The sequence below is a fragment of the Lampetra fluviatilis genome, chromosome 70 (genome assembly GCF_964198595.1).
Source record: "Lampetra fluviatilis chromosome 70, kcLamFluv1.1, whole genome shotgun sequence".
Lineage (NCBI taxonomy): Eukaryota > Metazoa > Chordata > Hyperoartia > Petromyzontiformes > Petromyzontidae > Lampetra > Lampetra fluviatilis.
In genome coordinates this window covers 5,635,388-5,779,566 of record NC_136344.1, presented here as the reverse complement: position 1 = coordinate 5,779,566, position 144,179 = coordinate 5,635,388, and positions in this window count along the sequence as shown.

The window sequence follows — 144,179 nt, the reverse complement described above, 5'->3', positions numbered from 1 at the left end:
GAATGGGGCTGCTGGGGAGAGCCACCCTAGAGGTCCGCATAGGCAGCCAGGTGTGCACCCAGGAGTTCTACGTGTCGAGTGCGTTGTGTCACGAGTTTATTGCAGGTACCGACCTCCTAGAACAGCTGGGACTCAACGTGCAACCCCGCCAGCGATGCGCCACCATGGAGAGCAACGGCGAGCGGATTTTGTTCCTGGGACGAGAGCCGACGCGCCCCCACTTCGCACCTATGGCCACTATCCTGGCGACGGCAGTCACCATCGGGCCGCTCACCGAGATGCTGGTGCCGGTGGCAACATCCCCCAGCAACCCCGCGCTCCGACCATCAGGGGAGGTAATGCTAACTCCTCACCCGGAGTTGGCCAAACGGTATGGGGTCGTGGGGTCCGCCACGTTGGTAAACGCAGATGGGGACCGATTGTTTATGCGGATGTTTAACCCTCACAGCACCCCAGCGATACTACGACGGTGCACCCCGAGAGCCACCGTACACCCCCTGCACGCAGGCCACTCTAACGACTCGGTGTTCGCACTCTGGGCTGAGGACCCCGGTCGTCCTGAGGGTGACCAGGACCTGGCCTGGCGAGTCGGCCCGACTCCCCGAGCCGAGGTCGTTCCCCTGCTCGACGCGTTACATGTACCATGGGCGGATTTACCTAAGGGAGAGGCCGATCGGCTGCGCGAGTTACTGCGGGAGTATGCCGACGTATTCAGTGAACACGACTCGGACATGGGTCGGACCGACCTTGTTAAGCACCAAATTGACACCGGTGCAGCCCGACCCATCAAACTCCCTGCATACCGAGTGGGCGCACCCGAACGTGCCCAGATCAAAGAGGCAGTTGGGGACATGCTTCGCGATAACATAATTCAGCTCTCGGCGAGCCCCTGGTCAGCCCCAGTGGTACTAGTAACGAAAAAGGATGGGTCAACCCGGTTCTGCGTCGATTACCATAAACTAAACGCAGTCACCTCGGCGACGCCTTCCCCATACCCCGCATCGACGACACCTTCGACAGCCTCGCCGGAGTGCGATATTTTTCCACCCTCAATCTCGGTACTGGCAGGTGGAGATGGCGGAGGAGGATCGGCCGAAAACCGCATTCACCACCCCGATGGGGCTATTCGAGTTTCGAGTACTCCCGTTCGGACTCACCAATGTGCCCGCGACGTTCCAGCGGCTGATGGAGTTGGTGATGCGGGGCTTGCAATGGGAACAGTGCCTGATTTACTTGGACGATGTGATAGTGTTCAGTAGATCTTTGTCTGAGCATTGGTCCAGGTTACGAGAGGTATTCCAGCGACTGCGAGCGGCTCATCTCAAGCTCAAGCCACGTAAGTGTTACATCGCACAACGCGAGGTGGGGTACCTCGGGCATCGCGTCAGCGAGGCAGGCGTGCACACCAATCCGGAGAAGGTACGCGCCGTAGTGGAGTGGCCACGGCCAAGGAATCTGATGGAGATCAGATCATTTTTGGGGCTCGCCACCTATTATCGTCGATTTGTAAAGGGATTCAGCGAGATTGTACGCCCCCTCACCCAACTCACTTCCCCTAAGCACCCCTATCAGTGGACGGGGGCCTGCCAGATGGCCTTCACCCCTCTCAAAAACCACCTCACCCACGCCCCCACCCTCGCTTTCCCCAATTTTACCACCGATTTTATGTTGGACACCGATGCCTGCAGCAGCGGGCTGGGCGCGGTGTTGTCACAAGTACAGGATGGGACGGAACGAGTCATCGCGTACGCCAGCTGGACCTTGAGTGGGGCCGAGCTGAACTATTGCGTGACCCGCCAAGAGTTGTACGCCGTGATTTTCGCATGTAAACAGTTTCGGCCGTATTTGTACGGCAGGAGATGTCGCGTACGCACTGACCATTATGCTCTGCAGTTTCTTCTTACATTCAAGGAGCCATGGGGGCAGATGTCCCGGTGGCTGGCGCAGCTGCAGGAGTACAACCTGCAAATCGAGTATCGGGCTGGCCGGACGCATGCATACGCGGACGCCTTGTCGAGGCGACCCACGGTGTACGCCGAAACAAGGCTGGAGGAGGCCTGCCCGTGTTTCACGGGGGGACGCTGCCTGCAGGCAACGGACCCCCGAGAGGCCGCGGCCACTGACCCCCCCCCAGCGAGAGAGAATGCAGTGTGCGCCACAGAGACCCTCGCAGGTGGCACAGGGGATCCCGTCGACCACCCGGCAAACGCAGGACCCACGGCTCGGGGCCCAGCGGACCACCCCGCCCCGATCGGACGGATCCAGGAGGACGTCGGCTGCGCCTTCCCGGGCCTGAACGACGAGCAGCTGAGACAGACCCAACAGCGGGATCCGGATCTGGCGGTGGTGGAGGCGGCACTACGGGAGGAAAAGAGCGCCCTACCAGGACCCTGGAGCGGTTTGTATGGCCGGTTGTGTATGCGGAACGGGGTGGTACGGGAGTTAACCGAGGCCGGCCAGCCGGGGTGCATCTATGTCCCTGCCCAGGTGCGACCCCAGCTGCTACGGCTGGTGCATGACCACCCACTCGGGGGCCACGATGGAGAACAACGCACTCGAGAGACCCTGCGTCGCCAGTATCTCTGGCCCAAACTGGCACAAGACGTGGCCACCTGGGTTCAGGGCTGCCGCGCCTGTCAGCAGTGCGGGCCGAAGCCGGCACGATATCAGGTACCCCTAAGGCCGTTCCACGTCAGCCGCACGAACCAGCTGGTCGGGATCGACCTACAGGGGCCATTCCCGCAGTCCCATCGAGGCAACCGGTATATCCTAGTCGCAGTAGAGTATTTCACCCGCTACCCCGTGGCAGTGGCCATCCCTAATAAAACGGCGCTGGTGGTGGCTCCGGCATTCGTGGAGCATTACGTACTTAAGCACGGGATCCCAGAACGAGTCCTCACCGACCAGGGTAGCGAATTCGAGGCCGAGCTGTTCCAGGCACTGTGCCGAGAATTGGGAATCCAGAAGGAACGAACCACAGTGTACCACCCCCAAGCGAACGGTGTGGTAGAGCGCATGAATCAGACCCTAGCGGGGAAACTCAAACGTATGGCGGCCGAAAATCAACGGGATTGGGACGAACACCTCCCCTATGCCCTTTTTGCCTACGCCACCACCATACACACGTCGACGGGACAAACCCCGTTTTTAATGATGTTCGGCCGTGAGTCTCGTTTACCCGCAGATCTGCTATTCGGCGTTCCTTCCCCCCAGCCGGAGGAGGGAAGCCGCCCCGTGGAACACCTGATGGAGACCCTGCGAGAAGCCTGAGGCCGAGCATACCCGCAAGGGGAAGCCGCGCATCGGCGGCAGGAACAGGGCGCCCGACCCCGTATGGAACCCCCCTTATTCCTGACAGGTGCTAAGGTATGGCTACACACCCCTCGCGTCGGGGCCGGGCAGGTGGGGAAACTGACGACCTACTGGCGGAGACCCTGGACCGTGGTGCGGCAGATCTCCCCCTGGACGGTACTAATCTATGGCGAGGAGAGGGGACGAGAGACGGTGGTCAACATCCGCCGCTTAAAACCATGGAAAGCGGCCCCGGCGAGAGAGAACCCCGTCACCCGAAGGCCCCAGAATCCCGGGGTACCCACACCCCCCGTGTTTGGGGGCCTCGCCCGCTACATGGGCCCTGCCAGGCCCCCGGGACGCCCCGATCCAGTCAAGAGACGGCGTGGACGACGGCCCCTAAACCCTTCTGCTTCTGAGTTTGTACCCCAGCCCGCAGGTACCGGGGGACAGGGAGAGCCGCTGGAGTGGAGGAGGAGGCCGCCGCAGGAGCTGCAGAGGACGGAGCCACCCGCCCCAAAACCAGCCACGAGGTCCAGACGGATCCCCCGGACCCCGCAGCGTTTTCTTGTGGGCGCGGCTCAAGCAAGGTGCTCCAGTCAACCCGAGACGGGGACCAGCACCTCGGGGGGCTATGTGATGCCGCCGCCACGAAGCCGTTCAGCAGGCGCCCCATCTACGACCTCGCCACCACCAAGCGACGGAGCCGACCCCACGTCCCCCTCACCTCACCTCACCTGAACACACCCGCACGCATTCCCCATCCCCCCCCCCCCATAGAGCTCCGAGGGGAGGTCACCTGACCGACCGGTTTTTATCCGAGAAGCCCTTATTGGGATTAACTTTTACGGTTTCCGGCGACCAGGGAATTGAACGACCTCCCCCGACGCTACTTTGCACCGCGGCGCTGCGACCGGCCTTAAGATGGTATGGTCGCGGCGAAGGGCATTCGGCCACCGCGGTTGAAATGCATCACCCCACACACACCCCCACGGGTCGACGAGACAGGCAGAGGAGGGACGGGGCGGCATAGTTTAGCGTGCCAAAGCGGGCTCGAAGGCGTAGGTGCTATTGTTAGGGAAGTTAAAGGATAGGGCTGGAATTGCAAATAATCAGAGAGGCGACTCAGGCGCATAGTGCGCAATTGATGGGGCAGGTGGTGGAGACATGCGGAGGCTCCGCGCTTAACTTCCACAGCAGGCCGTTGTGATGGACGCCGCTGCATAATGTACATGACCAAGGCGCCATGCATGAGAAAGGGATTAATTAGAATTAACACCACACACGGAGTGCATCTGATTAGCATAGCAAGGGCGCCTGGAACCACCGCACGCACGCTTTGCGCCCATTGTTAAAGAAAAACTGGGAGGGAGCCGCCACCACGCTCGGAGCAGCGTCCCTTTGATGTAGGAAGGATAAAAAGGGGGCGCAAAGGGGAGATCTGTCTCTCTTACTCCAGCACCAGGTGACAAGACGCTCTCCAGCCCAGCGACCCGGACGTCCGTGCGACGCATCGAGGTACGCTGCTAGCACGGGATCAACGGACCGCCGTGGGCACCTAACAGTGAGTAAGAAGGCAAATTAGGATCATAGCCGATAAATAGAGAATAGGTCCAGGGGTAGTAGAATAGGCCAGCCTCGTCGATTCATACTGACTCAACAAATAGTTCCAGGTAGCAAACAATAAATCATTAATAGCTGATCGTGTCCCCGTGTGATCTCGCTGAGAAGTGGGAACGCGTGTGGTGCTGTGTACACAGCGGCTCGCCACGTGGGAGCGCTGCGTAGAGCGGCGAACGAGTGGGTGTCGCGTGTGTGCAGGTGTGTGCGCTCGTAGCGTGGGGGAAGGGGTCGGTGTGTCCACAGGTACCCGCTCCGTCTATCGCCGCAGGGACTCGCGCGGTGTGAGGGCAGTGTCATTCCCCCTCCGACCCCTGACCCCCGTTTAGAGCGCGTGATTGGTTGAGAGACAACGCAGCGTTTACAGGTGAACGAGAGCGGGCGGCGAGCTATGCCTCTCACACGAGCTCGCGGAGGGACGGACCAGGGAGGGGAGCCGTCGGGCGATGAGCCCAGCGACGGCAGCAGCTGCTCGCAGAGTAGCGAGGGGTCGGCGAACGGCGGAGTCCCTGCCATAGGCACGGAGCAGGGAGGGACTTCGGGGACCAGCGGCCCCAACACGTGCTTGACAACCAAGCACCGCAGTACACGCAGGTGTACGTGCTTGACAACCAAGCACCGCAGTACACGCAGGTGTACGTGCTTGACAACCAAGCACCGCAGTACACGCAGGTGTACGTGCTTGACAATCAAGCACCGCAGTACACGCAGGTGTACGTGCTTGACAATCAAGCACCGCAGTACACGCAGGTGTACGTGCTTGACAATCAAGCACCGCAGTACACGCAGGTGTACGTGCTTGACAATCAAGCACCGCAGTACACGCAGGTGTACGTGCTTGACAATCAAGCACCGCAGTACACGCAGGTGTACGTGCTTGACAGTACGCAAGCAACTGAGATCCGTCAACAGCACACCGCGAATGCTCAGTGTCGTCAACCTATCCTGGACGAAATTGATCGCTTTTTCCACTGGCACAACATATTCGCCAACAGCTACCTAATTATGCTCGAAGTCGAAGCACGAGAAGTTGACCATGCATTTCAAGCGGGAGAAGAAATTCCGTTGGTCAGCATGGTTCTGAGACGTGATCATCAGTCGGATCAACGACAATACAACGCACCAACATCAAACGAAGTCGCGATGGTCTTCGTCAATGAGGATGGCGAGCTGCCGTTCGAGCGTGACATTCGCATCTACCCGAGGAATCCACAGAATCCGAATGTTTTCTTGCTGTAGTTGTCTCACCTGATAACGATTGCTTGTGTTTCGATCGAAACGTCGTGATCTATTATATTTTTTCTACCCATGTGACTTTAACGAAAGAAGCAAAGAGTATAGCTTCTGTGTTATTGATAGAAAGAGTGTAGTAGGTTCGAATTAGGTGCACACACACGCAACTTGGAGGCAACACTATTTATTAAACGGTAAATAATATAACACTCTACATGAGGTGGTGACCACCTTCCTCAACTCACTAACACTCTGGAACACGACACAGACTGGACCAGGCAGGCAACGGCCTGCCTGGCCCAGGACGACGACTCGGGACTTGACGACCGAAGATGTCTTCACCTTGGAGTACAGTACAACAGCCGCGCTCTGCGTTCACACCACGCTTATATTTGGTTTTGCGTGGCTGGCTCCGCCCCGGCGTGGCTGGCTCTCTTCAGGCCACGCCTCCCTTCCCAGGACACGCCGCACTTCCCCCACCTATGGGAGGGTCCGGATCCCTCCACCACGTGACCCCCCAGGCACCCCCTTGGGGCCCCCAGCCTTCGTACGGGCCGACACAGTAGTGACCTTTCTCTGTCACTACATCACCCCCCCTGTATAAACACACAGCCGTCCCCGGCTGTAACACAACTGTGAAACATCGAAAAGGTGTGCCTCCGAACCAACAACATCAATAAATGACCGGCGACCGATAAGAAATACAATCACGTAATATATACAGAATCGACGAGGGTAAAAGGGAACCGCATAGAAAACGGGGAATTAACAACAATTATACATGAAAACTGGCTAACCCACTTACGCTCCAGCACAGCCCCCCCACCCGTTAGAATCACGCATGCAATGACAGTCACCCGTTAGCACCCCCCCGCCTTTCCGACGTGGCGTCACAACTAGTAGCACGCGTCGGCCATATCGGGGGGGGAATTTCCATGTTACCACCCCACCGCCTTTCCGACGCGGCGTCACAACCAGTAGCACACGTCAGCCATATCGGTGGGATTTTAACCCAGTCTCTCTCCAAGACTCGCATCGCAGCATATAGCTGTACCGACCGAGCTGAGACGACCCATCGTTCACTCATTGCACAACATGCACCCTAACAACTGAGGGATACAGTCCCAACGTAACAGGACAACTCCACCTGAACCTTACAAATCTCCAGCCCACTGTTTCAACGCACCTCCGAGTGTCTCACTCTCCGGGCCGTCAGGTCAAGCCATCAGACACAGCATGATGGGACCACACTCTCTGAGCCATGTGAGCGCACAGCCCACTTGGCTAGACAAGCCACGCAGTGTCTCGATCTCCGGGCTGTCAGGTCAAACTGTCAGACAGCATGACGAGACCACACTCTCTGAGCCATGTGAGCGCACAGCCCACTAGGCTAGACAAGCCACGGAGTGTCTCGATCTCCGGGCTGTCAGGTCAAGCTGTCAAGACAGCATGACGGGACCACACTCTCTGAGCCATGTGAGCGCACAGCCCACTAGGCTAGACAAGCCACGGAGTGTCTCGATCTCCGGGCTGTCAGGTCAAGCCGTCAGCCATTGCATGACGGGACCACACTCTCCGAGCCATGTGAGCGCACAGCCCACTAGGCTAGACATACCACGGAGTGTTTCAATCTCCGGGCTGTCAGGTCAAGCCGTCAGCCATTGCATGACGGGACCACACTCTCCGAGCCCTGTGAGCGCACAGCCCACTAGGCTAGACATACCACGGAGTGTTTCAATCTCCGGGCTGTCAGGTCAAGCCGTCAGCCATTGCATGACGGGACCACACTCTCCGAGCCCTGTGAGCGCACAGCCCACTAGGCTAGACATACCACGGAGTGTTTCAATCTCCGGGCTGTCAGGTCAAGCCGTCAGCCATAGCATGACGGGACCACAACGTTCATGTTAGACACGCAACACTCACTGGGCCATCCTGGTCAGGACCTGCGCCCCAAGATAGGTGACAACCAGCAGCACAATTCCAAATCCCTGGCAGCATGTCACCATCGCAATTTAACACCATCACAACACATACAATTTGAATTATGATCCCCCACAGAACTGATCCAATGCCGAACAGGTACGCACAATTTGTGACGATCCCGAATATTCAATGGTCACAACAATACACCTCACATCCCGTATCCGTACACATCATCTCCGAGACTCGCATTGCAGCATGCAGCTGTACCAACCGAGTGGAGAGAGCAACGCAATTTGACGGCAATTAACGGAAACGCACCCCTGATCCATATAGAACACAAGGAGCATTCCCGCACAAAAGACATCATCTGTGCAACAACGGACAGGAACCAACCAGCGAGTTTGAAACAAACCGAACCTGTCATTTCTAAATCCCCTTCAACATTAACCATGGGACTCAGGGCATTCGAATTTTGAGAGCAAAAAAACTATACACAAACCCCAAGAATCGCCGAATTGATTAATACAGTATATGCAGTATACGAAATTCGTACAGTAAATCGTTTGGTGCAATGCTCCATCCAGTCCCCACATGGCAACACACACAATCACTACTCCAGACAATCCGTACATAGTAAACAATCACAAGCAAGTACCCAACATTCCATACACTGTTAACAATTCCAAGCAAAGCTCCATACGGTCTGTACCTTGGCAACAATGACGATCAAAGTTTCTTACAGTTACACGTGGCAATCACGAGCGAAACTCCATACAGTATACACAATAACAACGGCGATTTCGCAACAAAACGATGTAACACGAGTCATTAACACGGCAACATACAGGATATCAACGGAGCTCGGGACACCAACACGAATTAATCATTAACTACACCCAGAAGATACCGATCTCGACGCCGTAATTAACAGCAACACTTGTTACAAGCAGAAACCCCCATGGTCGCCGCGTCAATTTATCACGCACACAACCGGACGAACACGCTCCGCAACCCAGCGAGTTAAAAAAAAAAACACACGCGATCGCAACCCGGCGCACGTAAGATGGGTGAAGATTATTATTATTATTTTTTTTTCTTGCGGCCGGGTGCTTGTCATGTCACGACTCGCCTGGCAAACTGTGAATAGTGGAGGGCGGCAAGGTGGAGCACTGGGACACCCCGAAGAATCTTGCATGGTGAACACAGCCTGCTCTTGCGAACCCATCCACCTCTCGCGCTCGAGCAGAAGGCTGGAACTCCCCCTCTGCAGGCGTTGATGTCGGCGGGAGCGGCATTTCGGCAGCAGGAGCGGCGTTTTGGCGGGAACCGCGCCCCGACCAGCCCTCGAGTTGGCGGGAACCGGGGCCCGACCAGCCCTCGAGTTGGCGGGAACCGCGCCCCGACCAGCCCTCGAGTTGGTGGGAACCGCGCCCCGACCAGCCCTCGAGTTGGCGGGAACCGCGCCCCGACCAGCCCTCGAGTTGGCGGGAGCAGCGTTTTGGCGGGAACCGCGCCCCGACCAGCCGCCGAAATGGCGGGAGCGGCGCTTTGGCGGGAACCGCGCCCCGACCAGCCGCCGAAATGGCGGGAACCCCGTGGCCCGCATGGCCGGGCCTCCCCTGCCAGCCCCCGCAGCGACGATGGTGTCCTCTCCCCGCGGCTCCGTCGCTCCATTCCCGATGGCGGCGAAGCAGCAGTGTGGTGACAGTCCCGCCGCTCCGCGTGCAGCGCCATCTCTCTCTCTCTGTCACCGGGGCTGCCATCCCCGGGGCTGTCAGAAGGATGGTCGTCACACCGTCCCCGTTGTACGAAGGCGTCCAGGTGAGTTTTATATTTGTTTTTCGTGTGCCCATTTTACTTCCCTAGGATAACACCTAGCAATATTTATTTACCCCACTTCTGACACCAGATGTAGTAGGTTCGAATTAGGTGCACACACACGCAACTTGGAGGCAACACTATTTATTAAACGGTAAATAATATAACACTCTACATGAGGTGGTGACCACCTTCCTCAACTCACTAACACTCTGGAACACGACACAGACTGGACCAGGCAGGCAACGGCCTGCCTGGCCCAGGACGACGACTCGGGACTTGACGACCGAAGATGTCTTCACCTTGGAGTACAGTACAACAGCCGCGCTCTGCGTTCACACCACGCTTATATTTGGTTTTGCGTAGCTGGCTCCGCCCCGGCGTGGCTGGCTCTCTTCAGGCCACGCCTCCCTTCCCAGGACACGCCTCACTTCCCCCACCTATGGGAGGGTCCGGATCCCTCCACCACGTGACCCCCCAGGCACCCCCTTGGGGCCCCCAGCCTTCGTACGGGCCGACACAGTAGTGACCTTTCTCTGTCACTACAAGAGTAAAAAAATGCCCTTTTTGTGTCATGAGTGTGTGTAGCCATTCGTGCTTCAACCAGTGTACGCAAGTAACATTCATCACGGACAATCAGTATAATATTCAAGACTTAAGAGTCGTTCCCTCTGTCAGCCACTAAGACTTGGTACAGAATCCCGTGTTAATGTCACGTGACCCAATAACAGCATGGATTGGGAATATAAGAGTAACAACATTTTTTAAACGTCTATATGGGTCTCATGCGAGGGGGGGGGGAATGAGTGCATCTGTAGTGGTGGTATTGACGTGCGCCGACTGTGACAGTGATGGATCACGGGGCGGCGCGGGGTGCGAGGTTGGGCACGCGTTGTGGGCGTGGTGTGGACGCGCGCGCCGGGAGTGACAGATGACGGGGCGGCGCGGCGTGAGTGGTGAGGCACGATGAGATGTGGGAAAAGAGGATCGTAGCCAGCGCCCGGCGATTGGTCGAATAAGTGGGTGCTCGCAGCGACGTCCGCAGGTGGGGTATAAAGGGGGACGCGCGAGAGCACTCGGAGAGAGTTACCCAGTTGAAGACCCGAAGACGGAGCTGAAGACCTAGTGCTCCGAGTAGCTCAGTGGCGTTAGTCGCCGAGTAGCTAAGTGGATGTTGGTCATCCGAGTAGCTCAGTGGCGTTAGTCGCCGAGTAGCTAAGTGGATGTTGGTCATCCGAGTAGCTCAGGGGCGTTAGTCGCCGAGTAGCTAAGTGGATGTTGGTCATCCGAGTAGCTCAGTGGGCGTTAGTCGCCAAGTAGCTAAGTGGGTGTTTGTCACCCGAGTACTAGGTGGATGTTGGTCATCCGAGTAGCTCAGTGGGCGTTAGTCGCCAAGTAGCTAAGTGGGTGTTTGTCACCCGAGTACTAAGTGGATGTTGGTCATCCGAGTAGCTCAGTGGGCGTTAGTCGCCAAGTAGCTAAGTGGGTGTTGTCACCCGGGATACTAAGTGGGTGGTTGTCACCCGAGATATAAAGTAGGTGTTAGTCACATGTAAACGAGTTTGATAAAATAAAGAGTGTGTTACCCGTGAAGTCGTCTCCCGCCGAGTTACTACATTACAACTGGCGTCAGAAGTGAACCTGTCTTCAAGAAGTATAGACACAAGGAAGACTACCCGTACCCACGAGCGAGGTCGAGACGACGACGGCGTACCGGGGACACCAACCTCGGGAGGAGAGGACGAGGAGTGGCCGCCGATGCAGCACCTCGCGGTGATGGCCGACGCTCTGCTTGCCTCCGACACCAGCCTCCAAGACGCACACTCCCGGTTGGCGGAGTTGCTGCTCGCCGCCGCTGCAATCTTGGCCGAGATCTCCGTTCCAGCGGGCGGGAAAACGGCTGCGGGGTTGGAGGAAGGAGCGAGGCTGGCGGGGTCCCGCCAAAAGGCGCTTCGCGCCAAAAGTCTGGAAGTTCCCGCCGTTTTTAAGGGGCCGCCATTGATTGGCGGGAAACACGGACGCCACGTGGCCGGACACCTCCGCGCAGCGCAGCCCACGTCATCAGCGCGCGCCGGAGCTCTCCATTTTGCGCCTGACAACCGAGCCGACATTTTAGACAACTACAGCGGAGCGCGGGAAAATCTCTCCGACGTCGACGACGATCGGGTCCTCCAGCAAAGATTGCCCGCGCTGTCGGCGTTCAAGGCGGATGGGGGCGACTGGGGAGCCTTCCAACGAAGGTTCCTCGCTCATCAGGAGATGTCGGGGTGGTCCGACACCACTGCCCTGCGTGCGTTGCCAGCGATGCTTGACGACGACGCGCTTGCAGCCTTCACATCTGCTGCAAGGTCGTCCCGCTCTACGCTCCAGGCCGCACTACACCTGATGGCGAAGGTGTTCGGGCCGCCCTCCACGTGTCGCCACCAGTTCTACGATCGGCGGAAGGTGGCTGGAGAAACGACGCTAGCCTACCGCACGGCACTACTCGCCTTGGCGGACGCAGCTTTTCCCCGCATGGATAAGGAGGGGAAGGACGCCATGGTGACGGAGCAGCTGCTGGTGTTGGCCCACGAGTTGGGGGTCCCCATCAACGTGGCAGACGAGATGGATATCTGCTCCCTGGCGATCGCCACGAGCATTCACGCGTACGAGGTCCTCAAACGCAGGCCGGGGGTCGTCTGCAATTTGGCGGGGAACGCGGTACTGGCAGCCACGATCGCCGAACCTCAGCCAGCTGCGGTGCAGGAGCAGGCCTTCGCTGCATCGCGTCCGGGGGAGTGGAGAACGGGAGGTCGTTCGCCCACACGTTCGCCCCGCAAGCTGGAGCAACCGAAACCTACGACGTCCGTCGTCTGCTACAACTGCGGCCTTCGGGGTCACGTCGCAGCCGGGTGCCGGGCCCCGCGTCAGCGCGCCACAGGACCACGTCGGGACGACGACCAGGGCCACAAGTCATCCCAACAAAACCCGGCAAGTCGCGGCACCTCACACGTTCGGTCCACAAACACGGCACATTCGGGTCGCCGCTTCGCGGTGGGGGGTTCGCGGCTGGGTGCCGGGGGTTCAATTCGGCGAGGGGGGTCCGTACGCGGCCTGCAAGCAGTCGAGTGGTCCGAATTGGCCCACAGGATCGTGGCTGCGTCGGCCGGGTCGTCCGTGGTAACGGGGTTCATTGACGGGGTTGAGGTCCGGGTGCTTGTTGACATGGGTGCGTCGGCCACCATCATCTCGGACCTTATTTATAACATTCTTCCCGTTCAAAGTAGACCCCTTCTGCCAGTAGACATGCCATTTAATGCGGCGAATGGGGGATCCCTGGGGATCATCGGCCAGATTCGGGCGACTATTTGCATTGGTGACATCAAATTGGCGGGCCCTATTTTTGTATCATCATCGCTGGCCGTTCCCTGTTTGCTAGGTACGGACTTTTTGTCCAGAATGCCCATCAAAATTCTCATAGATCAGGCCTGCATTGAGCTTCCGTCAGGTCGGCGGCTTGCGTTCTTGACGAGCCCTACCAAAATACGCACGGTTTGTGCGACGGTGCAGGCGCTGGCAACTCAGACTGTAAGGGTGCCCCCGGGATCGAAAATGTTGGTACCCCGTCGGTTGAGGAAGCCACTCGAGGTGGGCGCGGTGGCACAGGGGGGGCCGTTGGGGCCGTCTAACAGGGCCAGAAGGGGCCTCGACTTAGCGGTTGCTCAAACCATGGTGAGAGGGGACAGTGAGCCGTTCGTAAGGGTCCTGAATACGGGGTCGCGGCCGGCCGAAATTGCGCAGGGAACGGTGCTGGCTCACGCCGCGCCGCTACCCGTTGAGGAACGGCTCGTGTCTCAAGCGGATTTCACTGTCGAGTCGCATCCTCCAAGTGATGAGGGGACAGAGTGGTTGGACTCGTTGTGTGCCGGTTCTGCTAACTTGTCCAAAGTGCAATTGGGAGTCGACGCTCCCACGGGGAGGGATTCGCTGTTGTCATTGCCCCTCATTGAGTGGGGCCGTCTCCAAATGTCCGACAGCTCCCTACTTACGCTACGTCGAAAAGTTGGCGCTCCCGAGGTAGGGGATGCGCGGGTCGGTTCCTGGGTGTGCAGACAGGGCCTTTTGATGAAGTGGGACAACATGTCCCGGGGTCACGTGCTCGTTGTGCCTGTTGCTATGCGGGGTAAGGTCGTTCTGGCAGCTCATGAACGGCTCATGCATCTGGGTTTTCAAAAAACGCTCGCCCTAATCCAGCGAGACTATTATTGGCCGGGGATGGGTAACGACGTGGCGAACATTCTTAAGGGATGCGTAGGGTGCGCCGAAAGAAAACCGCCACCATTGGCAGCTAATCCACTGCTGAAATCCATTCAAGTTTCGCGCACAAACGAATTGGTTGCGTTGGACATCTTGGGGCCCTTTCCTGCTACACCGAGGGGAAATAGGTTCCTGCTGGTTGGCGTAGAATACTTCACCCGATGGCCCATGGCATGGCCACTCGCCAACCAGTCGGCTGCAGCGGTGGCGGACGCCTTCGTCCAGGGTTATGTTTTGGACAAGGGCGCCCCCGAACGCTTGCTGACGGATCAAGGAAATAATTTTTCGAGCGGTTTGTTGCGCGAGGTGTGCGACCTGTTGGGTACAATGAAAGTGCGTACTTCCCCCTACCACCCGCAGACTGACGGGATGGTTGAGCGTCTGAACAGGACGATTACGTCTATGTTGTGCCAACAGGTCTGCGACGATCAGGTTGATTGGGACTTACAGGTGCCGGGGGTACTCGCGGCCTATCGAATGGCCCCTCATGCGGCGACGGGGTTTTCCCCATTTTTTCTTATGTATGGGCGGGAGGCCGATCCGGCCATGGACGTCCAACTGGGGATTTCCCAGCCACGTGCAAAATCTAAATTGGCAGACCACATCAAATTTAATATCGCAAAATTGACTGAAGCACGGGAGGCGGCGAGGTTGAATTCGCGGTCGCGGCAAATTGCGAACGAGAGATTGCATGAGCGGAGGGTGCATACGCATGATTGGAAACCAGGCGATAAGGCCTGGCTGCATTGTCCACATGCACCGTTGGCTACGTCCCCCAAGTTGTTGAGACCTTGGAGGGGACCGGTGGAAATTGTGCGGGTTGCACGACCCCAGAGTATACAGATTAAATGGGAAAAACGCCGTTGGTACGTGCACCCCTCCCGACTGAAGCCCTATACGGCACCGTGTGACCCCGTTCTGTGCCGTAACGACCGGGCGTGTGATGTGACCGTCGACTCGGGGAGGGAGGTGTCGCAGGCTGCTCCTCACGTGTCTCCACCTGACCCACCCCCAGGTGCCTCGGGCTTGACGGCTGCTGACCGTCGAGAGCCTGAACCCCGGGGCACGCACGAGTCCTCGATGCCTGGCCGATGTCTTCCTGAACCGCCGGCACCACCGGACGTTCAACCGCGTCTGGTGCCGTACGACGGACCGGCAAGGCGGACTCGGGCTAGGTCTCAACAATTTTCATGAAGACGTTTTTTGCTATACACCGAGCTCGCCCGGTGTTCCCCTCTGCCGGGGTAATGTCCCGTTGTAGGGACGCTCGGAAGAAAAGGGGACACTGCACGAGTCGAAAGAAAAAAAAAAATTTTCCCATTTATTTTCTTTTGTTTGCATACACATTGCTATTGTCACTCGCCGGTTTGTATATATTGTTCTATTGTCGCGGTGGCATTGGTTGAGGGTTGCGGATGGTAGTGTTCGCGTCGTGTTGTGTTGTTAGCTTAGTTGTTGTTCTTGTTGTTGTGTTGTGTTACGGGGCACACAGGGGGGGTTTGTATATTTTTATAGCAGCCGGGGCGGCTGCGAGCTATGTGGTAGGGGGTGATGTAGTGGTGGTATTGACGTGCGCCGACTGTGACAGTGATGGATCACGGGGCGGCGCGGGGTGCGGGGTTGGGCACGCGTTGTGGGCGTGGTGTGGACGCGCGCGCCGGGAGTGACAGATGACGGGGCGGCGCGGCGTGAGTGGTGAGGCACGATGAGATGTGGGAAAAGAGGATCGTAGCCAGCGCCCGGCGATTGGTCGAATAAGTGGGTGCTCGCAGCGACGTCCGCAGGTGGGGTATAAAGGGGGACGCGCGAGAGCACTCGGAGAGAGTTACCCAGTTGAAGACCCGAAGACGGAGCTGAAGACCTAGTGCTCCGAGTAGCTCAGTGGCGTTAGTCGCCGAGTAGCTAAGTGGATGTTGGTCATCCGAGTAGCTCAGTGGCGTTAGTCGCCGAGTAGCTAAGTGGATGTTGGTCATCCGAGTAGCTCAGGGGCGTTAGTCGCCGAGTAGCTAAGTGGATGTTGGTCATCCGAGTAGCTCAGTGGGCGTTAGTCGCCAAGTAGCTAAGTGGGTGTTTGTCACCCGAGTACTAGGTGGATGTTGGTCATCCGAGTAGCTCAGTGGGCGTTAGTCGCCAAGTAGCTAAGTGGGTGTTTGTCACCCGAGTACTAAGTGGATGTTGGTCATCCGAGTAGCTCAGTGGGCGTTAGTCGCCAAGTAGCTAAGTGGGTGTTGTCACCCGGGATACTAAGTGGGTGGTTGTCACCCGAGATATAAAGTAGGTGTTAGTCACATGTAAACGAGTTTGATAAAATAAAGAGTGTGTTACCCGTGAAGTCGTCTCCCGCCGAGTTACTACATTACACATCCATGCTCAGAGTGGGGGGGAGGCAGTTCTAGGGGGTAGTAGCGAGAAGGGTGGTTGGGTAGGGGTGGTGAAGAGGCAAGATTTACAAAGAGGAGGTGGTAATGTAGGGGACGAACTGCTCAACCTCCAGATCACGCACAATCCCTGCCCCGCAGCACCCTACCCATGAGGACACACGTGCACGCCAGAGCCCATCATCCCATTCACTGGGACCTCCAACCATTCTCATGAGGCCAGGTCATTGACCCCGAAGAAGGCCAATGCCCTCTGTACGTTGAGGGCCAGGGAGCTGATGTACTGATGTTATGTAAACTAGGTCTGCTAAAACAGGAAGTCAAGTGTAGATTCCATGTCATCTATATAACAGAAACGCTTCTTTCAGTGGGTATAAAACATTCTTAATTTGAAACGCATAATCTCTTTCGTCTAGACAGGGCAACTGAAGGTGGTGGGATAGCCATTTTCATAAATATAAAAGGCAGTTTTGAAGCTTTGGTGATAAATGGCTCCTTACCTGATTATCAAAAGTTTTTTTTATATGCTTCTTTTAGACCACCTAAGAGCAGTCGTTAAAGAAGCTGAAACTGCGCTCAAGGAGTTTATTGCTGCCTTACCAAAAGATTAACTGATTTTTATGGGCGACTTAAATTTGAATTAAATTAACCTCCCAGTTGAGGCGCTATCTTTTGCCAATGAATTTAAACTATTTTACGTAGTAAACTCACTAACTGGGCCAAACATAACAAAATCCGGAATGCTCTTCTTGCTAGATGCAATTGTGACTAATGCACCATGTACATTTTACCTCATGGGTGTTTTAGGAATCCACTTGAGTGACCACTATTATTATTGGCATTAGATTCTCAAAAAGACCAAAGTTCCTCATAAATGCATTGTTAAACGACCGATGAAAAACTTCAGCATCCAGGCATTTACTCATGACATTTATGATGCTGATTTTGAAAAAGTGTTTCAAAATTCCTCCGCTAGACAATGCTTGGGCACTTGTTAGTAAAAATTTCCATCATATACTTGACAAACATGCTCCCGTGGGTGAATTTAAAATAAAAGGATACCATCCGCCTCGGTTTAATCCTCAAATTAGACAATTTATGAAGTCTAGAGATGCAGTGAGGTTGCTGGAAAATAAGAGTGATCTCTAAAATGACTGGTTACAATCTAGAATCTTGTGTAATCGTTGCATCAGATTAGTGCGTAATGCTAATAGTGGATACTTCCTGTCTACCCTCTAACATCCACATGGGAATCCAAAGCTCTTCTGGAAACTATAAAAAAAACAGTCGAGAAAAGCCATGTTAAGGTGGAATATCAGTTAATCTTATTTTGAGTGATCAACACTTGACCAACAGTCAGGAAATAGCAAATGGCCTAAACCTTTATTTCTCCACAGCTGGTCACATTTATGATAACACATACAGTAACAATAACCCTCCATTCGGCTTGTTAGATCAATAGCAAACTGTTCGTATCATACTGTTTGGTTCTTTCGGTAAAGTCACGTAGGTAGAAAAAAATAATAGATCGAAGTTTCAATCGCAACACAAGCAATCGTCATCAGGTGAGACAACTACAGCAAGAAAACTGCTGAAGTAGGCGAGGGAGCTGCCGTGACACGCGGTTATATAGGTATCGGCGGTAGGGGGGAGAGAGAAGGGGGGGGAGAAAGGGGGCAGGGCAGAAAGTGGAGCTGTGGAGCTGCGTGAGACACTGGGGAGATTAGCATATCAATGTGAGAAGGCCCATCCACCGGAGGTGTGCCAATGACAAACCCATAAGAGCATATTCTTAGGTTTTTTCGGTTAAGTCACGTAAGTAAAACATCAAAATAAAAATAAAATAAAAATAAAATAAAAAATCACGACGTTTCGGAGGCAACACAAGTCTCCGTCATCAGGTGGGACCGTCACAGCCGAATTAGCTGCATCAAGTGAAGCAATGATTCAAGATGTAATCCCTTATAAGCAAGTTGAAGGGAGGTGGAGAGGGGGGGGAGAGCTTATCAGACTGTGGTAGCCAATGAATGGAAACGTATCGGGAGGGAGGAGGAGCGGTGATCAAAGACTGCACGTAGTGCTCAACACAATGAATGGACACGTGTCGGGAGGGAGGAGGAGCGGTGATCAAAGACTGCACGTAGTGCTCAACACAATGAATGGAGACGTGTCGGGACGGAGGGTGAGCGGTGATCAAAGACTGCACGTAGTGCTCAACACAATGAATGGAAACGTGTCGGGACGGAGGGTGAGCGGTGATCAAAGAACAATGAAGAGATTACTGTTAAACACTGGGATGTTAACACTCGGTGAAGTAAATTAAAAGTGCCTGTCAGATAAGATGGTCCAAAAAGTGTAATTAAGTCTTTTTTGCGTGGTTAATAACATCTTTCCAGTGATTACTAAGTTTGTACCCATCATCACGGTTGAAATTATGTCTGTGTTTGTATATTTGTATGGCTTCGTGTACAAACCTTTGATGGTAGCCGGGAGGTTTGCAGAGAACCTTGGTCTCGGAGAAGACAATTTCATGAGAGCCCGCCGAGTTGTAGCAATGATCGGCAACGGCCGAAGAATCAGTTCTGCCGTGTTTCAGATCTGACTTGTGCTCGCGGACACGATCAGCAACATGACGTTTTGTTTCTCCAATGTAGCAATCACCACAAATGCAACTCAATTTGTAGACTCCAGGATACTGTAAGTCAGGAACGACATCCTTCACAGATGGAATCAGATCACGGATTTTATGCACTGTACTGAATCGGACTTGGATCTTATGTTTGTTTAGAATTTTGGAGATCTTTTTGGTCACGCCTGCTATGTATGGTAACGTGATAGTTTTGGTCGGAGTTTCATGTGGCTGTTTCTTCTGTGTGGTGGGAGAAACCGCTTGGCGGATAGTACGGTCAGAGTATCCGTTCATCCTGAGGGCCCGATGTACATGTCTCAATTCACTGGTCAGGTGGTGTTGGTCAGAAATGCCATGGGCTCAGTGGTATAGCGTTTTGATGAGAGAATTCTTTTGAGATGGGTGGTGGTGGGAATCCGGTTTCAAGTAGGAATCTGTGTGGGTGGCTTTCCTGTAGACAGAATGTCCCAAGGATCCGTCAGGTCTCCTCTCAAACAGAATATCCAAAAATGGTAGTTTGCCGTCTTTCTCTACTTCCATAGTGAATCTGATGGATGGGTGTCTAGAATTGATGTGGTCTAAGAAGTGGTTCAGTGCTGGGAGGCCATGTGGCCAGATGACGAAAGTGTCATCAACATACCTCTTCCAAAAGGAAGGACGCAGGGTGAATGTCTGGATGGCGTCTGATTCAAACTTTTCCATGAACATGTTGGCTATAACTGGTGACAAGGGGGAGCCCATAGGGGTACCCTCATTCTGTTTGTAGAAGGTGCCATTCCAGGTAAAATAGGTGTTGGTGAGGCAATGCCTCACCAGCGCAGGTACATCAGAATTCAATCCATGTTGGACTAAGTCCTCAATTATTGTTAGGGTGTCCGGTACTGGGACTTTGGTAAACAAAGATACTACATCAAAGCTGACGAGGATGTCATCCGGAGATAGTACCATGTCCTTAACCATAGAGACTAATTGTGTTGAGTTGAGTACTGCCGATGAGGTCTTGCCTGTGAAGGGGAGCAGAGTATCTGATAGAAAACGGGCTAGTTTGTACGTAGGAGAGTTTATAGTCGACACGATGGGTCGTAGCGGGGTGCCTTCCTTATGAATTTTGGGAAGACCATAGAGTCTGGGAGGTCTAGCCGCCGATGGTTTTAGAGAGGGACGTTTGCTTGGTTCGATTAGGGAAGTCGAACTCGTGATGATACTGTTGGTTTTCGTCGTTAGGCTTAGTAGGATCGTTTTTAATTTTGGAGTAACTCCCATCATTAAGAAGGTCCAGGATTTTGTTGTTGTATGAGTCTTTATCCATGATGATCGTGGCATTGCCCTTGTCTGCCGAGAGGATGACTATATCATCTCTCTTTTTTTGGTCCGCGAGTTCAGAGCGTTCGTTTTTGCTGATGTTACTAGTGGGTTTCTTAGCATTCTTAAGAATAGTAGCTATTTCAGCTCTTGCTACATCCGCATGGATGTGTCCTATGCCTCTGAGGGCTACATCAATCTGAGAAATCATATCTTCTACTGGTATATATTTAGGGGTGACGGCGAAATTTAGTCCTTTGGACAGTACCGTTTTTAGATTGTCAGAAATTGGGATGTTACTCTGATTAATCACGGTCTTGTTAACATCCAGCTTTGCGATGTGTGGCTCTGGTTTCTTCTTAGATAGGAGGTTGAATTTAGAAATCAGGTTAGCTTTGCATTTGGCTGACATTGAGTGAGCAGAAGCAGAAGTCAGCAGAAGCAGAAGTCATGTTATCGACGTGGTTCCAGTCAGAAGGTGACATTTTTTGTGTTAACATTAAATGTGTTTGTAAGAGAGCCACATGAAACTCCGACCAAAACTATCACGTTACCATACATAGCAGGCGTGACCAAAAAGATCTCCAAAATTCTAAACAAACATAAGATCCAAGTCCGATTCAGTACAGTGCATAAAATCCGTGATTTGATTCCATCTGTGAAGGATGTCGTTCCTGACTTACAGTATCCTGGAGTCTACAAATTGAGTTGCATTTGTGGTGATTGCTACATTGGAGAAACAAAACGTCATGTTGCTGATCGTGTCCGCGAGCACAAGTCAGATCTGAAACACGGCAGAACTGATTCTTCGGCCGTTGCCGATCATTGCTACAACTCGGCGGGCTCTCATGAAATTGTCTTTTCCGAGACCAAGGTTCTCTGCAAACCTCCTGGCTACCATCAAATGTTTGTACACGAAGCCATACAAATATACAAACACAGACATAATTTCAACCGTGATGATGGGTACAAACTTAGTAATCACTGGAAAGATGTTATTAACCACGCAAAAAAGACTTAATTACACTTTTTGGACCATCTTATCTGACAGGCACTATTTTAATTTACTTCACCGAGTGTTAACATCCCCAGTGTTTAACAGTAATCTCTTTATTGTTCTTTGATCACCGCTCACCCTCCGTCCCGACACGTTTCCATTCATTGTGTTGAGCACTACGTGATGTCTTTGATCACCGCTCACCCTCCGTCCCGACACGTCTCCATTCATTGTGTTGAGCACTACGTGCAGTCTTTGATCACCGCTCACCCTCCGTCCCGACACGTCTCCATTCATTGTGTTGAGCACTACGTGCAGTCTTTGATCACCGCTCCTCCTCCCTCCCGACACGTGTCCATTCATTGTGTTGAGCACTACGTGCAGTCTTTGATCACCGCTCCTCCTCCCTCCCGATACGTTTCCATTCATTGGCTACCACAGTCTGATAAGCTCTCCACCCCCCCTCTCCACCTCCCTTCAACTTGCTTATAAGGGATTACATCTTGAATCATTGCTTCACTTGATGCAGCTAATTCGGCTGTGACGGTCCCACCTGATGACGGAGACTTGTGTTGCCTCCGAAACGTCGTGATTTTTTATTTTATTTTTATTTTAATGTTTTACTTACGTGACTTAACCGAAAAAACCTAAGAATATGAATCTTTGCAGTCACGAAAGCTTCAAATCTAGAACCATAAGAGCATGATGAGAGAGAGGCGCAGAGAGAGAAGCACAGAGAGTCGGAAATAAATCACAGATCTCTCCCCCAGTGTCTCACACAGCTCCACAGCCTCACTTTCTGCCCCGCCCCCTCTCCCCCCACCTTCTCTCTCCCCCCTACTGCAGATACCTATATAACCTCGTGTCACAGCAGCTCCCTCGCCTACTTCTGCAGTTTTCTTGCTGTATTTGTCTCACCTGATGACGATTGCTTGTGTTGCGATCGAAACTTCATGATCTATTATTTGTTCTACCTACGTGACTTTACCGAAAGAACCAACGAGTATGGATTCCTGCAGTCATGAAAGCGTCAAATCAAGATTGTTCGTATCATCTTATGTAAATCTAACTCGGCTCTCAATGAATTTCAATTCAAACCGATCACCGAGCTGGATGTCTTCAAGCAACTGACCTTTCTAAAAACGTCCTCCACAACTGGAGCTGACAACCTGCATGCGTAAGCTTTAATCTCAGAGGGTGATATGATTTTCAGGCCCTTAACACATATTCAATTTGTCTATCAAAGAAGCCTTCTTACCTGTTCGATGGAAAACTGCTTGTGTTCACCCCCTACACAAAGGAGGATCTTCAAATGACCCTAACAATTATCGGCCTATATCAATCTTATTACCACTTGTTAAACTATTAGAAATAAATAAGTAAATAAATACGGAATGAAGTTTATATCTTTTAAAAAATCTGTTGCATCCCAAACAATCAGGGTTCCATGAAAAATATAGTACAACTTCCGCTGTTGTAGACTCCCTAAACGTTATTTTCCATAATCTAGAGAACAAACAATATTGTGCCTGCCGATACCTGGATTTATCTAAAGCCTTTGCCACAGTAGACCGTAGCATCTTACAAAATAGTCTTAGAAGCCTACGATTCACCGAGCACACATTTGATTGGTTTAAAAGCTACCTCTCTTTAGGAACTCAGATAGTATTCACTGGTAACCTGGTGTCAAACAGGGTGTACCTCAAGGTTCTATTCTTGGACATATCTTGTTATTCCTATATATCAATAACTTGTGTACAAGAAATGACAAAGTGATGTTAATACAATTAAACATCAAATAATCTAACTTAAGCTGGTTCTGAATGTCAATAAATCAAAAGTGTTTTGTTTCTCTCCTGGGAAAAAATAACCATACAATTTCCCTAAGTTATGCATGCTGGAAAACAAATTGAGTAGGTTGATAAAATAAATTACCTTGGGGTCAACATAGACTCTAAATTTAGTTTCCAGTATCACATTGAACACACTAGGAGGAATGCAAAATTAAAAACAAGTTTTCTCTACAGACATAAATATTGCTGGTAAGGGCTACCTTACTACCCTTATTTGACTTCTTGGACATTGTGTACCAATCCGCCTCTAATTCACCATGAAATAGGTTCTTTCCTACTTACTCTTTGGTTCTTTCGGTAAAGTCACGTATAAAGATAAAATAATAAATTAAATAATAGCATACTACGACGTTTCGATTGCAATACAAGCAATCATCATCAGGTATAAAAGAAATAGCAACAAAAATCTAACCAGAAAACTATAGACAGACATATAAGCAGACAGATATCACAAATATACACAGAGAGAGAACACGTATCGGCACAAAGAGAGAGATCGTTTCTGTGACGAGGCCTTAAATAGAGAGAGGGGGGCGGGGCCTCCCAGCCCCCACCGGTCCAGCGTCCACTGCCACCTTCTCCCCCTGGGCCTCCCACAGCCCCAGGGTTGCCGGCATCTCCCTGGCCTCGTCCCCCACCCTCCGCTCGGGGGCACCCGCCCCCCTGCCCCCCGGCACCATACCTCTTCCTCCTCGGCCCCCCTCGCCCACACCATCAGCTCCCGCCCTCCCCTCCATTTACCCACCCCCTCTGCCGTGCCTCCGCCACCCTCCTCTCAACCCCTCGCCGTGCCTCCCTCTCACCTCTCCCTGCCGCCGGCAGGTCAGCCTGGTTGCTCCAGTCCCCCCCGGCCCCACAGGTGGTGTCGGTGGCCCTCTGCTCTCTCCGCGTCTCCGTCTTGCCTCCTGCAATCAAAATTCTGGCCAACTCGGTCGTCCCGGGCTCCCTCAGCAGTGCAGGTGGCGTCCATTGCTCTTGGCGCTCGCCCTGCCTCCTTTTCGTCTGCTGCGACCACTAGCTGGGCGGCTCGGTCGGCCCGGTCTCTCTCGGCAACTCGGGTGGCACCCGTGGCCCTCGACTCTCGCCATGTCCCCTCCTCATCCGCTGTGACCTCCATCTCGACGCTCCAGCAGTCCCGGCCTCTTGGTAGCGTGGTCATCCCTGGCCTCACGGCCAGGGACCTCGCAGGCCTCGGAGCTGGTGGTTAAGTCTCGCGGGTGATCGCCGTGGCGATAGCAGCTTGAGGTCCGGACGGGCTGGAAGGATCACCTAAGTGCTCCTGGTGTCTCCCCTGGCAAGCCAGAACAGTTGCTATTAAAATTTTTTATTCATTTCTCAATCACGGGAAGGCCGCTTCCTTGAACAGCCAAAAGGAACAGGGAAAACAGTAGAACGCATGACCACAACCCGAAACAGGGGATCCTTTTGTAACAAACAGTGCCCTTACTGCAGTAGCACAGAGTACGAGGCGATAGAACTTCCCATCCTACACACCGCAAGGGCCCAGGGCTGTTTAAAATTCCTTCATTTCTCAATCATTGGTAGACCACTTCCTGGAACAGCCAAAAATAACATGAAAAACAGGAGACCGCGTGACCATAACCCGAAAACAGGGGATCCTTGTAACAACCAGCGCCCTTACAGATGCACAGAATACGTCGTGATAGAACTCCCCATCCTACGCACCCTTTAAGCAAAAAGGCAAAAAAAGTTCTCAGCGTCGCGAAGGAGGATACATTCATTCACCCATCCTCCACGGCGGAGGCCATTCTCAACCAGCACAATTCAACCTATGCCACCCGGAGGTGGCGGCCATCTCCATTTCGCGTTTGTGGCTTCTCTGCCCATTGTCTCCCGCTCCACCTCCACCACCCTTTCTAACAGGCTAGGCGGTATACCTCGGGAGGCGACATATAGATGCCCTTAATCAACTTCTGGCGCGCCGTCCACAGGGCCTCTTTTATGGCGCCTATGACGGCCCATGCCTGAGCCCAGACCTCACCCGCCCTCTGTCTGAACATCCCCCAAATTATATTAGGCGCTGTGGTCTTTACGGGGCAAAAATGGGACAGCAGGGGTCGACATAACTCCCACACCTCCTGGGCAAATGGGCACTGTATGAGGGCATGAGCAGCGCTCTCTCCCAGGCCGCAGACTCTCGGGCAATCAGGAGAGCGGGCCAATCTGCGGGAACACATACATAGTCTGCATTCCAGCCTGTCCCATGCGGCCAGCCAGGATAAGCCCTGCTGCCTTTTCGTCAGGGCTGCCGATGTTACATTTTTCCAAATTTGTCGGTGCCGGGTAGCCCGAGCACCTGGCACCTCTGTACAGACCTCCTTTTTAGACATTTCCGCCAGGACTTCCCTGGGAACCCACGACCCCCGTGCCCCGCCCATACTTCGTGATGTATTCGTTCACCGCGGTGCACAACCACCCCTGAGGCCAAGCCAGGGGGGTGCCGCGCGGCAACGACGCCATGCCTAGCCGCCTCAGGAGCCACGCCAGTCTGTACCGAACATAATATGAGGCTTTCACCTGGAGCCCATTGGAGAAATATAGTCGCAGCGTATTACAGACAAAAATCGTGTTAAGGATGCACACGACATTCGGGGCCCCCCTCCCACCATTCTCAGCACGTTTGTACATTGTTTCTCTCTTCACTCGGTCCATCCCTCCCCCCCAGATGAACTTAAAAAACAGGCACTCCAACCTTTTTGCCATTTGCGCCCCTGGCGGGAACACGTAGGCCAGGTAGATAAGTACCGGGAGGATTTCCACCCTCAAAACCAACATTCTACCTTCCATTGAAAGGCGCCTGTCTGCCCAACCAGTCAGCCTGCCTCTCACCATGCACTCTTTTCCCCGCCAATTCTTAGTCGCCAAGTCCTCCCTATAGAACGTGACTCCTAAGATTTTGATCCCCTCACCCTGGACCGTTATACCTGGCGGGCGGCCCTAAAATAACCTGGGGTCACCGAATATCAGCAGCTCACTTTTGCTTACATTCACCTTTAATCCTGAGGCCAAAAATAATCTATCCGCAAGTCTTAGGGCCTCCCATACCGAAGCAACATTCCCACAGAAAATGACAACATCGTCCATATACGTTGCAATTTTTGCTGGTTCCGCACACCCTGGCATGCTCACCTCTCTAATCAGCAGACTTCCCCTGACAGCCTGGGCAAAAGGCTCCATGCACATTATGAATAACACCGGCGACATCGGACACCCCTGCAGCACACCGGACCCAATTGGGAACCCTTCCGAGAGGACTCCATTTATTAGCAGGCTGCCTGTGAGCTTATGATATAGTTTCCTTATCCAGTCAATAAGCTGTTACCCCACCCCCATTCGCCCCAAAACCGTGAACAAATAATCGTGCGAGATGCTATCAAATGCCTTCTCCTGATCTAAACTGAGTAGTCCCAATGAGCTACCCCTCTCCACTGTGGTTTCCACCACCTCCCTCAACAGAACGAGGTTATCGGATATCCGCCTGCCCGGAACCGCACACTTCTGGTCAGACCCCACCACCTCCCCCACCACCTTCCCCAGACGCGCCGCGATAACTTTGGCCAGGATTTTATAATCGGTGTTCAGCAGGGTGATCGGGCGCCAGCTCCCGAGGTCACTGTGCTCCCCCTTCCCCTTGTATACAAGGGTTATGACCCCTCTTGTCATTGAATCTGGCACAGGGCCTTCCTCCGTAATTTCCTTATACATCTGCCACATGTCGTCCCTGAGGGTACTCCAAAACGTAACATAGAATTCAGCTGGTATCCCATCTAACCCTGGTGCACTGTGCCGACGTAATCCCCCCACCACCACATCCAATTCTGCCCTCTGGATATGCTTGTTCATCTCCTCTGGAGTCCCAATAACCCTATCTACCTCCCCTAGCAATGTGCTCCGTGCCCCCTCGTCTGACGGCCTACTCATGTACAATTCCTTGACGTAACCCCTGGCGGCCTCCACTATCTCATCTGTGTGCTTGAGTCTACCTAATCTGGGGCATACCAATTCTCGGATTGTGTTGTCCGCTTTCCTGCATTTCTTAAAGAAAAAAACGCGTGCATCGCTCACCCTCCTCGACCGCCTTCACCCGTGCCCTGAAAGCGAGCTGCGCGGCCTGCTTCTCCAACAACGCAAAGATCCTATCTTTTAGTTGCTTTATTTCTCCCATGACGGGGAATCCCAGTTCCATCAGTTTATATGCTCCTTCCAATCTCTCATTCAATCCCCGCAACGCACCCCTTACGCTCCTCCTTCTACTCTGGGACTGGAAAAAGGACTTAATTCGCCCCTCCACCATTCCCCACCATTCAGCTATCGTGCCAAATCAGCACCGCAGGCTCCTCCATTCCTCGTACTGCCTGACGAATTCCTCCCCCACCTTTTTGTCCTCCAGCAGTCCCGAGTTCATGCGCCAGATTCCCCTTCCCAGCCTCAGCCCATCCGGGATTCTGAGCCTCCCGGCTATCAGCTTATGGTCGGAAAAGGAGAAGGGTTCGTTTTCCACCCTCTCCGTCTTAACCTTGGCAGAGACTAAGAGGAAATCAATCCTCGAGTGTGAGGTTCCCAAACAACTAGACCACGTGAACCCCGGTCGCTTTGGGTGTAATGACCGGTAAGTGTCTTTCAAATCAAAATCTCCAACCAAAGTCCCCAGCCTCCTAGAGGAGGGGTCCAACTTTCGACATCCGGTGACTGGAAGCGTGTCCGACAGGGATAGAGGACAATTAAAATCGCCCCCCATGACGATGTGTCTTCATGTTAGCAGCAAGGCTGCCACGTTCTCTAGCAACTCCACACGTTCCGGGGAACGTGTGGGGGCGTACACATTGATCAGCCGGACCGCCGCACCATCGTATGAAACATCGACATAATGGAGTCGTCCCGGGACCACTTCTCGGGCCTCCTGCACCTCTATGTTCTTTCTACCTAGGAGGATAACCACTCCTGAGCACCTATTAACATTGCTTCCGGACCAGAAGCAGTGTCCCTCCCAGTCCCTAGCCAGATCCTCTCGACCAAGGGAGTATGGCAAGTGGCACTCCTGTAAAAAGTAAACGTCCTTTTTCAGGGACCGTAGGTAATGCAGAATTGCCCCCCTCCTAGCCCTACCTCACATTCCCCTCACGTTTACTGATGCTACGGTAAGGTCCATACCCAGAATTGTCTCTCCCTACCCAGATCCGTCGTCCAATAGTTCATACAGGTTTGTGTCAGCCAATCCCTGCAATTGTTCCCCTCTCCTAGGCTCCTTGGGCAGCCCTCTTCCCTGGTTGGTCTTAGCCGCCACGGCACCATCTTCCGACGACCTCGCGTCTATCGAGGAGTCTGTTGCCTCCAGGTCCCGTTTGCGGGTCGTCCTCGCTGGGCCACGTGGCGCTTTCTGCTTCCTTTTCACCACCTTATTGAATTTCTCCCTCCTGGTGCTCTCCCTCTGCTGCTCCTCTCCGTCCTCCCCCGCCTCCGCCCAGTCAACCACCGTTGGGTCGGGGGGTTTTCCCACGGGCTCCTCGTCCTTGTCCCCGGGGTGCTCCACCTGCCGGCCCGTGGGATCCGCGTCTTCCTCCGACGTCATCTCCCCCTCCTCCCTCTCGTCCTGCAGTGGCGTACCCTGCCTGCCCACCTCTCCACCCCCGTCCTCCATCTTCCCGCCGGGCTGCGTTGGCTTCAGCCCGTCCTCGGCCACCTCCCCTTCTCCATCCGCCACCCTGCTCCTATGTGCACGGACCTTGTTTGCGTATGACAGCGGGCAGTCCCTGTACAGGTGGTCTTTATTCCCGCATAGGTTGCACAATGCCGGGGCGCAGCATTCTGTCACAACGTGGTCCCGTGCCTTGCATCGGTAACATATCCGTGCCTCGCACGCTGCAGCCAGATGGCTGCTTCCCCCACATCGCCTGCAGAGCTTCGGCTGCCCCGCGTACACCACGTAGCCCCTATTGCCACCAATGTTCAGGGCGCTCGGGATGTGTTGCAGAGCCCCTTCTGCCGTTCTCAACCTCACTCCCCATTGTCTGGCGCCCGTCCAGATCCCTAAAGAGTCTTGGACCCGTTTACTGTCCGAAAGCACCAGGCAGTGCTGCCTCAGCCAGACCTCGACGTCGTGGTCTGGCAGAGTCTCATTATACAAAAACACGATGACAATTTTTGTGGCTAGCTCGAGAGCAGTTGGAGCTTAAGCAGTGACAGTGGCCTCTCCCCCGCCTTCTCCTCGAACAAAGTCATAAAGCGTTGCAGCAAGTTACTTACTTGTCTTGAAGCTTACGTCAAAAGCCCGGCCACCCGGCAGGGCAATCAAACAAAACAGATCTGCAGGATCCACTCGCAGAGTTTCTATCATCACAGACCGCACGAACCTCGGTCTGTCGATAGTGACTTCCTCTGGCACGTCATCTTTGAAGGACATCCGTACACAATTGTGCCGCTTGGCGTGTATCGGGGTGAAGTTCCCCCCCGATCCTCCGCGCCACCGCCCTGCGGCGCTCCTGGGGCCGCCCTGCCCCCACAGGTCCAGGACTTGCCTGGACAGCGTCGCTTTGGGCACCTTGCGCCTGCAGGCCCGCCGAGCTCGGTGCTTCCTCCGCCTCCTCTCCTGGGCTGGCCGACACCATCCCACTCCTCGTCGGCTCCTCTCCCTTCCTCGCCCGCTGCCACCAGGCGTCCTCCTCCGCTCGCCTCGAGGTCGACGCTCGCGCCTCATCCCTCTCCTCTGCGGGTCTCCCTCCTCCAGGCAGTCCCACCTCACCATCCTCCGCCTCTGCAGCAGCAAAACCGGCCTGCTCACCTTGGCTCACCACCCCAGAGCGCTTGGTCGCCATGGCCCCGAGGGCCTGCGAGGCTGCCACTGGCCAGGCAGCCAGGGAGCCGAGACTAGGCACGACACCAGCAGAGACACGGTAGAGACAAACCAGCCGCGGTCGTGATTTAAGGTTTTTATTTCCTTTCAAGCAGGAGCAGGCCTCTGCCTTGTACAGCCAAAAGGACCGGAAAAACCACATAAACGTAACGGGAACAGGGGATCCCCTTCACTGCCGACACACCGAGCTACGCCACGATCGAGTTCCCCTCTTTCACACCCTTCACTCAGAAAAAAAACCAAAAATTCACCGTCGCAAAAAAAAGGGGGGGTACGTTCATCCACTCATTCTCGAAAGGGGGGGGGGTCGTTTCGAATTCAGCCCATCCCGCACTTGGGCAGCGGCCACCGCCACTTCGCGCCTGTGGCTGCTCCGCCCGTTGTCGCCCGGTCCACCTCCACCACCCTCTCCAACAGCCCCCTGGCCAGTCGGCACACCTCGGGAGGCGACATATATGCGCCCTTAATCAGTTTCTGGCGCGCCATCCACAGGGCCTCTTTTACGGCACCTATGACGGCCCATGCCTGAGCCCAGACCCCACCCGCTCTCTGCCTGAACATCCCCCAAATCATATTAGGCGCTGTGGCCTTTACGGGGCAAAAATGGGACAGCAGGGGTCGGCTTAACTCCCACACCTCCTGGGCAAATGGGCACTGTACGAGGGCATGAGCAGAGCTCTCTCCCAGGCCGCAGCCTCTCGGGCAATCAGGTGAGCGGGCCAATCTGCGGGAGCACATAAATAGTCTGCACTCCAGCCTGTCCCATGCGGCCAGCCAGGATAAGTCCCGCTGCCTTTTCGTCAGGGCTGCCGATGCTACGTTTTCCCAAATTTGTCGTGCCCAGGTACCCCGAGCACCTGGCACCTCTGTGCAGACCTCCTTTTTCGACATTTCCGCCAGGACTTCCCTGGGAACCCACGACCCCCGCGTCCGGTCTGGCTCGTACTTCGTGATGTATTCATTTACCGCGGTGCACAACCACCCCTGAGGCCAAGCCAGGGGGGTGCTGCGCGGCAACGATGCCATGCTTAGCCGTCTCAGGAGCCACGCCAGTCTGTACCGAACATAATATGAGGCTTTCACCTGGAGCCCATTGGAGAAATATAGTCGCAGCGTATTACAGACAAAAATCGTGTTGAGGATGCACACGACATTCGGGGCCCCCCTCCCACCGTTTTCGGCACGTTTGTACATTGTTTCTCTCTTCACTCGGTCCATCCCTCCCCACCAAATGAACCTGAAAAACAGGCGTTCCAACCTTTTTGCCATTTGCGCCCCCGGCGGGAACACGTAGGCCAGGTAGATAAGTACCGGGAGGATTTCCACCCTCAAAACCAACATTCTACCTTCCATTGAAAGGCGCCTGTCTGCCCAACCAGCCAGCCTGCCTCTCACCATGCACTCTTTCCCCGCCAATTCTTAGTCGCCGAGTCCTCCCTATAGAACGTGACTCCTAAGATTTTGATCCCCTCACCCTGGACCGTTATACCTGGCGGGCGGCCCTCAAATAACCTGGGGTCACCGAATATCAGCAGCTCACTTTTGCTTACATTCACCTTTAATCCTGAGGCCAAAAATAATCTATCCGCAAGTCTTAGGGCCTCCCATACCGAAGCAACATTCCCACAGAAAATGACAACATCGTCCATATACGCTGCAATTTTTGCTGGTTCCGCACACCCTGGCATGCTCACCCCTCTAATCAACCGGCTTCCCCTGACAGCCTGGGCAAAAGGCTCCATGCACATTATGAATAACACCGGCGACATCGGACACCCCTGCAGCACACCGGACCCAATTGGAAACCCTTCCGAGAGGACTCCATTTATTAGCAGGCTACCTGTGAGCTTATGATATAGTTTCCTTATCCAGTCAATAAGCTGTTTCCCCACCCCCATTCGCCTCAAAACCGCGAACAAATAATCGTGCGAGATACTATCAAATGCCTTCTCCTGATCCAAACTGAGTAGACCCAATGAATTACCCCTCTCCACAGTGGTTTCCACCACCTCCCTGAACAGAACGAGGTTATCGGATATCCGCCTGCCCGGAACCGCACACTTCTGGTCAGACCCCACCACCTCCCCCACCACCTTCCCCAGACGCGCCGCGATAACTTTGGCCAGGATTTTATAATCGGTGTTCAGCAGGGTGATCGGGCGCCAGCTCCCGAGGTCACTGTGCTCCCCCTTCCCCTTGTATACAAGGGTTATGACCCCTCTTGTCATTGAATCTGGCACAGGGCCTTCCTCCGTAATTTCCTTATACATCTGCCACATGTCGTCCCTGAGGGTACTCCAAAACGTAACATAGAATTCAGCCGGTATCCCATCTAAACCTGGTGCACTGTGCCGACGTAATCCCCCCACCACCTCATCCAATTCTGCCCTCTGGATATGCTTGTTTATCTCCTCTGGAGCCTCAATAACCCTATCTACCCCCCCTAGCAGTGTGCTCCGCGCCCCCTCGTCTGACGGCCTGCTCCTGTACAATTCCTCGTAGTAACCCCTGGCGGACTCCGTTATCTCCTCTGTGTTCTTGAGTCTACCTAACCTGGGACATACCAATTCTCAGATTGTGTTGTCCGCTTTCCTGCACTTCTTAAAGAAAAAACGCGTGCAACGCTCACCCTCCTCGACCGCCTTCACCCGAGCCCTGAATGCAAGTTGCGCGGCCTGCTTCTCCAACACCGCAGAGATCCTATCTTTTAGTTGCTTTATTTCTCCCATGACGGGGAATCCCAGTTCCATCAGTTTATATGCTCCTTCCAATCTCTCATTCAATCCCCGCAACACAACCCCTACGCTCCTCCTACTCTGGGACTGGAAAAAGGACTTAATTCGCCCCTTCACCATTCCCCACCATTCAGCTATCGTGCCAAAGCAGCACCGCAGGCTCCTCCATTCCTCGTACTGCCTGACAAATTCCTCCACCACCTTTTTGTTCTCCAGCAGTCCCGAGTTCATGCGCCAGATTCCCCTTCCCAACCTCAGCCCATCTGGGATTCTGAGCCCCCCCGCTATCATCTTATGGTCAGAAAAAGAGAAAGGTTCGTTTTCCACTCTCTCCACTTTAACCTTGGCAGAGACAAAGAGGAAATCAATCCTCGAGTGTGCGGTTCCCAAACAACTCGACCACGTGAACCCTGGTCGCTTTGGGTGTAACGACCGGTAAGCGTCAATCAAATCAAAATCTCCAACCAAAGCCCCCAGCCTCCTAGAGGAGGGGTCCAACTTTCGACATCCGGCGACTGGCCGCGTGTCCGCCAGGGTTAGAGGGCAATTAAAATCACCCCCCATGACGATGTGTCTTCGTGTTAGCAGCAAGGCTGCCACGTTCTCTAGCAACTCCACACGTTCCGGAGAGCCTGTGGGGGCGTACACATTGATCAGCCGGACCGCCGCCCCACCATATGCAACATCGACATAGTGGAGTCGTCCCGGGACCACTTCTCGGGCCTCCTGCACCTCTATGTTCTTTCTACCTAGGAGGATAACCACTCCTGAGCACCTATTAACATTGCTTCCGGACCAGAAGCAGTGTCCCTCCCAGTCCCTAGCCAGATCATCTCGACCAAGGGAGTATGGCAAGTGGCACTCCTGCAAAAAGTAAACGTCCTTTTTCAGGGACCGTAGATAATGTAGAATGGCCCCCCTCCTAGCCCTGCCCCACATTCCCCTCACGTTTACTGATGCTACGGTAAGGTCCATACCCAGCATTGTCTCTCCCTACCCAGACCCGTCGTCCAATAGTTGATACAGGTTTGTGTCAGCCAATCTCTGCAATTGTTCCCCTCTCCTAGGCTCCTTGGGCAGCCCTCTTCCCTGGTTGGTCTTAGCCGCCACAGCACCATCTTCCGACGACCTCGCGTCTATCGAGGAGTCTGTTGCCTCCAGGTCCCGTTTGCGGGTCGACCTCGCTGGGCCACGCGGCGCTTTCTGCTTCCTTTTCACCACCCTCTTGAATTTTTCCCTCCTGGTGCTCTCCCTCTGCTGCTCCTCTCCGTCCTCCCCCGCCTCCACCGCCTCCGCCCAGTCAACCACCGTTGGGTCGGGGGTTTTTCCCACGGGCTCCTCGTCCTTGTCCCCAGGGTGCTCCACCTGCCGGCCCGTGGGATCCGCGTCTTCCTCCGACGTCATCTCCCCCTCCTCCCTCTCGTCCTGCAGTGGCGTACCCTGCCTGCCCACCTCTCCACCCCCGTCCTCCATCTTCCCGCCGGGCTGCGTTGGCTTCAGCCCGTCCTCGGCCACCTCCCCTTCTCCATCCGCCACCCTGCTCCTATGTGTGCGGACCTTATTTGCGTACGACAGCGGGCAGTCCCTGTACAGGTGGTCTTTATTCCCGCATAGGTTGCACAATGCCGGGGCACAGCATTCTGCCACAACGTGGTCTCGTGCCTTGCATCGGTAACATATCCGTGCCTCGCACGCTGCAGCCAGATGGCCACTCCCCCCACATCGCCTGCAGAGCTTCGGCTGCCCCGCATACACCACGTAGCCCCTATTGCCACCAATGTTCAGGGCGCTCGGGATGTGTTGCAGAGCCCCTTCTGCCGTTCTCAACCTCACTCGCCATTGCCTGGCGCCCGTCCAGATCCCTAAAGAGTCTTGGACCCGCTTACTGTCCGAAAGCACCAGGCTGTGCTGCCTCAGCCACACCTCGACGTCGTGGTCTGGCAGAGCCTCGTTGTACAAAAATATGGTGACCACTTTTGTATCGAGCTCAGAGAGCAGTTGGAGCTTCAGCAGTGACAGTGGCCGTTCCCCCGCCTTCTCCTCGAACAAAGTCATAAAACGCTGCAGTAAGTTACTTGTCTTAAAGCTCACGTCAAAAGCCCTGCCACCTGGCAAGGCTATCAAGCAAAACAGATCTGCCGGATCCACCTTCAGAGTTTCGACCATCACTGACCGCACGAACCTCGGTCTGTCGATCGTGACCTCCTCTGGCACGTCCTCCTTAAAGGACACCCGCACGCAGTTATGCCTCTTAGCGTGTAGCGGGGTGAAGTTCCCTGCCGAACCTCCGCGCCACCGCCCTGCGCGCTCCTGGGGCCGCCCTGCCCCCACAGGTCCAGGACTTGCCTGGACAGCGTCGCTTTGGGCACCTTGCGCCTGCAGGCCCGCCGAGCTCGGTGCTTCCTCCGCCTCCTCTCCTGGGCTGGCCGACACCATCCCACTCCTCGTCGGCTCCTCTCCCTTCCTCGCCCGCTGCCACCAGGCGTCCTCCTCCGCTCGCCTCGAGGTCGACGCTCGCGCCTCGTCCCTCTCCTCTGCGGGTCTCCCTCCTCCAGGCCGTCTCATCGCACCATCCTCCGCCTCTTGGCTCACCACCCCGGATCGCTTGGTCGCCATGGCCCCGCGGGCCTGCGAGGCTGCCACTGGCCAGGCAGCCAGGGAGCCGAGACTAGGCACGACACCAGCAGAGACACGGTAGATACAAACCAGCCGCGATTTAAGGTTTTTATTTCCTTTCAAGCAGGAGCAGGCCTCTGCTTTGTACAGCCAAAAGGACCGGAAAAACCACACAAACGTAACGGGCACAGGGGATCCCCTTCACTGCCGACGCACCGAGCTACGCCGCGATCTAGTTCCTCTCTTTCACACCCTTCACTCAGAAAAAACCAAAAATTCACCGTCGCAAAAAAAGGGGGGGGGTGCGTTCATCCACTCATTCTCGAAAGGGGGGGGGGGGGTCGTTTCGAATTAGCCCATCCCGCACTTGGGCAGCGGCCACCGCCACTTCGCGCCCGTGGCTGCTCCGCCCGCTGTCGCCCGCTCCACCTCCACCACCCTCTCCAACAGCCCCCTGGCCAGTCGGCACACCTCGGGAGGCGACATATAGGCGCCCTTAATCAGTTTCTGGCGCGCCATCCACAGGGCCTCTTTTACGGCACCTATGACGGCCCATGCCTGAGCCCAGACCCCACCCGCTCTCTGCCTGAACATCCCCCAAATCATATTAGGCGCTGTGGCCTTTACGGGGCAAAAATGGGACAGCAGGGGTCGGCTTAACTCCCACACCTCCTGGGCAAATGGGCACTGTACGAGGGCATGAGCAGCGCTCTCTCCCAGGCCGCAGCCTCTCGGGCAATCAGGTGAGCGGGCCAATCTGCGGGAGCACATAAATAGTCTGCACTCCAGCCTGTCCCATGCGGCCAGCCAGGATAAGTCCCGCTGCCTTTTTGTCAGGGCTGCCGATGCTACGTTTTCCCAAATTTGTCGTGCCCGGGTACCCCGAGCACCTGGCACCTCTGTGCAGACCTCTTTTATCGACATTTCCGCCAGGACTTCCCTGGGAACCCACGACCCCCGCGTCCGGTCCGGCTCGTACTTCGTGATGTATTCATTTACCGCGGTGCACAACCACCCCTGAGTCCAAGCCAGGGGGGTGCTGCGCGGCAACGACGCCATGCTTAGCCGTCTCAGGAGCCACGCCAGTCTATACCGAACATAATATGAGGCTTTCACCTGGAGCCCATTGGAGAAATATAGTCGCAGCGTATTACAGACAAAAATCGTGTTAAGGATGCACACGACATTCGGGGCCCCCCTCCCACCATTCTCAGCACGTTTGTACATTGTTTCTCTCTTCACTCGGTCCATCCCTCCCCCCCAGATGAACTTAAAAAACAGGCACTCCAACCTTTTTGCCATTTGCGCCCCTGGCGGGAACACGTAGGCCAGGTAGATAAGTACCGGGAGGATTTCCACCCTCAAAACTAACATTCTACCTTCCATTGAAAGGCGCCTGTCTGCCCAACCAGCCAGCCTGCCTCTCACCATGCACTCTTTTCCCCGCCAATTCTTAGTCGCTGAGTCCTCCCTATAGAACGTGACTCCTAAGATTTTGATACCCTCACCCTGGACCGTTATACCTGGCGGGCGGCCCTCAAATAACCTGGGGTCACCGAATATCAGCAGCTCACTTTTGCTTACATTCACCTTTAATCCTGAGGCCAAAAATAATCTATCCGCAAGTCTTAGGGCCTCCCATACTGAAGCAACATTCCCACAGAAAATGACAACATCGTCCATATACGTTGCAATTTTTGCTGGTTCCGCACACCCTGGCATGCTCACCCCTCTAATCAGCCGACTTCCCCTGACAGCCTGGGAAAAAGGCTCCACGCACATTATGAATAACACCGGCGACATCGGGCACCCCTGCCGCACACCGGACCCAATTGGAAACCCTTCCGAGAGGACTCCATTTATTAGCAGGCTACCTGTGAGCTTATGATATAGCTTCCCTATCCAGTCTATAAGCTGTTTCCCCACCCCCATTTGCCTCAAAACCGCGAACAAATAATCGTGCGAGATGCTATCAAATGCCTTCTCCTGATCCAAACTGAGTAGACCCAATGAATTACCCCTCTCCACAGTGGTTTCCACCACCTCCCTCAACAGAACGAGGGTATCGGATATCCGCCTGCCCGGAACCGCACACTTCTGGTCCGACCCCACCACCTCCCCCACCACCTTCCCCAGACGCGCCGCGATAACTTTGGCCAGGATTTTATAATCGGTGTTCAGCAGGGTGATCGGGCGCCAGCTCCCGAGGTCGCTGCGCTCCCCCTTCCCCTTGTATATAAGGGTTATGACCCCTCTTGTCATTGAATCTGGCACAGGGCCTTCCTCCGTAATTTCCTTATACATCTGCCACATGTCGTCCCTGAGGGTACTCCAAAACGTAACATAGAATTCAGCCGGTATCCCATCTAAACCTGGTGCACTGTGCCGACGTAATCCCCCCACCACCTCATCCAATTCTGCCCTCTGGATATGCTTGTTTATCTCCTCTGGAGCCTCAATAACCCGATCTACCCCCCCTAGCAGTGTGCTCCGCGCCCCCTCATCTGACGGCCTGCTCCTGTACAATTCCTTGTAGTAACCCCTGGCGGCCTCCGTTATCCCCTCTGTGTTCTTGAGTCTACCTAACCTGGGACAAACCAATTCTCGGATTGTGTTGTCCGCTTTCCTGCACTTCTTAAAGAAAAAACGCGTGCAACGCTCACCCTCCTCGACCGCCTTCACCCGAGCCCTGAATGCAAGTTGCGCGGCCTGCTTCTCCCACACCGCAGTGATCCTATCTTTTAGTTGTTTTATTTCTCCCATGACGGGGAATCCCAGTTCCATCAGTTTATATGCTCCCTCCAATCTCTCATTCAATCCCCGCAACACAACCCCTACGCTCCTCCTTCTACTCTGGGACTGGAAAAAGGACTTAATTCGCCCCTTCACCATTCCCCACCATTCAGCTATCGTGCCAAAGCAACACCGCAGGCTCCTCCATTCCTCGTACTGCCTGACAAATTCCTCCACCACCTTTTTGTCCTCCAGCAGTCCCGAGTTCATGCGCCAGATTCCCCTTCCCAACCTCAGCCCATCTGGGATTCTGAGCCCCCCCGCTATCATCTTATGGTCAGAAAAAGAGAAAGGTTCGTTTTCCACTCTCTCCACTTTAACCTTGGCAGAGACAAAGAGGAAATCAATCCTCGAGTGCGCGGTTCCCAAACAATTCGACCATGTGAACCCTGGTCGCTTTGGGTGTAACGACCGGTAAGCGTCAATCAAATCAAAATCTCCAACCAAAGCCCCCAGCCTCCTAGAGGAGGGGTCCAACTTTCGACATCCGGCGACTGGCCGCGTGTCCGCCAGGGTTAGAGGGCAATTAAAATCACCCCCCATGACGATGTGTCTTCGTGTTAGCAGCAAGGCTGCCACGTTCTCTAGCAACTCCACACGTTCCGGAGAGCCTGTGGGGGCGTACACATTGATCAGCCGGACCGCCGCCCCACCATATGCAACATCGACATAGTGGAGTCGTCCCGGGACCACTTCTCGGGCCTCCTGCACCTCTATGTTCTTTCTACCTAGGAGGATAACCACTCCTGAGCACCTATTAACATTGCTTCCGGACCAGAAGCAGTGTCCCTCCCAGTCCCTAGCCAGATCCTCTCGACCAAGGGAGTATGGCAAGTGGCACTCCTGTAAAAAGTAAACGTCCTTTTTCAGGGACCGTAGATAATGTAGAATAGCCCCCCTCCTAGCCCTGCCCCACATTCCCCTCACGTTTACTGATGCTACGGTAAGGTCCATACCCAGAATTGTCTCTCCCTACCCAGACCCGTCGTCCAATAGTTCATACAGGTTTGTGTCAGCCAATCCCTGCAATTGTTCCCCTCTCCTAGGCTCCTTGGGCAGCCCTCTTCCCTGGTTGGTCTTAGCCGCCACAGCACCATCTTCCGACGACCTCGCGTCTATCGAGGAGTCAGTTGCCTCCAGGTCCCGTTTGCGGGTCGACCTCGCTGGGCCACGCGGCGCTTTCTGCTTCCTTTTCACCACCCTCTTGAATTTTTCCCTCCTGGTGCTCTCCCTCTGCTGCTCCTCTCCGTCCTCCACCGCCTCCACCGCCTCCGCCCAGTCAACCACCGTTGGGTCGGGGGGTTTTCCCACGGGCTCCTCGTCCTTGTCCCCAGGGTGCTCCACCTGCCGGCCCGTGGGATCCGCGTCTTCCTCCGACGTCATCTCTCCCTCCTCCCTCTCGTCCTGCAGTGGCGTACCCTGCCTGCCCACCTCTCCACCCCCGTCCTCCATCTTCCCGCCGGGCTGCGTTGGCTTCAGCCCGTCCTCGGCCACCTCCCCTTCTCCATCCGCCACCCTGCTCCTATGTGCGCGGACCTTATTTGCGTAAGACAGCGGGCAGTCCCTGTACAGGTGGTTTTTATTCCCGCATAGGTTGCACAATGCCGGGGCGCAGCATTCTGCCACAACGTGGTCCCGTGCCTTGCATCGGTAACATATCCGTGCCTCGCACGCTGCAGCCAGATGGCCACTCCCCCCACATCGCCTGCAGAGCTTCGGCTGCCCCGCATACACCACGTAGCCCCTATTGCCACCAATGTTCAGGGCGCTCGGGATGTGTTGCAGAGCCCCTTCTGCCGTTCCCAACTTCACTCGCCATTCCCTGGCGCCCGTCCAGATCCCTAAAGAGTCTTGGACCCGCTTACTGTCCGAAAGCACCAGGCAGTGCTGCCTCAGCCACACCTCGACGTCGTGGTCTGGCAGAGCTTCGTTGTACAAAAATATGGTGACCACTTTTGTATCGAGCTCAGAGAGCAGTTGGAGCTTCAGCAGTGACAGTGGCCGTTCCCCCGCCTTCTCCTCGAACAAAGTCATAAAACGCTGCAGTAAGTTACTTGTCTTAAAGCTCACGTCAAAAGCCCTGCCACCTGGCAAGGCTATCAAGCAAAACAGATCTGCCGGATCCACCTTCAGAGTTTCGACCATCACTGACCGCACGAACCTCGGTCTGTCGATCGTGACCTCCTCTGGCACGTCCTCCTTAAAGGACACCCGCACGCAGTTATGCCTCTTAGCGTGTAGCGGGGTGAAGTTCCCTGCCGAACCTCCGCGCCACCGCCCTGCGCGCTCCTGGGGCCGCCCTGCCCCCACAGGTCCAGGACTTGCCTGGACAGCGTCGCTTTGGGCACCTTGCGCCTGCAGGCCCGCCGAGCTCGGTGCTTCCTCCGCCTCCTCTCCTGGGCTGGCCGACACCATCCCACTCCTCGTCGGCTCCTCTCCCTTCCTCGCCCGCTGCCACCAGGCGTCCTCCTCCGCTCGCCTCGAGGTCGACGCTCGCGCCTCGTCCCTCTCCTCTGCGGGTCTCCCTCCTCCAGGCCGTCTCATCGCACCATCCTCCGCCTCTTGGCTCACCACCCCGGATCGCTTGGTCGCCATGGCCCCGCGGGCCTGCGAGGCTGCCACTGGCCAGGCAGCTAGGGAGCCGAGACTAGACACGACACCAGCAGAGACACGGTAGATACAAACCAGCCGCGATTTAAGGTTTTTATTTCCTTTCAAGCAGGAGCAGGCCTCTGCTTTGTACAGCCAAAAGGACCGGAAAAACCACACAAACGTAACGGGAACAGGGGATCCCCTTCACTGCCGACGCACCGAGCTACGCCGCGTTCAAGTTCCCCTCTTTTACACCCTTCACTCAAAAAAACAAAAAATTCACCGTCGCAAAAAAAAAAAGGGGGGGGGGGGTGCGTTCATCCACTCATTCTCGAAAGGGGGGGGGGGGTCGTTTCGAATTAGCCCATCCCGCACTTGGGCAGCGGCCACCGCCACTTCGCGCCCGTGGCTGCTCCGCCCGTTGTCGCCCGCTCCACCTCCACCACCCTCTCCAACAGCCCCCTGGCCAGTCGGCACACCTCGGGAGGCGACATATAGGCGCCCTTAATCAGTTTCTGGCGCGCCATCCACAGGGCCTCTTTTACGGCACCTATGACGGCCCATGCCTGAGCCCAGACCCCACCCGCTCTCTGCCTGAACATCCCCCAAATCATATTAGGCGCTGTAGCCTTTACGGGGCAAAAATGGGACAGCAGGGGTCGGCTTAACTCCCACACCTCCTGGGCAAATGGGCACTGTACGAGGGCATGAGCAGCGCTCTCTCCCAGGCCGCAGCCTCTCGGGCAATCAGGTGAGCGGGCCAATCTGCGGGAGCACATAAATAGTCTGCACTCCAGCCTGTCCCATGCGGCCAGCCAGGATAAGTCCCGCTGCCTTTTGGTCAGGGCTGCCGATGCTACGTTTTCCCAAATTTGTCGTGCCCGGGTACCCCGAGCACCCGGCACCTCTGTGCAGACCTCCTTTTTCGACATTTCCGCCAGGACTTCCCTGGGAACCCACGACCCCCGCGTCCGGTCCGGCTCATACTTCGCGATGTATTCATTTACCGTGGTGCACAACCACCCCTGAGGCCAAGCCAGGGGGGTGCTGCGCGGCAACGACGCCATGCTTAGCCGTCTCAGGAGCCACGCCAGTCTATACCGAACATAATATGAGGCTTTCACCTGGAGCCCATTGGAGAAATATAGTCGCAGCGTATTACAAACAAAAATCGTGTTAAGGATGCACACGACATTCGGGGCCCCCCTCCCACCGTTCTCAGCACGTTTGTACATTGTTTCTCTCTTCACTCGGTCCATCCCTCCCCCCCAGATGAACTTGAAAAACAGGCGCTCCAACCTTTTTGCCATTTGCGCCCCTGGCGGGAACACGTAAGCCAGGTAGATGAGTACCGGGAGGATTTCCACCCTCAAAACTAACACTCTACCTTCCATTGAGAGGCGCCTGTCTGCCCAACCAGCCAGCCTGCCTCTCACCATGCACTCTTTTCCCCGCCAATTCTTAGTCGCCGAGTCCTCCCTATAGAACGTGACTCCTAAGATTTTGATACCCTCACCCTGGACCGTTATACCTGGCGGGCGGCCCTCAAATAACCTGGGGTCACCGAATATCAGCAGCTCACTTTTGCTTACATTCACCTTTAATCCTGAGGCCAAAAATAATCTATCCGCAAGTCTTAGGGCCTCCCATACTGAAGCAACATTCCCACAGAAAATGACAACATCGTCCATATACGTTGCAATTTTTGCTGGTTCCGCACACCCTGGCATGCTCACCCCTCTAATCAGCCGACTTCCCCTGACAGCCTGGGAAAAAGGCTCCACGCACATTATGAATAACACCGGCGACATCGGGCACCCCTGCCGCACACCGGACCCAATTGGAAACCCTTCCGAGAGGACTCCATTTATTAGCAGGCTACCTGTGAGTTTATGATATAGCTTCCCTATCCAGTCTATAAGCTGTTTCCCCACCCCCATTTGCCTCAAAACCGCGAACAAATAATCGTGCGAGATGCTATCAAATGCCTTCTCCTGATCCAAACTGAGTAGACCCAATGAATTACCCCTCTCCACAGTGGTTTCCACCACCTCCCTCAACAGAACGAGGGTATCGGATATCCGCCTGCCCGGAACCGCACACTTCTGGTCCGACCCCACCACCTCCCCTACCACCTTCCCCAGGCGCGCCGCGATAACTTTGGCCAGGATTTTATAATCGGTGTTCAGCAGGGTGATCGGGCGCCAGCTCCCGAGGTCGCTGCGCTCCCCCTTCCCCTTGTATATAAGGGTTATGACCCCTCTAGTCATTGAATCTGGCACAGGGCCTTCCTCCGTAATTTCCTTATACATCTGCCACATGTCGTCCCTGAGGGTACTCCAAAACGTAACATAGAATTCGGCCGGTATCCCATCTAAACCTGGTGCACTGTGCCGACGTAATCCCCCCACCACCTCATCCAATTCTGCCCTCTGGATATGCTTGTTTATCTCCTCTGGAGCCTCAATAACCCTATCTACCCCCCCTAGCAGTGTGCTCCGCGCCCCCTCATCTGACGGCCTGCTCCTGTACAATTCCTTGTAGTAACCCCTGGCGGCCTCCGTTATCCCCTCTGTGTTCTTGAGTCTACCTAACCTGGGACAAACCAATTCTCGGATTGTGTTGTCCGCTTTCCTGCACTTCTTAAAGAAAAAACGTGTGCAACGCTCACCCTCCTCGACCGCCTTCACCCGAGCCCTGAATGCAAGTTGCGCGGCCTGCTTCTCCCACACCGCAGAGATCCTATCTTTTAGTTGCTTTATTTCTCCCATGACGGGGAATCCCAGTTCCATCAGTTTATATGCTCCCTCCAATCTCTCATTCAATCCCCGCAACACAACCCCTACGCTCCTCCTTCTACTCTGGGACTGGAAAAAGGACTTAATTCGCCCCTTCACCATTCCCCACCATTCAGCTATCGTGCCAAAGCAGCACCGCAGGCTCCTCCATTCCTCGTACTGCCTGACAAATTCCTCCACCACCTTTTTGTCCTCCAGCAGTCCCGAGTTCATGCGCCAGATTCCCCTTCCCAACCTCAGCCCATCTGGGATTCTGAGCCCCACCGCTATCATCTTATGGTCAGAAAAAGAGAAAGGTTCGTTTTCCACTCTCTCCACTTTAACCTTGGCAGAGACAAAGAGGAAATCAATCCTCGAGTGTGCGGTTCCCAAACAACTCGACCACGTGAACCCTGGTCGCTTTGGGTGTAACGACCGGTAAGCGTCAATCAAATCAAAATCTCCAACCAAAGCCCCCAGCCTCCTAGAGGAGGGGTCCAACTTTCGACATCCGGCGACTGGCCGCGTGTCCGCCAGGGTTAGAGGGCAATTAAAATCACCCCCCATGACGATGTGTCTTCGTGTTAGCAGCAAGGCTGCCACGTTCTCTAGCAACTCCACACGTTCCGGAGAGCCTGTGGGGGCGTACACATTGATCAGCCGGACCGCCGCCCCACCATATGCAACATCGACATAGTGGAGTCGTCCCGGGACCACTTCTCGGGCCTCCTGCACCTCTATGTTCTTTCTACCTAGGAGGATAACCACTCCTGAGCACCTATTAACATTGCTTCCGGACCAGAAGCAGTGTCCCTCCCAGTCCCTAGCCAGATCCTCTCGACCAAGGGAGTATGGCAAGTGGCACTCCTGTAAAAAGTAAACGTCCTTTTTCAGGGACCGTAGATAATGTAGAATGGCCCCCCTCCTAGCCCTGCCCCACATTCCCCTCACGTTTACTGATGCTACGGTAAGGTCCATACCCAGAATTGTCTCTCCCTACCCAGACCCGTCGTCCAATAGTTCATACAGGTTTGTGTCAGCCAATCCCTGCAATTGTTCCCCTCTCCTAGGCTCCTTGGGCAGCCCTCTTCCCTGGTTGGTCTTAGCCGCCACAGCACCATCTTCCGACGACCTCGCGTCTATCGAGGAGTCTGTTGCCTCCAGGTCCCGTTTGCGGGTCGACCTCGCTGGGCCACGCGGCGCTTTCTGCTTCCTTTTCACCACCCTCTTGAATTTCTCCCTCCTGGTGCTCTCCCTCTGCTGCTCCTCTCCGTCTTCCCCCGCCTCCACCGCCTCCGCCCAGTCAACCACCGTTGGGTCGGGGGGTTTTCCCACGGGCTCCTCGTCCTTGTCCCCAGGGTGCTCCACCTGCCGCCCCGTGGGATCCGCGTCTTCCTCCGATGTCATCTCCCCCTCCTCCCTCTCGTCCTGCAGTGGCGTACCCTGCCTGCCCACCTCTCCACCCCCGTCCTCCATCTTCCCGCCGGGCTGCGTTGGCTTCAGCCCGTCCTCGGCCACCTCCCCTTCTCCATCCGACACCCTGCTCCTATGTGCGCGGACCTTATTTGCGTATGACAGCGGGCAGTCCCTGTACAGGTGGTCCTTATTCCCACATAGGTTGCACAATGCCGGGGCGCAGCATTCTGCCACAACGTGGTCCCGTGCCTTGCATCGGTAACATATCCGTGCCTCGCACGCTGCAGCCAGATGGCCACTCCCCCCACATCGCCTGCAGAGCTTCGGCTGCCCCGCATACACCACGTAGCCCCTATTGCCACCAATGTTCAGGGCGCTCGGGATGTGTTGCAGAGCCCCTTCTGCCGTTCCCAACCTCACTCGCCATTGCCTGGCGCCCGTCCAGATCCCTAACGAGTCTTGGACCCGCTTACTGTCCGATAGCACCAGGCAGTGCTGCCTCAGCCACACCTCGACGTCGTGGTCTGGCAGAGCTTCGTTGTACAAAAATATGGTGACCACTTTAGTATCGAGCTCAGAGAGCAGTTGGAGCTTCAGCAGTGACAGTGGCCGTTCCCCCGCCTTCTCCTCGAACGAAGTCATAAAACGCTGCAGTAAGTTGCTTGTCTTAAAGCTCACGTCAAAAGCCCTGCCACCTGGCAAGGCTATCAAGCAAAACAGATCTGCCGGATCCACCTTCAGAGTTTCGACCATCACTGACCGCACGAACCTCGGTCTGTCGATCGTGACCTCCTCTGGCACGTCCTCCTTAAAGGACACCCGCACGCAGTTATGCCTCTTAGCGTGTAGCGGGGTGAAGTTCCCTGCCGAACCTCCGCGCCACCGCCCTGCGCGCTCCTGGGGTCGCCCTGCCCCCACAGGTCCAGGACTTGCCTGGACCGCGTCGCTTTGGGCACCTTGCGCCTGCAGGCCCGCCGAGCTCGGTGCTTCCTCCGCCTCCTCTCCTGGGCTGGCCGACACCATCCCACTCCTCGTCGGCTCCTCTCCCTTCCTCGCCCGCTGCCACCAGGCGTCCTCCTCCGCTCGCCTCGAGGTCGACGCTCGCGCCTCGTCCCTCTCCTCTGCGGGTCTCCCTCCTCCAGGCCGTCTCATCGCACCATCCTCCGCCTCTTGGCTCACCACCCCGGATCGCTTGGTCGCCATGGCCCCGCGGGCCTGCGAGGCTGCCACTGGCCAGGCAGCTAGGGAGCCGAGACTAGACACGACACCAGCAGAGACACGGTAGATACAAACCAGCCGCGGTCGGGGCCCTCATCGGGCAATTCGCCAGAATGGTGAAGTCCTCACTTGCTCCCGGTCTTAAATAGAGCAGCAGGGTGACATCATAATTTAACTCATTCAGGTGCAGTGATTTGAGGCAGAGGGGGGGTATTGTAATTATATAATAGATTAGTAATCAGTTAATTATTATGATTAGTAATAAGTTGTAGATTAGTAATTAGTTGCAATGTGTGTTATTGTTATTATATACTACGTTAGTAATCAGTTAATTAGTATGTTTCCCCTATAAGGAAATGTAATATGTATTATTTAATAATACACTTCCAGGCCGCACTAAGCCTGTAGCTGTCAGAGCATTTACAGTTATTTCTATTTATCTCAATTTCAATGGATTCTCTAATTAGTCTTTTCCAGTAATAATTAGTCTTACACAACACTTCAACGTTATGAAAATCAATTGAGTGTCCTTGTTGGCAAGCATGTTCTGCCACTGCCGACAGTTGTGTTTGAGATAATTTAATATTTCTTTGGTGTTCTTTTAGTCTTACGCTGATGTTACGTCCCGTCTGTCCAATATAGCATCTGCCACATAAACAATTTTTCCGATATACACCTTCTGTTGATAATTTAAGTAATTCGTCTTTAGTGCGAGATACTAGTTTTTGAATGTTGTGCACTGTACCAAATCTTACTTTAATGTTTTGCTTTTGGAAAACACGGGCTAAGTTGTCAGTTACTCCTGAGATATATGGTATTTTAATTTTTTAACAATCTGATCGCTTTCAGTAGTGTTGCTATGCGATCGTGATTTGGCATTCAGTGCTCTGTTAATTTGAGCATCATTGTAGCCATTCTGTCGGAGTGCTTCTTTAACATGTTTCATCTTTCTCACTAGACTTTCACCATCTGACACTGTTTTAGCCCGATGTATAAGCGTCTTGATAAGAGAGGATTTTTGAGCTGGGTGAGGATGTGAATATGCATTCTGATAGGCATCGGTGTGCGTTCGCTTTCTGTAAATGCTGTGTGTTATTTTACCATTTAGGCCATGTCCAAGCAAAATATCTAGGAACGGGAGTCTGTTATTAACCTCCATTTCGATGGTGAACTGGATGGCTGGGTTTTGTGCATTGAGATGATTTAGAAAATCATTGAGTGTATCTTTACCATGTGAACAGAAAACCAAAGTGTCATCCACATATCTATACCAAAAAGATGGTTTTAATGTACTCGAGGCAAGTGCTCTTGTTTCAAAGTTTTACATGTACAGATTTGCTATAGTATGAGATAAAGGAGAGCCCATTGCTGCTCCTTCCTTTTGTTTAAAGAAATCACTTTTCCATAAGAAGTAAGTGTTGTTTAACAATGGTCCGCGAGTTTCGGAATATCTTTTGGTAAACCTGTATTCTTTACTAGTGTATCAAGTAATTTAAAGGACTCATCTTCTTGGTTCTTTCGGTAAAGTCACGTAGAAGGGAAATAATAAAATAATAAAAATAAACATAATAAAATACAATTCTCACGACGTTTCGGCCACAACGCAAGCAGCCGTCCTCAGGTGAAGAACAGGTCTGTCGGAAAGACAGCGTCTGAATGAGCACCACCAAGCTTGGCAGCGTATATTTGAGCTGGGTTAGAGGGGGAAGGGCGCCTTGACAAAGGAATTTGCATATCAAGAGGAACTTAGCATATTTATGGAAATGCAGATATGGGATTAGTCACTACTTGTAGAATGCGTAGGAGGTGAGGGGGGGGGTCTCAAAGTCATATTATGCCAGTGCATTATGTAGGATTAGCAGCAACAAAGGGGAGGGAGTAGGGTTAGCAGTAATAAAGGGAAGGAATTTTAATAGTAAGGAGCTGCAGCAGCTAAACCACCACGTAAAAAACTAAAATATTAACTACATCAATATCATCAATATACTAAATATACTCTCCAATAAGCTGAGCTACTAACAGTAAGTCATACATTACAATTCTATGTCGCAAAAAATATAATATGCCCCCAGCTAAACTTTTTTCTTACATCACACGGATCTACCCCGTACTATTTACTGCCATAGACAAACCCAACATTAAATTATATACTGTATTACTATACACCACCCTATACCTTAGACTATACATTGTAATATTACACTATGTATTATTCTACCCACCCTATTGTATACCACACTGCTGTATATTCACTATACAATTACAATACTATATATTACCTTATACATTATATTAAACATTACACTTTTATACTTTTTATTATTATACAATCTGCTATACACCATACCATTGACCGTCGCGTGAAAGGTACTAAGAGGAAGCAACGAAATATGTCAATGGGAGAGTGGTGAGGGGAGACTTGCAGCAGAGCAAAGACTCCATTCCCTGCGGAGAATACAAAAGATATATAGTCAATGCCAGTGAGTGGACTGCGGTCTGAAAGCCACCGTAAACGTGAACACAATCAGTAAAGATCCGAAATGGTTTATTACGTTTTTCCAATGATTGCTGAGCCAGAATCCATCTTCTCGGTTGAAATTGTCTCTGTGTTTGTATATGTGGATCGCCTCATGAACGAATCTCTCATGGTAGCCAGATGGCTTGCAGAGAACCTCTGTCTTGGAGAAGTGAATGTCATGTGAGCCCACTGAATTGTAACAGTGATCTGCCACGGCTGAGGTGTTTGTCCTACCGTGTTTCAGGTCTGCTTTATGTTCACGGATGCGGTCCGAGACATGTCGTTTGGTTTCTCCAATGTAACTGCTACCACAGAGGCAACTTAGTTTGTAGACGCCAGGGTACTGTATGTCTGGAACCACATCTTTTACAGACGGGACCAGATCACGGATTTTATGTACTGTGTTGAATCGGACCTGGATCTTGTGTTTATTCAGGATTTTAGAGATCTTGTTCACTGGAACCTTAGTGAATAGAGAAATCACATCAAAACTCACCAGAATATCATTATGGTTAAGTCAAAAATATTTAATCACATTCACAAGATGTTCTGAATTTCTTATGTATGAATATGTCCTACCGATGTTAGGCTGTATTTGTTTAGTTATATATTTTGCTAATTTCTATGTGGCAGAGCCAATTTGTACTGACTATGGGTATTAATGGGATACCGATTTTATGAATCTTTGGTAGCCCATACAGTCTAGGTGGTTTTGAGGCCCTTCGCTTAATTTGGTATTGCTCATTCTTAGGGATTAATAATGTATTAGTTGGATTTCGTTTAATTTTAATGTAGGTACTTTCCTCTAGTAAATATTTTACTTTATTAGCATAATCGGCTCGTGACATCAGTAGTGCGGCCTTTATCAGCTGCCAGGATTTGAATATCTTTATTTAATCGGAGCTCTCTTAAGGCTTTTGCTTCGTTCGAGCTAATATTTACTTTTGGTACTTTGCTATTCTTAATTATTTTGGCAACATCGTGTCTAGTCATCTCTGCCTCATTATGTGGAAGGAGTCTTACTGCTGATTCTACCTCAGCAATTATCTCATCCACTGGAATTGTGCGTGGGGTAACGGCAAAGTTAAGGCCTTTAGAAAGGACGGAGATCATGTCACTGGTTAAAACAGTGTTAGTTAAATTCATTACGGTTTTGTTTTTAAATTGTGCGTTTTTAGTAGGAAATTTTTATTATGAAGTCTAGAGAATGTATACATTTGGCTTGTTTTTGTTAGATGAAACACATTATCAGACGATTATTATGTTATGGTATCGATTATATTCCAATAATGCATGGATACACTATTGCTTGTATCTAAGTGCAACTGGCTTAGAGATTCCGAAATGTAAGACAATTCACTCCTGTTGTGCTGTATTCTCTCTATTAATAATAATTCGCTAGCTTACTGATTGGCCATGTCGGGTGGTGGAGGGTTACGACACATTTATAAATAACGCGATCTAACCCAAAAACGTTTATTATGAAAAATTTGGTCGCGAAAGCCTACGTGTTAAATAACCTAAAGAGTTTAACATTCCTTCTGTTGAACATTCCCAGATATAAAACAAGTTTTGGTTAACGAGAGTTTTCAGTGGCTGCCCCAGTCTGTGGAAAAAATATTGCCACAACATTTGGTCTGCAGTTATTGCCGTCGATCACTCATCTAAAATCACTACTTTCCAGTTAATTCCTGCCAGCTGCCAATGGATAAAGAGTTAGACGAGGTATAAATGCTAATTGCCTGTAAAGGAACACTTTTTGTTCGTTGTTAACACAGTTTTTTATGGATGCTGTTTTTTTGTATTCCTCAATATAATTTTATCGTGTTTTAGGCCATATCTGCATTATAATTAATGTGGAGGATTCAAATGAGTATTTTTTTAGAGATACAGTGTGCTATTTGATAATAAATTATATTTAACTTAATATTTATCAAAAAAATATATGTTTTTATTTCGATTTTGATTTGCTATTTCTTGTTCCGATTGCCTGTTATTGTTTACTATTAATAAAATAATAATTGCGACTTGTTCTGTATATCAGAAAAGATGTGTTGTTTGTTGTTGTTGAAAACCGATTTAGGAGCTTCTTGGCTCACAGGGTAAGTCAAAATAAACTGAACTCGGGGGCAAAGGGGAGGGGCGAATGAGTTGAGAGAGGATCGAGCATCAGGGCAAGGTGGCAACATGGATTGGGATGGTTGTTGGTCAGACGAAACAATGGGAAAGAACAGGGTATCCGCCAGAAAATAAAGGTGTTTGTTGTCCTTCAGCCGCACCTCTGATTAGCACGGATGGTTATGTACAGTGTGAAAAAAGTTCAATATGAATACATAACTCAAAGATTTATTTATAAGTTCATTCTCTCCAACTTTTATAATTTCCCCGATTATGCCGTCCACTCCCGGACTTTTGTTTTTCTTCAGATGTTTTTTTCCTTTTCTACTTCTTCATACAATATGTTATCGTTTCCATCATCCCTATGTCACATATCCTATACTAGCTTTGATGATAAGTTTTGGTCCTTTTTGATGACATGAAGGCCTCTGCAGCGGACTCTGCTGTGTGGTTTGATAGGGCCAATGAGAATAATACCCCATATGAACAAATATAGGTATTCCCTGGAGGTGCAGGGAAAGGGAATCAAGATGTCTAGTACAACTAACTCTTAACATTGGAAGCTACAATTGTCTAAGGTGGCACTACTGGATTTTGTGCCAGTGGTTTTAAACGTGTGCACTCTAAACAAGCTGCTACCCAATTATGTAATCTACCACCATTCCCGGCCAAAAATAATGGGCCCTGAGTGTCTCCATTTCTTTCTACCCCTGAGGTTCAGCAGTTGGTGAGCATGCACATTAGCTATTAACCAGAAGTGCAGGAATATTGGAACTCCCAGGCAGTGGCGTTGGCTTACAGTGTTCCAGTGCTGTGAACATCTCATTGCAATCAATGCGTATATTTGCTGGCCTGCAGTGTGTGAAACGAATATTTATCTTGGAAATTTGAAACAATAAGTGAGTTTATGGCCGCATAATCTGCCTGTAATTACCACCAGTATTCCGCACTCCTGAGATGAACTAACTTATATTATGCAATCTAGATTTGAAACTTATGCAGCTTCAAATATTATGCAGCTGTGACGGTACAAGTGCATTTAATCTACGGGTTCAAGTTACACAGAGCATCGTCATTTACACGTCTGAAGCCTTTTGGATTAACCATCTGGCATCATAATTTTTGCAAGTACACGATCTATCTGGATACCAGAACCGATGGTTGGTCTATGTACATTGCAGGGTGGCATGTTCTGTTTGGTCAATTAACTTGCGTCCATAGTGGTATGTCCTAAGTTGTTTTACAAAGTACAGAATAGCCAAATACTCTTGCTGAGTCCTGCAATATCGCTGTTGCGTGCATGACAACACACGGTTTCCGTAAGCGATAACGACATCCTGACCCTGATTTAAATGTGACAATAACGCCATGAATCTCAAATTTACTTGCATCCCTGTCCAAGATGCAAACGTCAGGGTTTATGAGAGGAGCTGGTGAGAAGGCAGCTTTTAAAGTTTCACCTCCTCAGAGCTCCTAGAAACATCTGACATTTTACCTTAAATGCATGTTAGGGTTTTGCAATGTTGGTGAATTTCAGCAAAAAAAGGGTAGTAAGAGGAGACGAATCCAAAAAAACCTGCAAACATCTGGCATGATCTTACGTATGGTCACGTCTAGTATGAGCACCATTTTTCATGGTCTTTTGCAACTCCTTCAGCGATAGCTACATGTCCTAGGTCATGGGTGGAGGATTGTACTAAATAGAAATTGGAGGGTTTGAGCTTTAATTAGCCTCTCTAACACTAGACAATTTCTGGTACATGTGCTCCTTGCCCAATAATCAAAACACAAAATTATTTTGTTCAGGCATATGAGACAAATTTTAAAGAAAGCTGTCTCTGGTGTGGACCAATTAGTTTTAAGGACAATGCATATATTATCAGAGTGTGTTTTTTGTTTGCATTCTGACTGCAAGTATTGTGGTTAATGTCGACATGATTCCTCGTAAAAAGTTTTCAGTTTTGTTGCCAGAAAAAGGTTGAAAAAACTATTCTCATATTTTGGTACTGGCAAATGAGGCCTCATGATGCGTTTAGACTGTCAAACAGTTAACTTATCTAGGCAGCATACTAAATAATGAAGCAACAAACATTCATGAAATGGATACACGAATGAATAAAGCCAGCAGTGGATATGATCACCATTAACACTGGTGTGTTGGAGAGTAAATCCACAACATTTACAATTTGAGTACGACATTTCGCTGGTAATTAGATCCAGCATCATCGGGCGATTTGCCAGAATAGTGAAACAATCCTCCTGCTTCCGGTCTTAAATAGAGCAAGGTGACGTCATGACTGTGAACCCATCAGGTGCAGAGATCAGACGGGGTGGAGGGTTACCAAAGATTCATAAAATTGGTGTTCCATTAAAACCCATAGTAGATACAATAGGCTCTGCCACATATAAATTAGCAAAATATGTAAAAAACAAATACAACCTTACATGGGTAGGACATCTTCATTCATAAAGAAATTCGTAACATCTTGTGAATGTGATTAAATATATTAAACTTGACCCTAATAATATTCTGGTAAGCTTTTATGTACATTTTCAATTTACGAAGGTTCCGGTTTAGGAGTCAATTAAATTACTCGATACGCTAGTAAATAAGACAGGTTTACCAAAAGTTATTCAAACCTAGCCGACCCACATATAAATAACAATTATTTCTCATGAAGAGGTCATTTCTCTAAACAAAAGGAAGGAGCAGCATCTGTACATGCGAATCTGTACATGGAAAACTTTGAAGCAAGAGCACTTGCTTCATGTACACTCAAACCATATTTTAGCTGGACATGTGGATGATAATTTAGTTTTCTGGTCAAATGGTAAAGATACACCTAATTAATTTCGAAATCATCTCAATTTGCAAAACTCGGCCATCCAGTTCACCATGGAAGTGGAGGTGAATAACACACTCTCATTTTCTTGGTTCTTTCGGTAAAGTCAGGTAGATAGACGAAAAAAAGTAATACATTGAAAATAATAAAAGCAAAAAATACAATAAAAAATAAAAAAAATAGGAAAACAAAATAAAAAATTAAAATAAATTTAAAATAATAAAAGCAAAAGACCCACGACGTTTCGATCACAATACAAGCGGTCTTCATCAGGCGGAGAGAAAAGAGGGGGCAATCTTCCAAATGTAAATGTAGCTCCTTATAAGGGTTCCAAACAGAGTGGGCGGGGGACGAGATCTGCGCAAGCAAAACGAGTTCTACAAGCAACATGCTAATGCAGGAGTAAAACAAAGGGGGAGTTGGTGAAATTGTGCAGCGCAAACAGCATGGGCGGGGCAGCCAGTCAGCAAGCGCTAATGTATGAGCAGACAATGGGGGGGGGGCAGAGACAGGCGGAGAAGAGAGGGAGGCAGAGATAGGGGGGGAGAGGGGGTGGAGATGGTGGGTGGGGAGCATTGAACCTCGCTACACACATCCACACTGCTGACGGTAGAGGTTGACAGGAAAACACAAATCAAGTTATGACTCAAAGTGGTTGATGCCATCTTTCTGTAGTGGTGGTGTTGACGCGCGCCGACTGTGACAGTGATGGATCACGGGGCGGCACGGGGTGCGGGGTTGGGCACGCGTTGTGGGCGTGGTATGGACGCGCGCGCCGGGAGTGACGGATGACGGGGCGGCGCGGCGTGGGTGGTGAGGCACGCTGAGATGTGGGAAAACAGGATCGTAGCCAGCGCCCAGTGATTGGTCAAATAGGATGGGTGCTCTCAGCGACGTCCGCAGGTGGGGTATAAAGGGGGACGCGCGAGAGCACTCGGGGTGGTTAACCAGTTGAAGATCGAAGACGGAGTTGAAGACATAGTGCCCCGAGACCCCTAGTCCCGCTGTCCTTGTTGGGACCGGGGCCCTGTGTGGCTCGGAGGCGAGACTGTGGGACCCGTGGTTCGACGCCCACGTGGGTCGGGACTGGGGGACCCACAGTCGAGACGGACACCCCGGCAGGGTGTGTCCGGAGTAGCTCAGTGGGTGTTTGTCACCCGAGTAGCTCAGTGGGCGTTAGTCGCCAGAGTAGCTAAGTGGGTGTTGGTCACCCGAGTAGCTCAGTGGGTGTTTGTCACCCGAGTAGCTCAGTGGGCGTTAGTCGCCAGAGTAGCTCAGTGGGCGTTAGTCGCCAGAGTAGCTAAGTGGGTGTTGGTCACCCGAGTAGCTCAGTGGGTGTTAGTCACCCGAGTAGCTAAGTGGGTGTTAGTCACCCGAGTAACCAAGTGGGTGTTAGTCACCCGAGTAGCTAAGTGGGTGTTAGTCACCCGAGTAACTAAGTGGGTGTTAGTCACCCGAGTAACCAAGTGGGTGTTAGTCACCCGAGACACTACAGTGGGTGTTAGTCGCCTGTGAACCGAAGTTGGTGAAATAAAGAGTGTGCTACCCGTGAAGTCGTCTCCCACCGAGTTACTACATTACAACTGGCGTCAGAAGTAAACCTGTCTTCAAGAAGAATGGATACTAGGAAGACTACCCTACCCACGAGCGAGATCGGGAAGACGACGGCGTACCGGAGACACCAACCTCGGGAGGAGAGGACGAGGAGTTGCCGCCGATGCAGCACTTCGCGGCGATGGCCGACGCTCAGCTCGCCTCCGACACCAGCCTACAGGACGCGCACTCCCGCCTGGCGGAGTTGCTGCTCGCTGCCGCTGCAGTTTTGGCGGAGATCTCCGTTCCAGCGGGCGGAGGGACGGCTGCGGGGTTGGAGGAGGTGGCGCGGCTGGAGGTTTCCCGCCAGAAGGCGCTTCGCGCCAAAAGTTTTGAGGTTGGCGCCGTTTTTGAGGGACCGCCATTGGGACACCACGTGGCCGGAGATCTCCACTCAGCGCGGCCCGCGTCATCGGCGCGCGCCGGAGCTCTCCAGGGTGCGACTGCTGACAGAGCCGACATTTTGTACAACCACAGTGGCGCGGGGGAAAATCGTTCCGACGACGACGACGACCGAGTCCTCCAGCAACGATTGCCCGCGCTGTCGGCATTCAAGGCAGACGGAGGCGACTGGGGAGCCTTCCACCGAAGGTTCCTCGCACATCAATAAATGTCGGGGTGGTCCGACACCACTGCCCTGCGCGCTCTGCCAGCGATGCTCGACGACGACGCGCTTGCAGCCTTCACATCGGCCCCAAGGTCGTCTCGCTCAACGCTCCAGGCCGCGCTACACCTGATGGCTAGGGTGTTCGGCCCGCCCTCGACCTGCCGCCACCAATTCTACGATCGGCGGAAGGTGGTTGGGGAAACAACGCTCGCCTATCGCACGGCGCTGCTCGCCTTGGCGGACGCAGCTTTTCCCCGCATGGACAAGGAGGGGAAGGACGCCATGGTGACGGAGCAGCTGCTGGCGTTGGCCCACGAGTTGGGAGTCCCCATCAATGTGGCGGACGAAATGGATATCTGCTCCCTGGCGATCGCCACGAGTATTCACGCGTACGAGGTCCTCAAGCGCAAGCCGACGGTCGTCTGCAAATTGGCGGAGAACGCGGCACTGGCCGCCACGATCGCCGAGCCTCAGCCAGCTGCGGATCGGGAGCAGGCCTTCGCTGTATCGCGTCCGGGGGAGTGGAGAACGGGAGGTCGTTCACCCACACGTTCATCCCGCAAGCTGGAGCAACCGAAACCTATGACGTCCCTCGTCGTCTGCTACAACTGCGGCCTTCGGGGTCACGTGGCAGCCGGGTGCCGGGCCCCGTGTCAGCGCGCCACGGGACCACGTCGGGACGACGACCAGGCCCACAAGTCATCCCAACTAAACCCGGCAAGTCGCGGCACCTCACACGCCCGGTCCACATACGCGGCACGTTCGGGTCGCCGCTTGGCGGTGGGGGGTCCGCGGCTGGGTGCCGGGGGTTCACTTCGGCGGGGGGGGTCCGTAAACGGCCCGCAAGCAGTCGAATGGTCCGAATTGGCCCACAGGATAGTGGCTGCGTCGGCCGGGTCGTCCGTGGTAACGGGGTTTATTGACGGGGTTGAGGTCCGGGTGCTTGTGGACACGGGTGCGTCGGCCACTATCATTTCGGACCTTATTTATAACATTCTTCCCGTCCAAAGTCGACCCCTTCTGCCTGTGGACGTGCCATTTTATGCGGCGAATGGGGGATCCCTGGGGATCATCGGCCAGATTCGGGCGACTATTTGCATTGGTGACATCAAATTGGCGGGCCCTATTTTTGTATCATCATCGCTGGCCGTTCCTTGTTTGCTAGGTACGGACTTTTTGTCCAAAATGCCCATCAAAATTCTCATAGATCAGGCCTGCATTGAGCTTCCGTCGGGACGGCGGGTTGCTTTCTTGACAAGCCCTACCAAAATACGCACGGTTTGTGCGACGGTGCAGGCGCTGGCAACTCAGACTGTACGGGTGCCCCCGGGATCGCAAATGTTGGTACCCCTTCGGTTGAGGAAACCACTCGGGGTGGGTGCGGGGGCACAGGGAGTACTGTTGGGGCCGTCTAACAGGGCCAAAAGGGGCCTCGACTTGGCGGTAGCTCAAACCATGGTGAGAGGGGACAGTGAGCCGTTCGTAATGGTCCTGAATACGGGGTCGCGGCGGCCATAATTACGCAGGGAACGGTGCTGGCTCACGCCGCGCCGCTACCCGTTGAGGAACAGCTCGTTGCTCACGCTGATTTCAGTGTCGAGTCGCATCCTCCAAGTGATGAGGGGACAGAGTGGTTGGACTCGTTGTGTGCCGGGTCTGCTAACTTGTCCAAGGTGCAATTGGGAGCATTGAGGGGTTTGCTACTCGAGTTTTGCTGACGTGTTCAGCAGACATACGTACGATATCGGCTGCACAGACCTGTTGCGCCACCACATAGCTACGGGGGACGCGGCCCCTATTCGACAGAATCCCTTCCGGCTCAGCCCAGCCGAGAAGGAGCATGTGCAGTCGGCGGTTAATGATATGTTGGCGGCCGACATCATTTCGCCCTCTTCTAGTCCGTGGGGTGCTCCTATTGTCCTAGTTAAAAAACAGGACGGGTCTTTGCGGTTCTGTGTCGATTTCCGCCGCTTAAACAAAATCTCGATGGCGGATGCGTATCCGCTCCCCAGAATGGATGAGTCGCTGGATGCCTTGGCGGGAGCACAGTTTTTTTCCACACTCGATCTGCTTTTCGGATTTTGGCAATTGCCCCTCGATAACGAATCTAAACCTAAAACCGCTTTCCGGACACCTGGTGGCCTATTTGAATTCAACCGTTTGCCCATGGGCTTACATTCCGCTCCCGCCACGTTCCAGAGGCTCATGGAATTGGTTTTGTCGGGCCTCCAATGGGACACCTGTTTGATTTATCTCGACGATATCATCGTTTTCAGCCGGACTTTTGAGGAGCACCTCCAGCGACTGAGAGCGGTGTTCCTCAGGATGCGTTCCGCTAAGCTTAAATTTAAACCGGCTAAATGTTTTCTGCTTCGGGAATCGGTCAGGTATTTGGGCCATATCGTGAGTCGTTCAGGGATCTCGACAGACCCTGCTAAGACGCACTGCGTCAGCTCATGGCCAACGCCAACCTCGGTCACGGAGGTTCGCAGCTTTATTGGATTCGCCTCCTATTACCGTCGGTTTGTCAAGCAGTTTGCCACCATAGCCAGGCCCCTGCACGCTTTGACGGCTAAGGGTGTGCGGTTTCACTGGGGGGCGGAAGAGGAGGCTGCGTTCTGCTCCCTTCGTGACGCCTTGGTGCAGGCTCCCCCCTTGTGTTACCCCGATTTCACACAACCGTTTTTGCTTGACACGGATGCCAGCAACACGGGTATCGGGGGAGTGCTCTCACAGGTGGTCGGGGGGGTTGAACGGGTGGTCGCCTATGGTAGTAGGGTTCTTTCCCCCGCCGAACAACGCTATTGCGTGACTCGCCGTGAATTGTTAGCGATTGTGTTTTTTACACAGCAATTCAGGCCGTATCTTTACGGCCGTCATTTTACGGTTCGTACGGACCATGCGGCTTTCCAATATGCTATGCGGGTGGCGCAGCCATCGGGCCAATTGTCCCGATGGTTGGAGGTCCTTCAGGACTACCAATTCACGACGATTTACCGCAAGGGATTACGACACTCAAATGCGGACGCCTTGTCGCGGTTGCCACCGCGCACGGACTGCGCATGTTTGCTGGGATCGGCGCGGTGTAAACCCCCGGTCGCCGACACCGCGGGAGTTGCGCTCGCCGCCACTGACACCCCGGGTGTCGACGCTCCCACGGGGAGGGACTCGCTGTTATCGTTGCCCCTCATTGAGTGGGGCCGTCTCCAAATGTCCGACAGCTCCCTGCTTACGCTACGTCGAAAAGTTGACGCTCCCGAGGTAGGGGATGCGCGGGTCGGTTCCTGGGTGTGCAGACAGGGCCTCTTGATGAAGTGGGACAACATGTCCCGGCGTCACGTGCTTGTTGTGCCTTTTGCTATGCGGGGTAGGGTCGTTCTGGCTGCTCATGAACGACTCATGCATCTGGGTTTTCACAAAACGCTCGCCCTAATCCAGCGAGACTATTATTGGCCGGGGATGGGTAACGACGTGGCGAACATTCTTAAGGGATGCGTAGGGTGCGCCCGAAGAAAACCGCCACCATTGGCGGCTAATCCACCGCTGCAATCCATTCAAGTTTTGCGCACAAACGAATTGGTTGCGTTAGACATCTTGGGGCCCTTTCCTGCTACGCCGAGGGGAAATAGGTTCCTGCTGGTTGGCGTAGAGTACTTCACCCGATGGCCCATGGCATGGCCACTCGTCAACCAGTCGGCTGCAGCGGTTGCGGACGCCTTCGTCCAGGGTTATGTTTTGGACAAGGGCGCCCCCGAACGCTTGCTGACGGATCATGGAAAGAATTTTTCGAGCGTTTTGTTGCGCGAGGTGTGCGACCTGTTGGGTACAAAGAAAGTGCGGACTTCCCCGTACCACCCGCAGACTGACGGGATGGTTGAGCGTCTGAACAGGACGATTACGTCTATGCTGTGCCAACAGGTCTGCGACGATCAGGTTGATTGGGACTTACAGGTGCCGGGGGTACTCGCGGCCTATTGAATGGCCCCTCATGCGGCGACGGGGTTTTCCCCATTTTTTCTTATGTATGGGCGGGAGGCCGATCCGGCCATGGACGTCCAACTGGGGATTTCCCAGCCACGTGCAAAATCAAAATTGGCAGACCACATCAAATTTTAATATCGCCAAATTGGCTGAAGCGCGGGAGGCGGCGAGATTGAATTCGCGGTCTCGGCAAATCTCGAACGAGAGATTGCATGGACGGAGGGTGCATACGCACGATTGGAAACCAGGCGATAAGGCCTGGCTGCATTGTCCACATGCACCGTTGGCTACGTCCCCCAAATTGTTGAGACCTTGGAGGGGACCGGTGGAAATTGTGCGGGTTGCACGACCCCAGAGTATACAGATTAAATGGGGAAAACGCCGTTGGTACGTGCACCCCTCCCGACTGAAGCCCTATGCGGCACCGTGTGACCCCGTTCTGTGCCGTAACGACCGGGCGTGTGATGTGACCGTCGACTCGGGGAGGGATGTGTCGCAGGCTGATCCTCACGTGTCTCCACCTGACCCTCCCCCAGGTGTCTCGGGCCTGACGGCTGCTGACCGTCGGGAACCGGAACCCCGCGGCATGCGCGGGTCCCCGATGCCTGGCCCGTGCCTTCCTGAACTGCCGGCACCGCCGGACGGTCAACCGCGTCTGGTGCCGTACGACGGACCGGCAAGGCGGACTCGGGCTAGGGCACAACACTTTTCATGAAGACATTTTTCAACACCGAGCTCGCCCGGTGTTCCCCCTCTGCCGGGGTAATGTCCCGTTCTAGGGACGCTCGGAAAGAATGGGACGCTGCACGAGTCGGAAGAGAAGAAAAAAAAAAAAAAATGGGAATTTTTTTTTTTTTTTTTCTTTTCTGCATACACATTTGGTATTGTCACTCGCCGGATTGTATATATTGTTCTGTTGTTGTGTAGTGGCATTGGTTGATGGTTGCGGATGGCAGTGTTCGCGTTGTGTTGTGTTGTTACGTTGGTTGTTGTTCTTGTTGTTGTGTTACGGGGCACACTGGGGGGAGGGGGTGTTGTATATTTTTATAGCAGCCGGGTCGGCTGCGAGCTATGTGGTAGGGGGTGATGTAGTGGTGGTGTTGACGTGCGCCGACTGTGACAGTGATGGATCACGGGGCGGCACGGGGTGCGGGGTTGGGCACGCGTTGTGGGCGTGGTATGGACGCGCGCGCCGGGAGTGACGGATGACGGGGCGGCGCGGCGTGGGTGGTGAGGCACGCTGAGATGTGGGAAAACAGGATCGTAGCCAGCGCCCAGTGATTGGTCAAATAGGATGGGTGCTCTCAGCGACGTCCGCAGGTGGGGTATAAAGGGGGACGCGCGAGAGCACTCGGGGTGGTTAACCAGTTGAAGATCGAAGACGGAGTTGAAGACATAGTGCCCCGAGACCCCTAGTCCCGCTGTCCTTGTAGGGACCGGGGCCCTAAGTGGCTCGGAGGCGAGACTGTGGGACCCGTGGTTCGACGCCCACGTGGGTCGGGACTGGGGGACCCACAGTCGAGACGGACACCCCGGCAGGGTGTGTCCCGAGTAGCTCAGTGGGCGTTAGTCGCCAGAGTAGCTAAGTGGGTGTTGGTCACCCGAGTAGCTCAGTGGGTGTTTGTCACCCGAGTAGCTCAGTGGGCGTTAGTCGCCAGAGTAGCTCAGTGGGCGTTAGTCGCCAGAGTAGCTAAGTGGGTGTTGGTCACCCGAGTAGCTCAGTGGGTGTTAGTCACCCGAGTAGCTAAGTGGGTGTTAGTCACCCGAGTAACCAAGTGGGTGTTAGTCACCCGAGTAGCTAAGTGGGTGTTAGTCACCCGAGTAACTAAGTGGGTGTTAGTCACCCGAGTAACCAAGTGGGTGTTAGTCACCCGAGACACTACAGTGGGTGTTAGTCGCCTGTGAACCGAAGTTGGTGAAATAAAGAGTGTGCTACCCTTGAAGTCGTCTCCCGCCGAGTTACTACATTACATTTCCAATGATTGCTGAGTTTAAAACCGTCGTCTCGGTTGAAATTGTGTCTGTCTCTATATATATGGATGGCTTCGTGAACAAATCTTTGCTGATAGCCAGTCACCAGTCAGCTTGCAAAGTACCATCGTCTAAGAGAAATCAATTTCATGTGAGACAGCCGCATTAAAGTAATGATCAACCACGGCAGAAGTATTGGCCCTGCCATGTTTCAAATCTGCCTTATGTTCACGAACACGGTCCGAGACATCTTTCCCCAATGTAACTGCTGCCGCAGATTCAGCTTAGTTTGTAGACGCCGGGATATTGCATGTCAGGAATTTTGTCCTTCACAGAGGGGATCAGGTCACGAATTGTATGCATTCTAAATTTGAAGCTTTCGTGACTGCAAGTATTCCTATTCTTAGGTTTTTGGTAAAGTCACGTAGGTAAAAAATTAAAATTAATAAAAGTAAAATAAAATAAAAATCACGACGTTTCGGAGGCAACACAAGCTTCCGTAAGGTGCGGCTTGAGACTACGGCTAGTCTATATAACAAAGGACTGAGCCTTTATTATGGTAAGGTGCGGCTTGAGACTACGGTTAGTCTACATAACAAAAGACTGAGCCTTGATTTTGGTAAGGTGCGGCTTGACACTACGGTTAGTCTACATAACAAAGGACTGAGCCTGAGAGGGGGGGGGGGGGGGGTGCCAGAGTTGTTCGAAGTGCAACTGCTGCTAATGAGACCGAGCCTCTGCCATGTAGATGGTAAAAGCACAAAAGTAGGTCAGGAAGAAACGGCCTCCTGCTATGTTGTTTGGTGGGTAAAACTTATAGCAGGAAACCAGTGTGTGAAATAATAAATAAAGGATTTATAAACAAAGTTTTTCACTATAAATCCTTTATATGCGTGGCAGCGAACTAAATATTAAGGATTTAAAAATATATTCGCCTGTGGAGGACACGGGGATCGATCCCGCGACCTTTGGCATGGGAAGCGAGGGCGCTACCAACTGCGCTACTCCGCCACGGCCTGTGGAGGGGTTACGCTCTGGGCTCTTACACTCTGACGTTCAGCCAAAGCCATGAATGCGTTCTATTTGAATATATGTAAAATAATTTTTTTTTGCCTAAAAAGTGTAAAATTTCGGGAATTTTTTTCACGAACAATAATTGTCTGGCACAACGAGTCTGTGTGGAAAATGTCAGCTCGATTGGATCACGGGAAGTGGGTTAAAAAACGACCGAAAGATTTGCACGGTCCTAAGCAAGCAAGCAAGCAAGTACGCGAACTTAATATAAAGGATTTAAAAAGAAGCTAAACATGGTAAAACAAAACTGGCTGTCTATCAGTAACTTGTACGGTAACTCAAGAATAGTTGTCTGTCAAGTAAGATGGTCAAAATATGTGTAGTTAAATCTTTTTTGCATGGTTAATCACATCTTTCCAATGATTACTCAGTTTGTAACCATCACCACGCTTGAAATTATGTCTGTGTTTGTATATTTGTATGGCTTCGTGTACAAACCTCTGATGGTAGCCAGGAGGTTTGCAGAGCACCCTGGTCTCGGAAAAGACAATCTCATGAGAGCCCACAGAGTTGTAGCAATGATCGGCAACGGCCGAAAAATCAGTTCTGCCGTGTTTCAGATCTGACTTGTGCTCACGGACACAATCAGAGACATGACGTTTTGTTTCTACAATGTAGCAATCACCACAACTGCAACTCAGTTTGTAGACTCCAGGATACTGTAAGTCAGGAACGAAATCCTTCACAGATGGCATCAGATCACGGATTTTATGCACTGTACTGAATCGGACTTGGATCTTATGTTTGTTTCGAATTTTGGAGATCTTTTTGGTCACGCCTGCTATGTATGGCAAACGTGATAGTTTTGATCGGAGTTTCATGTGGCTGTTTCTGTATGGTGGGAGAAACAACTTGGCGGATGGTGCAGTCAGAGTATCCGTTCATCCTGAGGGCCTGATGTATATGTCTTAATTCACTGGCCAGGTGGTGTTGGTCAGAAATGCCATGAGCTCTGTGGTATAGCGTTTTGATTAGAGAATTATTTTGAGATGGGTGGTGGTGGGAATCCAGTTTCAAGTAGGAATCTGTGTGGGTGGCTTTCCTGTAGACAGAATGTCCCAAGGATCCGTCAGGTCTCCTCTCAAACATAATATCTAAGAATGGTAGTTTACCATCTTTCTCCACTTCCATGGTGAATCTGATGGATGGGTGTCTGGAATTGATGTGGTCCAAGAAGTGGTTCAATGCTGGGAGGCCATTTGGCCAAATGACGAAAGTGTCATCCACATACCTCTTCCACAGGGAAGGACGCAGGGTGTATGTCTGGATGGCGTCTGATTCAAACTTTTCCATGAACATGTTGGCTATCACTGGTGACAAGGGAGAGCCCATAGGGGTACCCTCATTATGTTTGTAGAAGGTGCCATTCCAGGTAAAATAAGTGTTGGTGAGGCAATGCCTAACCAGCGCAGGTACATCCGAATTCAATCCATGTTGGACCAAGTCCTCAATCATTGTTAGGGTGTCCAGTACTGGGACTTTGGTAAACAGAGATACTACATCAAAACTGACGAGGATGTCATCAGGAGATAGTACCATGTCCTTGACCATAGAGACTAATTGGGTTGAGTTGAGTACTGCCGAAGAGGTCTTGCCTGTGAAGGGAAGCAGAGTATCTGATAAAAACCGGGCTAGTTTGTAGGTAGGAGAGTTGATCGTCGACACAATGGGTCGTAGCGGGGTGCCTTCTTTATGGATCTTGGGAAGACCATAGAGTCTGGGAGGTCTTGCTGCCGATGGTTTTAGAGAGGGACGTTTGGTTGGTTCGATTAGGGAAGTCGAACTCGTGATGATTTTCTTGGTTTTTGTCGTTAGGCTATTAGTAAGATCGTTTCTAATTTTGGAGTAACTCCCATCATTAAGTAGGTCCAGGATTTTGTTGCTGTATGAATCTTTATCCATGATGACCGTGGCATTGCCCTTGTTTGCCGAGAGGATGACTATATCATCTCTCTTTTTTAGGTCCGTGAGTTCAGAGCGTTCGTTTTTGCTAATGTTACTAGTGGGTGTCTTAGCATTCTTAAGAATAGTAGCTGTTTCAGCTCTTGCTACATCCGCATGGATGTGTCCTATGCCTCTGAGGGCTACATCAATCTGAGAAATCACATCCTCTACTGGTATATATTTAGGGGTGACGGCGAAATTTAGTCCTTTGGCCAGTACCGTTTTTAGATTGTCAGAAATTGGGATGTTACTTTTGTAATGCGGGCGAAAGCGACCTTCCGGATGTGACGTCACAAGGAGGCGGAGTCATGTGACGTGGGGGGAAGGTTCGGGGTCCTTAAGCGGGTAAACCGGAAAGAGAAGTCAGTCGGGTTGTGAATGGAAGAGGGTGAGGCCACGAGGGCGAATGAGAGGAGGGGGGCACCGCTGGCGAGCGGGAGCCGACCCCAGAGTACAGCCAGGAAGGCTGTGTGTTAGAGGCAGCGGTGTGGCTGCAGAGAGTCGCAGGAGCGACGAAGAGAGAGGAGAGTACAGCCAGGAAGGCTGTGTGTTAGAGGCAGCAGTGTGGCTGCAGAGAGTCGCAGGAGCGACGAAGAGAGAGAGAGACGGCACGAGGCTGTCAGCGCTGCGGAGTGAGCAGCAGCGATTACAGCCAAGGGGGCTGAGAGTGAGTAACAGCAGCGGAGCTGCTGTGGGGGCTACGAGAGCGACCGAGGCCAACAGAGGGGCTGCTGGAAGAGAAGAGAGAGACATCGGAGTCGGCACTGTGGGGACTGAGCAAAGAAGAGACAGCCGTGTGGGTAATACAGTACGGACCAAATAAAGGACACTGAGCCAGAGATCGTGGTCCAGAGTCGTTTATTACACTTTGATTAATAACGGTCTTGTTTACATCCAGCATTGTGATGTGTGGCTCTGGTTCTTCTTAGATAGGAGGCTGAATTTAGAAATCAGGTTAGCTTTGCATTTGGCTGACATTAAGTCAGCAGAAACAGAAGTCATGTTATCAACGTGGTTCCAATCGGAAGGTGACATTTTTTGTGTTAACATTAAATGTGTTTGTAAGAGAGTCTTGTCTAAATAATCGAGTTCAGATCGGAGTAACCTTTTTCTCTCCGAGATTAGTGATAGGCTAGCTTTAAATAAAATCTGTTTGGAGTTCGGTGAGGACACAGCAGCGGATGTGAGTTTGAAAGCGATGGGTATTACCTTGTTATCTCGGCATCTCTTGAGGAAGGCCAGCGTCTCGAGAAGCTGTGACTTATTGTCTCGTTGTCTGTTAAAAACTCTAACAGATAGGTGGAATTCCTCCCCGTAGAGGGCATTAATTCTAGATTTGAAGCTTTCGTGACTGCAAGTATTCATATTCTTAGGTTTTCGGTAATGTCACGTAGTTAAAAAATTAAAATAAATAAAGTAAAATAAAATAAAAATCACGACGTTTCGGAGGCAACACAAGCTTCCGTCTTTAGGTGGAACCGCCACAGCACGATAGCTGTATCAAGTAAATGAGAGATTACAAGAGATACTACCCCGTATATATACTGGTTGAGGGGGGTGGGGATGGGCCAGGAACGGCCCACTTTTTATTAAGGTAAGGTGCGGCTTGAGACTACGGCTAGTCTACATAACAAAGGACTTAGCCTTTATTATGGTAAGGTGCCGCTTGAGACTACGGTTAGTCTACATAACAAAGGACTGAGCCTTTATTATGGTAAGGTGCGGCTTGACACTACGGTTAGTCTACATAACAGAGGACTGAGCCTTTATTATGGTAAGGTGCGGCTTGACACTACGGTTAGTCTACATAACAAAGGACTGAGCCTGAGAGGGGGGGGGGGGGGGTGCCAGAGTTGTTCAAAGTGCAACTGCTGCTAATGAGACCGAGCCTCTGCCATGTAGATGGTAAAAGCACAAAAGCAGGTCAGGAACAAACGGCCTCCTGCTATGTTGTTTGGTGGGTAAAACTTATAGCAGGAAACCAGTGTGTGAAAAAAGAAGCTAAACATGGTAAAACAAAACTGGCTGTCTATCAGTAACCTGTACAGTAACTCAAGAATAGTTGTCTGTCAAATAAGATGGTCCAAATATGTGTAGTTACATCTTTTTTGCATGGTTACTCACATCTTTCCAATGATTACTCAGTTTGTAACCATCATCACGGTTGAAATTATGTCTGTGTTTGTATATTTGTATGGCTTCGTGTACAAACCTCTGATGGTAGCCAGGAGGTTTGCAGAGCACCCTGGTCTCGGAAAAGACAATCTCATGAGAGCCCACAGAGTTGTAGCAATGATCGGCAACGGCCGAAGAATCAGTTCTGCCGTGTTTCAGATCTGACTTGTGCTCGCGGACAGGATCAGAGACATGACGTTTTGTTTCTCCAATGTAGCAATCACCACAACTGCAACTCAGTTTGTAGACTCCAGGATACTGTAAGTCAGGAACGACATCCTTCACAGATGGAATCAGATCACGGATTTTATGAATTGTATGCACTGTGTTAAATCGGACCTAGATCTTGTGTTTGTTCCTCAGCTCTCGTCCCGCGCCCACTCACTTTGGAACCCTTATAAGCAGCTACATTTGGAGGCTTGCCCCCTCTTTTCAATTCCACCTGATGAAGACCGCTTGTGTTGGGATCGAAACGTCGTGGGTTTTTTGCTTTTATTATTTTAAATTTATATATATTTTTGAAACTATTTTATTTTTTTATATTTATTGTGTTTTTTTTGCTTTTATCATTTACGTAACAGTTTTTTTTGTATCTACGTGACTTTACCGAAAGAACCAAGAATATGAATTCCTGCAGTCACAAGTTTTTTAAGTCAAAGTTCATACTCCCATACTTAGATATTTTGCTCGGACACAGCCTAAATGGTAAAATAACACAGTTTACCAAAAGGAAATGCACACTGATGCCTATTTGAATGCAGATTCTCATTATCACGCTCATACATTGGGCAAAAACAGCGTCAGAGGGTGAAAGTCTGAGGTGCGAGATTTAACATGTTAAAGAAGCTTTACGAGGAAATGTCTACAATAATGCTCAAATTCACAGAGCATTGAATGGCAAACGAAAATTGAACAGCAATATTTCTGAAAGTTAACATGTTATTAAAACCATTAAAATGCCATATATTGCGGTAGTTACTGACAAACTAGCTAGAGTTTTGGAAAAATAAAACATCAAAGTTAAATTTGGCACTATACACACAATTAAAAAACTAGTATGTTGAACTAAATATGAATTGCCTAAGTTATTAACAGAAGGTGTGTATCGGATGAGGCAGATGCTATCGCGACCAACATTATCCATTTCACAGGTTTTTAAAAACATAATACAGGTAAATGTTGTGGTTTCATCTCCAAGACACCGGTTTGCTGTACTAGTAACGAATTGGCATGTTATGTTTACGTGACAAACCTTAAAAATTGGCTGTGTCGGGCGGTGGTGGGTATAACGACACATTTATATATGTGTAATGTAGTAACTCGGCGGGAGACGACTTCACGGGTAACACACTTTTTATTTTATCAAACTCGTTCACAGGTGACTAACACCTACTTGTATCTCGGGTGACAAACACCCACTTAGTATCTCGGGTGACAAACACCCACTTAGTATCTCGGGTGACAAACACCCACTTAGCTACTTGGCGACTAATGCCCACTGAGCTACTCGGATGACCAACATCCACTTAGTACCTCGGGTGACAAACACCCACTTAGCTACTCGGCGACTAACGCCACTGAGCTACTCGGATGACCAACATCCACTTAGCTACTCGGCGACTAACGCCACTGAGCTACTCGGGACACTCCCTGCCCGGGGTATCCGTCTCGACTGTGGGTCCCCAGCCCGACCCACGGGGGTGTCGGACCCCGGGTCCCACAGCCTCGCCTCCGAGCCACACAGGGCCCCGGTCCCCACAAGGACGGCGGGACTAGGGGTCTCGGGGCACTAGGTCTTCAGCTCCGTCTTCGGGTCTTCAACTGGGTAACTCTCCCCGAGTGCTCTCGCGCGTCCCCCTTTATACCCCACCTGCGGACGTCGCTGCGAGCACCCACTTATTCGACCAATCGCTGGGCGCTGGCTACGATCCTGTTTTCCCACATCTCATCGTGCCTCCCTACCCACGCCGCGCCGCCCCGTCATCTGTCACTCCCGGCGCGCGCGTCCACACCACGCCCACAACGCGTGCCCAACCCCGCACCCCGCGCCGCCCCGTGATCCATCACTGTCACAGTCGGCGCACGTCAACACCACCACTACATCACCCCCTACCACATAGCTCGCAGCCGACCCGGCTGCTATAAAAATATACAAACCCCCTGTGTGCCCCGTAACACAACACAACAACAAGAACAACAACTAACGTAACAACACAACACGACGCGAACACTACCATCCGCAACCATCAACCAATGCCACCGCGACAATAGAACAATATATACAAACCGGCGAGTGACAATAGCAATGTGTATGCAGAAAGGAAAATAAATGGAAATTTTTTTTTTTTTTTTTCTTTCGACTCGTGCAGTGTCCCCTTTTTTCCGAGCGTCCCTACAACGGGACATTACCCCGGCAGAGGGGAACACCGGGCGAGCTCGGTGTAGAGAAAAAACGTCTTCATGAAAATTGTTGAGCCCTAGCCCGAGTCCGCCTTGCCGGTCCGTCGTACGGCACCAGACGCGGTTGAACGTCCGGTGGTGCCGGCGGTTCAGGAAGACATCGGCCAGGCATCGAGGACCCGTGCGTGCCCCGGGGTTCAGGCTCCCGACGGTCAGCAGCCGTCAAGCCCGAGACACCTGGGGGTGGGTCAGGTGGAGACACGTGAGGATCAGCCTGCGACACCTCCCTCCCCGAGTCGACGGTCACATCACACGCCCGGTCGTCACGGCACAGAACGGGGTCACACGGTGCCGCATAGGGCTTCAGTCGGGAGGGGTGCACGTACCAACGGCGTTTCCCCCATTTAATCTGTATACTCTGGGGTCGTGCAACCCGCACAATTTCCACCGGTCCCCTCCAAGGTCTCAACAACTTGGGGGACGTAGCCAACGGTGCATGTGGACAATGCAGCCAGGCCTTATCGCCTGGTTTCCAATCATGCGTATGCACCCTCCGCTCATGCAATTTCTCGTTCGCAATTTGCCGCGACCGCGAATTCAACCTCGCCGCCTCCCGCGCTTCAGTCAATTTGGCGATATTAAATTTGATGTGGTCTGCCAATTTAGATTTTGCACGTGGCTGGGAAATCCCCAGTTGGACGTCCATGGCCGGATCGGCCTCCCGCCCATACATAAGAAAAAATGGGGAAAACCCCGTCGCCGCATGAGGGGCCATTCGATAGGCCGCGAGTACCCCCGGCACCTGTAAGTCCCAATCAACCTGATCGTCGCAGACCTGTTGGCACAACATAGACGTAATCGTCCTGTTCAGACGCTCAACCATCCCGTCAGTCTGCGGGTGGTAGGGGGAAGTACGCACTTTCTTTGTACCCAACAGGTCGCACACCTCGCGCAACAAAACGCTCGAAAAATTCTTTCCTTGATCCGTCAGCAAGCGTTCGGGGGCGCCCTTGTCCAAAACATAACCCTGGACAAAGGCGTCCGCCACCGCCGCAGCCGACTGGTTGGCGAGCGGCCATGCCATAGGCCAACGGGTGAAGTATTCCACGCCAACCAGCAGGAACCTATTTCCCCTTGGTGTAGCCGGAAAGGGCCCCAAGATGTCCAACGCTACCAATTCGTTTATACGCGAAACCTGAATGGATTGCAGCGGTGGATTAGCTGCCAATGGTGGCGGTTTCCTTTTGGCGCACCCTACGCATCCCTTAAGAATATTCGCCACGTCGTTACCCATCCCCGGCCAATAATAGTCTCGCTGGATTAGGGCGAGCGTTTTGTGAAAACCCAGATGCATGAGCCGTTCATGAGCTGCCAGAACAACCCTACCCCGCATAGCAACAGGCACAACGAGCACGTGACGCCGGGACATGTTGTCCCACTTCATCAAAAGGCCCTGTCTGCACACCCAGGAACCGACCCGCGCCTCGGGAGCGCCAACTTTCCGACGTAGCGTAAGTAGGGAGCTGTCGGACATCTGGAGACGGCCCCACTCAATGAGGGACAACGACAACAGCGAATCCCTCCCCGTGGGGGCGTCCTCTCCCGGGGTGTCAGTGGCGGCGAGCGCAACTCCCGGGGTGCCGGCGACCGGGGGTTTGCACCGCGCCGATCCCAACAAACATGTGCAGTCCGTGCACGGAGGCAACCGCGACAAGGCGTCCGCATTTGAGTGTCGCAATCCCTTGCGGTAAATCGTCGTGAATTGGTAGTCTTGAAGGACCTCCAACCATCGGGACAATTGGCCCGATGGCTGTGCCACGCGCATAGCGTATTGTAGAGCCGCATGGTCCGTACGGACCGTAAAATGACGGCCGTAAAGATACGGCCTGAATTGCTGTGTAAAAAACACAATCGCTAACAATTCACGACGAGTTACGCAATAGCGTTGTTCGGCGGGAGAAAGAACTCTACTACCGTAGGCAACCACCCGTTCAACCCCCCCAACCACCTGTGAGAGCACCCCCCCGATACCCGTGTTGCTGGCGTCTGTGTCAAGCAAAAACGGTTGTGTGAAATCGGGGTAACACAAGGGGGGAGCCTGCACCAAGGCGTCACGAAGGGAGCAGAACGCAGCCTCCTCTTCCGCCCCCCAGTGAAACCTCACACCCTTAGCCGTCAAAGCGTGCAGGGGCCTGGCTATGGTGGCAAATTGCTTGACAAAACGACGGTAATAGGAGGCGAAACCAATGAAACTGCGAACCTCCGTGACCGAGGTTGGCGTTGGCCATGAGCTGACGCAATGCGTCTTAGCAGGGTCCGTCGAGATCCCTGAATGACTCACGATATGGCCCAAATACCTGACCGATTCCCGAAGCAGAAAACATTTAGCCGGTTTAAATTTAAGCTTAGCGGAACGCATCCTGAGGAACACCGCTCTCAGTCGCTGGAGGTGCTCCTCGAAAGTCCGACTAAAGACGATGATATCGTCGAGATAAATCAAACAGGTATCCCATTGGAGGCCCGACAAAACCAATTCAATGAGTCTCTGGAACGTGGCGGGAGCGGAATGTAAGCCCATGGGCAAACGGTTGAATTCAAATAGGCCACCAGGTGTCCGGAAAGCAGTTTTAGGTTTAGACTCGTTATCGAGTGGCAATTGCCAAAATCCAGAAAGCAGATCGAGTGTGGAAAAAAACTGTGCTCCCGCCAAGGCATCCAGCGACTCATCCATCCTGGGGAGCGGATACGCATCCGCCATCGAGATTTTGTTTAAGCGGCGGAAATCGACACAAAACCGCAAGGACCAGTCCTGTTTCTTTACTAGGACAATAGGAGCACCCCACGGACTAGAAGAGGGCGAAATGATATCGGCCGCCAACATATCATTAACCGCCGATTGCACATGTTCCTTCTCGGCTGGGCTGAGCCGGAAGGGATTCTGACGAATAGGGGCCGCGTCCCCTGTAGCTATGTGGTGGCGCAACAGGTCAGTGCAGCCGATATCGTACTTATGTTTGCTGAACACGTCAGCAAACTCGAGTAGCAAACCCCTCAATGCTCCCAATTGCACCTCGGACAAGTTAGCAGAACCGGCACACAACGAGTCCAACCACTCAGTCCCCTCATCACTTGTAGGATGCGACTTGACAGTGAAATCTGCTTGAGCCACGAGCCGTTCCTCAACGGGTAGCGGCGCGGCGTGAGCCAGCACCGTTCCCTGCGCAATTACGGCCGGCCGCGACCCCGTATTCAGGACCATTACGAACGGCTCACTGTCCCCTCTCACCATGGTTTGAGCAACCGCTAAGTCGAGGCCCCTTCTGGCTCTGTTAGACGGCCCCAACAGCACCCCCTGTGCCTCCGCACCCACCTCGAGTGGCTTCCTGAACCGAAGGGGTACTAACATTTGCAATCCCGGGGGCACCCGTACAGTGTGAGTTGCCAGCGCCTGCACCGTCGCACAAACCGTGCGCATTTTGGTAGGGCTCGTCAAGAACGCAACCCGCCGACCTGACGGAAGCTCTATGCAGGCCTGATCTATAAGAATTTTGATGGGCATTTTGGACAAAAAGTCCGTACCTAGCAAACAGGGAACGGCCAGCGATGATGATACAAAAATAGGGCCCGCCAATTTGATGTCACCAATGCAAATAGTCGCCCGAATCTGGCCGATGATCCCCAGGGATCCCCCATTCGCCGCATAAAATGGCACGTCTACTGGCAGAAGGGGTCTACTTTGGACCGGAAGAATGTTATAAATAAGGTCCGAGATGATGGTGGCCGACGCACCCGTGTCAACAAGCACCCGGACCTCAACCCCGTCAATGAACCCCGTTACCACGGACGACCCGGCCGACGCAGCCACGATCCTGTGGGCCAATTCGGACCACTCGACTGCTTGCTGGCCGCGTACGGACCCCCCTCGCCGAAATGAACCCCCGGCACCCAGCCGCGAACCCCCCACCGCCAAGCGGCGACCCGAATGTGCCGTGTTTGTGGACCGAACGTGTGAGGTGCCGCGACTTGCCGGGTTTTGTTGGGATGACTTGTGGCCCTGGTCGTCGTCCCGACGTGGTCCTGTGGCGCGCTGACGCGGGGCCCGGCACCCGGCTGCGACGTGACCCCGAAGGCCGCAGTTGTAGCAGACGACGGACGTCGTAGGTTTCAGTTGCTCCAGCTTGCGGGGTGAACGTGTGGGCGAACGACCTCCCGTTCTCCACTCCCCCGGACGCGATGCAGCGAAGGCCTGCTCCTGATCCGCAGCTGGCTGAGGTTCGGCGATCGTGGCGGCCAGTGCCGCGTTCCCCGCCCATTTGCAGACGACCCCCGGCTTGCGTTTGAGGACCTCGTACGCGTGAATGCTCGTGGCGATCGCCAGGGAGCAGATATCCATCTCGTCCGCCACATTGATGGGGACCCCCAACTCGTGGGCCAACGCCAGCAGCTGCTCCGTCACCATGGCGTCCTTCCCCTCCTTATCCATGCGGGGAAAAGCTGCGTCCGCCAAGGCGAGTAGTGCCGTGCGATAGGCGAGCGTCGTTTCTCCAGCCACCTTCCGCCGATCGTAGAACTGGTGGCGACACGTGGAGGGCGGCCCGAACACCTTCGCCATCAGGTGTAGTGCGGCCTGGAGCGTAGAGCGGGACGACCTTGCAGCAGATGTGAAGGCTGCAAGCGCGTCGTCGTCAAGCATCGCTGGCAACGCACGCAGGGCAGTGGTGTCGGACCACCCCGACATCTCCTGATGAGCGAGGAACCTTCGTTGGAAGGCTCCCCAGTCGCCCCCATCCGCCTTGAACGCCGACAGCGCGGGCAATCTTTGCTGGAGGACCCGATCGTCGTCGACGTCGGAGAGATTTTCCCGCGCTCCGCTGTAGTTGTGTAAAATGTCGGCTCGGTTGTCAGGCGCAAAATGGAGAGCTCCGGCGCGCGCTGATGACGTGGGCTGCGCTGAGCGGAGGTGTCCGGCCACGTGGCGTCCGTCTTTCCCGCCAATCGGTGGCGGCCCCCCAAAAACGGCGGCAACTTCCAGACTTTTGGCGCGAAGCGCCTTTTGGCGGGATTCCTCCAACGTCGCTTCCTCCACCAACCCCGCAGCCGTTTTTCCGCTCGCCGGAACGGAGATGTCCGCCAAGACAGCGGCGGCGGCGAGTAGCAACTCCGCCAACCGGGAGTGCGCGTCCTGGAGGCTGGTGTCGGAGGCAAGCGGAGCGTCGGCCATCACCGCGAAGTGCTGCATCGGCGGCAACTCCTCGTTCTCTCCTCCCGAGGTTGGTGTCCCCGGTACGCCGTCGTCGTCCCGACCTCGCTCGTGGGTACGGGTAGTCTTCCTCGTGTCCATACTTCTTGAAGACAGGTTTACTTCTGACGCCAGTTGTAATGTAGTAACTCGGCGGGAGACGACTTCACGGGTAACACACTCTTTATTTTATCAAACTCGTTCACAGGTGACTAACACCTACTTGTATCTCGGGTGACAAACACCCACTTAGTATCTCGGGTGACAAACACCCACTTAGTATCTCGGGTGACAAACACCCACTTAGCTACTTGGCGACTAACGCCCACTGAGCTACTCGGATGACCAACATCCACTTAGTACCTCGGGTGACAAACACCCACTTAGCTACTCGGCGACTAACGCCACTGAGCTACTCGGATGACCAACATCCACTTAGCTACTCGGCGACTAACGCCACTGAGCTACTCGGGACACTCCCTGCCCGGGGTATCCGTCTCGACTGTGGGTCCCCAGCCCGACCCACGGGGGCGTCGGACCCCGGGTCCCACAGCCTCGCCTCCGAGCCACACAGGGCCCCGGTCCCCACAAGGACGGCGGGACTAGGGGTCTCGGGGCACTAGGTCTTCAGCTCCGTCTTCGGGTCTTCAACTGGGTAACTCTCCCCGAGTGCTCTCGCGCGTCCCCCTTTATACCCCACCTGCGGACGTCGCTGCGAGCACCCACTTATTCGACCAATCGCTGGGCGCTGGCTACGATCCTGTTTTCCCACATCTCATCGTGCCTCCCCACCCACGCCGCGCCGCCCCGTCATCTGTCACTCCCTGCGCGCGCGTCCACACCACGCCCACAACGCGTGCCCAACCCCGCACCCCGCGCCGCCCCGTGATCCATCACTGTCACAGTCGGCGCACGTCAACACCACCACTACATATGTAAGCGGTGTAACAAAAAATACTGTATTACGACAGATGTTATATATTGGACAGATGGGACGTAACATTATCGTAAGACTAAAAGAACACCAAAGGAATATTAAATACTCACTAACACAACTGTCGACAGTTGCAGAACATGCTTGCCAACAAGGACACTCAATTGATTTTGATAACGTTGAAGTATTGTGTAAAATTAATTATTTCTGGCCGAAACTAATTGGGATAATCTATTGAAATTGAGAGAAATACGAATAATTTTAACCGCTCTGACAGCTACAGGCTTAATATGGCATGGAAGCGTATTATTAAGTAATACATATTACAATTTCAATTCCTTATGAAGGAAACTTACTAATTAACTGACTACTAATCTATTATATAATTACAATACTTCCCTCCGCCGCCTCTGATCTCTGCACCTGATTGGCTTCACTGATGACGTCGTCCTGCTCTATTTAATACCGGAAGTCGGTGGATTGCTTCACTCTTCTGGCAAATCGCCTGATGATGCTTGATGTAATTACCAGTGAAACGTCGTACTCAAATTAAAAATGTTGTGGATTTACTCTTCAACACACCGGTGGGCTGAAGTAGTAACTATTTGGCATTTTGTTTACTTGACAAACCGTCCTGGCTGTGTCGGGTGGTGGAGGCTTACGACATATTTACACTTACGGGAACTAACCGAAAAACCTTTATGATGAATGATATTGGTCGCGAAAGCCTACGTGTCAATCACTCAAGTTCACAATGCTGTAGTCCTTACAGCACAGCTCTTTGGGTGCAAAACATGGCCTTGCAACTAACATCAGTTTTCAAAAACAAATACTACAAAAACAATAGGTGTGAAAAATAGAGATAAGGTAAACAAGTCGCTATATAAAGTATATACGGACAAATTACATAAATATATATATTCCTGCTGATATTTTAAGACTAAACTCAATATTGGGCAAGGCAGCAAAGCAGTCGTCTGTGCTTCTGAATGATGTTTTTGTGTCAGTGGTTATAACAAGAATGCCGACCTGGCCGATGAAGGACCTGAGCAGCATTAGGAGTACATAGAACCGCGGCACACTGTCGGGTACCGAAGTGCAGGCTGCCACCCCACGGTGGCCATAAGTACAAGCACCAACTACTTTCTGGCCCCCACTAACCCCCGCGAAATAATATTTAACATAAGTTATCACTTAAAATATACAGTTATATATATATATGCAGACCCATAACTTATAATGATACATTCATGTTTACTAATTTGTAACTATATATTTACGTACACTCATACACACATTCCAAACACCCAAACACACGCAGAGCTGCTAACAAAAAAACAAGCAAGTTGTGAGGAAATAGTTAATGTTAGTACTTAGAAACGAAGATGCTTGAATAGGTTTACAAGTCATGGTAGGTGAATACAGGTTTATGTGTTAGAGTACCATACTTGTGCATTAAATTCCGTAATCCAGGTGGTTGTGTGAAGGAGGATGAAGGCGCATTGCTTTAGCAGGTCGTTTTGTAAGGGTCATGGTGACCACTTTGGAGGAAATGAAAGAGGCAAGTCTGAGTGTAAAGAAAACAGATATGTGAGGTGGGAACGCTATCTGTATTACTGTAATGATCAGAGAGCTGGACTCGGAAGTGACTCAAGAAAAGTTTTTTTTAAGCAGTACAGTTGTCTCCGATGGATTGTCGGACTAGCAGCGAAAACAGGAAAATCAACACAAGATGGCTGGAAGGAAATATGGCAAGAAAATATGTGGAGATGTGATTAACCAAAAACTGTTGCGCTGCGTCGCATATGTATGGAGGGGTCAAGCTGTGGTTTATGTGAGGGGAATATATAAATAAAGCAGTCTCATTGTGCGTACTTATATTCTCTACAACATTACAAATTGTTATTTTGTGTTACCGATTGTATAACTTTGCATTATTTCGATGACCGATTACTTAAAAGTGAGGGTCCTTGCCTTTACATATTGGCAGTTCACCATCAATAGCACAAGCACGCCTGACTTTTATGATGAGACGTTGTATGCGTAACCGGTTCATAGTGTGTTTATATTGAATACATTCTGCTTAAGATATTCACCTCAAAAGGCGTTGTGGTTGATAGGAATTGTAAAAACAATACTTTTTTTCTGTTAGGACAGATTTATGAAGGAAACGTTTTTCACGTCTTCATCTTGTTACTTATATTTACCACAGCAATGGCTATTTTGTGTTGTATGGAAAGGAAATCCCGTTATACAGTCATAATTTATTGAATATTTTACATCTGCATTTTGTCCTGCTAAAAAATATTATTATTGTTTCTCCATAATTAATTATACACGCTACGTCATATATCCTTATCTATTGCTAGATGTGTATGTTCACGTCGTCTCTACGAAGCATCTAATATATATTTCAGTACATTGGCAAATACATTTTATTGAAACGTTTTAACATGTACAAGTACACATACCTCTCTCAGCAGCAGCCTCTCTTTCAGCAGAATTTCCCATTTCAATTGACTGAGATGTTTCTCTAAAATGCGTCCGAAAATTAATTCGCTTTGCTTGCGGCACCATTTAACTCAGGAGTGGGTGGGGCAGGTGGGCAGGAGCTAACTCTAGGCGGAGTGGCGGGTGGTTTGGGGTTGGTGTTATCGGCAACACCATGCGTTCTGCATTAAAAGTTAAACGTAATTTTGTGATTGATTCTCATCATCAGGAATCATGGTCTATACAATTCTGGATAAAAAACGTATCCATGTAATCACCATCCCACGTGCTCTTGTGAGCAAACATTCTATGAGTTTTTGCAAAAATAATGTAGCTCAGGACTCCGTCTCCAAAGTAACGTACCCTTGGGTGTGTTATGTTAATTTTCAACGTTTGAATTCGTAAAAGAAAAACCTCAGAAGCCCGCTGGGCATCGGAGTGGGGTCACAGTTCACAATATACTGAGTGGAATCATAAACACGTTTGTGGAGATTCTTGCATTTGTATATCTGTGTGACGGTGTCCACTTACATCTCGCCGCGGTGGGGAGATGGTATCTTCCTCACCTGATATGCAGGAGTTAAATGGTTCGACCCTGACGCTTGTATATATTTAGTTTGCATGTTCTCCCCGTGGTCGCATGGATTTTTCTCCGGGGCCTCCGCTTTTTCCTTCTATATTTAGAAACATTAGTTTAGATTATTTGGCTGCTACAACTTTCCACAAAGTCCACTTCGTTGAGCTATCATTTGTCGCCAGGTCGATTAAAAACAATAGCTAAAAGTTCAATCAGCTTTACCTGGTAAATATTTTGGGGGATGTTTTATTGTTAACATCATCTCTCCAATCGTTTATCTAATCTGATCAATTAAAAAAAAAGTGCAAACACATGTTTTGAAAATGTATGCACTGTTCTTGAAACTGATATATTTATTTTTACCAAAAGTATGTATGGTTACTGCAGACCAGATGCCTTATGCAATCTTAACACCTGTATTCATGCCATGAAAGGTAACTTGTCCTGTTTTTCATCATTTACCATCGTTAATTTCATTAGGGTTATTTGTGTTAGTAATGAAGCTGGAGTTGTAGTAATATTGTGATTCTACTTAAGTGTAATTTGGTTAACATGTTTCGTTATTGTGGATATTACATTGTTATAATACATGTATTCAATCTTGATTTGAAGCTTTCGTGACTGCAGGAATCCATACTCTTTGGTTCTTTCGGTAAAGTCACGTAGGTAGAAAAATAAAAGATCACGACGTTTCGTTCGCAACACAAGCAATCGTCATCAGGTGGGACAACCACAGCAAGAAAAAACTGCTGAAGTAGGCGAGAGATCTGCCGTGGCACGAGGTTATATAGGCCTCGGCAGTACGGGGGAAAGAGGAGGTTGGAGGAGAGAGGGGGCAGGGCAGAAAGTGGATCCCGCAGCAGCAGCACCCGGGTCACTGAATACATGTGTAATAAGAGCCTATGTCACATTCACGTGGTGATCGGCTTTGCCGGTCCCGCTTTACAGCCAATGGGGGGAGAGCCTGGGAGCATGGCCCCAGCGTGATCACGGGATGTCAGCTAGGTGATTGGTTTCGTTGGTCTTGGCCTCAGCCAAGTCGGGGGCGTGGTCCCGGGAGTTGATGGGGGATCTGGAAAATTCGGCGCAGGCTATTGAGGATTGGCTGGAGTGTACCACCTTAACCAGGCATTAAATAAGGGGAGAGAGGAGAGACACGGGGTCAGACACGGAACTAAGAGAGAGAGAGAGGCCACGCGCGAGTGGGGCTCCGGGTGGCACGTGGTGGTGTGTCTCTGGTGGCTGTCTGTTCGCTTCTCGTTGCCTGCCAGCAACGGGGAGTGTTTGTGAACTGCAAGGGAAGTGAAATAAAAGGACAGATTCTACAAGCCGTCTCCAGCGTGTTATTACACATGTGTAGTGGTGATACGCGCTGGGATGGGGATCGTGTGCCAGCGCGTGGTGATTGGCTGTGTGCCGGTGACGCGCTGGAGAGGGAGTGATCGTGTGGCAGCGCGGCGTGATTGGTTGTGGGGTGGAAACACGCGCTGGGGGGAAAGGGATCGTAGGACACAGCGCGTCGTGATTGGTTAGCTAAGGAGCGATGCTCACGTCGAAGTCCGCATCCGCTCCAGCTCCCGGGAGCCGGGACTATATAAGGGGATGCACACAGGAAGACAGGGAGAGATGTAACCAGCGAAGACTGAAGACGGAGAGGAAGAGATAGGGCCTGCGGTACCTAGTCCCGCTGTCCTATAGGGACCGGGACTCTGTGTAGCCCGAGGCGTAGTGCAGTGTGAGAAAGCAGTGTGAGCATGCGGTGTGAGCATGCAGAGTGTGTAGCCAGGGACATAGGGTCTACACGAGCTAAGTGAAGAGTGTGTAGCCAGGGACATAGGGTCTACACGAGCTAAGTGAAGAGTGTGTAGCCAGGGACATAGGGTCTACACGAGCTAAGTGAAGTGTGTGTAGCCAGAGGCATAGTGTCTACACGAGCTAAGCGAAGTGTGTGTGTAGCCAGAGGCATAGCGTCTACACGAGTTAAGGGAAGTGTGTAGTCAGAAGAAGAGAGACCACACGTTGTGTCGAGACCGTAGTCAGAAGAAGAGAGACCACACGTTGTGTCGAGACCGTAGTCGGAAGAAGAGAGACCACACGTTGTATCGTGACAAGTTAAGATTTAATAAAAAGTGTGTTACCCGTCAAGAAGTTTCCTGCCGTCATTTCCCATACTTCAACTGGCGTCAGAAGTGAAACAGTCTTCCAAGCATGGATACAAGGAGGACTCATCGGACCCACGGGATTGACCGCGGGGATAACCTTGACGACTCGGGCCAGCTGGCATCGGGGGGTGAGGATGAAGAATTGCCTACGCTGCAAGATCCACCGACGGCGCTGGGCGAGCGACTGGGGACCGATGCCGTGCTCCGTGAGGCACACTCCCGTCTGGCGGAGCTGCTGCTCGCCGCCGCGTCCATCCTGGCGGAAATCAGCTCGTCGGGAAGAGCGGGGACGGCGGCGGACATTCTACAGGGTCGCCCCGCAGATTCCCGCCAAAATGACATGGCGGTTCCCGCCATTTCATCTGCGACGACTTTTGGCGGGAACGGAGACCACCACGTGGCGGCGGTTCTCCAAGCGCGGCCGCTTACGTCATCAACGCGCGCTGCGAACCGCCATCTCACACCCGCCACTGGGGCCGCCATTTTACACACCGATGGGGCGGCGGGAAGGAACCACGAGGCAGAAGACGACTTCATCTTTCAACAGCGCCTGCCTACATTGTCAACCTTCAAGGCGGAAGGCGGGGATTGGAGCCAATTTCAGCGCAGGTTTTTGGCGCATCAGGAGATGTCCGCCTGGTCCAACGCTACAGCGCTGCGGGCACTGCCTGCCATGTTGGACGACAACGTGCTCGCGGCCTTCACGTCCGCACGGAAGTCGGACCGCTCCACGCTTAAGGCTGCGCTGGGTCTCATGGCCAAGGTCTACGGACCTCCCTCGACGTGTCGCCATCATTTTTATGCAAGGCGGAAGGACGACACGGAGACCGCGCTCGCCTATCGCACGGCGTTGCTGGCTCTCGCCGACGCCGCGTTCCCTCGGATGGACGAGGAGGGCCAAGATGCGATGGTTTTGGAACAACTGCTCAAGTTGGCGCAGGACCTGGGAGTCCCTATCAACACGGCCGACGAGATCGATATTTCTTCCCTGCGGGTCGCTACAAGTATACAAGCGCACGAGGTTCTTCAACGTAAACAGGGGGTCGTATGCAACGCTGTCGTGGCCCCAGCTCCGGGCCCGGTAGTTACCGAACCCAAAGTCGTCAACCCACGAGAGGAGGCGTTCACCGCGGGACGACCAGGGGACTGGAGGTCGGGGGGTCGTTCGCCTCTGCGATCGGCCCGCAAGCTGGAGCGACCGAGATCTCCGACGACCCTCATCACGTGTTATAACTGCGGCCTCCGGGGCCACGTGGCGTCCGGTTGCCGCGCCCCACGTCAACGCGCCATGGGACCTCGGCTGGACGACGACCACGGCCCCAAGTCATCCCCATTTACCCCGGCAAGTCGCGGCACATCGCACGCTTGGCTCGCATGTTCGATACACAGGGGCCGTCGCGTTACGGCGGAGGAGAGCCGAGTAGGGTTCGGGGATTCAGTTCGGCGAGGGGGGTTCGGCCGGGACCGGGGAGAGATTGAATGGTCGGAGTTGGGGCACAGAATAGTGGCTGCCTCAGCGGGTTCATCCGTTGTTACGGGATCTATTGATGGGGTCGAGGTCAGGGTGTTAGTGGACACGGGGGCGTCGGCGACTATTATATCGGACCTAATTTACAACATCCTACCAGTCCAATGTCGTCCGCTGCTTCCTGTGGATGTGCCATTTTACGCCGCTAATGGGGGATCATTGGGCATTATCGGTCAGATTAGGGCGTCCATTTGCATTGGAGACATCAAATTGTCGGGACCCGTTTTCGTTTCGTCCTCTTTGGCGGTTCCTTGCCTATTGGGCACTGATTTTTTGGCAAAAATGCCCATTAAAATTCTCATTGACCAGCGTTGCATTGAACTGTAGTGGTGGTATTGACGTGCGCCGACTGTGACAGTGATGGATCACGGGGCGGCGCGGGGTGAGTGGTGAGGCACGATGAGATGTGGGAAAAGAGGATCGTAGCCAGCGCCCGGCGATTGGTCGAATAAGTGGGTGCTCGCAGCGACGTCCGCAGGTGGGGTATAAAGGGGGACGCGCGAGAGCACTCGGGGAGAGTTACCCAGTTGAAGACCCGAAGACGGAGCTGAAGACTTAGTCGCCGAGTAGCTAAGTGGATGTTGGTCATCCGAGTAGCTCAGTGGCGTTAGTCGCCGAGTAGCTAAGTGGATGTTGGTCATCCGAGTAGCTCAGTGGCGTTAGTCGCCGAGTAGCTAAGTGGATGTTGGTCATCCGAGTAGCTCAGTGGGCGTTAGTCGCCAAGTAGCTAAGTGGGTGGTTGTCACCCGAGTACTAAGTGGATGTTGGTCATCCGAGTAGCCCAGTGGCGTTAGTCGCCGAGTAGCTAAGTGGATGTTGGTCATCCGAGTAGCTCAGTGGGCGTTAGTCGCCAAGTAGCTAAGTGGGTGTTTGTCACCCGAGTACTAAGTGGATGTTGGTCATCCGAGTAGCTCAGTGGGCGTTAGTCGCCAAGTAGCTAAGTGGGTGTTTGTCACCCGAGATACAAAGTAGGTGTTAGTCACCTGTAACCAAGTTTGATAAAATAAAGAGTGTGTTACCCGTGAAGTCGTCTCCCGCCGAGTTACTACATTACAACTGGCGTCAGAAGTAAACCTGTCTTCAAGAAGTATGGACACAAGGAAGACTACCCGTACCCACGAGCGAGGTCGGGATGACGACGGCGTACCGGGGACACCGACCTCGGGAGTAGAGGACGAGGAGTTGCCGCCGATGCAGCACTTCGCGGTGATGGCCGACGCTCCGCTTGCCTCCGACACCAGCCTCCAGGACGCGCACTCCCGGTTGGCGGAGTTGCTACTCGCCGCCGCCGCTGTCTTGGCCGACATCTCCGTTCCGGCGAGCGGAAAAACGGCTGCGGGGGTCGTGGAGGAAGCGACGTTGGAGGATTCCCGCCAAAAGGCGCTTCGCGCCAAAAGTCTGGAAGTTGCCGCCGTTTTTGGGGGGCCGCCACCGATTGGCGGGAAAGACGGACGCCACGTGGCCGGACACCTCCGCGCAGCGCAGCCCACGTCATCAGCGCGCGCCGGAGCCCTCCATTTTGCGCCTGACAACCGAGCCGACATTTTACACAACTCCAGCGGAGCGCGGGAAAATCTCTCCGACGTCGACGACGATCGGGTCCTCCAGCAAAGATTGCCCGCGCTGTCGGCGTTCAAGGCGGATGGGGGCGACTGGGGAGCCTTCCAACGAAGGTTCCTCGCTCATCAGGAGATGTCGGGGTGGTCCGACACCACTGCCCTGCGTGCGTTGCCAGCGATGCTTGACGACGACGCGCTTGCAGCCTTCACATCTGCTGCAAGGTCGTCCCGCTCTACGCTCCAGGCCGCACTACACCTGATGGCGAAGGTGTTCGGGCCGCCCTCCACGTGTCGCCACCAGTTCTACGATCGGCGGAAGGTGGCTGGGGAAACGACGCTAGCCTACCGCACGGCACTACTCGCCTTGGCGGACGCAGCTTTTCCCCGCATGGATAAGGAGGGGAAGGACGCCATGGTGACGGAGCAGCTGCTGGTGTTGGCCCACGAGTTGGGGGTCCCCATCAACGTGGCAGACGAGATGGATATCTGCTCCCTGGCGATCGCCACGAGCATTCACGCGTACGAGGTCCTCAAACGCAAGCCGGGGGTCGTCTGCAAATGGCCGGGGAACGCGGCACTGGCCGCCACGATCGCCGAACCTCAGCCAGCTGCGGTGCAGGAGCAGGCCTTCGCTGCATCGCGTCCGGGGGAGTGGAGAACGGGAGGTCGTTCGCCCACACGTTCGCCCCGCAAGCTGGAGCAACCGAAACCTACGACGTCCGTCGTCTGCTACAACTGTGGCCTTCGGGGTCACGTCGCAGCCGGGTGCCGGGCCCCGCGTCAGCGCGCCGCAGGACCACGTCGGGACGACGACCAGGGCCACAAGTCATCCCAACAAAGCCCGGCAAGTCGCGGCACCTCACACGTTCGGTCCACAAACACGGCACATTCGGGTCGCCGCTTCGCGGTGGGGGGTTCGCGGCTGGGTGCCGGGGGTTCAATTCGGCGAGGGGGGTCCGTACGCGGCCCGCAAGCAGTCGAGTGGTCCGAATTGGCCCACAGGATCGTGGCTGCGTCAGCCGGGTCGTCCGTGGTAACGGGGTTCATTGACGGGGTTGAGGTCCGGGTGCTTGTTGACACGGGTGCGTCGGCCACCATCATCTCGGACCTTATTTATAACATTCTTCCCGTCCAAAGTAGACCCCTTCTGCCAGTAGACGTGCCATTTTATGCGGCGAATGGGGGATCCCTGGGGATCATCGGCCAGATTCGGGCAACTATTTGCATTGGTGACATTAAATTAGCGGGCCCTATTTTTGTATCATCATCGCTGGCCGTTCCCTGTTTGCTAGGAACGGACTTTTTGTCAAAAATGCCCATCAAAATTCTTATAGATCAGGCCTGCATAGAGCTTCCGTCAGGTCGGCGGGTTGCCTTCTTGTCGAGCCCTACCAAGTGCGCACGGTTTGTGCGACGGTGCAGGCGCTGGCGACTCACACTGTACGGGTGCCCCCGGGATCGCAAATGTTGGTACCCCTTCGGTTCAGGAAGCCACTCGAGGTGGGTGCGGAGGCACAGGGGGTGCTGTTGGGGCCGTCAAACAGAGCCAGTAAGGGCCTCGACTTAGCGGTTGCTCAAACCATGGTGAGAGGGGACAGTGAGCCGTTCGTAATGGTCCTGAATACGGGGTCGCGGCCGGCCGTAATTGCGCAGGGAACGGTGCTGGCTCACGCCGCGCCGCTACCCGTTGAGGAACGGCTCGTGGCTCAAGCAGATTTCACTGTCGAGTCGCATCCTCATAGTGGTGAGGGGACTGAGTGGTTGGACTCGCTGTGTGCGGGTTCTGCTAACTTGTCCGGGGTGCAATTGGGAGCATTGAGGGGTTTGCTCATCGAGTTTGCTGACGTGTTCAGCAAACATAAGTACGATATCGGCTGCACTGACCTGTTGCGCCACCACATAGCTACAGGGGACGCGGCCCCTATTCGTCAGAATCCCTTCCGGCTCAGCCCGGCCGAGAAGGAACATGTGCAATCGGCGGTTAATGATATGTTGGCGGCCGATATCATTTCGCCCTCTTCTAGTCCGTGGGGTGCTCCTATTGTCCTAGTAAAGAAACAGGACGGGTCCTTGCGGTTTTGTGTCGATTTCCGCCGCTTAAACAAAATCTCGATGGCGGATGCGTATCCGCTCCCCAGGATGGATGAGTCGCTGGATGCCTTGGCGGGAGCGCAGTTTTTTTCCACACTCGATCTGCTTTCTGGATTTTGGCAATTGCCACTCGATAACGAGTCTAAACCTAAAACTGCTTTCCGGACACCTGGGGGCCTATTTGAATTCAACCGTTTGCCCATGGGCTTACATTCCGCTCCCGCCACGTTCCAGAGACTCATGGAATTGGTTTTGTCGGGCCTCCAATGGGATACCTGTTTGATTTATCTTGACGATATCATCGTCTTTAGTCGGACTTTCGAGGAGCACCTCCAGCGACTGAGAGCGGTGTTCCTCAGGATGCGTTCTGCTAAGCTTAAATTTAAACCGGCCAAATGTTTTCTGCTTCGGGAATCGGTCAGGTATTTGGGCCATATCGTGAGTCGTTCAGGGATCTCGACGGACCCTGCTAAGACGCATTGCGTCAGCTCATGGCCAACGCCAACCTCGGTCACGGAGGTTCGTAGTTTTATTGGTTTTGCCTCCTATTACCGTCGTTTTGTCAAGCAATTTGCCACCATAGCCAAGCCCCTGCACGCTTTGACGGCTAAGGGTGTGAGGTCACTGGGGGCCGGAAGAGGAGGCTGCGTTCTGCTCCCTCCGTGACGCCTTGGTGCAGGCTCCCCCCTTGTGTTACCCCGATTTCACACAACCGTTTTTGCTTGACACGGACGCCAGCAATACGGGTATCGGGGGGGTGCTCTCACAGGTGGTCGGGGGGGTTGAACGGGTGGTCGCCTACGGTAGTAGGGTTCTTTCCCCCGCTGAACAACGCTATTGCGTAACTCGTCGTGAATTGTTAGCCATTGTGTTTTTTACACAGCAATTCAGGCCGTATCTTTACGGCCGTCATTTTTCGGTCCGGACGGACCATGCGGCTCTACAATACGCTATGCGCGTGGCACAGCCATCGGGCCAATTGTCCCGATGGTTGGAGGTCCTTCAAGACTACCAATTCACGATGATTTACCGCAAGGGGTTGCGACACTCAAACGCGGACGCCTTGTCGCGGTTGCCGCCGTGCACGGACTGCACATGTTTGTTGGGATCAGCGCGGTGCAAACCCCCGGTCGCCGGCACCCCGGGAGTTGCGCTCGCCGCCACTGACACCCCGGGAGAGGACGCCCCCACGGGGAGGGATTCGCTGTTGTCGTTGCCCCTCATTGAGTGGGGCCGCCTCCAGATGTCCGACAGCTCCCTACTTACGCTGCGTCGGAAAGTTGGCGCTCCCGAAGAAGGGGAGGCGCGGGTCGGTTCCTGGGTGTGCAGACAGGGCCTTTTGATGAGGTGGGACAACATGTCCCGGCGTCACGTGCTCGTTGTGCCTGTTGCTATGCGGGGTAGGGTTGTTCTGGCAGCTCATGAACGGCTCATGCATCTGGGTTTTCACAAAACGCTCGCCCTAATCCAGCGAGACTATTATTGGCCGGGGATGGGTAACGACGTGGCGAATATTCTTAAGGGATGCGTAGGGTGCGCCAAAAGGAAACCGCCACCATTGGCAGCTAATCCACCGCTGCAATCCATTCAGGTTTCGCGTATAAACGAATTGGTAGCGTTGGACATCTTGGGGCCCTTTCCGGTTACACCAAGGGGAAATAGGTTCCTGCTGGTTGGCGTGGAATACTTCACCCGATGGCCTATGGCATGGCCGCTCGCCAACCAGTCGGCTGCGGCGGTGGCGGACGCCTTTGTCCAGGGTTATGTGTTGGACAAGGGCGCCCCCGAACGCTTGCTGACGGATCAAGGGAATAATTTTTCGAGCGTTTTGTTGCGCGAGGTGTGCGACCTGTTGGGTACAAAGAAAGTGCGTACTTCCCCCTACCACCCGCAGACTGACGGGATGGTTGAGCGTCTGAACAGGACGATTACGTCTATGTTGTGCCAACAGGTCTGCGACGATCAGGTTGATTGGGACTTACAGGTGCCGGGGGTACTCGCGGCCTATCGAATGGCCCCTCATGCGGCGACGGGGTTTTCCCCATTTTTTCTTATGTATGGGCGGGAGGCCGATCCGGCCATGGACGTCCAACTGGGGATTTCCCAGCCATGTGCAAAATCTAAATTGGCAGACCACATCAAATTTAATATCGCCAAATTGACTGAAGCGCGCGAGGCGGCAAGGTTGAATTCGCGGTCGCGGCAAATTGCAAACGAGAAATTGCATGAGCGGAGGGTGCATACGCATGATTGGAAACCAGGCGATAAGGCCTGGCTGCATTGTCCACATGCACCGTTGGCTACGTCCCCCAAGTTGTTGAGACCTTGGAGGGGACCGGTGGAAATTGTGCGGGTTGCACGACCCCAGAGTATACAGATTAAATGGGGGAAACGCCGTTGGTATGTGCACCCCTCCCGACTGAAGCCCTATGCGGCACCGTGTGACCCCGTTCTGTGCCGTGACGACCGGGCGTGTGATGTGACCGTCGACTCGGGGAGGGAGGTGTCGCAGGCTGATCCTCACGTGTCTCCACCTGACCCACCCCCAGGTGCCTCGGGCTTGACGGCTGCTGACCGTCGAGAGCCTGAACCCCGGGGCACGCACGAGTCCTCGATGCCTGGCCGATGTCTTCCTGAACCGCCGGCACCACCGGACGTTCAACCGCGTCTGGTGCCGTACGACGGACCGGCAAGGCGGACTCGGGCTAGGTCTCAACAATTTTCATGAAGACGTTTTTTGCTCTACACCGAGCTCGCCCGGTGTTCCCCTCTGCCGGGGTAATGTCCCGTTGTAGGGACGCTCGGAAGAAAAGGGGACACTGCACGAGTCGAAAGAAAAAAAAAAAAATTTCCATTTATTTTCTTTTTTTTGCATACACATTGCTATTGTCACTCGCCGGGTTGTATATATTGTTCTATTGTCGCGGTGGCATTGGTTGAGGGTTGCGGATGGTAGTGTTCGCGTCGTGTTGTGTTGTTAGCTTAGTTGTTGTTCTTGTTGTTGTGTTGTGTTACGGGGCACACAGGGGGGGTTTGTATATTTTTATAGCAGCCGGGGCGGCTGCGAGCTATGTGGTAGGGGGTGATGTAGTGGTGGTATTGACGTGCGCCGACTGTGACAGTGATGGATCACGGGGCGGCGCGGGGTGCGGGGTTGGGCACGCGTTGGGGGCGTGGTGTGGACGCGCGCGCCGGGAGTGACAGATGACGGGGCGGCGCGGAGTGAGTGGTGAGGCACGATGAGATGTGGGAAAAGAGGATCGTAGCCAGCGCCCGGCGATTGGTCGAATAAGTGGGTGCTCGCAGCGACGTCCGCAGGTGGGGTATAAAGGGGGACGCGCGAGAGCACTCGGGGAGAGTTACCCAGTTGAAGACCCGAAGACGGAGCTGAAGACTTAGTCGCCGAGTAGCTAAGTGGATGTTGGTCATCCGAGTAGCTCAGTGGCGTTAGTCGCCGAGTAGCTAAGTGGATGTTGGTCATCCGAGTAGCTCAGTGGCGTTAGTCGCCGAGTAGCTAAGTGGATGTTGGTCATCCGAGTAGCTCAGTGGGCGTTAGTCGCCAAGTAGCTAAGTGGGTGGTTGTCACCCGAGTACTAAGTGGATGTTGGTCATCCGAGTAGCCCAGTGGCGTTAGTCGCCGAGTAGCTAAGTGGATGTTGGTCATCCGAGTAGCTCAGTGGGCGTTAGTCGCCAAGTAGCTAAGTGGGTGTTTGTCACCCGAGTACTAAGTGGATGTTGGTCATCCGAGTAGCTCAGTGGGCGTTAGTCGCCAAGTAGCTAAGTGGGTGTTTGTCACCCGAGATACAAAGTAGGTGTTAGTCACCTGTAACCAAGTTTGATAAAATAAAGAGTGTGTTACCCGTGAAGTCGTCTCCCGCCGAGTTACTACATTACAGAACTACCTTCGGGTCGCCGCATTTCATTTTTGACGAACCCTACTGAAATTCGGACGGCGTGCGCTACGATACAAGCGTTGGCGACACAGACCGTGCACGTACCCCCGGGTTCACAGATGCTAATTCCCCTCCGGTTGCGGAAACCGTGGGTAGGGGAGACCTCGGAACAAGGCATGCTGTTGGGTCCTTCGAATAGGGCTGTTGGAGGTCTCGATTTGTCGGTGGCGCACACTTTGGTTAGGGCTGACAAGGATCCGTTTGTGATGGTTTTAAACGCGGGTTCGCGGCCGGCTGTCATTCAGCAGGGCACCGTGCTGGCTCACGCGGCACGGGTCCTTGCGGAAGAGCGGCTGGTTGCGCGGGTTGATCCGAGCCCCACGCAGAACATCAAACCAAAGGAGGACCTTGAATGGGTCGAGTCGCTGTGCGCCGAATCGGACGAGTTGTCAGGGGTGCAGTTGGGTGCGCTGCGCGAGTTGCTGATAGAATTTTCTGATGTATTCAGTAAACATAAGTATGACATTGGGTGCACGGACCTGTTGCGCCACCACATTGAAACGGGCGATGCGGCACCGGTCAGGCAAAACCCCTTCCGACTGAGTCCTGCTGAGAAGGAACATGTTCAGTCGGCTGTCAACGATATGCTTGAAGCTGACATTATTTCGCCTTCTTCCAGTCCTTGGGGAGCACCTATTGTGCTGGTTAAAAAGCAGGACGGGTCCCTGCGATTTTGCGTTGATTTCCGTCGCCTGAATAAGATCTCTGTGGCTGACGCGTATCCGCTCCCCAGGATGGACGAGTCCCTCGATGCTTTGTCGGGGGCGCGATATTTTTCGACTCTTGATTTATTATCGGGATTCTGGCAGTTGCCACTCGACGAAGAGTCTAAACCTAAGACAGCATTTCGGACTCCAGGGGGCCTGTTTCAGTTTAACCGGTTACCCATGGGACTTCACTCCTCTCCCGCGACGTTTCAGCGCCTTATGGAGTTAGTTTTATCGGGCTTGCAATGGGATACGTGCTTAATTTACCTGGACGATGTCATTGTGTTCAGTAGAACGTTTGAGGAACACCTCCAGCGATTGAGAGGGGTGTTCTTGCGCATGCGATCGGCTAAATTGAAGTTTAAACCGGCCAAATGCCACCTTCTTCGTAAGTCCGTTAGATACTTGGGCCACATTGTCGACTCTTCGGGAATTTCTACCGATCCCGCTAAAACGGACTGTGTCAGTTCATGGCCGACGCCCACGTCAGTTTCGGACGTGCACAGTTTCATCGGGTTTGCTTCGTATTATCGCCGATTCGTTGAGCATTTTGCCACCATTGCAAAACCCTTGCACGCCCTGATGGCAAAAGGAGTGAAGTTCCGATGGGGACCGGAGGAGGAGGCCGCGTTCTGCTCCCTCCGGGATGCCTTGGTGGGTGCTCCACCCTTGCGCTATCCTGATTTTGCGAGTCACTTTTTGCTGGACACGGATGCTAGCAACACGGGCATTGGGGGGGTGCTATCCCAGGTTGTTGGGGGAGTCGAAAGGGTGGTCGCCTACGGTAGTAGGGTGTTGTCGCCGGCAGAGCAGCGCTACTGCGTCACCCGTCGGGAGCTGCTTGCCATTGTTTTTTTTGTACAACAATTCAGACCCTATCTCTATGGTCGTCACTTTACGGTCCGGACGGATCACGCGGCGCTCCAGTATTCATTGAGGGTCGCCCAACCCTCGGGTCAATTGTCACGGTGGTTGGAAGTCCTTCAGGACTATCAGTTCACGACTACATACCGTAAAGGGTTGCGACACACTAATGCCGATGCACTGTCGCGATTGTTGCCTTGTCACAAATGTGCGTGCTTGTCGGGAGCGGCTCACTGTAAACCGCCGGGTGCGGAAGGTATGGGGGCATTGGTCGCGACCGCGCGGCGCCGATTGGGGATGTTCCCACTACCCCAGGGGGTGAAGACGCGCTGCTCTCGCTGTCGCTGATTGAGTGGGGCCGCCTCCAAATGGCGGACAGTTCCCTGCTAGCATTGCGTCGCAGGGTGGGGGGTTCCGAAGAGGCCCAAGAGCGGACTGGCTCCTATGTACTTAAGCAAGGCCTGTTGATGCGATGGGACAGTTGGTCCCGGCGGCACGCACTTGTGGTGCCCTCCGCTGTGAGGGGGAAAGTTGTCTTGGCCGCACACGAACGCCTCTTGCATTTGGGAGTTAACAAAACGCTTGCCCTGCTTCAGCGTGACTATTATTGGCCGGGGATGGGGAGTGACGTGGTGAAGATTCTTAAGGGATGTGTTGAGTGCGCCAGACGAAAACCACCGGCCTTGGCAGCTAATCCACCGCTGCAATCTATTCAAGTCTCGCGCACTAACGAGCTCGTTGCGCTCGATATTCTGGGGCCTTTTCCAGTCACGCCTAGGGGTAACAAGTACCTGTTGGTGGGGGTCGAATATTTTACCCGGTGGCCTATGGCGTGGCCACTCGCCAACCAGTCGGCGGCGGCTGTGACGGACGCCTTTGTCCAGGGCTACGTCCTGGACAAGGGGGCTCCCGAACGCCTGCTGACCGACCAGGGAAAACATTTTTCTAGTAAGTTGCTGCAAGAGGTGTGCGACCTGTTGGGCACTAAGAAGGTGCGTACTTCCCCGTACCACCCGCAGACGGACGGGATGGTGGAGAGACTCCACAGAACTTTGACTTCTATGCTGTGCCAGCAGGTGTGTGAGGCACATGTTGATTGGGACCTGCAGGTCCCGGGAGTCGTCGCCGCGTATAGGATGGCTCCCCATGCAGCAACGGGGTTTTCCCCATTCTATCTGATGTACGGTCGGGAAGCTGACCCGCCCATGGAAACGCAGCTGGGCCTGTCCGCACCACGAACTAATTCGAAATTGGCAGAGCATATTAAATTTAATATTTGTAAGCTGACGGAGGCAAGGGAAGCCACACGTCTTAATTCACGGGCTCGCCAAATTGCAAACGAGCGGTTGCATGCACGGAAGGTGTCCGTGTACAACTGGAAACCAGGTGACAGGGCCTGGCTGCATTGCCCTCAGGCACCTTTGGCTACGTCGCCTAAATTGTTGAAGCCGTGGCGGGGACCCGTGGAGGTCGTGCGGGTTGCACGCCCCCAGTGCGTTCAGATAAAGTGGGGAAAGCGCCGTTGGTACGTCCACCCCTCCCGACTGAAACCGTTCTCGCCTCCATATGGCCTCCCCTTGTGTTATGAGGGCCGAGCATGTGACGTGTCCGACGACCCGGAGGGGGAAATGTCTCTGCCTGATCCTCACATGTCTCCGCCTGATCCGCTCCCAGGTGTCACGGAACTGACAGCTGCTGACCACCGGCGGCCGGATCTTCGCGGCGGGGCCGGTCCTTCCAGGCCCGTTCCGCGCCATCTAGAGCAGTCGGAGCCACCGGACGGTCGTAAGCGTCCCGTCCCATACGACGGACCGGCCAGACGGACTCGCGCTAGGTCGCGCTACTTTTTGTGACCTACCACGTGAGGAGTCGAAGCAGCCGGAGCGCCTCGTCACTGCTTTTAGTCAGAGACACTTGGCGCGTTCGTTTTCTGGAATTCGCTTTTATTGTGTTGTTCATCGGGCTGTACATAGCTTCTTATCTAGGTGGTGTGTGTTGTTGTTGATTTTTATTGTGTTGGTTGTCGATTGTACATAGGTTGTTGTTGTGTTATTGTTGCGTTACGGGGCACACTGGGGGGGGGGGGGGGTTGCTGTGTTAACGTTGTGTTGTGTTGTTGTTTATCAGCCGGGCCGGCTGCGAGCTGTGTGGGAGGGGGTGATGTAGTGGTGATACGCGCTGGGATGGGGATCGTGTGCCAGCGCGTGGTGATTGGCTGTGTGCCGGTGACGCGCTGGAGAGGGAGTGATCGTGTGGCAGCGCGGCGTGATTGGTTGTGGGGTGGAAACACGCGCTGGGGGGAAAGGGATCGTAGGACACAGCGCGTCGTGATTGGTTAGCTAAGGAGCGATGCTCACGTCGAAGTCCGCATCCGCTCTGGCTCCCGGGAGCCGGGACTATATAAGGGGATGCACACAGGAAGACAGGGAGAGATGTAACCAGCGAAGACTGAAGATGGAGAGGAAGAGATAGGGCCTGCGGTACCTAGTCCCGCTGTCCTATAGGGACTGGGACTCTGTGTAACCCGAGGCGTAGTGCAGTGTGAGAAAGCAGTGTGAGCATGCGGTGTGAGCATGCAGAGTGTGTAGCCAGGGACATAGGGTCTACACGAGCTAAGTGAAGAGTGTGTAGCCAGGGACATAGGGTCTCCACGAGCTAAGTGAAGAGTGTGTAGCCAGGGACATAGGGTCTACACGAGCTAAGTGAAGTGTGTGTAGCCAGAGGCATAGTGTCTACACGAGTTAAGGGAAGTGTGTAGTCAGAAGAAGAGAGACCACACGTTGTGTCGAGACCGTAGTCAGAAGAAGAGAGACCACACGTTGTGTCGAGACCGTAGTCGGAAGAAGAGAGACCACACGTTGTATCGTGACAAGTTAAGATTTAATAAAAAGTGTGTTACCCGTCAAGAAGTTTCCTGCCGTCATTTCCCATACTTCACATGTATTATATTAATATCTTAATGGGTAGAGTTTACTGTCATTATGAATTGAGTTAGGTGTTATTTATTTAATCTATTTTTTCTCTGGTAATGTTGCTCATAGCCCACTTGCCTATCAATATCTGCAGAATCCAGTGTGCATCCGACCCATTCCTCCTCGGGGGTTGGTTATCTCGTCCACGTTAATAGTCACCTCACGTGTAGGACCCTAACTCGCTTGTTGATGTGACACCATAATGCTTTTTTGCCTCCTGTCCCCCAACCCCCTCTGACCGTATGCTGTGCGCGAGTTCCGGATTCTTGAGGTTTGCATATTCGCGAGTTACTAAATGTATACTTACTCCATATTCACGATCTGCCATACCACTGACACCGGGAAGATGCAAGCCAGGATTCCTCCAAATTGATAAATGCAAAGTTTCCTGATACAAAGGTCTCGCTCTTCAATGTCACAGACAACCTTTGTACCACTTTAATTGATGCAATGCTATGCCCTAATCTGGATAAATGGAAAAGTCCTGTCGTAGTATGTGTAAGCTTTTTTTGCAATTTAGTATTTTCTCGATATATACACAAACACATGGTCATGAAAATAGTTTGACTATTTGATGTACATGCTTGTGTACCCTGAAAGATCTGATAGTAAAGTTAAAATGCATCGAGTGTGCAAACTTGGTATTGGTCAAAGCGTTTTGCACAGGATAAGTCTTGAAATGTTTGCATGCAGACCAGTTCCCACCCACATGAAGGACACATTTTTCTATTGATTGTAGATATTATATATGTCCAAAGCGTAGGTCATGCTCCTTGTTTTCTTGACGTAATTTTAGTCGTCACGAACGAAATATTGTACAAAGCGTTATTTTGGAATGAGTGTCTTGCATGATTGCTGCTGGGAGAGCTGTACATGTCAAAGTCAATTTGCCGACGAGAACATTTTTATTGCTTTAGCACTTCAACATTAATGGTTTAACATTCATCACGGTTATATCTTTCTGGCACCAGTTTCCTCTTCTTAGTGGTTCCTTTCATTATTCTGCCTAACACACTTTTAATTTTCCTGTTGTTGTCCATCTAACCTATAAACGTCACTTTTTGTCTGTCCGTTTGTCCCTCTGCGTACGCTCGCTTGCAAGGGATTTGGCGCTCGGGCCGTGGGAGGATGAAAACAATTTGCCGGTGGGCACGCCCCCGGCCCCGCGGTGAACTTAGGCATTTCCGATTTTTCGTCCGTTGCCTTTAAATCGGTCCGATTATCGATTTTGTGCGATTTCTCTTTATTTATTTATTTACTATTGCCGACCGGCGCGGACCACGGCGGTTGCCCCTGGCAACGGGTAGCGACGCCTTCGCTGCGGGGTGGACGCCATTTTTAATTCCCGTTAAAAATATGCGCATGCATTAACACGCGACTCTGAGGTAAATTCTTCAAAGTTTCACGTCCTCTTCACTCCCCCCCCACCCCAATGTGTGCAATTACTATTATAGGGTCGGTAGATAATAAAATTATAGCGATTATACAGTATTATTGTAGCGCGGGGGGGGGGGGGGGAACGGCCCCAGTACCCAGCCTCAGCCAGGTGGGCAATCTAGGCGAGGCCGGAGGCTCTGCACGGTAGTAGGCCTCGACACCCCACACGTGTCAAGCGACGACTTTGTGGTATAAACTCGATATACCCAGCGTTGCCCGGGGGGAAAATACATTTAAAATCTTCTGAAAACTTTAAAACATTACATACCAATGAAAATACAACTGTGCCAATAATCGATTCTCTGAATCGCGCAAAGGAATCGAAGGTTGTAGATTCGTTTAGAATCGGACGATTCCCGTTTACTATAAGTTGGTTATAGTCGATATAAACTGCTACGAACGGGAAATATCCGGTGTTGACCGGGGCAAAAATGTAATTAAAAACTCCTGAAAACATTAAAACATAACATACCAATGAAAATAAAACTCTGTCATTCAAAATGTAAACCCCCAACATGCCAGGAATCGATTCTTTGAATCGCACAAAGGACTAATCGAAGGTTTTAGATTACTTTAGGATCGCGCTGTTCCCGTTTAATATAAGTTGGTTATAGAGTTGATATGAACTGCTACGAATGGGAAATATCCGGCGTTGACTGGGGCAAAAATATAATGGTGAGGGTGTGATTGGTGAGGATGAGTAGTGAGGGTGAGTGGTGGTTGTGAGTGGTGAGGGTGAGTGGTGAGGGGTGAGAGATTGGTTAGTGGTGAGGGTGAGTGGTAAGGTTGATTGGTGATGTTGAGTGGTGAGGGTTAGTGGAGAGTGGTGAGGGTGAGTGGTGAGTGGTGATTGGTCAGTGGTGATTGGTGAGGATGAGTGGTGAGTAGTGTGGGTGAGTGGTGAGGGTGAGTGGTGGTTGTGACGGTGAGTGGTGAGTGGTGAGGCTGAATGGTGAGTTGAATGGTGAGAGTGAGTGGTGAGGGAGAGTGGGGAGTGGTGAGGGTGAGTCGTGAGGGTGAGTGGTGAGGCTGAATGGTGAGGGTGAATGGTGAGAGTGAGTGGTGAGGGTGAGGGGTGAGTGGTGAGGGTGAGTGGTGACGAAGAGTGGTGAGGTTGAGTGGTGAGTAGTAAGGGTGAGTTGTGATGGTGAGGGTTAGTGGTGAGGGTGAGTGGTAAGGGTGAGTGGTGAGGGTTAGTGGTGAGGGTGAGTGGTCAGGGTGAGTGGGGAGGGTGAGTGGTGAGGGTGAGTGGTGAGTGGTGAGCGGTGAGGGTGAGTGGTTGTTGTGAGGGTGAGTGGCAGTTGTGAGTGGTGATGGGTGAGTGGTGAGTGGTGAGCGTGAGTGGTGAGGTTGAGTGGTGAGGGTTAGTGGAGAGTGGTGAGTGGTGATTGGTCAGTGGTGATTGGTCAGGATGAATGGTGAGTAGTGAGGGTGAGGTTGAGTGGTGAGGTTGAGTGGTGAGGGTGAGTGGTGAGTGGTGATTGGTCAGTGGTGATTGGTGAGGATGAGTGGTGAGTAGTGTGGGTGAGTGGTGAGGGTGAGTGGTGGTTGTGACGGTGAGTGGTGAGTGGTGAGGCTGAATGGTGAGTTGAATGGTGAGAGTGAGTGGTGAGGGAGAGTGGGGAGTGGTGAGGGTGAGTCGTGAGGGTGAGTGGTGAGGCTGAATGGTGAGGGTGAATGGTGAGAGTGAGTGGTGAGGGTGAGGGGTGAGTGGTGAGGGTGAGTGGTGACGAAGAGTGGTGAGGTTGAGTGGTGAGTAGTAAGGGTGAGTTGTGATGGTGAGGGTTAGTGGTGAGGGTGAGTGGTAAGGGTGAGTGGTGAGGGTTAGTGGTGAGGGTGAGTGGTCAGGGTGAGTGGGGAGGGTGAGTGGTGAGGGTGAGTGGTGAGTGGTGAGCGGTGAGGGTGAGTGGTTGTTGTGAGGGTGAGTGGCAGTTGTGAGTGGTGATGGGTGAGTGGTGAGTGGTGAGCGTGAGTGGTGAGGTTGAGTGGTGAGGGTTAGTGGAGAGTGGTGAGTGGTGATTGGTCAGTGGTGATTGGTCAGGATGAATGGTGAGTAGTGAGGGTGAGGTTGAGTGGTGAGGTTGAGTGGTGAGGGTGAGTGGTGAGGGTGAGTGGTGGTTGTGACGGTGAGTGGTGAGTGGTGAGGGTGAGTGGTCAGGGTGAGTGGTGAGGGTGAGTGGTGATGGTGAGTGGTGAACGGTGAGTGTGAGTGGTTGTTGTGAGGGTGAGTGGCAGTTGTGAGTGGTGATGGGTGAGTGCTGAGTGCTGAGCATGAGTGGTGAGGGTGAGTGGTGAGGGTGAGTGGTGAGGGTGAGTGGTGAGGGTGAGTGGTGAGAGAGTCGTTAGTTTTGAGGGTGAGTGGTGAGGTTGAGTGGTGAGGGTTAGTGGAGAGTGGTGAGTGGTGATTGGTCAGTGGTGATTGGTCAGGATGAATGGTGAGTAGTGAGGGTGAGGTTGAGTGGTGGGGGTGAGTGGTGAAGGTGAGTGGTGGTTGTGACAGTGAGTGGTGAGTGGTGAGGGTGAGTCGTGAGGGTGAGTGGTGAGGCTGAATGGTAAGGGTGAATGGTGAGAGTGAGTGGTGAGGGTGAGTGGTGACGAAGAGTGGTGAGGTTGAGTGGTGAGTAGTAAGAGTGAGTGGTGATGGTGAGGGTTAGTGGTGAGGGTAAGTGGTAAGGGTGAGTGGTGAGGGTTAGTGGTGAGGGTGAGTGGTCAGGGTGAGTGGTGTGGGTGAGTGGTGAGGGTGAGTGGTGAGCGGTGAGGGTGAGTGGTTGTTGTGAGGGTGAGTGGCAGTTGTGATAGGTGATGGGTGAGTGGTGAGTGGTGAGCGTGAGTGGTGAGGGTGACTGGTGAGGGTGAGTGCTGAGTGCTGAGGGTGAGTGGTGAGAGAGTTGTTAGTTTTGAGGGTGAGTGGTGAGGTTGAGTGGTGAGGGTTAGTGGAGAGTGGTGAGTGGTGATTGGACAGTGGTGATTGGTCAGGAGGAATGGTGAGTAGTGAGGGTGAGGTTGAGTGGTGAGGTTGAGTGGTGAGGGTGAGTGGTGAGGGTGAGTGGTGGTTGTGACGGTGAGTGGTGAGTGGTGAGGGTGAGTGGTGAGGCTGAATGGTGAGGGTGAATGGTGAGAGTGAGTGGTGAGTGGTCAGGGTGAGTGGGGAGGGTGAGTGGTGATGGTGAGGGGTGAGTGGTGAGGGTGAGTGGTAAGGGTGAGTGGTGAGGGTTAGTGGTGAGGGTGAGTGGTCAGGGTGAGTGGTAAGGGTGAGTGGTGAGGGTGAGTGGTGAGCGGTAAGGGTGAGTGGTTGTTGTGAGGGTGAGTGGCAGTTGTGAGTGGTGATGGGTGAGTGGTGAGTGGTGAGCGTGAGTGGTGAGGGTGAGTGGTGAGGGTGAGTGCTGAGTGGTGAGGGTGAGTGGTGAGAGAGTCGTTAGTTTTGAGGGTCAGTGGTGAGGTTGAGTGGTGAGGGTTAGTGGAGAGTGGTGAGTGGTGATTGGTCAGTGGTGATTGGTCAGGATGAATGGTGAGTAGTGAGGGTGAGGTTGAGTGGTGGGGGTGAGTGGTGAGGGTGAGTGGTGGTTGTGACGGTGAGTGGTGAGGGTGAGTCGTGAGGGTGAGTGGTGAGGCTGAATGGTGAGGGTGAATGGTGAGAGTGAGTGGTGAGTGGTGAGGGTGAGTGGTGACGAAGAGTGGTGAGGTTGAGTGGTGAGTAGTAAGGGTGAGTGGTGATGGTGAGGGTAAGTGGTGAGGGTAAGTGGTAAGGGTGAGTGGTGAGGGTTAGTGGTGAGGGTGAGTGGTCAGGGTGAGTGGTGAGGGTGAGTGGTGAGGGTGAGTGGTGAGCGTTGAGGGTGAGTGGTTGTTGTGAGGGTGAGTGGCAGTTGTGAGTGGTGATGGGTGAGTGGTGAGTGGTGAGCGTGAGTGGTGAGGGTGAGTGGTGAGGGTGAGTGCTGAGTGGTGAGGGTGAGTGGTGAGAGAGTTGTTCGTTTTGAGGGTGAGTGGTGAGGTTGAGTGGTGAGGGTTAGTGGACAGTGGTGAGTGGTGATTGGTCAGTGGTGATTGGTCAGTGGTGATTGGTCAGGATGAATGGTGAGTAGTGAGGGTGAGGTTGAGTGGTGAGGTTGAGTGGTGAGGGTGAGTGGTGAGGGTGAGTGCTGGTTGTGACGGTGAGTGGTGAGTGGTTAGGGTGAGTGGGGAGGCTGAATGGTGAGGGTGAATGGTGAGAGTGAGTGGTGAGTGGTGAGGGAGAGTGGTGAGGGTGAGTGGTGATGGTGAGGGGTGAGTGGTGAGGGTGACTGGTAAGGGTGAGTGGTGAGGGTTAGTGGTGAGGGTGATTGGTCAGGGTGAGTGGTGAGGGTGAGTGGTGATGGTGAGGGGTGAGTGGTGAGGGTGAGTGGTAAGGGTGAGTGGTGAGTGTTAGTGGTGAGGGTGAGTGGTCAGGGTGAGTGGCGAGGGTGAGTGGTGAGGGTGAGTGGTGAGCGGTGAGGGTGAGTGGTTGTTGTGAGGGTGAGTGGCAGTTGTGAGTGGTGATGGGTGAGTGGTGAGTGGTGAGCGTTGAGTGGTGAGGGTTAGTGGAGAGTGGTGAGTGGTGATTGGTCAGTGGTGATTGGTCAGGATGAATGGTGAGTAGTGAGGGTGAGGTTGAGTGGTGAGGTTGAGTTGTGAGGGTGAGAGGTGAGGGTGAATGGTGAGAGTGAGTGGTGAGTGGTGAGGGAGAGTGGTGAGGGTGAGTGGTGATGGTGAGGGGTGAGTGGTGAGGGTGAGTGGTGAGGGTGAGTGGTGAGTGGTCAGTGGTGAGGGGTCAGGGTTAGTGGTGAGGGTGAGTGGTGATGGTGAGGGGTGAGTGGTGAGGGTGAGTGGTGAGTGGTGACGGTGAGTGGTGAGGGACAATGGTGAGGGAGAGGGGTTAGGGTGAGTGTTGAGGGTGAATGGTGAGGGTGAGTGGTGAGGGTGAGTGGTGAGCGGTGAGGGTGAGTGGTTGTTGTGAGGGTGAGTGGCAGTTGTGAGTGGTGATGGGTGAGTGGTGAGTGGTGAGCGTGAGTGGTGAGGGTGAGTGGTGAGGGTGAGTGCTGAGTGGTGAGGGTGAGTGGTGAGAGAGTTGTTAGTTTTGAGGGTGAGTGGTGAGGTTGAGTGGTGAGGGTTAGTGGAGAGTGGTGAGTGGTGATTGGTCAGTGGTGATTGGTCAGGATGAATGGTGAGTAGTGAGGGTGAGGTTGAGTGGTGAGGTTGAGTGGTGAGGGTGAGTGGTGAGGGTGAGTGCTGGTTGTGACGGTGAGTGGTGAGTGGTGAGGGTGAGTGGGGAGGCTGAATGGTGAGGGTGAATGGTGAGAGTGAGTGGTGAGTGGTGAGGGAGAGCGGTGAGGGTGAGTGGTGATGGTGAGGGGTGAGTGGTGAGGGTGACTGGTAAGGGTGAGTGGTGAGGGTTAGTAGTGAGGGTGATTGGTCAGGGTGAGTGGTGAGGGTGAGTGGTGATGGTGAGGGTGAGTGGTCAGGGTGAGTGGCGAGGGTGAGTGGTGAGGGTGAGTGGTGAGCGGTGAGGGTGAGTGGTTGTTGTGAGGGTGAGTGGCAGTTGTGAGTGGTGATGGGTGAGTGGTGAGTGGTGAGCGTTGAGTGGTGAGGGTTAATGGAGAGTGGTGAGTGTTGATTGGTCAGTGGTGATTGGTCAGGATGAATGGTGAATAGTGAGGGTGAGGTTGAGTGGTGAGGTTGAGTGGTGAGGGTGAGTGGTGAGGGTGAATGGTGAGAGTGAGTGGTGAGTGGTGAGGGAGAGTGGTGAGGGTGAGTGGTGATGGTGAGGGGTGAGTGGTGAGGGTGAGTGGTGAGGGTGAGTGGTGAGTGGTCAGTGGTGAGGGGTCAGGGTTAGTGGTGAGGGTGAGTGGTGATGGTGAGGGGTGAGTGGTGAGGGTGAGTGGTGAGTGGTGACGGTGAGTGGTGAGGGAGAGTGGTGAGGGAGAGGGGTTAGGGTGAGTGTTGAGGGTGAATGGTGAGGGTGAGTGGTGAGGGTGAGTGGTGAGGTTGACTGTTGAGTAGTAAGGGTGGGTGGTGATGGTGAGGGTTAGTGGTGAGGGGTGAGGGTTAGTGGTGTGGGTGACTGGTCAGGGTGAGTGGTGAGGGTGAGTGGTGAGGGTGAGTGGTGAGCGGTGAGGGTGAGTGGTTGTGGTGAGAGTGAGTGGCAGTTGTGAGTGGTGATGGGTTAGTGGTGAGTGGTGAGCGTGAGTGGTGAGGGTGAGTGGTGAGGGTGAGTGCTGAGTGGTGAGGGTGAGTGGTGAGAGAGTCGTTAGTTTTGAGGGTGAGTAGTGAGGTTGAATGGTGAGGGTTAGTGGAGAGTGGTGAGTGGTGATTGGTCAGTGGTGATTGGTCAGGGTGAATGGTGAGTAGTGAGGGTGAGGTTGAGTGGTGAGGTTGAGTGGTGAGGGTGAGTGGTGAGGGTGAGTGGTGGTTGTGACGGTGAGTGGTGAGGGTGAGTGGTGAGGGCGAGTGGTGAGGCTGAATGGTGAGGGTGAATGGTGAGAGTGAGTGGTGAGGGTGAGTGGTGAGGGTGAGTGCTGAGTGGTGAGGGTGAGTGTTGAGAGAGTTGTTAGTTTTGAGGGTTAGTGGTGAGGTTGAGTGGTGAGGGTTAGTAGAGAGTGGTGAGTGGTGATTGGTCAGTGGTGATTGGTCAGGATGAATGGTGAGTAGTGATGGTGAGGTTGAGTGGTGAGGGTGAGTGGTGAGGGTGAGTGGTGGTTGTGACAGTGAGTGGTAAGTGGTGAGGGTGAGTGGTGAGGGTGAGTGGTGAGGCTGAATGGTGAGGGTGAATGGTGAGAGTGAGTGGTGAGTGGTGAGGGAGAGTGGTGAGGGAGAGTGGTGAGGGTGAGTGGTGATGGTGAGGTTGAGTGGTGAGGGTGAGTGGTGAGGGTGAGTGGTGGTTGTGACGGTGAGTGGTGAGTGGTGAAGGTGAGTGGTGAGAGTGAGTGGTGAGGCTGAATGGTGAGGGTGAATAGTGAGAGTGAGTGGTGAGTGGTGAGGGAGAGTGGTGAGGGTGAGTGGTGATGGTGAGGGATGAGTGGTGAGGGTGAGTGGTGAGGGTCAGTGGTGAGTGGTGAGGGTGAGTGGTGATGGTGAGGGGTGAGTGGTGAGGGTGAGTGGTAAGGGTGAGTGGTGAGGGTTAGTGGTGAGGGTGAGTGGTCAGGGTGAGTGGTGAGGGTGAGTGGTGAGGGTGAGTGGTGAGCGGTGAGGGTGAGTGGTTGTTGTGAGGGTGAGTGGCAGTTGTGAGTGCTGATGGGTGAGTGGTGAGCGTGAGTGGTGAGGGTGAGTGGTGAGGGTGAGTGCTGAGTGGTGAGGGTGAGTGGAGAGAGAGTCGTTAGTTTTGAGGGTCGGTGGTGAGGTTGAGTGGTGAGGGTGAGTGGTGAGGGTGAGTGCTGAGTGGTGAGGGTGAGTGGTGAGAGAGTCGTTATTTTTGAGGGTGAGTAGTGAGGTTGAGTGGTGAGGGTTAGTGGTGAGGGTGAGTGGTGGTTGTGACGGTGAGTGGTGAGGGTGAGTGGTGAGGCTGAATGGTGAGGGTGAATGCTGAGAGTGAGTGGTGAGTGGTGAGGGAGAGTGGTGAGGGTGAGTGGTGATGGTGAGGGGTGAGTGGTGAGGGTGAGGGGTGAGTGGTGAGGGGTGAGTGGTGATTGGTCAGTGGTGATTGGTCAGGATGAATGGTGAGTAGTGAGGGTGAGGTTGAGTGGTGAGGTTGAGTGGTGAGGGTGAGTGGTGAGGGTGAGTGGTGGTTGTGACGGTTAGTGGTGAGGGTGAGTGGTGAGGCTGAATGGTGAGGGTGAATGGTGAGAGTGAGTGGTGAGTGGTGAGGGAGAGTGGTGAGGGTGAGTGGTGATGGTGAGGGGTGAGTGGTGAGGGTGAGTGGTGAGGGTGAGTGGTGAGCGGTGAGGGTGAGTGGTTATTGTGAGGGTGAGTGGCAGTTGTGAGTGGTGATGGGTGAGTGGTGAGTGGTGAGCGTGAGTGGTGAGGGTGAGTGGTGAGGGTGAGTGGTGAGGGTGACTGCTGAGTGGTGAGGGAGAGTGGTGAGGGGTGAGTGGTGAGGGTGAGTGGTGAGGGTTAGTGGAGAGTGGTGAGTTGTGATTGGTCAGTGGTGATTGGTCAGGATGAATGGTGAGTAGTGAGGGTGAGGTTGAGTGGTGAGGTTGAGTGGTGAGTGTGAGTGGTGAGGGTGAGTGATGAGGGTGAATGGTGAGAGTGAGTGGTGAGTGGTGAGGGAGAGTGGTGAGGGTGAGTGGTGATGGTGAGGGGTGAGTGGTGAGGGTGAGTGGTGAGGGTGAGGGGTGAGTGGTGAGGGTTGAGTGGTGAGGGTGAGTGATGGCGAAGAGTGATGAGATTGAGTGGTGAGTAGTAAGGGTGAGTGGTGATGGTGAGGGTTAGTGGTGAGAGTGAGTGGTGAGTGGTCAGTGGTGAGGGGTCAGGGTTAATGGTGAGGGTGAGTGGTGAGGGGTGAGTGGTGAGTGGTGAGGGTGAGTGGTGACGGTGAGTGGTGAGGGAGAGTGGTGAGGGAGAGGGGTTATGGTGAGTGTTGAGGGTGAATGGTGAGGGTGAGTGGTGAGGGTGAGTGGTGAGGTTGAGTGGTGAGGTTAAGTGGTGAGGGTGTGTGGTGAGGGTGAGTGGAGTGGGTGAGTGCTCAGGGTGTGGTGAGAGTGAGTGGTGAGGGTGAGTGGTGAGGGTGAGTGGTTAGGATTTGTGATGATGGTGAGTGGTGAGGGTGAGTGTTGATGTTGAGGGTGAGTGGTGAGGGTGTGTGGTGAATAGTAAGGGTGAGTGGTGAGAGTGAGTGGTGAGGGTAAGGGTGAGTGGTGAGTGGTCAGTGGTGAGGTTGAGTGGTGAGTAGGAAGGGTGAGTGGTGAGTGGGGAGGGTGAGTGGTCAGGGGTGAGGGTTAGTGGTGAGGTTGAGTGGTGAGTAGGAAGGGTGAGTGGGGAGGGTGAGTGGTCAGTGGTGAGGGGTCAGGGTTAGCGGTGAGGGTCAGTGGTGAGGGTGAGTGGTGAGGATTAGTGGTGAGGGGTGATTGGTGGTGGTGAGGGTGAGTGGTGAGGGTGAGTGGTGAGGGTGAGTGGTGAGGGTCAGTGGTGAAGGTGAGTGGTGAGGGTGATTAGTGAGTAGTGAGGGTGAGTGGTGAGGGTGAGTGGAGAGGGAGAGAGTGAGTGGTGAGCGTGAGTGGTGAGGGTGAGTGGTGGTGGTGAGGGTGAGTGGTAAGCGTGAGTGGTGAGGGAGAGGGTGAGTGGTGAGGGTGAGTGGTGAGTGGTGAGGCTGAATGGTCAGGGTGAATGGTGAGAGTGAGTGGTGAGTGGTGAGGCTGAATGGTCATGGTGAATGGTGAGAGTGAGTGGTGAGGGTTAGTGGTGATTGGTGAGTGGTGAGGGTGAGTGGTGAGGGTGAGTGGTGAGGGTGAGGGAGATTGGTGAGGGAGATTGGTAAGTGGTGAGTTGTGATGGTGAATGGTGAGTAGTGAGTGGGAGTGGTGAGGATGAGTGGTGAGGGTGAGTTGTGAGTGGTGAGTGGTGAAAGGTATTGTCAAAGCCCGGTGGGCTTTGACAATACCTTAGTAGCTGTTTATATATGTGTAGTGGTGATACGCGCTGGGGTATGCGTCGTGTGCCAGCGCGTATGTATGTGTGTGTGGTGACGCGCGCTGACGGGGGAGGAGCAGGGGTCAGCGCGCGGGTGGGGGTAGTGGTGCTGATTGGCTGTGTGCCGGTGACGCGCAGAGAGGGAGTGATCGGGTGGCAGCGCGGTGTGATTGGTCGGTGAGTGGAAACACGCGCTGGGTGGAAACGGATCGTAGAGATAGCGCGTTGTGATTGGGTAACTGAGGAGCGGTGCCGACGTCGAGGTCCGCATCCGCTCCGTCTCCCGTGAGGAGGGAATATATAAGGTGATGCACAGAGGCACAGAGTAGCCAGAAGCACAGAATCTACGGGAGTCGAGAGAAGTGTGGAGTCGAGAGAAGAGAGGTCACGAGTTGTACCGTTGTATGGTGACCGTACTGTGAAGAATAGAGACCACACGTTGTATCGTTACAAGTCAAGATTTAATAAAATAAGTGTGTTCCCGTCAAAGGAGTTCCTGCCGTCATTTCCCATACTTCATCTGGCGTCAGAAGTGAAACGGGCTTCCAAGTATGGAAACGATGAAGACCCGTCGGACCCACGGGATTGACCGCGAGGATAACCTGGACGACTCGGGGCAGCTGGTGGCGGGGGGTGATGAGGAAGAATTGCCCACGCTACAGGATCCGTCGACGGCGCCGGGCGAGCGACTGGAGACCGAGGCCGTGCTCCGTGAGGCGCACTCCCGACTGGTGGAGCTGCTGCTCGCCACCGCGTCCATCTTGGCGGAGATCATCTCGTCGGGAGGAGCGGGGATGGTGGGGGACATTTTACAAGGTCGCCCCGCAGATTCCCGCCAAAACGAATGGGGGATTCCCGCCATTGCGCCTGGGCCTACTTTTGGCGGGAACGGCGAGCGCCACGTGGTGGGGGGTACCCAAGCGCGCGCATCGACGTCATCACCGCGCGATGGGGTCCGCCATTTTACATCTGCCACTGGAGCCGCCATCTTACACACCGACGGAGAGGCGGAGAGGAACCACGAGGCGGATGACTTCATTTTTCAGCAGCGTCTGCCCACGTTGTCAGCCTTCAAGGCGTAAGGCGGGGACTGGGGCCAATTTCAGCGCAGGTTTTTGGCGCATCAAGAGATGTCCGCTTGGTCCGATGCTACGGCGCTGCGGGCGTTGCCCGCCATGCTGGACGACGACGCGCTCGCGGCCTTCAGGTCTGCACGGAAGTCGGACCGCTCCACGCTGAAGGATGCGCTGGGTCTGTTGGCCAGGGTCTACGGACCTCCTTCGGCGTGCCGCCATCATTTTTATGCAAGACGGAAAGCGGCCACGGAGACCGCGCTTGCCTATCGCACGGCGTTGCTGGCTCTGGCCGATGCTGCGTTCCCTCGTATGGACGAGGAGGGCCAAGACGCGATGGTTTTGGAGCAGCTGCTCAAGTTGGCGCAGGACCTGGGGGTCCCTATCAACACAGCTGACGAGATCGATATTTCTTCTTTGAGAGTCGCCACGAGTATTCAAGCGCACGAGGCCCTACAACGGAAACAAGGAGTTGTTTGCAACGCTGCCGTCGTCGCAGCTCCGGGTTCGGTGGTCACCGAACCCCAAGTCGTCAGCCCACGAGAGGAGGCGTTCGCCGCGGGACGACCAGGGGACTGGAGGCCGGGGGCTCGGTCGCCTCTGCGATCGGCCCGAAAGTCGGAGCAACCGAGATCTACTCCGACCCTCGTCACGTGTTATAACTGCGGCCTCCGGGGCCACTTGGCGTCCGGGTGCCGCGCTCCACGTCAGCGCGCCATGGGAGCTCGGCTGAACGACGACCGAGAGCCCAAGTCATCTCTACAATCCCCGGCAAGTCGTGGCACCTCACACGCTCGGCCTGTATACTCGGCACACATGGGACGCCGCGTTGCGGCGGAGGAGGGCCGGTTAAGGTTCGGGGATTCGGTTCGGCGAGGGGGGTTCGGCCGGGACCAGGGAGATATTGAATGGGCGGAATTGGGGCATAGAATTGTGGCTGCGTCGGCGGGTTCGTCCGTCGTTACGGGATCTATTGATGGGGTCGAGATTAGGGTGTTAGTGGACACGGGGGCGTCGGCAACTATTATATCGGACCTCATTTATAATATTCTCCCAGTCCAATGTCGTCCGCTGCTTCCAGTGGATGTGCCATTTTACGCCGCTAATGGGGGATCGTTGGGCATTATCGGTCAGATTAGGGCGTCCATTTGCATTGGAGATATCAAATTGTCGGGACCCGTTTTCGTTTCGTCTTCTTTGGCGGTTCCTTGTCTTTTGGGCACTGATTTTTTGGCTAAAATGCCCATTAAAATTCTTATCGATCAACGGTGCATTGAACTGCCATCGGGTCGCCGGATTGCATTTTTGACGAACCCTACTGACATTCCGACGGCGTGCGCTACGATACAAGCGGTGGCGACACAGACCGTGCAGGTGCCCCCGGGTTCACAGATGTTAATTCCCCTCCGGTTGCGGAAACCATGGGTGAGGGAGACTTCGGAACAAAGCATGCTTTTGGGTCCTTCTAACAAGGCTGTCGGGGGTCTTGATTTATCGGTGGCTCACACTTTGGTGCGGGCTGACAGGGATCCGTTTGTAATGGTTTTGAACGCGGGGTCGCGGCCAGCTGTCATTCAACAGGGCACCGTGCTGGCTCACGCGGCGCGGGTCCCTGTGGATGATGGGTTGGTTGCGCAGGTGGGCTCGAGCCCCACGCAGAACGTTGAGCCAAGGGAGGACCTTGAGTGGGTCCATTCGCTATGCGCCGCCTCGGACGATTTGTCGGCGGTGCAGTTGGGTGCGCTGCGCGAGTTGCTCATAGAATTTTCTGATGTGTTCAGTAAACATAAGTATGACATTGGGTGCACGGATTTGTTGCACCACCACATTGAAACGGGCGATGCGGCGCCGGTCAGGCTAAATCCCTTCCGACTGAGTCCTGCGGAGAAGGAACATGTTCAGTCGGCTGTTAACGAAATGCTAGAAGCCGACATTATTTCGCCCTCCTCCAGCCCGTGGGGAGCGCCTATTGTGCTGGTTAAGAAGCAGGACGGGTCCCTGCGATTCTGCGTTGATTTCCGTCGCTTGAATAAGATCTCTGTGGCTGACGCGTATCCGCTCCCCAGGATGGACGAGTCCCTCGATGCATTGTCCGGTGCGCGATATTTTTCGACTCTTGATTTGTTATCGGGGTTCTGGCAGTTGCCACTCGACGAAGAGTCGAAACCTAAGACAGCATTTCGGACTCCAGGGGGCCTGTTCCAGTTTAACCGGTTACCCATGGGACTTCACTCCTCTCCAGCGACGTTTCAGCGACTTATGGAGTTGGTTTTGTCGGGCTTGCAGTGGGATACGTGCTTGATTTATATGGACGATGTCATTGTTTTCAGTAAAACATTTGAAGAACACCTCCAGCGATTGAGAGTGGTGTTCTTGCGAATGCGATCGGCTAAATTAAAATTTAAACCGGCCAAATGTCACCTTCTTCGTAAGTCGGTTAGATACTTGGGTCACATTGTCGATTCTTCGGGGATTTCCACCGATCCCGCGAAGACGGATTGTGTCGGTTCTTGGCCGACACCTACGTCCGTTTCCGACGTGCGTAGTTTCATTGGGTTTGCTTCTTATTACCGGCGGTTCGTTGAGCACTTCGCCACTATTGCAAAACCCTTGCACGCTCTAACGGCGAAGGGAGTGAAGTTCAAATGGGGACCGGAGGAGGAAGCCGCGTTTCGCTCCCTCCGGGACGCCTTGGTGGGTGCCCCACCCTTGTGCTATCCCGATTTTGCGAGTCCCTTTTTGCTGGACACGGATGCTAGCAACACGGGCATTGGGGGGGTGCTATCCCAAGTCGTTGGGGGTGTCGAAAGAGTTGTCGCTTACGGTAGTAGGGTGTTGTCTCCGGCGGAGCAGCGCTACTGCGTCACCCGTCGCGAGCTGCTTGCCATTGTCTTTTTTGTACAACAGTTCAGACCATATCTCTATGGTCGTCACTTTACGGTCCGAACGGACCACGCGGCGCTACAGTATTCATTGAGGGTCGCCCAACCCTCGGGCCAATTGTCGCGGTGGTTGGAAGTCCTCCAGGACTATCAGTTCACGACTACGTACCGTAAGGGGTTGCGACACACAAATGCCGATGGCCTGTCGCGGCTGTTGCCTTGTAATAAATGCGCGTGTTTGTTGGGATCGGCGCGCTGTAAACCGACGCTTGCGGGGGAGATGGGGGCACTGGCTGCGACCGCGGGCGCACCGATCGTGGATGATACCACTGCCTCTCAGGGTCGGGACTCGCTGCTCTCATTGTCGCTCAGCGAATGGGGCCGTCTCCAGATGGCGGACAGCTCGCTGCTAGCATTGCGCCGCAAGGTGGGGGGTCCCGAGGGGGACCAGGAGCGCACCGGCTCCTATGTACTTAGGCAGGGCATGTTATTGAGATGGGACAGTTTGTCCCGGCGGAACGCACTCGTGGTGCCTTCCGCTGTAAAGGGGAAGGTTGTTTTGGCGGCCCACGAACGCCTCTTGCATTTGGGAGTTAACAAAACGCTTGCCCTGCTTCAGCGTGACTATTATTGGCCGGGAATGGGAAGTGATGTGGTAAATATTCTGAAGGGGTGCGTTGAGTGCGCCAGACGTAAACCACCGCCCGTGGCAGCTAATCCACCGCTGCAATCTATTCAGGTCTCGCGCACTAACGAGCTCGTTGCACTCGATATTTTGGGGCCTTTTCCAGTCACGCCTAGAGGGAATAAATACCTGTTAGTGGGGGTCGAGTACTTTACCCGGTGGCCTATGGCGTGGCCTCTCGCTAACCAGTCGGCAGCGGCTGTGACGGACGCCTTCGTCCAGGGCTATGTCCTGGACAAGGGGGCTCCCGAACGCCTGCTGACCGACCAAGGTAAAAAATTTTCGAGTAAATTGTTGCAAGAGGTGTGCGATCTGTTGGGTACCAAGAAGGTGCGTACCTCCCCGTACCACCCGCAGTCGGACGGGATGGTGGAGAGACTTCACAAAACTTTGACTTCCATGCTGTGCCAGCAGGTGTGTGAGGCACATGTAGATTGGGACCTGCAGGTCCCGGGGGTCCTTGCCGCGTATAGAATGGCTCCCCATGCAGCGACGGGGTTTTCCCCATTCTATTTGATGTACGGTCGGGAAGCTGACCCGCCAATGGAAACGCAGCTTGGCCTGTCCGCTCCACGAACTAATTCTAAATTGGCAGAACATATTAAGTTCAATATTCACAAGCTGACAGAGGCGAGGGAGGCCGCACGGCTTAATTCGCGGGCTCGCCAAATTGCTAATGAACGGTTGCGGGCACGGAAGGTGTCCATGCACGAATGGAAACCAGGTGACAAGGCCTGGCTGCATTGCCCTCAGGCACCCTTGGCTACGTCGCCTAAATTGTTGAGACCGTGGCGGGGGCCCGTGGAGGTCGTGCGCGTTGCACGGCCCCAGTGCGTTCAGATAAAGTGGGGAAAGCGCCGTTGGTACGTTCACCCCTCCCGACTGAAACCGTTCTCGCCAACATATGGCCTCCCCTTGTGTCGTGATGGCCGAGCGTGTGACGTGACCGGCGACCCACAGGGGGAAATGTCTCTGTCTGATCCTCACATATCTCCGCCTGATCTGCTCCCAGGTGTCTCGGGACTGACAGCTGCCGACCACCGGCGGCCGGATCTCCGCGGCGGGGCCGGCCCTTTTAGGCCCGTTCCGCGCCGTCTGGAGCAGCCGGAACCGCCGGACGGTCGTCAGTGTCCCGCCCCATACGACGGACCGGCCAGACGGACTCGCGCCAGGTCGCGCTACTTTGCATGACCTGCCACATGAGGAGTCGGGGCAGTTGGAGCGCCTCGTCACTGCGTGTAGTCGCAGGGACGCTGGGCGCGTTCGTTTTCTGGAATTCGCTTGTATTGTGTTGTTGTTGACTTTTCTTGTGTTCGTTATCAATTTGTACATAGTTGTTGTTGTTGTTGTGTTACGGGGCACACTGGGGGGTTACGGGGTTTTTTTTTTGTGTTTTGGTTGTCGTGTTAACGTTGCGGTTGGTTGTTGTTAGCAGCCGGGCCGGCTGCGAGCTATGTGGGAGGGGGTGATGTAGTGGTGATACGCGCTGGGGTATGCGTCGTGTGCCAGCGCGTATGTATGTGTGTGTGTGTGGTGACGCGCGCTGACGGGGGAGGAGCAGGGGTCAGCGCGCGGGTGGGGGTAGTGGTGCTGATTGGCTGTGTGCCGGTGACGCGCAGAGAGGGAGTGATCGGGTGGCAGCGCGGTGTGATTGGTCGGTGAGTGGAAACACGCGCTGGGTGGAAACGGATCGTAGAGATAGCGCGTTGTGATTGGGTAACTGAGGAGCGGTGCCGACGTCGAGGTCCGCATCCGCTCCGTCTCCCGTGAGGAGGGAATATATAAGGTGATGCACAGAGGCACAGAGTAGCCAGAAGCACAGAATCTACGGGAGTCGAGAGAAGTGTGGAGTCGAGAGAAGAGAGGTCACGAGTTGTACCGTTGTATGGTGACCGTACTGTGAAGAATAGAGACCACACGTTGTATCGTTACAAGTCAAGATTTAATAAAATAAGTGTGTTCCCGTCAAAGGAGTTCCTGCCGTCATTTCCCATACTTCATATGTAAGGTTATACTGGTAGGAACGAAGTGGACCAGACCACCAATAGATTATATCGTCCGTCCGTCCGTCCGTCGGTCCGTCCGTCCGTCGTTCCGTCCGTCCGTTGGTCCGTCCGTCCGTCGGTCCGTCCGTCCGTCGGTCCGTCCGTCCGTCGATCCGTCCGTCCGTCGGTCCGTCCGTCCGTCGGTCCGTCCGTCCGTCGGTCCGTCCGTCCGTCCGTCGGTCCGTCCGTCGGTCCGTCCGTCGGTCCGTCGGTCCGTCCGTCCGTCCGTCCGTCCGTCGGTCCGTCCGTCCGTCCGTCGGTCCGTCCGTCCGTCGGTCCGTCCGTCCGTCCGTCGGTCCGTCCGTCCGTCCGTCGGTCCGTCCGTCCGTCCGTCCGTCGGTCCGTCCGTCCGTCGGTCCGTCCGTCCGTCCATCCGTCCGTCGGTCCGTCCGTCCGTCCGTCGGTCCGTCCGTCCGTCCGTCGGTCCGTCCGTCCGTCGGTCCGTCCGTCCGTCCGTCCGTCGGTCCGTCCGTCCGTCCGTCGGCCCGTCCGTCCGTCGGTCCGTCCGTCCGTCCGTCCGTCGGTCCGTCCGTCCGTCCGTCGGTCCGTCCGTCCGTCCGTCCGTCGGTCCGTCCGTCGGTCCGTCGGTCCGTCCGTCCGTCCGTCCGTCGGTCCGTCCGTCGGTCCGTCGGTCCGTCCGTCGGTCCGTCCGTCCGTCGGTCCGTCGGTCCGTCGGTCCGTCGGTCCGTCCGTCGGTCCGTCGGTCCGTCGGTCCGTCCGTCCGTCCGTCCGTCCGTCGGTCCGTCCGTCCGTCCGTCCGTGTATCAACATCGACCCCTACTGCAAACACTTGGCAGGACCCTACAAAAACCTTTTGACTCAGTGGGGCTTTCCTGGCTTAACAAGTGTAATAATACATTATGTTTATATTCTTTGGTTATTCGTTCCTACCAGCCCACCCCGCAGGGTCCTGTTTAAGAAATATATTTTTCACCCGGGCAACGCCGGGTACTTCTGCTAGTCTTATATATAAAAGTCTCTGCGCGCTCGCGCTTGCAGGGGATTTGGCTCTTGGATGGGGGGGGTTTAAGACCGAAATAATTTGCCAGCCGGCACGCCCTAATCCCCGTGGTGGGAATAGGCTATTCCGTTTTCCCATCCGTAAACTTTAAAGTAGTTTAATTAACACATTTATGCCGTTTCTATTATTCATTATTTACTTATTGCACAACATCGACCGTACCAACTGACGACAATTGCGTGGGGGAGACGGACCCTACCAAGTTGCGCGTTCACTCAAGCTCACGGGGACATTTCCTTTTACGCGTTTAAAGCCAACACATACACACATGACGCTGCGGATATTTCTTCACAGTGTCATGTCCTCTTCGCCCCCCCCCCCCCCCAACACGATGTGTCCAGTTTATACTACAGACTCTCTAGATAATAATATTTTACTGCTTACATACCATTATTCTTGCACGGGCGTGGGATGCTGGTGGGGGGGGGGGGTAGCGGCCCAGCCCCTAGCCTGGCAACGTGCCAACTCCGCCGCCTCGCCAATGTAGGCCAGGACGGGGACTACGCATGGCGCAAGGCCTCAACATGGCTATGGTAAGTACACATTTCCAAGCTTCATTACGCTAAGAACTCAAGCCCATTGTTTACTATTGTTAAACACATTAGTTGACATACATTACAATAATAATGTTTGTGTGCAGTTTAAAACTCAGCTTCATTGTTCAGCATTATTAAACAAGTTCACAGATGTTACAATAATTCTGTTTTTGTGAAGATAACAACGCAGGTTCATTGTTTACCATTATTAAACAAGTTGACATGTTACAATAATTATGTTTGCGTACACAAAACTCTTTTTGGATTTTTGGGTTGCTCAATTTCCCCTTTTTTTGCTGCGCTTTTATAACGCTGCCACGGTCTACTGCCAGTCTGTGATTTCTGCTTATTTCTTCAATGCATTTCTATTGTTTCCATCGCTCACGTCACGCTATTTACTCATACGTAGTACTGCGATACTGATAGCTGTGCCATCATCGGGGATTGCTGTGCCCGTCGATGTGTGTGTGTGAGTCCATGTGTGTGTCTTTGAGTCCATATGTGTGTGCGTGTAGAGCCATGCGTGTCTTTCACTCCATGTGGGTCTCTTTTTCGAACGGACAACGTCAAATTGTTTATGTGTGTGTGTTAGTCCATGTGTGTGGGTCAGTCGATCTGTGTGCGTGTACTGTCGATGTGTATGTCAGTCCATATGTGTGTGTTAGTCCACATGTGTGTGTAAGTCTATACATGTGTGTGTCACTCGATGTGTGTGTGTAAGTCAATGCGTCTGTGTGTGAGTCTATATGTGTGTTAATCCATGTCTGTGTATCTAAAGTAGATATCTGTGTGTCACAATCCATATGTGTATGTGTGTGTAGGGCTATGTGTGTGTCAGTCTATGTTTGTGTAAGTTCATGTGTGTGTGTCTTAGTCCATATGTGTGTGTGTGAGTACATATGTGTGTTTACGTCAATGTGTGTTTTAGTCCACGTATTGCTGTGTGCGAGTCGGTGTGTGTGTGAGTCGCTGTATGTGTGTACGTCCATATATGTGTGTGCAACTCCATGTTTCTATATCTTAAGTGGATGTCTGTGTGGCAGTCCACATGTGTATATGTGTGTACGGCAATGTGTGTGGCACTCTATGTATGTGTGTGTGTCGCTGTATGTGTGTACGTCGATATGTGTGTGTAACTCCATGTGTGCGTATCTCAAGTACATGTCTATGTGTGTGTGAGTCCATATGTGTGTGTGTTTGTAAGTCGATGTGTTTGTGTGTGTCAGTCCATATGTGTGTGTGTGTCTCAGTCCATGTGCGTGTGTGTTAGTCGCTGTGTGTGCATGCCTCCATGTTAGTCAGTGTAACTCCATTTCTTTGCGTGTCTGTAGGTCCATGTGTGCATCTTAGTCCATGCGTGTGCTTTATTGACCTGCTCAAGGCATATGATACCATCAGTAGGCCTGGCCTCTGGGTTGCTCTTCGTGCTTTCCGAGTCCCGAACCCACTCATCACCATCCTTAAGGACCTTCATGATGGTGAGCGGCCCCGCGTCTTAACTACGTGACCATGAGTCAGAGCCATTCCCTTTACACCTTGGGGTGCAACAGGGATGTCCTCTGGCTCCCACATTGGACCACGTAGTTCGTCGAGCCTTCAATGCCTGTACCGGAAGAATTCCCATCTGCTACAGATACAATGGGAGGCTGATCGATGCCCGGGTGCGGTCAAGGGATGGCTCCCTATTGCTCAACCACGTTATGTATGCCGATGATCTGCTAATGGCTGCTCACTCGGAGGAGGAGTTCCAGGTGCTGCTGCTGAACCTGGAGCTTGCCACCAACAGTTGGGGCCTTACCATCAGCCAAACCAAAGCTAAGCACCTGCCTGGCTATTTTGTACCATCGGACACTCCACCCCCACAACTCCCAATTGGTGATGGGCCAGTTGTGGAGACAGTGGAGAGTTTCCCTGGGCAGTGTGCTAATGACCGGCTCCGGTTTAACAGCAGAGGTCTCACTCCGAATCAGTCGAGCTGCAGTATCTTTTCATTGGCTGCGTAACGCTGTTTGGAAGCTACCTGGTCTATCACTCCGTACGAAGCTTCAGGTGTTCTCGGCCACGGTCATTCCCTCCCTTCTCTACGCTTGCGAAACTTGGACCCCCCTAATGGAACATCTTCGCCAGTAATAAACATTTAGGCTGGCCTGCCTACGACCCTTCCTGGCTTTAACCAGGCTGGATTGTGTGAGGAGCTCACAAATCCTTGAAAGATGTGGACAAAGTCCCATCGGTGACCTCCGGCAGGCAAGGCTGCGTTGCCTGAGTCATGTAGCCCGCATGGCCAGCCACTGCATGCCTAAACAGCTTTTGTTCTGCCGGATCGAGGCGGCTAAACGGGTGCGGCACCGGCTGGAGAAGACATGGAGTTATGTGCTACAGGAAGACTTGGAGCTGAGTCCACTTGCGGATGACTGGTACCAGCCGTGTCAAGATCGGCCACTGTGGAGCAGGCTACTGAAAGACGCTACTGGCCAGTTGGAGGCAGTCACCCTCCAACAACAACGGAGGGCGGAGGAGCGACGCTCACAACAACGAGCAGAGCGCCGGGTGGCTAAAGCACAGAAAGTTGCCACAGTAGGGGCCACAGGTGCTGCATCAGCTAGTCGTCTCAGTCAGTCGACCTGTGCCATCTGGGTTTGCCCCGTGACCTCTTGCCAGCGGGCGTTCGACACTTCACGTGGCCTCAAGGTGCACATAGCCTGGCACAAGCATTGTTTTGACATCACCGCCACTTAGTGGCGAATGGCAGTTGTTGTTGTTCAGTCTATGTATGTATGTGTGAGTCCATTTGTGCGTGTAACTCTATGTGTGTGTATCAATGGATTTGCGTGTGTAACTACATGTGTCTGCCTTTTTCGCCCGGGCAACGCCAGGTACTAACCGCTAGTCCCACATATGTGTCCAAATAGGGCCAGGTTCCTTCTCATCACTGCGTGCATCAGGTCTTCTTTTATGCGCAATATATTTCTTAAGTTTACGTTGGTCACTCTGTGGGTCCAGCTTAGTTGTGGTATCCCTCTGTCAGAAAAAAATATATTGGCACTCAAAATGTTTTTTCTACAGTCTTTTTAACGTCCAAATGACGCAGGCATACACAGTTGTTCTGATTTGATTGTTTCTCCTGATATTATTGAATCCTGCCATTACTCCTTTAGCCTTTGCAATATTCGCTCTTTTGTCTTTGATGCAGTCATTGTCCCATGGCAGTAGACTTCCCAAGTAGACATTTTTTTTTACATTCCCAATCTTGCTGCTTTATATTATTACTTCGTTCTCAATGTCCACCCTTCCGACCACCGTCGTCTTTGTATTTTCCACGTTAATCCTCAGTCCTGCATGCTTTCCTGACTAATTCATCTTAAGAACAGCATTTATTGCGATTTCAATTGTTTGGCAAGTATCATGTAGGGATTCTCTACTCTAACAACTTAGGATTTCTTATAATGGCCCCAAAAAACGTTTCTCAGTGATGAGTGGTGCATTCTCCTTTACTGCCCCTATAGTTAACTCCCTTCAGCAAAAACAGGTACTGTCCATATCTGGCCCCATTCAAGTTGCCTGTGATGGACAGCCTCTATGAAATATGCCCTCTCTTTTTTGTTCCTTTCCCCCCAAATACCTCCGATTTCCCACACCTCCGGTTGGCTACGTACTGTGCGAAAGAAGTTCAAGATACATACACATACGTACGGGGTCTACTGAGGACGTCGAGTTTAGATGCTATGTAAATGCACATTTTAAAACATTGTTCTCGTAAAAATATACATCAATAACTGATTTTAAAATGACTTTTGTACGTTTTTTGTGTGGAAAATAAGACCTAATAACGTTTAGTATACGTGTATATGGTATACGTAATTGAGATTTTAATGGACCTTCTCGTGCTGCAGAATAGCGACCTCTAGTGATTGTTAAACGTATTTATGTGTGTTGAACTTGTTTTGTGTGTAGCCAACCAAGCTAAACCGAAGGTTCAGTATGCTACTCGGAGGTGCGCGGAAAACATAGAGCATAAAGCCTTTTATTGTTTACATAAATTAAATACATTATGAAGTAATTATTTTCTTAAAATGTAATCTGCTGGTTTAGCAACTTTGTTGCTCGATAACTTAAGATGTTCGTCAATCAGACGAGTTTTCCTTACTATTATATGTTTTAAAAATACAAAAATGGAACTGAAAGTACAAATAAATACGTATTAGAATGCAACTTAGGCAATGTAATTTGCATTTACTAAAGTTATCCACAGCAACATTAGACTTTTTTTCATACCAATTTAATTTGAAAAACAAGGTATAAATATAGAAAACAAAAACATTTTCACTTTTTTTCCTGAAGATAGTCATTAACTGTGATATATGTTTGATAAAATGTATTAAGAATGCTTCGAAGTTGCACAAAATACAAATATTAGAATAACTGTGGAGGAACAACACTAGGAATTACGTAAACGTATGTGTACCCAGGACAATTATTGAAGGAGGACTAATATCAAAATGATGAAATACCTGAACTTCACAATAAAGAGCATTTTAATGTGCCTAGAGAATAAAAACGTTTAATAATTACAAATTACCTGCCATGATATATTCATTAGAAGGAATAATAATGAAGATGAATCAAATAATAACAAGTGCATAAAGGAGTGTTGCAAGATGCATGCTTTGAACTACATTAAGCGAGCCAGAGAGTCAAAGACACGGATTACAGAAGATATTCTGGCAAACATAGTTACATCTTATTCTTGGTTCTTTCGGTAAACTTAAAAGCAAAAAATCCACGACGTTTCGATCACAACACAAGCGGTCTTCTTCATGTGGGAAAGAAATAGTGGTGTACCAAATGCAACACTCGCATTTAGTTACGACTGTGAATAAAAGTAAATGGGCTAGGGGCAGAGCACGTCATAGAACACAATGATGGTCCCTGATCAAGAATAGTTATACAATTTCAGCTAAAGGAGGGAAAATGCTCAATAGGACATTCACTATGGAGAGATATTTGTTTGTGCCCAGGTGCTTGGTGATTCGGATGGTGATGATTTGGGATTACTTCATCTAGCAGTATATTCATCATCGCTGATGGTGATACATTCCCCTTGCAATCACAACTGTTGTATTTCAATGATATAATTTGCCTACACTGCAGGTGTAAACATTTAAGGATAGTTAACTCATTGTGAATGAAATAGGGTACAGGGTGCTTTATATTACACGAACTAATGGATAGTATTACATATGAAGTATTCGGAATGACGGCAGGAAACCACTTGACGGGTAGCACACTTTTTATTAAACCTTGACTTGTCACGATACAACGTGTGGTCACTATTCCTCTGACTACACACACTTCACTTGACACGTGTGGTCACTACCTCTCCCACTACACACTCCACCTGACACGTGTAGTTACTATGGCTCACGCTGCAGGCTCACACTGCAGGCTCACACTGCATGCTCACACTGCATGCTCACACTGCATGCTCACACTGCATGCTCACACTGCATGCTCACACTGCATGCTCACACTGCATGCTCACACTGCATGCTCACACTGCATGCTCACACTGCATGCTCACACTGCATGCTCACACTGCATGCTCACACTGCACTCCAGCCCGTAACGTCCGTGGAGCCTACAGGCCCACCCCAGCTTGGGCGTGGGCCACAACCTCTGAGTCCCAAGGGCCGGCCCTCACACGGACGTTCGGCCCCGGGTCCCAGGGTTCCGCCTCTGGGTCACACAGAGCCCCGGCCCCTACAGGACAGCGGGACTAGGTACCACAGGGCCCTATCTCTTCCTCCTCCGTCTTCAGTCTTCGCTGGTCATTCGCTCCCCGTGCGCCTGTGCGCACCACCTTATATAGCCCCCGCTCACGGGAGACGGAGCGTATGCGGACCTCGACGTGAGCATCCCCCTTAGTTGACCAATCCCCGCGCGCTTGCCCCAGGATCCCATCGCTGTCAGCGCGCGTCACCGATACCCAGCCAATCACTGCCTCATAACCCCCGACCCCGCACTGACTCCTGATCCTTCACCGTCAGCGCGCGTCACCAACACACACAGCCAATCACTACGCGCTGGCACACGATCCCTACCCCAGCGCGTATCACCACTACACATACATGCTCGGTATAAGCTATGACGTCAGACTATTGGGCAATACCTTTAACTTTGGATTGCCCCTCCCTAACAGCATTCTTAAAGTGGTGTACCAAATGCAACCATCGCATTTCGAGTCGGAACAAGAAGAGGTCTTTACAAAGCATATGCGATCTTAGGAATTACACTATTGAGCATTATAGTATGTATTTTTAGAATCGTTGTATTGAAGCAAAGCCTGCCTCTAGAAAATACGAAAATAAATCAAAGATATCGTCTCAAAATGAAGAGTAAGTATTTTTTTCATGAAAGTATACAAATGAAAAGCATATTACTGTTACCATACGTATTGATTCACTTCGTAAGATAGAGTATAATGGACTGAATATATTTAGCTTGTTGCTGAATGTGTGCATTTTTACATCTAAAGATGTGCTGTAATTACACGTTCTGTTTGTACCTATATAAACTGCTGCTATCGTTAGACATTGCTCTGTGGTATTTAGAACGGATGCCACTTAAGATTTTGACATGAAAACTATAATTGGATATGCAGGAATGAATCAATGCGTTTTGGAAGAGATATTTTTTCGCCTACGTTATTTTAAACGTATCGGTGGAACAATTTCCCACAATAAAATGGGTCTCTTAGATAAAATGAATTTTATTGACAAGTCTGTTCCTTATCACAAAACATGACATAGCTATTGTACAGAAATATGAATCAACTTGCATAAGCAACTTTCATCTCGTTAGGAAATAAAATGTGCAGTTTGTGTTGTATTTACCTTTTGAATACTTTTTAACAAAGATTTGCAACGTTAAAACAACATTACCTCTCTGTCTTTCTGTCCTATCGTATATGTCCTTTTGTCTGAAAAGTGGGAAGGGTTATGATTACTCTAAAAAGATCATCCAAAATAAACTTAACTTCATTATACATTTGTGTTGCTATTACAGGCATAACCTTAAAAAACGTCTTACTGATTAAAAAGTTGCCAAACACTTGCACACTCAGGCCAGGGCTATGCAACTGGACTTTGTGTCTCAGTTCTGCAATCCCAGATAACATGTACCCTGCTTAACAGAGGTGCTATCTGAGCCCCATTGTCTCATTACAACTCATGAATGTTACATGGCTGGATACTTAGTGCGCTATGTTTTGGTGAGAAGTTGTTATGGATTTGTAATTAATGTATTCGTATTTGTTCATAAAAGCGTAGGTCATGCGCTTTGCAAGCATGACAGAAATATTGTTTTTTTTTTAAAATTAGTATAAATCATCACGAACTAAACTTTTACAAAGCATCGTTTTGGCATGAGTGTCATGCATGATTGCTGGTGTGAGAGCTGTATGTGTGGGCCTCAATTTGTTGAGGAAACCATGTGTATTGCTTTGTACTTCAATATGCACGGCTTGACATTCATCACAGTTGTATCATGATAGCGTAATTCGTGTCATGTTGTAAGGAAATTTCTCACAGAGCAAGTAAACCACTCATGATGGAGAACGACCAACATTGTTTGATATAACGGAACTAGTATTCAGCTACTTTCCAAGTAACCTCTGGTCCATGTGTAGGGGTATAGCACTGGCTGCTGGCAGAAAAGGCGAACTGTGTTGTACGATAGTACTCGGGTCAGCAGGCCACAGTATGTACGAGAGGGGGACATCTATGGGAAAGGTAATAGAAGGGGCCCATCTGGAAGTGCAGGAACCCGCTATTAGGTTCCAGAAGGGGGGCGTGGCTAGGGACAGAATAAGGCCACGCTGTTGCTGGAAGTGGAATCCCCATCGTGGCTGTTTAAGACCATCGTCGTCACTATCTCGTCTTCATCACTATCTCCTCGTCATTGTCGCCGTCTTCACCATCCCGGAATGCTGTTAGTCAGGCAGCCTACCAACTGTTCTAACTAAGTATGACCACCGACAATTGACGGTCTTAATTATAATAGTGTGCACCCACGTAGGGTGTGTACAAACCCAGATGGTGCTTGTTAAATAAATAAGTGCCTCCAAGTATCACTGCCTCCGATCTGTGTCACTACACACGTGTAATCACATAGCGCTGGCTGCTGGCAGTAAAGGGGATCTTCGGTATACGGCAGTCCTGATATCAGCAGATCAGAATATACCAAAGAGGAGGATCTAGGGAAAAGTTCACAGAAGGGGCTCACCAGGAACGCGCTAGTAGGTTCCAAAAAGGGGGCGTGGTCGGGGGCGGTGCCCGGCCACGCTAACAGTATAAGAGGGGCCTCTGTGGGGGACCTCAGGGCTGTTATTGGAGTGGGATCCCCGTCGTGCTGTTGAAGTCCATCGTCGCCATTCTTCTCGTCGTCTTCACCATCCTTCTCGTTGTTGTCTCGTCTCTACCATCTCGGAATGCTACTAGTCAGACAACCTAACCACCTGTCCTGGCTGAGTAGCATCGCCGACTAATCCCGATGGTGCTCGTTTATAAATATGGGCTTCCAAGTCTTATCGTCTCCGAGTTAGTCACTTCCCATGTATTGGGAGGCAGAACTTTTTTTAAATCCCGTAGGCCATACCAACATGACAAAAACATGTTTTTTACATAGTTTCACTCGACATGAATGAAAATGTTGACAATATTTCTGCTTTCTATTATCAATTATTTCATAATGTCCTCCCGACCACCATTAATCCTCAGTACTGCATCCTTTCCTTTCTTATTCAGTGGATGAACACATTCCTACAGTTTTATCTTAAGAACAACATTTATTGGGCGTTACAAAGGTTTGACAGATATCATGCAGGTACTCTCTACTCTAACAACTCAGGATTTCTATCGCTGGCCCCATACAACCTTTCTCAGTGATGAGTGGTGCATTCCTCTTTGCTGTTCTCATAGTTAACTCGATTCACCCAAAAAAACAATACTGTCCATACCTGGCACCGTTCACGTTGAGAATCAAGACCGCACTTTTGTTGTGCTTGTGATGGACAGCCTCTATAAAATGTCTACTCTTTTTGTAAATCATCCCCCATACCTCCGATTTCCCACACCTCCGAATAGCACGGTTGGCTACGTATGGTGCCAAAGAAGTTCACCATATATATACTGTATATACGTACATCATCTAATGATGCCGTCCAATTAAGATGCTATATAAATACACATTTTAGAACATTATTGACTTACAAATATACATCAATAAGCGATTTAAAGATTATTATTTTATGTTTTTTGTGGGAAAATAACACCTAATAATTTTAAGTATATGTGTATATAGTATACGTAATTTAAATTGTAATTGCCTTCTCGTGGTGGATAATAGCGCCCTCTGGTGTTTGTGAAATGTATTTGTGTATGTTGACATTGCCTTGTGCGTAGCCAACCATGCTATGCGACAGTTCAGGAATGCTTATCGGAGATGCGGGGAAAACAGAGCATAAAGACTTTTATTATTTACATGAATAAAAATAGCGAATAGACTATTTTAAATATCTAAACAGCTTTTTCTTTTATAAACTTTGTTGTTTGATAACTTACGATGCTCGTAAATCAGGAGTTGTTTTTTTTACTGCAAATACAAATACTTTTTCATATTGGACAATGTGATGTACATTTGCTGAAGCTATCCACAACGATTAGAGAATATTTTTTAATAACATGTATATATTGAAACAAAGGCATAAAAAGAATATTTTTTTTTACTTTTCCAAAAGATGGTTATTAACTAATATATATATGCGACAAACGTCATAATGAATGCTTAAAGATTGTACAAAATATGAATACGAGGTTAACCTTCAGAGGAACAACACTGGGAAATACAGCAACATGTGTACCCAGCAAAATTATTAAAGGCGGATTTAGATAAAAATTAAGAAATACCTGAACTTGATTATGAAGAGCATGCCACCATGTCGAAAGAAGAAACTTTCAATCAATGCAAATGCAAAATTCTCTGTCATGCTATATTTATTATAAGAAATAATACTGAATATTTATCAAACAATAACAACTGCATAAAGAAGAATGGCAAGATACATGCTTCGAATTAGATTGAGTGAAAGAGAGAGGCAAATACATGGATTACAGAAAAAATGCAGCTAAAGTAAGATTTGGTACGGTCCACAAAATTAAAAAGACTTATATCTTGTACTAAAGATTAATTACCTAAGTTATCAACAGAAGGTGTATATCGGATCGATTGCTTATGCGGTAAGTGCTTTATTGTAAGACGGAACGTAACTTTAGCGTAAGACTTAAAGAACAACAAAGGAACATTATATTATCTCAAACACAACTGTTGGCAGTGGCAGAACATGCTTGCCAACAAGGACACTCAATTGATTTTGATAACGTTGAAGTGTTGTGTAAAACTAATTATTACTGGCCAAGACTAATTAGAGAATCCATCGAAAATGAGAGAAATACTAATAATTTTAACCGCTCTGATCGCTACAGGCTTAGTGCAGCCTGGAAGCGTATTCATATTCTTGGTTCTTTCGGTGAAGTCACGTAGAAGGCAAATAATAAAATAATATAAAACAATTAAAATACTCACGACGTTTTGACTGCAACACAAGCAATCATCATCAGGTGTGAAATCCACAGCAAGAACATTTAAAAAAAAAGTGGCGGTTTTTCCTAACGTCATAACCAAGGACAGCGATTTGACAGTTTGCCAGATGGACGAGTCCATCTATGTTCGGAAAAGAGGAGGGGGGAGCAGAAAATGGAATGCGGTCTGAAAGTCACCGTAAGCGTGAACACAATCAATTAAGACCTGAAATGGTTTATCAAATCCTTCCAATGATTGCTAAGCCAGAATCCATCTTCTGGGTTTAAATTGTCTCTGTGTTTGTATATGTGTAGTGGTGGTATTGACGTGCGCCGACTGTGACAGTGATGGATCACGGGGCGGCGCGGGGTGCGGGGTTGGGCACGCGTTGTGGGCGTGGTGTGGACGCGCGCGCCGGGAGTGACAGATGACGAGGCGGCGCGGAGTGAGTGGTGAGGCACGATGAGATGTGGGAAAAGAGGATCGTAGCCAGCGCCCGGCGATTGGTCGAATAAGTGGGTGCTCGCAGCGACGTCCGCAGGTGGGGTATAAAGGGGGACGCGCGAGAGCACTCGGAGAGAGTTACCCAGTTGAAGACCCGAAGACGGAGCTGAAGACTTAGCCGCCGAGTAGCTAAGTGGATGTTGGTCATCCGAGTAGCTCAGTGGCGTTAGTCGCCGAGTAGCTAAGTGGATGTTGGTCATCCGAGTAGCTCAGTGGCGTTAGTCGCCGAGTAGCTAAGTGGATGTTGGTCATCCGAGTAGCTCAGTGGGCGTTAGTCGCCAAGTAGCTAAGTGGGTGGTTGTCACCCGAGTACTAAGTGGATGTTGGTCATCCGAGTAGCCCAGTGGCGTTAGTCGCCGAGTAGCTAAGTGGATGTTGGTCATCCGAGTAGCTCAGTGGGCGTTAGTCGCCAAGTAGCTAAGTGGGTGTTTGTCACCCGAGTACTAAGTGGATGTTGGTCATCCGAGTAGCTCAGTGGGCGTTAGTCGCCAAGTAGCTAAGTGGGTGTTTGTCACCCGAGATACAAAGTAGGTGTTAGTCACCTGTAACCAAGTTTGATAAAATAAAGAGTGTGTTACCCGTGAAGTCGTCTCCCGCCGAGTTACTACATTACAACTGGCGTCAGAAGTAAACCTGTCTTCAAGAAGTATGGACACAAGGAAGACTACCCGTACCCACGAGCGAGGTCGGGATGACGACGGCGTACCGGGGACACCGACCTCGGTAGTAGAGGACGAGGAGTTGCCGCCGATGCAGCACTTCGCGGTGATGGCCGACGCTCCGCTTGCCTCCGACACCAGCCTCCAGGATGCGCACTCCCGGTTGGCGGAGTTGCTACTCGCCGCCGCCGCTGTCTTGGCCGACATCTCCGTTCCGGCGAGCGGAAAAACGGCTGCGGGGGTCGTGGAGGAAGCGACGTTGGAGGATTCCCGCCAAAAGGCGCTTCGCGCCAAAAGTCTGGAAGTTGCCGCCGTTTTTGGGGGGCCGCCACCGATTGGCGGGAAAGACGGACGCCACGTGGCCGGACACCTCCGCGCAGCGCAGCCCACGTCATCAGCGCGCGCCGGAGCCCTCCATTTTGCGCCTGACAACCGAGCCGACATTTTACACAACTCCAGCGGAGCGCGGGAAAATCTCTCCGACGTCGACGACGATCGGGTCCTCCAGCAAAGATTGCCCGCGCTGTCGGCGTTCAAGGCGGATGGGGACGACTGGGGAGCCTTCCAACGAAGGTTCCTCGCTCATCAGGAGATGTCGGGGTGGTCCGACACCACTGCCCTGCGTGCGTTGCCAGCGATGCTTGACGACGACGCGCTTGCAGCCTTCACATCTGCTGCAAGGTCGTCCCGCTCTACGCTCCAGGCCGCACTACACCTGATGGCGAAGGTGTTCGGGCCGCCCTCCACGTGTCGCCACCAGTTCTACGATCGGCGGAAGGTGGCTGGGGAAACGACGCTAGCCTACCGCACGGCACTACTCGCCTTGGCGGACGCAGCTTTTCCCCGCATGGATAAGGAGGGGAAGGACGCCATGGTGACGGAGCAGCTGCTGGTGTTGGCCCACGAGTTGGGGGTCCCCATCAACGTGGCAGACGAGATGGAGATCTGCTCCCTGGCGATCGCCACGAGCATTCACGCGTACGAGGTCCTCAAACGCAAGCCGGGGGTCGTCTGCAAATGGCCGGGGAACGCGGCACTGGCCGCCACGATCGCCGAACCTCAGCCAGCTGCGGTGCAGGAGCAGGCCTTCGCTGCATCGCGTCCGGGGGAGTGGAGAACGGGAGGTCGTTCGCCCACACGTTCGCCCCGCAAGCTGGAGCAACCGAAACCTACGACGTCCGTCGTCTGCTACAACTGCGGCCTTCGGGGTCACGTCGCAGCCGGGTGCCGGGCCCCGCGTCAGCGCGCCGCAGGACCACGTCGGGACGACGACCAGGGCCACAAGTCATCCCAACAAAACCCGGCAAGTCGCGGCACCTCACACGTTCGGTCCACAAACACGGCACATTCGGGTCGCCGCTTCGCGGTGGGGGGTTCGCGGCTGGGTGCCGGGGGTTCAATTCAGCGAGGGGGGTCCGTACGCGGCCCGCAAGCAGTCGAGTGGTCCGAATTGGCCCACAGGATCGTGGCTGCGTCAGCCGGGTCGTCCGTGGTAACGGGGTTCATTGACGGGGTTGAGGTCCGGGTGCTTGTTGACACGGGTGCGTCGGCCACCATCATCTCGGACCTTATTTATAACATTCTTCCTGTCCAAAGTAGACCCCTTCTGCCGGTAGACGTGCCATTTTATGCGGCGAATGGGGGATCCCTGGGGATCATCGGCCAGATTCGGGCGACTATTTGCATTGGTGACATTAAATTAGCGGGCCCTATTTTTGTATCATCATCGCTGGCCGTTCCCTGTTTGCTAGGTACGGACTTTTTGTCAAAAATGCCCATCAAAATTCTTATAGATCAGGCCTGCATAGAGCTTCCGTCAGGTCGGCGGGTTGCCTTCTTGTCGAGCCCTACCAAAGTGCGCACGGTTTGTGCGACGGTGCAGGCGCTGGCGACGCACACTGTACGGGTGCCCCCGGGATCGCAAATGTTAGTACCCCTTCGGTTCAGGAAGCCACTCGAGGTGGGTGCGGAGGCACAGGGGGTGCTGTTGGGGCCGTCAAACAGAGCCAGTAAGGGCCTCGACTTAGCGGTTGCTCAAACCATGGTGAGAGGGGACAGTGAGCCGTTCGTAATGGTCCTGAATACGGGGTCGCGGCCGGCCGTAATTGCGCAGGGAACGGTGCTGGCTCACGCCGCGCCGCTACCCGTTGAGGAACGGCTCGTGGCTCAAGCAGATTTCACTGTCAAGTCGCATCCTCAAAGTGATGAGGGGACTGAGTGGTTGGACTCGCTGTGTGCGGGTTCAGATAACTTGTCCGGGGTGCAATTGGGAGCATTGAGGGGTTTGCTCATCGAGTTTGCTGACCTGTTCAGCAAACATAAGTACGATATCGGCTGCACTGACCTGTTGCGCCACCACATAGCTACAGGGGACGCGGCCCCTATTCGTCAGAATCCCTTCCGGCTCAGCCCGGCCGAGAAGGAACATGTGCAATCGGCGGTTAATGATATGTTGGCGGCAGATATCATTTCGCCCTCTTCTAGTCCGTGGGGTGCTCCTATTGTCCTAGTAAAGAAACAGGACGGGTCCTTGCGGTTTTGTGTCGATTTCCGCCGCTTAAACAAAATCTCGATGGCGGATGCGTATCCGCTCCCCAGGATGGATGAGTCGCTGGATGCCTTGGCGGGAGCGCAGTTTTTTTCCACACTCGATCTGCTTTCTGGATTTTGGCAATTGCCACTCGATAACGAGTCTAAACCTAAAACTGCTTTCCGGACACCTGGGGGCCTATTTGAATTCAACCGTTTGCCCATGGGCTTACATTCCGCTCCCGCCACGTTCCAGAGACTCATGGAATTGGTTTTGTCGGGCCTCCAATGGGATACCTGTTTGATTTATCTTGACGATATTATCGTCTTTAGTCGGACTTTTGAGGAGCACCTCCAGCGACTGAGAGCGGTGTTCCTCAGGATGCGTTCCGCTAAGCTTAAATTTAAACCGGCTAAATGTTTTCTGCTTCGGGAATCGGTCAGGTATTTGGGCCATATCGTGAGTCGTTCAGGGATCTCGACGGACCCTGCTAAGACGCATTGCGTCAGCTCATGGCCAACGCCAACCTCGGTCACGGAGGTTCGTAGTTTCATTGGTTTTGCCTCCTATTACCGTCGTTTTGTCAAGCAATTTGCCACCATAGCCAAGCCCCTGCACGCTTTGACGGCTAAGGGTGTGAGGTTTCACTGGGGGGCGGAAGAGGAGGCTGCGTTCTGCTCCCTCCGTGACGCTTTGGTGCAGGCTCCCCCCTTGTGTTACCCCGATTTCACACAACCGTTTTTGCTTGACACGGATGCCAGCAATACGGGTATCGGGGGGGTGCTCTCACAGGTGGTAGGGGGGGTTGAACGGGTGGTCGCCTACGGCCAATTGTCCCGATGGTTGGAGGTCTTTCAAGACTACCAATTCACGACGATTTACCGCAAGGGGTTGCGGCACTCAAACGCGGACGCCTTGTCGCGGTTGCCGCCGTGCACGGACTGCACATGTTTGTTGGGATCAGCGCGGTGCAAACCCCCGGTCGCCGGCACCCCGGGAGTTGCGCTCGCCGCCACTGACACCCCGGGAGAGGACGCTCCCACGGGGAGGGATTCGCTGTTGTCGTTGCCCCTCATTGAGTGGGGCCGCCTCCAGATGTCCGACAGCTCCCTACTTACGCTGCGTCGGAAAGTTGGCGCTCCCGAAGAAGGGGAGGCGCGGGTCGGTTCCTGGGTGTGCAGACAGGGCCTTTTGATGAGGTGGGACAACATGTCCCGGCGTCACGTGCTCGTTGTGCCTGTTGCTATGCGGGGTAGGGTTGTTCTGGCAGCTCATGAACGGCTCATGCATCTGGGGTTTCACAAAACGCTCGCCCTAATCCAGCGAGACTATTATTGGCCGGGGATGGGTAACGACGTGGCGAATATTCTTAAGGGATGCGTAGGGTGCGCAAAAAGGAAACCGCCACCATTGGCAGCTAATCCACCGCTGCAATCCATTCAGGTTTCGCGTATAAACGAATTGGTAGCGTTGGACATCTTGGGGCCCTTTCCGGTTACACCAAGGGGAAATAGGTTCCTGCTGGTTGGCGTGGAATACTTCACCCGATGGCCTATGGCATGGCCGCTCGCCAACCAGTCGGCTGCGGCGGTGGCGGACGCCTTTGTCCAGGGTTATGTGTTGGACAAGGGCGCCCCCGAACGCTTGCTGACGGATCAAGGGAAGAATTTTTCGAGCGTTTTGTTGCGCGAGGTGTGCGACCTGTTGGGTACAAAGAAAGTGCGTACTTCCCCCTACCACCCGCAGACTGACGGGATGGTTGAGCGTCTGAACAGGACGATTACGTCTATGTTGTGCCAACAGGTCTGCGACGATCAGGTTGATTGGGACTTACAGGTGCCGGGGGTACTCGCGGCCTATCGAATGGCCCCTCATGCGGCGACGGGGTTTTCCCCATTTTTTCTTATGTATGGGCGGGAGGCCGATCCGGCCATGGACGTCCAACTGGGGATTTCCCAGCCACGTGCAAAATCTAAATTGGCAGACCACATCAAATTTAATATCGCCAAATTGACTGAAGCGCGCGAGGCGGCAAGGTTGAATTCGCGGTCGCGGCAAATTGCAAACGAGAAATTGCATGAGCGGAGGGTGCATACGCATGATTGGAAACCAGGCGATAAGGCCTGGCTGCATTGTCCACATGCACCGTTGGCTACGTCCCCCAAGTTGTTGAGACCTTGGAGGGGACCGGTGGAAATTGTGCGGGTTGCACGACCCCAGAGTATACAGATTAAATGGGGGAAACGCCGTTGGTATGTGCACCCCTCCCGACTGAAGCCCTATGCGGCACCGTGTGACCCCGTTCTGTGCCGTGACGACCGGGCGTGTGATGTGACCGTCGACTCGGGGAGGGAGGTGTCGCAGGCTGATCCTCACGTGTCTCCACCTGACCCACCCCCAGGTGCCTCGGGCTTGACGGCTGCTGACCGTCGAGAGCCTGAACCCCGGGGCACGCACGAGTCCTCGATGCCTGGCCGGTGTCTTCCTGAACCGCCGGCACCACCGGACGTTCAACCGCGTCTGGTGCCGTACGACGGACCGGCAAGGCGGACTCGGGCTAGGTCTCAACAATTTTCATGAAGACGTTTTTTGCTCTACACCGAGCTCGCCCGGTGTTCCCCTCTGCCGGGGTAATGTCCCGTTGTAGGGACGCTCGGAAGAAAAGGGGACACTGCACGAGTCGAAAGAAAAAAAAAAAAAAAATTTCCATTTATTTTTTTTTGCATACACATTGCTATTGTCACTCGCCGGTTTGTATATATTGTTCTATTGTCGCGGTGGCATTGGTTGAGGGTTGCGGATGGTAGTGTTCGCGTCGTGTTGTGTTGTTAGCTTAGTTGTTGTTCTTCTTGTTGTGTTGTGTTACGGGGCACACAGGGGGGGTTTGTATAATTTTATAGCAGCCGGGGCGGCTGCGAGCTATGTGGTAGGGGGTGATGTAGTGGTGGTATTGACGTGCGCCGACTGTGACAGTGATGGATCACGGGGCGGCGCGGGGTGCGGGGTTGGGCACGCGTTGTGGGCGTGGTGTGGACGCGCGCGCCGGGAGTGACAGATGACGAGGCGGCGCGGAGTGAGTGGTGAGGCACGATGAGATGTGGGAAAAGAGGATCGTAGCCAGCGCCCGGCGATTGGTCGAATAAGTGGGTGCTCGCAGCGACGTCCGCAGGTGGGGTATAAAGGGGGACGCGCGAGAGCACTCGGAGAGAGTTACCCAGTTGAAGACCCGAAGACGGAGCTGAAGACTTAGCCGCCGAGTAGCTAAGTGGATGTTGGTCATCCGAGTAGCTCAGTGGCGTTAGTCGCCGAGTAGCTAAGTGGATGTTGGTCATCCGAGTAGCTCAGTGGCGTTAGTCGCCGAGTAGCTAAGTGGATGTTGGTCATCCGAGTAGCTCAGTGGGCGTTAGTCGCCAAGTAGCTAAGTGGGTGGTTGTCACCCGAGTACTAAGTGGATGTTGGTCATCCGAGTAGCCCAGTGGCGTTAGTCGCCGAGTAGCTAAGTGGATGTTGGTCATCCGAGTAGCTCAGTGGGCGTTAGTCGCCAAGTAGCTAAGTGGGTGTTTGTCACCCGAGTACTGAGTGGATGTTGGTCATCCGAGTAGCTCAGTGGGCGTTAGTCGCCAAGTAGCTAAGTGGGTGTTTGTCACCCGAGATACAAAGTAGGTGTTAGTCACCTGTAACCAAGTTTGATAAAATAAAGAGTGTGTTACCCGTGAAGTCGTCTCCCGCCGAGTTACTACATTACATATGTATATGTGAATAGCCTCATGAACGAACCTCTCATGTTAGCCAGATGGCTTGCAAATAACCTCTGTCTTGGAGAAATCAATGTCATGTGAGCCCACTGAATTATAGCAGCCATCAGATTTACCATGGAAGTCGAAAAAGATGGCAAGCTACCTTTTTTTGGATGTCCTAATACATAAGAGACCTGATGGTTCAATGAGCCACTCTGTCTACAGGAAAGCTACCCATACGGATGCTTACCTGAAACCGGATTCGCACCACCATCCATCCCAGAAGAATTCCCTAATCAAAACTTTGGACTATAGAGCCCAATGCATCTCTGACCAGGAACACATTGCCAGTGAACTCAAGCACGTACATCAAGCTCTTAAGGCTAATGGTTACTCCGACTACACAATCTGCAAAGCCATCACTCCAACCATGAAGCAGGACCCTCTTGAGGAGCCATTCAAAACTCTCACCTTGCCCTACATTGCGGGCATCACAAAAATATCTCCAAAATCTTGAATAAACACAAGATCCAGGTCCGATTCAACACATTACATAAAATCCATGATCTGGTTCCGTCGGTAAAATACAGTACCCTGGCGTTTACAAACTGAGTTGCCTCTGTGGTAGTAGTTACAGTGAGGGAAAAAAGTATTTGATCCTCTGCTGATTTTGTACGTTTGCCCACTGACAAAGAAATGATCAGTCTATAATTTTTATGGTAGGTTTATTTGAACCGTGAGAGACAGAATAACAACAACAAAATCCAGAAAAACGCATGTCAAAAATGTTATAAATTGATTTGCATTTTAATGAGGGAAATAAGTGGCAAAACCCTTGTTGGCAATCACAGAGGTCAGACGTTTCTTGTAGTTGGCCAACAGGTTTGCACACATCTCAGGAGGGATTTTGTCGCACTCCTCTTTGCAGATCTTCTCCAAGTCAGTAAGGTTTCGAGGCTGACGTTTGGCAACTCGAACCTTCAGCTCCCTCCACAGATTTTCTATGGGATTAAGGTCTAGAGACTGGCTAGGCCACTCCGGGACCTTAATGTGCTTCTTCTTGAGCCACTCCTTTGTTGCCTTGGCCGTGTGTTTTGGGTCATTGTCATGCTGGAATACCCATCCACGACCCATTTTCAATGCCCTGGATGAGGGAAGGAGGTTTTCACCCAAGATTTGACGGTACATGGCCCCGTCCATCGTCCCTTTAATGCGGTGAAGTTGTCCTGTCCCCTTAGCAGAAAAACAGCCCCAAAGCATAATGTTTCCACCTCCATGTTTGACGGTGGGGATGGTGTTCTTGGGGTCATAGGCAGCATTCCTCCTCCTCCAAACACGGCGAGTTGAGTTGATGCCAAATAACTCCATTTTGGTCTCATCTGACGACAACACTTTCACCCAGTTGTCCTCTGAATCATTCAGATGTTCATTGGCAAACTTCAGACGGGCATGTATATGTGCTTTCTTGAGCAAGGTGACATTGCGGGCGCTGCAGGATTTCAGTCCTTCACGGCATAGTGTGTTACCAACTGTTTTCTTGGTGACTATGGTCCCAGCTCCCTTGAGATCATTGACAAGATCCTCCAGTGTAGTTCTGGGCTGATTCCTCACCGTTTTCATGATCATTGCAACTCCACGAGGTGAGATCTTGCATGGAGCCCCAGGCCGAGGGAGATTGACAGTTCTTTTGTGTTTCTTCCATTTGCGAATAATCGCACCAACTGTTGTCACCTTTTCACCAAGCTGCTTGGCGATGGTCTTGTAGCCCATTCCAGCCTTGTATAGGTCTACAATCTTGTCCCTGACATCCTTGGAGAGCTCTTTGGTCTTGGCCATGGTGGAGAGTTTGGAATCTGATTGATTGCTTCTGTGAACTCTTAAAGAGAGTGCTCCTAATCTCAGCTTGTTACCTGTATAAAAGACACCTGGGAGCCAGACATCTTTCTGATTGAGAGGGGGTCAAATACTTATTTCCCTCATTAAAATGCAAATCAATTTATAACATTTTTGACATGCGTTTTTCTGGATTTTGTTGTTGTTATTCTGTCTCTCACTGTTCAAATAAACCTACCATTAAAATTATAGAGTGATCATTTCTTTGTCAGTGGGCAAACGTACAAAATCAGCAGAGGATCAAATACTTTTTTCCATCACTGTAACTACTACCACAGAGGCAACTCAGTTTGTAAACGCCAGGGTACTGTATGTCCGGAATCACATATTTTACAGACGGAACCAGATCACGGATTTTATGTAATGTGTTGAATCGGACCTGGATCTTGTGTTTATTCAAGATTTTGGAGATCTTTTTGTGATGCCCGCAATGTAGGGCAAGGTGAGAGTTTTGAATGGCTCCTCAAGAGGGTCCTGCTTCATGGTTGGAGTGATGGCTTTGCGGATTGTGTAGTCGGAGTAACCATTAGCCTTAAGAGCTTGATGTACGTGCTTGAGTTCACTGGCAATGTGTTCCTGGTCAGAGATGCATTGGGCCCTATAGTCCAAAGTTTTGATTAGGGAATTCTTCTGGGATGCATGGTGGTGCGAATCCGGTTTCAGGTAAGCATCCGTATGGGTAGCTTTCCTGTAGACAGAGTGGCTCATTGAACCATCAGGTCTCTTATGTATTAGGACATCCAAAAAGGTAGCTTGCCATCTTTTTCGACTTCCATGGTACATCTGATGGCTGCTATAATTCAGTGGGCTCACATGACATTGATTTCTCCAAGACAGAGGTTATTTGCAAGCCATCTGGCTAACATGAGAGGTTCGTTCATGAGGCTATTCACATATACAAACACAGAGACAATTTAAACCCAGAAGATGGATTCTGGCTTAGCAATCATTGGAAGGATTTGATAAACAATTTCAGGTCTTAATTGATTGTGTTCACGCTTACGGTGACTTTCAGACTGCATTCCATTTTCTGCTCCCCCCTCCTCTTTTCCGAACATAGATGGACTCGCCCATCTGGCAAACTGTCAAATCGCTGTCCTTGGTGCTGACGTTAGGGATAAACCGCCACTTTTTTTTTCAAATTTTCTTGCCGTGGATTTCACACCTGATGATGATTGCTTGTGTTGCAGTCAAAACGTCGTGAAAATTTTTATTGTTTTATATTTATATTATTTTATTATTTCCTTTCTACGTGACTTTACCGAAAGAACCAAGAATATTAATCCCTGCAGTCACGAAAGCTTTAAATCAACATTTGGAAGCGTATTATTAAGTAATACACACTACATATTACAATTCTGTATAGAGGAATCACATACTTATTAACTGATTACTAATCTATTATATAATTACAATACCCCTCGCCCCACCTCTGCCTCTGATCTCGAAACCTGATGGATTCAATTATGATGTCGTCCTACACTAATTAAGACTGGAAGCAGGTGGATGGCTTCACTATTCTGGCAAATCGTTCGAAGATGCTGGATTTAATTACCAGCGACACGTCGTACTCAAATTGTAAATGTTGTGGATTCACTCTTCAAACACACCAGTGGGCTTAAGAAGTAACTAATACTGGTAGGAACATCCTGTTTACACCAGCCCACAGGAGATTATTGTGTCCATCCGTCCGTCGTGCAGGGAGGGGCTGTGTGGAGATGGAGGGGCTGGGTGGGGAGGGAGGGAGGGGCTGGGTGGGGAGGGAAGTGCTGGGTGGGGAGGGAGGGGCTGGGTGAGGAGGGAGGGGCTGGGTGGGGAGGGAGGGAGGGGCTGGGTGGGGAGGGAGGGGCTGGGTGGGGAGGGGAGGGGCTGGGTGGGGAGGGGAGGGGAGGGTGGGGAGGGGAGGGTGGGGAGAGTGGGGGGAGAGTGGGGCTGGGTGGGGAGGGGCTGGTCACCCATGGTGCCCTTATAAAACTCAACGTTTAACCTACTCACGCCGGCTTGTGCCCGCCCTCAGTCGGCCATATTTGCGGAATACACCACGCCGCCGTTGACCCTGGCCATTGACCGAGCAACCCAACGTTCCTATCAGCTCCCTCCGCAGGAATGTGTTTGGCGTTTTGTTAATGTGACACATTTCTTACTAATTGGCCGTGTCGGGTGATGGATGTGTAATAAAGGACTCGATCCTGGGTCTGTCTCCGTTGTCCTTTATTTGGGTTCTTTACACTTGTCCCACACGGCCCTCGCTCAGAGCCTCTCCGCTTGGCAGCTCCATAGTTGCCTTCGCTCCCGTAGCCTCCTCGCCTGTGCAGCTCCACTGCAGATCCCCTGTGCAGTCCTCCGGCTGCCCTCACCGCAGCTCCACCGCTGCTCCTCGTTCCTCCGTGCTCGGTCACCGCTGGCCGATGGTGCCGAGTCTTACTTTGCGTGTGTGGCGATCTCGCCACTCTCCAACCTCCGCCCTGCGTGGCCTCACTCTAACTATCTCCCACACTCTCCCGTCTCTTCCGGTATCTCTCCCTTAAGACCTCACCCCTCTCTCACACGTGACCTAACTCCTCCCCCCCATGACTTCATATCCGCGAGGCCGTTTATGCCCGCATTACACCACCCTCCCCCGTAGAGAAAATCCAGCCGACCTCGGCTGAACAATAACGAGACAAGTAATGCGAGCGACCACAACCATCACACATGCAAGGACAACGAAGCATACAATAAATATAACAACAACAACAAACACAACTGTAAAATTCAACGAAATGTAAGGGACTTTGAGCGCGTGCGGGTCGCCGGTCCGTCCCGGACGGGCGGCGGCCCTCCTGCAGACCGGGAACGTGACGGGGTTTTAGGAGCGACAGGATGAAGTCCTCCTGTCGCTATTGGAGGCCCGTCAACGTCCCGGTCCCGTGTCCCTGAAGGCCCAGCGTCGGGGGTGCGTCGCGATCGTGTCTGCGACGGGGTCGGAAGGGCGGCGGGGCTCGGAGTCCCCGCAGCCGTGGTAGGCACACCCCGAGCAGAGTCTCCTGTCTCCAGCAATGTCACGGCCGGCTTGTCTGTAAAAGGCACGACAGGCGCTCTTGCAAGGTCAACAGGCACAGGCAAGGATGAGTCGGCAGCAACAGGCCCCGGCAAGGCAACATCAGGAGATGACGCATCGTTTCGAGGGGCCACATATGGTTTCAAGCGCGACGTGTGAACGAACCAACGCCGAGATCCAAACCGAACACGCGCGGACTGTGGGTTGGGAACCTCGATGAGGCGAACCGGCCCTTGCCATGGTTTTTGTAATTTAGGAGAGGTACCTGGCCGCACCTGCGGGCAATGGAGCCAGGCCATGTCCCCCACCTTCCAGGGGCACTCCCCCTTTGAGCGTCGGGCACACCGCTCGTTCCGGGCCTGGGCTTTGGCAGTAGCCATGCGGGCCCCTTCCTGCGCCTCAGTAACCCGGCGAACGGTATCCTGAATGTAATCAGGAAGAGGCTTAGCAGGTCCCCTCACTCCAGTTCCCAACTGCACATCCATTGGCGGCACGTTTTCGCGACCGTACATAAGGAAAAACGGCGAATATCCTGTAGCCGCATGCGGCGTCATCCGGTATGCCGAAAGTACCCCAGGGATATGCAAATCCTAATCGGATTGTTTTTCACTCACGGTGTGACACAACATGGCGGACAAAGTCCGATTTAGCCGTTCGACCATACCATCCGTTTGTGGGTGGTAGGGAGATGTCCGTATCTTTTTAGTACCAAGAGCCGCACACACCTCCCCCAACAATTTAGAAGAAAAATTCCGGCCTTGGTCTGTGAGGAGCCTCTCCGGCGCCCCCTTGTCCATAACATACCCAAATAGAAAGGCGTCTGTGATAGACGCCGCTGACTGGTCAGGCAAAGGCCAGGCCATCGGCCAGCGGGAGAGGTACTCCACCCCAACTAGCAAGTATTTATTACCCTTAGCGGATGGCGGGAAGGGTCCCAAAATGTCCAACGCCACCAGTTTGTTAACTCTAGACACCTGAATAGACTGTATGGGCGGCACATATGGTTGTTTAGGTGGTTTTCGCCGGGCACAATCGGGACACGCGCGAACGTGACCGACGACATCCGTTGTCATGCCGTGCCAAAAGTAGTCTCGCTGCAACGTCAATAGGGTCTTCTGCACCCCCAGATGTAAAAGCGTGTCCCCATGCAGAGTCCTAATCAATTCGTACCGCAAGGATGCCGGTACAACCAGACGCCAGCGTTCCTGTAACCCTTCCCTCCACATCAGCAGACCATCGCGGAGAGCGGTTTCCGGCATACCCCCCGTACCCAGTCCCCCACTCTATTTCGCAGTCCGATTCCGTAACGTGACCAATGAATCATCCAACATTTGTTCCCGAATCCACACAGCCCTTGGAAGATTCAAAATCCCATCAGCCGGTCCCGGCTCCTTTGGAGCTTCAGGCACGTCGACCGCCAACGCAACAGGCTGAGGGGGTTGCTGAATCGGCGCACATCCATGCATCCCAGACGCGCACGCGCAAGGGGATCGCTGCGGCAACCTAGAAAGCGCGTCCGCATTCGCGTGACGCACCCCCTTCCGATGGTGAATTTGGAAGGAAAATTCTTGCAGCGTGTCCAACCACCGCGCCAACTGGCCGGATGGTTGGTCCATCTTGAGAGCATACTGCAAGGCCGCATGATCTGTGCGTACAATAAACGAACGACCGTAGAGATACGGTCGAAATTGGCGGAGAAAGAAAACAATTGCCAAAAGTTCCCTGCGTGTGACGCAGTAGCGGGTTTCTGCGGGAGACAAAACCCGGCTACCGTATGCCACCACGCGCTCCACACCACCTTTTGACTGAGACAACATGGCCCCAATGCCCGTGTCACTCGCGTCCGTATCCAGAATGAAGGGGTGATCGAAATCAGGATAATCCAACGTGGGTGCCGTAGCCATTCGATCGCGCAGGCCCTGAAACGCCGCCTCTTCTGGCGGTCCCCAAGCAAATTTCCTTCCTTTACCCGTAAGGAGGTGCAAGGGCCTCGCGATCGTCACGAAATTCGGAACAAACCTCCGATAATATGAGGCAAACCCCAAAAACCGACGTACATCCCCCACCGTGGCTGGGGTTGGCCAGTCACGGACGCATGCTGTCTTGTCCGGATCCGTGGCCACCCCGTCCACACTGACGATATGCCCCAAATAGCGCACGGAGCGTTGCAGTAGGTGACATTTCTTAGGCTTAAATTTCAAATTAGCGGAACGCATCCTGGCGAACACAGCCTCCAACCGCTGTAAATGCTCATCAAATGTGCGGCTGAAGACGATAATATCGTCCAAATATATCAGACATGTCTCCCACTGCAACCCCGTTAACACCAACTCCATCAACCTTTGAAATGTGGCAGGGGCAGCATTCAACCCCATCGGAAGACAATTAAATTGGAATAACCCCTGCGGCGTACGGAAAGCAGTCTTCTCCCGCGAGGGCTCGTCAAGGGGAAGCTGCCAGAATCCTGAAGAGAGATCTAGCGTTGAAAAGAACTTTTTTTTTTTGTCCATACGCGGCAGGGGGTACGCATCTGCCACAGACACTTTATTCAATTTTCGAAAGTCCACACAAAAGCGAAATTTGCCATCCTTCTTTTTAACCAAAACAACAGGCGCGCCCCATGGGCTGTTAGATGGAGATATTATGTCCGCAGCCAACATGTCATCCACTGCCCCTCGAACCTGATCTCGCTCCGCCGGACTCATCCGATGCGAGTTTAACCGAATAGGGGCAGCGTCCCCTGTGTCAATATGATGGTAAAGAAACGAGGTGCGTCCCAAGTCCAAATCGTCGGAGCTAAACACATCAGAATAACTGAATAATAATTTACGAAGCGCGCAACGTTGTTCACCGGAAAGGGAAGAATTTTCCCCACACAATTCGGCGATCCAGCGATTATCTGTGGCACCAGGACCTGAAACACCACCAACCATGACCTGGCTGCCCAGATGATCTTGTGCCGTAATCGCCGTAGTGGCATGTGCCACAACCGTACCAGCCGGCACACACACATTTTCGGTACTTGTATTAAGCACATGCATAAACGGCTGCTGGTCTGGCCGAACAATAGTTTGCGCCCCAACGAGCGCCGATCCGCCCGTTATGGTGGCGGACGGCGACAACAAAACCCCAATCGCACCTTGACGACCAGGTACAGGCTTCCGATATCGCAAGGGGATAAGCATCTGTGAGCCAGGTGGAATATCAACAGATACCTCGGACAGCGCCTGCACCTGAGCGACCGGAACAGGTCGCCCCCAGGGCGACGGTAGAAATGTTTTTTTCCGCCCACCCAGTAATTCAATGCAGTTTTGATTAATTCGAATTAGAATGGGCATCTTGGCCAGGAAGTCCATTCCCAACAAGCAAGGAACCGCAAGGGACCTCGAAATTAACACAATTCCCGAGGCCGACACTCCCCCGATAGATATTTTAGCGTCCACCTGGCCCACAATGCCCATGCTATCCCCGTTCGCAGCGACGCAGGAATCGTAAACCGGACGCACGGCCTCAGGTGGGATGTCCAACAGATGGAAAATTACATCCGATATAATGGTCGCGGACGCCCCGGAATCCACTAAAATACGCATGTCCACCCCTTGTATAGAACCAGGTACAGTGGACGAACCAGTAGCGGCCACGACGACCCGCCATGCCAATTTACGCCACTGCGTTACTGAGCGACGTGGCCCAGTCGATGGCCTCCCCCCATTATTAGCAACACCCGGATCGCACGACAATGGTGACGAGTGAGGTGTCAAGCCTTGCCGGGTGTCTGGTCCGCACCGACTTGCCTGTCCTGGAGGATCCTTCCGTGGCACGTCTGCTGTCGAGGCCTCCTGCTGGGGCTGACCCGGGACACGGGCCCAGCAGTCCCTGGCGTAATGGCCTTTACGGCTGCAGCGGAAGCAGTCGATGTCGTTGCGCCGCGCCGCAGGCCCCCCGTCCCGACGCTCCCGTGGCGGCGGTGCAGATCGCGGCCCCGGCTTACTGCGGGCCGACCACTGAGCAGAGACGGCTGTCAGCTCCTGCGGGACCCCCCCCCCCGTCAGGAACGTACACCGCCTTCTTGGGATCCCAACCCGCGGCACCTCCTTCGACGATGGGCCCCCCCGTCCACGCCGTGACTTGCTTCCAACGGCGCAGGTTGAGCTGGGCATCAAGACATTTAGCGGCTGCTCGGGATGTGAGCTTTTCGTGGCCACACACCGGCATAGGAATCCCCAAATCCCGGGACAGCTCGAGCATCTTACCCAAGATGAGAGGTTCGAGCAGGTCAGGCTCCGTCTCCGGGTATGCAGCCAAGGCCAACTCCAACACCGCACCCCTGTATGCCACCGGCGACTCTTCGGGTGCTCGCTGACATTGAACAAACCGGCAGTGAGCATCATCCGGTGGCTCATATGCATCTGCCATCTCGTCGAAAACTCCTCTCAATGTTTTCTTCTTCTCGGCCTTGATAGAACGGAAGAATCTCACCGACTCGTCATCGAGAAGAGTCGGTAAAACCTCCAATGCCTCAGCGTCCGTCCACCTTGCTGAGCGTACCGCCGCCAAAAATCTGCAGGCGAAAGCACTCCAATCGCCCCCGATGGAGAATTCTTTAACGGTCGTGAGATGACGACTGCGACTCCTTGTTGCGACGTCCTCAGCCGATGACTCACCAGGCGGCATATTCAAAATGGCGTCGCATCGCAACGTGTTCAAGATGGCGGCCTCTCGCCGCGGAGAGCGCAAGATGGCGGCTTCCCGCCGTTCTTCTTCTGCCACGCCCAAGATGGCGTCTTCTTGCCACGTGGTCAATGGCGCCGACAGGGGAGGCAAGGCAGTGACCTGCGGACCTCCATCGGCTCTCCCCAACGCCGTCCTCGGCGTGACGAGCTCGCACAATTTCGTGACTGCAGGAATTATTCTTTGGTTCTTTTCGGTTAAGTCACGTCTAAAAATAAAATAATAAATTAAAATAACATATTACGACGTTTCGATTGCAACACAAGCAATCATCATCAGGCATAAAAGAAATAGCAACAAAAATCTAACTAGAAAACTATAGACAGACATACAAGCAGACAGACATCACAACGGCACACAGAGAGAGGACACAAATCGGCACAAAGAGAGGGGTCGTTTCTGTGACGGTCCCTTAAATATAGAGAGGGGGGGCGGGGACGGAGATGTTGTGATGTCTGTCTGCTTGTATGTCTGTCTATAGTTTTCTAGTTAGATTTTTGTTGCTATTTCTTTTATGCCTGATGATTGCTTGTGTTGCAATCGAAACGTCGTAATATGTTATTTTAATTTATTATTTTATTTTTAGACGCGACTTAACCGAAAAGAACCAAAGAATAATTCCTGCAGTCACGAAAGCTCCTAAATTAAGATTGAACCACTTCTACGGGGAAGTTTTAAGCTTATCCTTTTTCTTTCTGGCTATTTGTTCTCTCTGCCTGTGTCATCTCTTTGGAATTTTCACACTTAAAATTCTAACTTAGCAAATTTTGAAACACGTAATCAACCAGGCTATGCGTTAATTGTGTGTTAACCGACTCTCTGTGTTGTATTACATCACATTTCGATATTTTGCTAGGTTATTTAATTTTCGTGTGCCTGTCTCCTAATTTTCAAGCTTGCGTGCCCGTGCCACGTCGTCATCTTACTTGCAGCAGCAGTACGCTGCCGTACACTCATTGATATGCTAATTCTCTCTGCCCCCTCCCTCTCTCCGTCCCCGCCCCCCCCTCTCTATATTTAAGGGACCGTCACAGAAACGACCCATCTCTTTGTGCCGATTTGTGTCCTCTCTCTGTGTGCCGTTGTGATGTCTGTCTGCTTGTATGTCTGTCTATAGTTTTCTAGTTAGATTTTTGTTGCTATTTCTTTTATGCCTGATGATGATTGCTTGTGTTGCAATCGAAACGTCGTAATATGTTATTTTAATGTATTATTTTATTTTTAGACGTGACTTAACCGAAAAGAACCAAAGAATAATTCCTGCAGTCACGAAAGCTCCTAAATTAAGACTGCTGAGCGCCATTGTCTCATTACAACTCATTAATGTTAAATGACGTGATACTTATTTTGTGCTATGTTTTGTTGAGAAGTTGTTTCTGGATTTGTCATTCAAGTGTTTGTATTTGTTGATAATCTGAAACGTTGTATTTCATATTTAGCCAAGGTGTTCTAGAGTTGCTATATGGAATAGTGTATTGGCCAAATGTGTAATAGAGGGGTGTGTGGCATTTTTAGGTTTGTAAAGATTATTTTCCACGTGTTACATAAAACATGTTAGGTAAGACAGTCTCTAGCTCCTCTGCTATTCTGCAAACAAGTGTAAAGTTGTCAATGCTACAGCACCTCCTTGCAAATTCGCCTTCAATGTTATCCCCATCATCCGATCCAACTGTCTGCGCTCTGTTGTGTATATGCCCCCCTTTTTAATTTTTTTACAATTTTTTTTTTTTAAGAATTATTCTGCCAACATAGATAATATCGTTTTTTTTAATAGACACGGGGCAACGTGGAACGAACACGCCCCCACACTTCCACAGATGCGCGCATACCTCATTTCAAAGGAAAGAGGGCATGAAAGAGGGTAATAAAGATCATAAAAACTCCCCGAATTTCACACAAGAGGAACAAGAGAGGGGAGAATTGCAGGCGGGGGGTTAGAATGACACCTTTTCGTTAAAAAGCCTCACAGCTCACCTCACTACGGAGGAAGAGATAATTATATTCTTAACAAAGAAACAGCATTGACGACAAAAAGCACAGACGGGTCTTTGAACCATGTTAGATACACAAAGTTAGCAACTTAGCCATGAAGAATAAGCAAACAGTATCCATCCTCACTCCAATTGAAAACCAGACTACAGTCTACACCAGAGTCGCGATTCATCAATTGTTAATTAAATACGGACATTATTTACCTTAAATAATTTCTACGCGGCCGGGCCGAAGCATCAAAGAATAATTATGGCTTGGGGGTCCAAAACAAAATTCCTAGCCGGGATAGCAGATTAAATAATCACAAGAAGTCAAATAATAAGTACGGAATTAAAGTGAATATCCTAGAGGAGCTAAGGGCGGATAAGGCTCTCAAATTTAACCAAACACAACACCCCATGGGAAGCGAGCAACACGACCGTCTTTGTCTTTCCGAGAGGATCTCCACACGCAGGCACAAAAGCGAGGAAATGACACCAATAAAACTCCCGGGCAATGGCTCAAAGGAAATTAACACGCTCTCGGAAATAAATAAATAAGCG